Source organism: Manis javanica, chromosome 5, assembly GCF_040802235.1.
Source record: "Manis javanica isolate MJ-LG chromosome 5, MJ_LKY, whole genome shotgun sequence".
Classification (NCBI taxonomy): domain Eukaryota; kingdom Metazoa; phylum Chordata; class Mammalia; order Pholidota; family Manidae; genus Manis; species Manis javanica.
The window spans coordinates 25,567,888-25,712,066 of record NC_133160.1 but is presented as its reverse complement, the minus strand read 5'-3'; the positions used below and the strand labels follow the sequence as shown (position 1 = coordinate 25,712,066).

The following is a 144,179-nucleotide window of genomic DNA, read 5'->3' as shown; positions in this document are numbered from 1 at the left end:
AGCGCTGTGAATTTGTTTGTTCTTTCAGGCAGTTGGCTAACATGTATCAGGACTCTGACTTTGTTCACTCCCGTGGGGTTGGATCAGCGGTAATTCCTGCCCTCAAGGAGTTCATGACTTAGAGGGGAAGCAGGTGGCCTGACAGACAAGTGAGCTGCCAGGAGCCCAGACGGTAAGCCAGCTTGTGCAAGGGAAGGAGAAAGAGATTGCCAGAGCGCAGCTGTAGGACTCTGCCCATTCTCCTGGGGCAGGGCAGGGGGAAATGTGGCACAAGGCAGGACCAGAGCAGATGAGATGGTACAGGTCATCCGGGCCACATCATGAAGGCCTGGTCATCAGGGAGAGGAGTTCAGAAATTTTTGTGCCAGGAAATGGGAGGAGGGTTCATCTCTGAAACTGAGATGAATCCCACATCATTCCCACCCACCTCTACAAAATACCTAAGTCTGGCCACTGTCTCCACTTCCAGTGCCGCATTTTATGCCTGCTGTCAATTATTGCTAAAATGACCACAATAGCTTCCTTGCATTTCTCACCTCTCTATTTTGTCCCCTCCAATTCACAGCAGCCATAGTTATCTTTTTTGACTTAAAATCTGATAAAGTTACTCCACAGCATAAAACTGTAGATAGCTTCCTGATGCTCTTAGAATAAAATCCAAACTCTTTCATGTGGCCCAGAAAGTACTGTACGACCCAGCACCTGCCAACATCACAGACCTCATCTTCCACCATGTTCTCCCTCCAACACTGCTTCAACTACTGGCCCCTTTACTGTTCCTTAGACACACCAAATTGTTTTCTACCCCAGGGCCTTTGTGGGTCCTGTCTTGGAATGCCAACTTCTCGTTCTTGAGGTTTACCTTCTCAAGAAAGCCTTAGTATGACCTCATTATTTAAAGCAAGGATTAGAAAACAACAGCCCATATTTCTAAATCTGGCCCACTACTTTTTTGTAAATAAAGTTTTATTAGAACATAGCCATGCCATTCTTTTATACATTATTTATGATTGCTTTCCCACTACAATGGCAGAGCTGGTAGCTGACAGAGCATGGATGTCCCTCAAAAACTAAAATATTTACTATCTGGTCCCAGACAGAAAAAGTCTGCTGACCCCTGACCTAAAGCAATCCTTCCCACTTTCCAAGTTCATCTCTATTGTATCACTACACTTATTTGTTTCATACCACTTAAAATAACCTGTAACTATCTTGGTTGTTGTGTGTATGTATGTTTGTTTGTTGCCTCAAAAAAAAATCGGAAACAAAGAATTTAGAAATCAAACAAAAAAAAGTTTTACAAGAGGGTCCACGTTTTAGAATGAAAAATCATCAAATAAAAAATGCAACAGATATTTCAAGGGTGGGTCGGGGAGAAATTACCAATGGTTAGTCTGCCTAAAACAGACAAAACAACTATCTTCTCACCTGATAGTTATATCTGCAAAGGTAATCACATATTTCCATAGTTTTGCAGAAGTAAGAAATAAAGCTGTTTTTGGGAGGGAGTCAGTAACTCACAGGAAGGGCTCCAGGCTTCACTGATTTGAGGATTTGAAACTAGACAGAGGAGCCCTGGTTTTTCTCAGGATACAGAGTACTTTTATAATCTGACTATTAGACAAAAATGGCCAAGACTCCAAATATTGTCTGTTCCCCAGCCTTCCCTCCCCACTATTAGAACATAAGGCAACATTATACCCTTCCTCCTGAGGGAGATGCTGCAGCTGTGTGGCTGGCCTCTGTGTTATCAACAGCTAGCAGTGGTCTGACTCATATCAGGGAAAATTGTAAAAGACTTTGAAGTGACAAAAAAAACCAAAAACACGACAAAGGTTCTGGTCAACTGATTTTAGGCAATCAATGACTTTCATTATCTTTGAGCTATCTTACAGCTCAATAAGTTGTAACAAGACTGACAACAAATAATTCTTGTTCAAGGAGATGCAAATACATTTTATCTGCTCCAGGTAAAATCACCTCCCTCTTCTTAGTCCTCTTTAAAGAAAATAGACTTTCGTCTTTAGCAAATTAATTTCAACACTCTTTATTATATCACACACACATATATATCTTACTGGTTCCCTCATAAACTATTTAAATAAAAACTTTGACACACCGTCATGATTTTATTCTTTTGTAAAAATTATCTTCCAACACAAATAATGCCTCTTCTTAAATATTTGTATAATGAAATGCTGAAATTATTAGTGAATGTGGTCGCATAGCATTCTATACTTCTTGTAGCACTGATTTAATAATTTAATAAGTACAGTTATTTGTGTGTTTGTTTGTTTATTATCTGTCTCTCCTGACCACAAGCTCCATGAGCACAAAGACCTTGTCTGATTTGCTCGCCACTGTGTTCCCCAGAGACTAGCACAGTACCTGCTGACATAGTAGGTATACAGTAGGAGGTTATACATACATACATATACATACATGTATCCATATATATACACATGTGTATGCATGTATGTTTATATGTGTGTACACACATACATATACATATGGAGAGAGAGAATGGGTTATGTGCTGCCCAGTTTAGAAGAGACCTGGACACCTTTTGGAAGCTCTCAGTGTAAGATAACATACTCTCTGGAGGAAGGATTCAAGTTTCTGGGACAAACTGAATAAACCTAAGAGAACAAATGAACAAAGGGGAATGAGGAAGGAAGGAAGGAGAGGGAGAAGGAAGCCACTGATGGTTTTCTGTGACAGGAATGGACCAGTGGCATTCAAGAAACCCCTTACCCCCTGATCAACCTCAGGCACCATCTATCCTCACCAATGAGATAACAGAGGCCAAGATGTCCTGCCGGCTGCTGAGCACTCTATGGAGGAAAAGTCGTGATTACTAAGCCATCCCTTCCTCGCCCAACACTGCCTCCTCCTTTCAGAGTCTTCTCTGTGCCTTCACCAAGTCCAGCCCTCTTACAAGTTGCTTTCCTGTCTCTCCACTATTGCTGGCTACCTCCCAGCTGCCCAGCCTGACCTTTAGTCCTCTACATTTTATCATGATCAGGCTAAAGCTCTTTAACCCACTCATCCTGATTCCATCAAATCATCTAACCTCTAACCAGGTCCTGAGAGGGCCTCTTCCTTAAGTCTGAGCTGGAAGCTGCCATAGACATCAGGGTGATGAAAATAGTCCCCTGCTCTCAGGGAACTGGCTGTCTAGTGGGAAAGATGATATCTGTCTCTATGGAGTCTTCACATAATGGAGAATCCTGTGCCCACACATCTCCTCTGTGGGAGAGACCACTAGTTGCCTCTATCCATTCTCCCCTTCTCCTATAGAAATAAGGCCTCTTTTAGCAGGACACTTAATCACACAGAATAAAGACTACATTTCCAAGGCATCCAGATTGGTAAAGAAGAAGTCAAACTGTCACTATTTGCAGATGACATGATATTGTACATTAAAAACCCTAAAGAATCCACTCTAAAACTACTAGAACTAATATCTGAATTCAGCAAAGTTGCAGGATACAAAATTAATACACAGAAATCTGTTGCTTTCTTACACACTAATGATAAGCTAGCAGAAAGAGAAATCAGGAAAACAATTCCATTCACAATTGCATCAAAAAGAATAAAATATCTAGGAATAAACCTAACCAAGGAAGTGAAAGACCTATACCATGAAAACTACATGACACTCCTAAGAGAAATTCAAAAGGACACTAACAAATGGAAATTCATCCCATGCTCTTGGCTAGGAAGAATTCATATTGTCAAAATGGCCATCCTGCCTAAAGCAATCTGCAGATTCAATGCAATCCCTATCAAAATAACAACAGCATTCTTCAACAAACTGGAAAAAATAGTTCTAAAATTCATATGCAACCACCAAAGACCCCAATAGCCAAAGCAATCCTGAGAAGGAAGAATAAAGCAGGGGGGATCTCTTTTCCCAACTTCAAGCTCTACCACAAATTCACAGTAATCAAGATAATTTGGTACTGGCACAAGAACAGACCCACAGACCAATGGAACAGAATAAAGAGTTGGATATTAACCCAAACATATACGGTCAGTTAATATATGATAAAGGAGCCATGGATATACAATGGGGAAATGACCACCTCTTCAACAGCTGGTGTTGGCAAAACTGGACAGCTACATGTAAGAGAATGAAACTGGATTCATTGTCTAACCCCATACACAAAAGTAAATTTGAAATGGATCAAAGACCTGAATGTAAGTCATGAAACCATAAAACTCTTAGAAAAAAATATAGGCAAAAATCTCTTGTACATAAACATGAGCAACTTCTTCATGAACATATCCCCCCAGGCAAGGGAAACAAAAGCAAAAATGAACAAGTGGGAGTATATCAAGCTGAAAAGCTTCTGTACAGCAAAGGACATCATCAATAGAATAAAAAGGCATCCTACAGTATGGGAGAATATATTCATAAATGACAGATCCGATAAAGGGTCGACATCCAAAATACATAAAGAGCTCATGCACCTCAACAAACAAAAAGCGAACAGCCCAATTAAAAAATGGGCAGAGGAGCTGAACAGACAGTTCTCCAAAGAAGAAATTCAGATGGCCAACAGACATGAAAAGATGCTCCACATCACTAGTCATCAGAGAAATGCAACTTAAAACCACAATGAGGTATCACCTCACACCAGTAAGGATGGCCACCATCCAAAAGACAAACAACAACAAATGCTGGCGAGGATGCGGAGAAAGGGGGACCCTCCTACACTGCTGGTGAGAATGTAAATTAATTCAACCATTGTGGAAAGCAGTATGGAGGTTCCTCAAAAAGCTCAAAATAGAAATACCATTTGACCCAGGAATTCCACTCCTAGGAATTTACCCTAAGAATGCAGTTTCCCAGTCTCAAAAAGACATATGCACCCCTATGTTTATCACAGCACTACTTACAATAGCCAAGAAATAGAAGCAACCTAAGTGTCCATCAGTAGATGAATGGATAAAAAAGATGTGGTACATATACACAGTGGAATATTATTCAGCCATAAGAAGAAAACAAATCCTACCATTTGCAACAACATGGATGGGTATTATGCTCAGTGAAATAAGCCAGGTGGACAAAAACAAGCATCAAATAATTTCACTCATATGTGGAGTGTAAGGACAAAGAAAAAAACTGAAGAAACAAAACAGCAGCAGACTCACAGAAACCAATGGACTAACAGTTACCAAAGGGAAAGGGACTGGGGAGGATGGGTGGGAAGGGAGGGACAAGGGGGTAAAGGGGACATTACGATTAGCAGACATAATGTAAGGCATGGGGGTCACATGGAGGGCTGTACAACATACAGAAGACAAGTAGTGATTCTACAGCATCTTGCTACACTAATGGATAGTGACTGTAGATGGGTATGTGGTAGGGACTTGATGATGGGGGGAGTCTAGTAACCATAATGTGATAATGTGGCTGGTGTAATTGTAGATTAGTGATACCAAAATAAAAATTAAAAAAAAATGTTCAGCAACAAACAAAAATGACTACATTTCCCAGCCTCCTCCTTGTAGCTAGTTATAGCCATGTGGCCAAATTCTGACCAGTGCAATGCTAACAGAAGTGATCTGTGCATCTTCTAAATCAAGGTTGCTGGTTGCTTTTCTGCCTGACCACTGGTTGTGGTATAGATGTAGGGTAGCCATCTGAGACCACAGAGATCAGGGCAATACCCTAGGGATGGCAGAGTTACAAGACAGAAGGAGCTGGGACTCCAACTGCCTCAAGCTTGTTCTGTATTACTTTCACGACAAGTCTCTGAACCACTTAAGAACAGATGGCCGCTTATTTAGTCTATATCTTTAGTGCAGATTACCTGGAAGGTGCTAATGGAAAATGAAACATAAAATGGAAAATGATTAGATGGGTGGATACAGATGGATGATGGAATGATTAGGTGAATTACATGATGTTATATAGATGTCAGATGCATAGATGATGATAGATATGGCTAATAAATGACAGTTATTTTGTAAAAGCGTGAATGAAGGATGGATGGTGGATGGAAGAGGAATGGAGGAAGAATAAATTGGTGAGTTGATGATTGGCCTGTGAGTGATGGAAAAATATGAAGAAGTGAATGAGGATTATGTTGGATGGAAATGTGATGCATGAGAAATGTAGAAGGATAAGTGATGAATGGACTAATGGCTGGCTGGGTGGATGGATGGGTGAGGTATAAATAGATGGATAGATGCATGAAAAATTAATGGATGAGGAACTAGGCTATTAATGGATGGTGAATGGTAGAGAGATGAATGGTGGATGAATGAGAAGTGGATAGAGAGATGGAATAATGGTGGCTGGCTGGACAGATGTATGGATGATAAATAGATTGGTGAGGGATGGCTATAGAATGGATGTTAGGTAGATGGATAGTGGATTGGTGTGAATGCATGATGATAGATAAGGAATAGATGCTAAGTGAAAGAGGAATGGACATTTAGTTAGATGGATGGTGAATAGGTGATGAATGAATTGTTGGTATTTTAATGGATGTATAAAAATGGATAAATGATAGCTGGATGGATGATGGATCATGTGCAAACAGATCTTCAATAGGTGTGTGTGTTACCTTGGATATTCTTTGAGGGTACTTCTAGCCCAGATATTTTGTGAGTCCTCTTTCTTCGGAAGGGAATGAAACTGATACTAGGTAAGTTTCCATGAGTCAGGCATCTTCATGGGTGTTTGACTCTCAAGGGATCATTGCAATAACACTGCAAGACAGGGGTTGCACTTCACAGATGAGGAAAATAAGGTTCATGGGGAGGAAGCCTGGCTCCACCTTGCTTCTGTGCCTGTTTTCTCCTTCTCTCTCCAGTGGTATACCTCATCCCCTCTGCTATTTTACACACCTTGCACTATTCACAGCTTGCCTTCAAAAGCCTGCCCATACCCTGGCCCTCAGTGATCTCTCTGTTGCACACTAAAGACCTCCTAGCCCTGCCCTTCTCTAATTGTCAATTGATTCCTACTGTGATTCACAATCCTCACCAATACAACCATTCACCTAGTGCCCACCATGTGCTAGGCATTGAGTTTGGTGCTCTACATATATCATTTCATTCTATTTCCATAAGAACTCTCAAGTAGGTTTTATTATCCTCATTTTAAATGTGAGAAGGCAAGACTCACAGAAGCACAGTGATTTTCCCAAGGTCACCAGCTGTTTAGTGATGAAGATGGGGTATAACTGGTCTGTTCAGTTCCAAAGCCTGCATCTTAAGCCTGACGCTGTATTTCCTCTCAGCTTTTGTGATGTTTGGTTATTCATGTTTGTTTGTTTGTATGTGTATGTGTGTATGCCCATATGTTTATGTCTTGTCTCTCCTTGGATTGGAACAAAGACACTTTATCACACATTTCCTGAACCCCATTTAGTGTCAGACACAGAGAGGAACCACAGAACCTCAGTGCAGAAAGAGCCACCTTGCGCATCCTGGAGTTCAACCTCTTATGTTCCCAGTGAGATCAGAGCTGGCTGGAGAAATGATGTAACATGCTCAACGCCACTTAGCAAGTTGGTGGTTGGGCTGGGACCAGAACCTGGGCATTGGTGCTCAGCCAAAATTTAGGGATGAAACTCAGCTTCCTGGAACTGTTGAGCTGGGTCCTAGGAATATTGATGATAATAAAATGTGAAGCAAGTATAAGTCAGCTCTGCCCACTCAAAACAAATCACTTCCATTACACTGGGTGGTGGAAACTTAATCTTGATCAATTCTGGGTGTCTTCTTTCACTTTCTTCCCCGTCAGGTCACCTAGTCCCCCATTTTCATGTGCGTGCAGAATGGTCCAGGCAGCCTGCACACCCACTCAGGTATGATAGGTTCACGGCCTCCTGAGGTTCTACCCAAGAGTAAGGCACTGGGTCTTGCTCTCCATTCCCTCAGAGTTCCTAAGGTTTCCATATTCTTTTTTCTGGGCCCCACCCCAGTGTCCGCACTCCCTGGAGTTTCCTATGCCTGACCCACTGTATTACTTGGGATGCTATTTCAGCTGTTGTAACACAGGCTAAACTAACCATCCTAAAAAAGATACAAGTTGATTTCTCTCTCACTAACCAGTAGAGGAGAAGCAGTCCCAGCTGATAAAGCATCCCATGGTGAGGAGACCCTGGCTCCTTCCATCTTGTCACTCTGCCACCCTTCACCCATGGCTCATGCTGGGGTCTAAGATGGCTACTCCAGCTCCTACTGCCACATCAAATTCTAGCTGGCAGGAATAGGAGAAGAGGCGGGGTGAGAGAACATCCCTCTTTAAAAAATTACGTGACCCAGAAGTTGCCCTTGGCGTAGGGTTCACATATCCTTTGTCCGAACCTGGTCATGTGGCCACACACAGGTGCAAGAGAGACTGAGAAATGTAGTCTTCGGCTGGGCAGCCATTTGCAGCTACAGAAGAAGGGGAAGTGAGATAATTGCATGACAACTGCATATTCTTGCTACACTTACCCTCTCCCCACCCCCCGGGACAATCTGTATCCTATTGCCTCACAGGAAAACTAATTTTGACTCATCTATTCTTTCACTCTATTAGTTATGACATAAATTGCATACCCTCAAATTACTCGGGGCTTTGACTAAATTTTCACAACTTGCAAACCAAAAGTTTTGGCCTTTAGGACTTAGAGAAGAAGTTCTTCCATTTCTCCTCATTATCCTCCTCTCTAACACGCAGAGGCAAGGTAAAGTGTAGAAAGAAAGGCAGGAGGTGCAATGTTACAAAAGTTTTATAGCTACAGGGACAACTCAAGACAGCTCTCTTTCCTCCTATGTCTTTTGGGGACTTCCCCCAACCTCAGACTCTTAATTTGGGCTTAAATGAAAACTCAAAGAAGCATTCTCTGCCCACCCTACTGTATTCATTTCCTTCATAACAGACTTCACAATATGTAAGTTATAATACGTACACTTTACTTGGCTTGTGAATGACATGAGGGAAGTGACCATATCATCTTTTTACCTTTGTATCCCCAGTGCCTGGCACAATGCCCAACACACAGTAGATGTTCAGTAAATGTATTTGATTAAAGGATGAATTCATGTACCAGGGCCCCAAGAGGTGAAAAGAAAAATGCTTAAATCTTTTAAATCTTTTCCCGGGTGACTGAAAACAATAAATGTGACCCTACTGACAGTTAGTAGCCCAAAAGGAACTATGCTTCTTTGACCCTGGAGGTTAAATTGTCAATGTGGTGGGGCTTTTCCCAGTAGATGCCAAGGGGGGCAGGCATGTGGAGGGCCAGAGGGGCTGCTACATCTTGAGAAACACCAGTCACAGAGCCTCCTCCAGGCCACCAACCAATTCCAAGATGCCTCCCACCCCATCCATCCAGAACTTAAATCAACCCAGGAAGAAAGGGAAGAAGGAGAAAGCTTAATTCAGTCAATAGCATTCAAATCTAAAATGACTGTATTTTGTCTAGATTTGACCAAAGTTTGCATTTTCTGGCATCAGGAAAAATAAGAGCTCAGGAAAAGCAAAATTCAGTTATAGAAAATGGAGTGTTACATTTCTTGCCTATCTAAGTACATGGCTGGTAGATGCGTTTTGGCTGCATTAGAATAATATCATTCTGGAATCACAGATGGGTTAACTTAACAGAACTAACGTCACTCACTCTTAGATTCACACAGGGCTAGAATCATAAACTGTCCTCAGAAAGAACATTAGAGATTGTCTTAGTTTGGGTTCCCCTGAAAGCAGAGCCTGAGACAAAGATCTGGGTGCCAGTAGCCCAGGAAGTCTTAGAGACCTGAGAGTGAGACAGGGAAGTGAGGAAAGGTAATAAAAGGTGAGTTATTGAACCAGTTTTCAATATAGACAACCAGAGCCATATCTCACTGCAAACCTTCTGAACAACCAAGGGGAATGATCTCCAATGGATAAGAGGCTGAGATATTTATCCACCAATTCCCATCCCCTGCTGACTGAAGGTTGCCCCGGAGTACATCAACTCCTGAGGGTTGCCCTGGGAGCATCAGCTCCTCCCAGTTCCTGTTTGAGAGCATTCCCAAGTCTTCAGAGCAGCCAAGTGACTGACAGGTCCTTCAATGGGATGCTGTCACTGTGCTGGTAAGTGCCCACTGCATTACAGCTAAAGTCAGTGGTGGGCTAAGGGGATACAGTGTGGCACAAAAACAACTTATGATCCGATTTCACCCCAGAACAAGAATTCCCTTCTAAAGGTCTAGACTGGTAGGCTACAGGCTACATCAGTCTGGGGATATATTTGGTTTCATTAGCACCTTGTTAAATGAAAATTTAAAAGGCCTTTAAGAGACTCAGGAGTCTTCATTTTTGCCATATGCCTCACCACTCCCCATTGCTCACATGCCTTTAGATTTCTGTTACCTGGGCCCCAGAGGCATTTGACTTTGAAGTCTCTGCACAACACCTCTCATCAGCCACAGGGTCCTTAAGATCTTTGTCCCACATCTGTATCTCCATTTTCCTAGCATGCAGCCTGGTCCACAGTAGGTGCCTAATACATGTTTGCCATTGAATGTAGCCTCTGCTTACATTTTTCCCTGCCTAGGAACTCACACCTTTCAAGGCTGCCTGTTGCATTGTCTGCTAGCAGCCCGCACACCCTCCTGCCTGGCCCCCAGTCATTCCCAGTGGAGACTGGGGGTGAAACTCCCTGCTTGGGGTGAGCAGCAGGTTAATTTCCTCCTGGAGCTTCCCTCAGCAAACAATGAGACAATGGTGAGCCGGAGGTGGCCTGCGTAAGACAGCTGAGGAAGGGAAGTTGTAATCTGTGCATGAAGCCAGCGGGCAGGCAAAGGGGCGAGAAAAGCAGCCCTGGCCAGACAAGGCCCTCCACCCAGCTGGCCCCTGGGACCGCTGCAGGCCCCAACCTGAAGGTCACCTAAGTCGCCCTTGAGGAAAACAGCCACAAACCGCCATCCGCGAAGAGAAAACACGGATGGGTGGGGTTCGCCCTCACACCCCTTCCCTGTCCAGATGGTTCTAGTTCCTCTCTGCATAAACCCGTCTACCCATGTTCTGGGCCCTGCTGGCAGGGAGACATCCCCAGGCAGACGTCTCTGATTTGGGCTGTGCTCTGGCTGTGTGGCCTTGGGGTGTGTTACTTAACCTCTCCTTGCCTTTGGTTCCTAATCTGTAAAAGGGGAATAATACCACCTCCTTCCTCTGGTTGTCAAGAGGGTTCTATCCTTCCATCCACCCAACAGGCATTTACTGAGCACCTGCTAGGTGCAGGCACTGTGTTGGGTACTGGGGATACAGTTGTCAAAAAGACAATGCCCCTGCCCTCATAAAATACACAGTCACAACGCAGAGAAGACCCATAACTAGGGAACTGCACCAATACATGAAATTTCAGGTGCTACCCAGAGAGGAGAGAGCACCATCAGGAGGATGCAACACTGGCCCCGGCCTAGTCTGCAGGTCAGGGTGGGCTTCCTCTAGGAAGAGGCAGTTAAACTGAGCTGATGAGCAGGGAGTGCAGGTTTACTAGGCCAAGGGGAAAGGGTGCAGGGAGCAATGTGAAGGCTTGATCGCTGAAATGAAGTTGGCATTAATGAGGAAGAGCTGGGAGGCCTGTGCTCCTGGGACAGGCGTTTGGTCTTCATCTGGAGAGCAAAGAAGCTCCTCAAGGTCCAGTGGAGTGACATGATCCCATCAGCTCTAGCTATTGCATGAAGGCGCTTAGTGCAGTGACAGGGAAGGTGGGTTCCCTCCTCCTCGGTGGTGGGGTCCTGTCCCAGCACAACATGCATGACAAAGCACCACCTCCCCAAGCCTCCCATCACCAGGGTTGAGACTTACTGTATCCACCTCACAGGTAAGGAAACTGAGGCTCAGGGCAGGGGAGAGAGAGGTGGAATGAGCATGCCAGCCCCTCAGCGAAGGAGGAGGAGTTGCAAAGAAACTCAAGAGGACCCCTAGCCCCCTTCTCATCCCACCATCTCAGGGCGGCTCCTTACCCCTTTCCCTCACCCTGAGGCTCTCTAAATCCAGCTCTAGACCCAGAAGGGGAAAAGAGCCACAGACAACTCAGGGATCTCCCCTTTCCTGGTCATGACTCTGCACGTCCCCAAGAGCTGAGCAGCCTTCTTCAAAGCCACACCCACACTTTGGTTCAAAGCCAGCCCTTGACTCTACCACCACTGCTTGCCCCCAAGCGAGTGGCTTTACTCCATGGAGACCCAGGAACAGCAGCTCCCACCACGGAGAGCTGCAGGTATGCCCTTCACAGTTCTCCCTCCCAGCCATCCAAGTGCTATGAGCTCCACTTGACCAAGGAGGACAGGGGCTTGAGGAGGAGGAGACAGGGCTCTGCCACCCCTGTCCATTCACCAGCTGAGCCCTTGCCCACAGAGCCAGGAAGGGGCTGTGCCTGGGTTCCCAGCTGATCCCCCTCAAGGCTCCATGTAGGCCTCTCCTGTAGGACCCCTGGGTGGGTCACTTTATAAACTGTGTCACTACCTTCTCAGAGCCCGTGGCTCCCCAAGAATCCAGCCAAAGTCCTCGCCTCAGCCTGCAAGCCCCCATGCCTCTGCTCATCTCCCCAAGCCCTCGCACCCTGCTTTATTTTCCCCAGAGTATTCATCTCCACCTGACCCAGTGGGGACACTGATCTTGCCTGTTTGTTGCCCGTGAACCCCAAAAGGACAACATGGACTTGATCTCTTGTTCACACTGAGTCCCAGTGCTTGGCACGATAGTAAATGTGCAATACATATTGTCACATGAGCAATGAAGGAAGGACAAAGGTCTCCAGTCTCATCCCTGCCTCAACGGCATCCCTGCAACACCTCATTTACTGGTATCAGGTATTCAGGTCTGGACATGACCCACACCCAGCCATCGTCTCACTGGACTGTTCCCCAGCCTTGCAGGTCCTGACCTCAGGCCCCACTCTGAGGAGTGGGGAAACCAGAGGAGAACGTGTGGCTTGTGCAAGGTCACAGAGCCAGTTCCCTGGGGGGAGTCTCGCTGCCGCAGACCACGGCGCAGCACCTCTGTTTGGAGAGTCTGGTGAGACGTGAGTATTGAGGCTTTAGCTCGCCCCTTTATGTTGGGGGCAGGCAGCTTATCTTCTCCCAGTGCTGGGACTCCAGCTCCGCATGTTCCAGGAAATCCAGGCCGCATTTCCCTCCAGGAGCCACCGCCCAAAGGGACCCTCTAGGGAGAGACAGCATTTTTGAGGAAAAGGGGGGGTTGAGGGTGGGAGTGTGGGAGAAAAAGTTACCAAAAAAAAAAAAACAAAACAAAATAGTGTCTGGGCCAGGAATGTGCCTGGGTGAATCAGAGCCAAGCCTCCTGTCACATCCACAGCTGTGCTGGCCAGGGCGGGGTGCAGGACTCAGGCGGGGCCAGGTCACTCTCGGGACAGGACACCAGCTGCCAACCTGCTCCTGGAGGGGCGGCGGGCTCCCTGCCACCAGCCTGGTGGGGGAGGAGCTGGGCAAGAGCCAGGGCCAGGAGTGAAAACACGGGGCTCTGCCACCCCTGCCCATTCACTAGCTGGGCCTCAGTTTCCCCATCTGTGCAATGACAGGATTTGAAGAAATGCTGAAACAGTGTGGCTTTTCAATAAGAGACTGCTTGAATAAAGTGAGGCACAGCCCCACTTTTTAGCAGGGCTTCCTTACCTGGGGTCCAGAACTCAGGAACTCTATAGACTTGGATGGGAAAAGTTAATGACTTTTTATTCACTGACCTCTAGCTGAAATTCAGGATTTCCCTCAAGTATGAAGGTGGACCACCAGTCATTGGCAGGGTTAGCAGTGACTGTCACAATGGAAATCAAAGACACTTTGGTCTGACTTCACAGTGGGTGCAGACACCTCCACAAATTGCTTATGCCCATCATGACCTGAGAGCTACATCCACGTCTTTTATTTAATGTGCTAAAAAAGAAAATCACCTATTACTGCATCACAAAGACCCTTGTTACTATTGTGGTAATGGCATTTCAGCATAATTGGTTTCCTCTGTAATCCTATACACTTTATTTTATGCTCTTCCATCACCAGATACCATAGGGATCCATGGAGTTAGCTAAAACTCCCTGTTTTATACACAGCCATTTTTATTTTTAGATGGAGAAGTACCACAATGTTAAGAGCAGTGTGAAAAGCAGGATACACCAATGTCTGTGTAAGAACCAGGCTGGGTACTTTTGCATTTGCTTGATATGTACATAAAATACCTGCAAAGAGTCCCAGATTGATAACAGTGGTTAAGTCCTGAGTCTGAGGGAGACCTTGTCACTCAACACCTTGAGAACTGATGTTTTTTCACATACCTATATATTCAGAAAAAGCTGAGATTCTGAAAGGATGGCTATGACTGCTCTGGAAACAGTTTTTGAATCTTTCCAAATCCCCACATCAAAGCAGGCAAAGCAATTAGGTAGCAAACCAAAACACCTTGGAGAAGATTTACAACAAAATTAAGTGACAAGGTGTCCCCACAAATTCCAAAATGCAAATAGGTGGAAATAAACCTGCCTGGTGTCAGAGTCTGCACGGGAGGGCACTCAGGCTGTGAGGATTGGTTTTGGTGGTGCATGGATTAACAATAAAGTCCCAGTCCCTGCCCCAGGGTCCAGGATTAGGAGGGAGCACAGAAACATAAAAAATTGAAACTGTGACATGAGTAATTCTAAGAGTTCCAGAGTCTGAAAGTCTATTAATAAACCCATGTTTGAAATATTTCATGATTAAAAAAAAAAGAACAAAGGAAGAAAGAAAGAGAGAAAGAGCCTTGTAGATGGCAAGTAGACATGCTGGTAGCTCCTGCTTTGCAGGCCCAGCAGACTGGCTACAGGTGGCATCTGAGGACAGCTGTCCACCTATGCGGGCTTGAGAGGAGCTACCCAGCCCCAGCTCGGGCCTCAGCACCCACTGCCCAATGTCTTCTTTGGCGATGAATCATGTGTTTGTGGACAAAAGGCAGGGTTATCCCAGCCAGGAAGTCCTTAGAGTCATCAGCATGAAGGCAGCCCCTTAAAGCGGAAAAAACACAGCCCTCGGAGGCTGGAGACATAGGTTCAAATACCAGCCCAGCCACACAATTCACGTAGGAGTTCACACCGGTTTCAGAGGCGTAGAGAGCAGGCACTCAGGTGCCAGGTCTCACACAGTAGCCCTGCAGATGCTTCTGGACTCCCGGGTGGGCTCCTTTGGCCCCACAGCTCCTGTGTTTGGGGGAAATCGGAAGCCCTCGGCAGATAGGGATGAGGATGAGGCTCATGTCATTCTCAGGCGGCACCAATACCTGGGCAACACAAGAACAGAGCGTGCAGGACCCAACCACACTTCCGTTCTCTCTTGAGAGCAACCCCAGCAGGTAGGATCCATACCCACATTTTTCTGATGAGAAACTGAGGCTCAGAGGAGGGAAGAGGGCCACCTAAAGTCACAACCCTAATGTGCCTTGACCCAGGTCACTTGGTGGGGAGTAGGGGGGAAGGCAGGAGGTACCTCATCCCTAGGGACAGCTCTGTCCTGGCCACCCCAAGCATACATGAGCCCGGAGGCCCGCTCAGGGGTGCGGCCCGTCGCCCTGTGCACAGGACTATTTTTAGTGCAGCCAGCAGGGGCTAGGGGCCAAGCCAGGAGTGACAATGGGGGGAAAGGGGTGGGGCTGCTGGCGGCCGCCCCGCAAACAGCAGCCGCCCCGTTTCCTCGAGGAACCAGGTTGTGCACAATACAAGGAAAGCCGAATGGGGAGTGGCTGGGGGCTCCCGTGGTGGGGGGGTGGGGGTAACCTGGCCCATCAGGGCAGCTGGGGACCTGGAGAAGGCCTCCGGACCAGGGGGAAATGGACCATCAGTCTAGGAGTGATCATTCATGTTCTACACTCACACACACACACACACACGCACACGCACACGCACACATGCACACACAGGGGTCTTTTATTAACTGCTAGTAGAGGGCTTGGCCTCACCTCCAGCCTCAGAGGCAGAGAAGGCAGAGGAAAGACACCAGGGGTCAATGAGGTGAGATTCCCCCAAAGACCATGCAGGAATTGACTTGGGGGCCAAGTGGAAAGGCTGCCACGAGCATCCCAGACACCCTGCCAGAGTCCTGGCCTCTTGGGGCAGACGGTTTCTGCCAGGGAGGCAAGGGGCTGGGGCTCCCAGGCCCAGGGACCCGTGTGACAGGAGCGGGAAGGCGGTCATCCATAGCATGGCAGCCCAGGCTCCCTCTTTGCCCCTTTACAAAGGGGGTTCCAGTTTTGCTGGGCAAGGACCCTGAGCTGAATTTGATGTTTGGGGTCCTCCTGTGCTGTCCTGTGATCGCTCCTTGCCTTCCCCACCCCTGCAGTGCAGGAAGGCTGAGCTCTGGGTGCTGCCTCCTCTCCACCCCACCTCCACTCTTCTGTTTATGCCAGGACCCCTGCCAAGGACGTCTTCCTCTGCTTCCCCATTCTCTCTCCACTATTAAAGCTCTGAGAGCAAGGGCAGTGGCGTTCTTGTCTGCCATCCCATTGCCCAAATCAAGCACATAGTGCCTGGCACATAGTAGGTACTCAATAACTACCTATGGAATGAAATCCTTGCCTCATCCCCTCAACATGGACAGTTATCTCATTGGACTTTCTTGACCCTCCAGCAAAGCAGACATTTTCATCCCCTCTTTAGGGAGAAGAAAACAGACTAAAGGGGAATGTAGCTTGCTAAACATCATACAATGGGTAGCAGCATAGGAGGGACACTCGTCTCTAGACCTGGGGTCTCTGGCTGCATCCTCACAACCCCACACCCACCCCTGGCCTTCAGCTTTCAAGTCTAAAATTGATGTGTCCATGTGGCTGGCTGGGGGTCCTGCCACAGCGGTCCAGCTGAAAGAGAAAAGCGACAGTGGAACTGGGGAGGTGGAATAGGACTCCAGATGTATGTTAGAGGTGGTGCCAAGATGGCCAACTGTAGGACAAGAAGCAGAATTGAGGTGGCAGGAGTCCAGGAGGTCCCTTCCTGGTGTTGGGCCTGAGCAGCAACATGAAAGTCAGTCTGCTTACTGAATCAGGAGAACTGCAGGAGAAGCAGATGTGCATACATCAATGGGCAGTTGGGTATCAGCATCTGGAGCTCAGGGGAGAGGCTGGATCAATGACTTAGATCTAAAGTTAAGAGTTAGCAGGATATGGGTGGCCGAAAGTCACAGAGATGGGTGACATCACTTGGGAGTGAGTCCACAGAGGAGAGAATATGACAGAGTTTTACTAAGACAGTAATCAGTGCTGGCAAGGGTGAGGTTCGCTTGTTTTGGAGTGGTGCACCCCAAAAATGAGGGCTTCCCCCATCTTCCTTTGAGAGTTTTCCTTCACATGGGATGGATCTGCACTGAAGGATCAGGAAGGGAAAGCAGAGGATTTCTGGACAGGCATTGGGGGCAGGCACTGCACAGAATGAAAAATGACCCACCAATATTTGGTGGAATATTACTCAACAATAAAAAGAAACAGATTGCTGATACATGCAACTATGTGGAAGAATCTCAGAGACAATAAGATGAGTGAGAGATGCCAGGCACAGAGAGTACATGAGAGCCACTTCCATGAAATTCTAGAAGAGGTACAACCAAACAATAGTGACAGAAATCAAATTAGTGGTGGCAGGGGGCTAGGTGCTGGGATTGAGAGGTGAGAGGCACAGGGAGCTTTTCGGGGTGGTGGAAATGCTCTGTATCCTGATTGGGTGGTGGTTACACAGGGTGTACATTTGTCAAAATTCATGGATGGATGAAATCTTCAAAATGGATGACAGGGGCACCTTTGACTGTTATGTAATTATATTCTGATACAGTTGATGTTAATAATCGGCACCATCCTCTCAATCTTGAGAACTCATGATAGCTTACAAGCTGGACTGCATTCTTCCTGGTAATGGAGGGTGTCTCTTCCCACACGGTTCATTGAGGTTGCATTCTGGTATCTGTCTAGCTAATTCCCAGGAGTGGAGAGCGCGGTGAAGCGAATGTCGGCTGCTGTTTATTGGGCACATATTATGAGCAGCGCTGAGCTCTACTCATGGGTAATGACTTTTATTTACCCCAACATCCAGGGACCTGGTCACTCCCATTCTCCCCATTTCACAGAAAAAGGAAAAGGGAAGGGACATCTACATCCATTGGAACATCTTGCCCTCCCAGTGAGCAGACATTTTCATCCCCACTTTAGGGAGGAGAAAACAGACTAAAGGATGACATGGCTTGTTGAAGATCATACAATGGGTAGCAGCATGGGGAGGACACTCAGATCTAGGCCCGGGAAGCCTGGCTGTGTCCTCTGACAAGGTCACACAACTAGCAGGTGGGAGAAGGGAATTTGAACTCAGCCTGGCTCCAGAGCCTCCACCCTATGCCATGTGGTGGTGGTTGGAACAGTGTTGCTGGGGTCACTGTTCCCTTGACAATGGTCCCTTCTTTTCTGGCTTCAAATGTTCCCCAACACGTCGACAAAACAAAAGCCCAGGGGGCGCATACATACCCTCCTTAGAAGGCAGTTTGGTTATGTGGCGTTCCTGAAGTGGCTCCAGCCCTTCCAAGGGAGCTTATTCCTGCAGCCGTCTTGTTCCGTCTTCCAGCTGTGTGCTTCTTTCTGCCCGTGCCTCCACATGTTCATCTGGAAGCTGGGGATAAAAGTACTAGTTACCCTTTATGGGTACAGGGTTTTCTTTTGGCAATGAAAATGTTTTGGAACCAAATAAGAAGTGATGGTTGTACAACACTGTGAATTTACTAAATGCCAGTGAATGACACACTTTAAATGGTTAATTTAATATTGTGTGAATTTCACCTCAATAAAAAGGAAAAAGTAATCTGTGTAGATACAAATTGACATGTGCATTAAAAAAAAAAGCTACCTACCTAAAAGTTGTAAGGATTAAGAGAACAGTAAATACCAAGCATAGATAGCATCTGACCTATAGCAGGCATGTAACACATTTTTATTTCTATTGATATTTAACACCCCCAGTTGTTGGCCCAGCTGCCATGCTACTGACCAGTCAGCGGCACCAGCCACCCCTTGGGCTCCCTGCTGTAGCCCTTCCTTGCTCCACCCTCCCATCTTTTCCCCAGTGGCAGCCAGAAGGATAGAAGGATCCTGCTAAAACCCCAGTTAGGTCATGCATTCCCCTGCTTGAAACTCTCCAACATCTCCCCACATCACATGAGAAATAGCTAAAGTCTCTACAGCAGCCTTCAAGGCCCTGCGTGATTGCTCCCTCTGATGCCCCCTGTCTACCCTCATCTTCCATGTCTGCCTTCACTATCTGTCTCCAGCCACACTGACCTTGCCTTTCACCCTGCCCCTAATACTAAGCATGCTCCTGCCCCAGGGCCTTTACCCAGACTGTTCCCTTTGCCTGGATTGCTCTTCCCCTAGATTCACATAACTGTTGTCCCAGCTCCTCCATGTCTTTGCTCAAATGTCACCACCACAGAGAGGCCTGCCTCAAAACTACCCTCATAAAATAGCTCTGCACCAACCACTCGTCATCCCCTCACCAGGGATCAGACCTGGTGATGTGATGTTTTACAGCCTGATGCAGACTGATTGGTTTTCTGTGTTTGGTCCACCTCCCCCATGAGATTGGAGGCTCCTTGAAGAACTTAGTCTCTCCTCAGAGGAAGTTTGTTTCCTGCTGGGAGCCCAGCCCAGCACATGGAGAGCCCTGTGTATATTTCTATTGAAGGAATGAAAGAAAGAATGAATGAATGAATGAATGAATGAATGCCCTGAACAATGCCCATCTGGTCATGCAGCTGGGTGCAGAGTATGTGAGTCACCATGAGCAGGGACCCTGGGCTCACCTCAGTGGCGAAAGCATCTCCTAAGACAAGAGTGAGGGGAGCACCTGTCAAGGGAAAATATCTGCCTGGCTCAGGGTCCTGCCACCTGTGGCATCTGGGGTGGCAGGGGTCTGGAACCAGAACCCTGGGCCAGGAGCCTGGCCAGCCCTCACCCTACCCCTAACCCTCCCCGCTGGGACTCTGCTTCCTCCCCTCGAAGCTGTTCCTTCCACCTCAGCAGCTCTTCAGCTTCTCCTCCTCAGGGCCCTAGCTGCATCTCCTCCAGCCTTTACCTCTCCCTCAGCGGCTCTGGGGGCGGGAGGACCTCCCCTTGCCCTCTCCTTCCCTGCACTCCTAGCCTGGGCCCTAAAGCCTCCCCCTCAGGCTCAGCACCCCACCCCAGCCTCTCCTTTCACCTCCAGCCACCTCTAGGGGGCAGATACAGGACCAGGGACCAGGCAAGGGTGGCCCCTCACCCTGGGGCCCTCCACAGGCCTCTCTGCCTCCAACTTGCTGTGTGGCCCATCCTTTCACTTATGGCCAGCTGGGCAATTAGGCTCTCTGTGCTCCAGTCCTAGCTTTGCCACTTGCTCTCTGTGTAGCCTTAGACAAGTCATTTAACCTCTCTGTGCTTCAGTTTTTATCTTAACACAAGGATGCAAAACAATAATGTGGAAGGGCTTTTCAATTTGCAAAACAACCTCAGCTGTGTATTTGTGCCATGTTTCTGACCTAACCAACCCAGGACCTGAGGAACAACCTCGCAGTGACCTCTAATCTCTCTCATAGGTTACTTATCATCATTATCCTTATCATTACACGATCGATAATATCCTCACATTTCAGAAAGACCAGACTCAAGGGTCCATTTCCTTTGAGACATGGGTAAGGTTCCAGGGAACACTCTACAATAGCATCCCTCCAGCTAAGGCTGTTCCCCCGGGGGCCTTCCAACAATCCAAAACAAGGAAGGGTCATTATTACTCCATTTCACAGATTTGGAAGTTGGAGCCCAGGTTGCATCAGGCTGCCTGACCCAAAGCCCAAGTTGCAGGGCTGTCTCTGGCTGACAAACTGGAGTCCTCGTCCAGCCCTCTGTAACCATGCCCACCTGAGTGCTCTGGGGACTCTGAAGCACCCCCACACTCCAGCTCAACAGCTCCTCTCCTTGTAGTTTTCAGGCCCTTGCCTATCCTTGCAGGATCCTTCTCATCCCAGACAGCCTGAAACAGCCAATGCCAGATCAACCTCACTTTCCCTCCCGATTCCAGAACAAAAGGGGCTGGTGTCACTGAAATCCTGAGGGGCTCCAGGCCTAGATCTCTTCATAAGTATTACCAACATCAACCATGTGGAATGGGTTTATGCCCATCTGAAACTGAGGCACAGAGAATTAAGGTGAGCAAGTTGCCCAAGGACACATGGCCAGGGAGAGGGTGAGCCAGAGTTGAAACAGGTCCATCTGACTCCAGAATGCTTGATGTCAGCCTTCAAAGAGGTCAGGGACACTGAGCAACTTCATTCCCAGCTCTACTCAGTTTCCTCATCTCTAGAATGGAGACAGTAACACTTCCTGGGATTTTTTTGAGTCATGAAAATTAAATTGGATGAGTTTATGAAGTTCCCAGAACAACACTGGGCATATAGGTGTGGCATGGCTGAAGGCCTGAGGGCTCTGAGTTCAGACTGACATAGGGTTAAGTCCCAGCTTCACCACTTCTGCTCATGGAGGCAATAATTTTATCTCTCTGACTGTGCATTAAGAAAAAAAGCTACCTACCTAAAAGTTGAGTGCCTGCTGAGTGCCTCACTAGACCCATCTGGAAAACAGGGATGATCAGCCCCTCTCACAAAGACGGTGCTGGTTCCAAAAGTTTAACTTTTTAAAAGTCAAAAACACGACACTCATATGAAAGCGAACATGTGACAAAATTATATGTAATTCATTGGCATTAACTCATCAGCAGGACAGTGAAGCTAGTTCAAAGCATTTAAGAGAGTCTGAAATGTTTATAGCCAATGAAAGACAAAATGCTGAAATAAGATTGCAAAATGAAACTGGTCAATGTTCTACAGGACAAAACAACTGTAACCTTTGGGAAGATCTTTTCTCCTGGAGAAAAATGATTTGCAACTAAAATCTACAAGTGAACATGTAACTTCCCTGAGTTCAGCCCCTGATAAATAATTAAGTGACAAGTTAAACAACAGTCTAGTTCCCTAGAGAGTTAGATACCCCTTGGGTGGGCCTGTTGGACAACGCTCCAGCATGTTCTGTGGACAGGACACACAATCCTTCTTTTGCATTATCTCCAAGTTTTGGAGACTTTTTTTTAAAACCTGAGGATGCATTGCAATAATGGAAGTGGGAGGAATTTATAAATTTTAAAGTGCTGAGTGCCTTCTGGCTTGTTATTTGTGTAGTGTCTCTGCCAACCAAACCACAAACTCTGAGGGTGTCCCTCCCCAGCACCCCCTCCACTAATCAAAAGAGGTGGACACTGAGCTATAAATACTCAGAAGCCTGAAATCATTTGCAGACACTGTCTTGTGCATCTTTATTTCCTTCCGGAGCCCTCTGGTTATCAGGGCTGGCATGAGCTCAGGTGGTGATGCATGTCACCCAATCCGTGGGTCCTTTCTGTGGAGTCCGCACTCACCCACTGACCCTCTGGGGGAGCCTAGACAAGTCCCTAGTTTCCTTTATTCAGCAAGTATTTCCTGAGGGCCTATTTGCTGCCAAGCACTGTCCTGGGCACTTGGGATGAAGTAGAAAATAAGCCAGAGCCAGTCCCTGCCTTCAAGGCCTAGAATCTAGACAGGAGACAGACAATTAAGCAAGACAGAAGCTAAAAGATTACAAATCAACACAATTCCTGAGAAGGGAGAGAACAGGGATGAGCACAAGAGGTGCCTCCAGCTTCCTCCCCAGCAGAAGGGAGCCACGCTGAAGAGGAGACACTCAAGCTGAGGTGCGAGCATGAGAGGATGCCAGCCGGTGGAAAAGTTGTGGGAAAGGCACCCCAGGTGGGAGGTTCAGCAGGTGCAAAGGCCCCAGTGCAGGAACAGGCCTCAAGGAGCAGAGGGAAGCAGTGTGGCCCGGGTTTAGAGAGCAGGAGATGAGGGCAGGTAGGAAAGCTGGACCTGAATCATGACAGGGGTGAGGAGCTGGTGGTGGTGGGGGGGGGCATCTACAAGAGACCTAAATGTAATGTTAAATGTGAATGGAGGATATGGAGTGTTTTGGTCATACACCTCCATTACCCAGCCTGTGAAGTGAAGGAGGTCCTGATTTCTACCACAGGGCTCCAACCAGAGTTTTCACAGTAAGGTCCCTGAACCAGCAGCGTCAGGACCACCTGAAATATGTTAGAAATGCAGATTCTTGGGTCCCACCCCAGACCTAGAGCTCAGACGCTCTGATAGTGCGCCCAGCAATCTGTGTTTTGACAAGCTCTCTGGGCGGTTCTGATGATGCCCACACTGGGGAACAGTCGCTCTGGAATCAATAACCCACAAGTTACACATGCGACTCAGAGTCGCCACCTCGTGGTACTTCGTGGAGACTACAACCTGGCCCCCAAGGCCGCCGCCAGCCATTTTTGATGGTTGGGAGAAGAGGAAGGATACTTTCCACGGAAAGGACCCAAACCGTGGTCATGGACCACAGGGTGGCTTTAGAGTGTGCCTGTCCACTTGCTCACGTGCAAAGACACACAACATAGGAGGGCTTTCCCAGTGAATAGCTTCAAGTTTTCTCCCTGCTACACCTGGGATAAAACCCAGATTCCTTACACAGCCTGCTCTCTCCGTGTCTCTGTTCTCATTTCCTCTATCCTCTCATTCACACACTTCCTACCAGTCACACTGGCTTTCCTGCTGTTTCTCAAACACACCAAGCATATTTTCACCTCAGGCTTTGGCATTTGCTGTTCGCTCTGCCTAGAATCCTCTTCCCTCCGGACTTATTTGGCTCGCTTCTTCACTCGTTTAGATCTCTGTTCAAATGCCACCTTCTCTGGGAAGCTTTCCATGACTACACTTACAAGGAGCTCTAGCCCTACTCTCTTTCTGTCTGTGACTCTGTCTACTTTTTCTTCATCCATGATATTATCTCATATCTTTATTTGATTTTTGTCTATCCTTATGAGACTGAGTCTCAGTGAAGAAAGGGTGTTAGTTCTGTTCACTCTCATATTCCCAGTAAAAACAGTACATGCTCAATAGATATCTACTGAGTGAACAAATATTCTCTGTGAGGCAGGTATTATTACCCACCTTCCCACCAGTTGGGAAACTAAGGCTCAGCAAAGTGATGTGACTCACTCAAGTAGGATCTAGATTTGAAGTAGGAGTTCCAGAAGCTGAGATATGAGCTGGGTGGCAACTTGCAGTTCCTAAGGCTAGGGAGACTTCGATCCGGCTGCCATGTGTCCATCACCCAAGATCAGCAAGCAGGTGGTTGTGAGTTCTAATGGATGTTTTTCAAGTTCAAGGGACAAAGGGCAGGGGTCCAGTGCCAAGATCCTAAGTGGGGCAGCACCACCAGGAGCGTTCGGCAGTCCCAGTGATTGTGGGGTGCCCCGGGGATACACAAGGAGGGGAGCAGGGGTGCAGACAGTCTGCAGTGGATCCCAAGTTCTATGTAATATTTAAATCTCCCTTTGTTAATTAGCATAGGTGAAAACCCTGTTTTTAATCATCTGAGTGTGGAACCAAATCCTATTTCACATGCAAACACAATGTGTGGGAGGTTTATTTTGTTTTGTTAACTTTTAGTAGACTTTATTTTTTAGAGCAGTTTTAGATTAACAGAAAAATTGTGCAGAAATTACGCAGAATTTTAGACCCTCACACGTCCTTTCCCCAACAGTTTCTCCTGTTATTAACCTGCATTAGTGTGATACATTTGTTATACTTGTTAAACTAATATTGATTATTAACTAAAGTCCATAGTTCATATTAGGTTTCATTCTTTGGGTTGTACAGTTCTATGGGATTTATGCATAATGTTCTGCATCTACCACTACAATATCACACAGAAAAGTTTCTCTGCCCTAAAAATGCCCTGTGCTCCATCTGTTCATCCACCCTCGCTCCACCCAAACCCTTGGCAGCCACTGATCTTTTTTTTTATTGGTGTGTTGACATATAATATTATATTGGTTTCAGGTATACAACATAGTGATTCAACAATTATGTACATTATGAAATGCTCACCAAGATAAGTCTAGTTACCATCTGTCATCATGAAAAATTATTACATTATTGACTATATTCCCTATGCTGTACTTTACATCCCCATGACTTATTTATTTTATAACTGCATGATTGTACCTCTTAATCCTTCACCTATTTCATCCATCCTCCTCCCCCTACTTGCCAATGGCAACCACCAGTTCATTCTCTGTATTTATGAGTCTGTTTATGGGTTTTTTGTTTGTTCATTTGTTTTGTTTTTAAGTGAAATCATATAGTAGTTGTCTTTGTCTGATTTATTTCAGTTAGAACAATATCTTCTAGGTGCATCCATGTTGTTGCAAATGGCAGGATTTCTTTTTTTTAATAGTTGAATAATATTCCATTGTGTATATGTACCACATCATTTTTATATATTCATCTATCGATAGATACTTAGGCTGCTTCCATATCTTGGCTATTGTAAATAATGCTGCAATAAACATAAAGGTGCATATATCTTTCAGAATTAGTGTTTCCATTTTCAAGTAAATGGAATTCAGAAGTAGAATTACTGGACTATAGTTTTATTTTTTTATTTTTTGAGGAACCTCCATACTGTTTCCAGAGTGGCTGTGCAAGTTCACATTTCCCACCAACAGCTCACAAGAGTTCCCTTTTCTCCACATCCTCATCAATACTTGTTATTTCTTCTCTTTTTGATACTTGCCATTCTGACTGTGATAGCTCATTGTGGTTTTGATTTGCATTTCCCTGATGATTAGTGATACGGAGCATCTTTTCTTGTCTATTTGTCATCTATATGTCTTCTCGGGAAAAATATCTATTCAGTTCCTTTGCCTATTTTTAAATTGGATTATTTGTTTTTTTGGTGTTGAGTTGTATGAGTTCTTTATATATCTTGGATATTAATCCCTAATGGAATATATCATTTGCAAATATATTCCCCCATTAAATAGGTTGCCTTTTCATTTTGTTGTTGGTTTCCTTTGCTGTGCATTAGCTTTTTAGTTTGATATAGTCCCACTTGTTTATTTTTGGTTTTGTTTCCCTTATCTTGGGAGACATTTCCAGAAAAAAAATTGCTAAGGCTTATGAGCATGGTGTAAGAAAGTCATCCAGTATAATTTTTTTGTATGTAGTCCAATTTTCCCAATACCATATATTATATTATATTGTTATATATGTTTATTATTATATGATATACAACTATAAATTATATATTATAAAGAGACTTTTACCCATTATATTCTTGCCTCTTTTGTCATAAATTAACTGACCATATAAGCATGAGTTTCTTTCTAGGCTCTCTATTCTGTTCCATTGCTATTTTATGCCAGCACCACACTATTTTGATTATTATAACTTTGTAGTATAGTTTTAAAACTGATCTTTTCATTTTTCTCTATAATTTGCCTTTTCCAGCAGAGTGTGTATTTGCTTGGTTTTAATGTACAGTAAACCTACCAGAAAAGTGATGTCCACATCAACTGGGAATGGACCAGGTTATGTTTGGTTCAGAACTTCACCTTGAACTACTCACATTTTGGACTATCAGCTGTGTGGTCATGATGTTTGAGTTGCCAGAGCTCTTAATTCAGCCCACAGATTCACAGTGATTCCACCCACAGCCATGCCCTCCAACTACTCTGTGATGTTTTCTATGTATTATGCCCAAATATTTACATATTAATTTATTCTAAATTACTTTCATTTTATTTCCTTTTATAGCATAATTAATGAAATTAATTATTAAAGTTATGTGTGTCAGTAGGTTATGTTATTTATGAATTTCCTTTTAGAAAATAAAACACTACACACTACACAATTGTTAAGAGGAACACTGGATCCCCTAGGGTTTCAGCCCACATTCATACCGTAGGACAACCACAGAGGCAGGAAGCCCTGGCAGAGTGCCAGCCCTAAGAAGACCGTATGCTAGGTAAGTGACTTACATGAGAATCAGTATGTCCACACAGTTCCCCTACCAAGTGCTACACATTGTACAGTGTTACCCACTCTTACGGATGGGGAAACTGAGGTTCAGACAGAATAAGACCCTTGGGTGGTCCTGGAAACTGACTCCAAACCCACACTCCTAACCCCCAGCATCCAGCCCTGGATTCTCTGTACCTCCTGGGAAGACTATGCCAGTGAACTGAGCGTCCCCAGGCCTGAAGGCCCAGCAAGGGTGGGGAGGCATGCGGGGGAGCAGAGAAATCAAGGGCACAGGTTCCAGCCTGGGTTCTGACTTTCACTGTGTCACCTACTCATGTGTGGCCGTGGGACAGTCTCTCCCCTTCTCTGAGGCTCAGTTGTCTCATCTGTAAAATGGGAGTGGTGCCACCAAAGTGTGGTAGGTACTGTTCCTTTCCATGTTAACAATGTGGAAACTATGGCTCATAGAGGGGAAGTGACCTGCTCAGCATTAAATGTGTGTGGGCGGGGAATGAGATGGTCACCCACTCCACTGCCCAGTAAGGTCCAGTTAGAGACTCACAGGTCACCAGGCAAAGGTTAGGGGTCACCTGCCCTAGCCACCTGTTCCCCAGTCCAACTGCCCACATGTGTTTCCAGCAGGACAGAGTATCTGAAAGCCCCTGATGGGCTGGGAGAACTGGGGGACTCTCTTTGGAAGCACTGGGCCTGTTTCCTTGTGCTGGACTCCAGCTCAGAAACACATCCCAAATCAATCCATTCCTCTCCATCTCCCCTCCTGCTTCCACTGTAGTCTATGCCACCATTACCTCTCATACTGCTCCCTCCTGCTTCCCTCCCCCTCGTTCCCCACCCAGAAGCCAAGGAGATCTTTTGTAAGTGTGTGAAGTCACTCCCTTGCTTACACCTTCAAAGGATCACTGTTGTTCTCAAGCCAAACACCTCTATGTGGTACACAGGCCCCTGCCCACCTCTCTCATCCCGTCTCCCACAGTGGGCCCTCCCTCCCTCCCCATGTATTTCAGGCACACTGGCCTCCTCCAAGTGCCTTTGATGCACCAGGCCTCTTCCTACCTTGGGACCTGTGCCCAGGCTGCTCTTCCTCCTTGGCCAGCCATACACAGCCCCCTCCTTGCCTTCACTGGGCAAAGCTCTTCCTCCCTCCCTCCACTAGGACAAGTTTTCCCATTATGCACTCTCATACCCTGCCCGCTCATCTCTCTTGGCAGTAATCCCAGTTTGCAATGATAAGTTTGTCTGATTATTTTCTCTGCATTTGACTGAGTCCCCCTGGGCCAGGGACACTGGTGTGTTTTCTGCTCTGTACTGAGAACCTAGAAGTGTCTGTCCTAGCATAGGTGTTCAGTTCACCTGCTGATTGGCAGACCATAGACAGAATGGCTACCCAAAGGACCACGTGGACTAACACAGCCAGGACTACCTGAGGAGGAGTCTGGGGGCAAGTGGAGGGCAGAGGGAATCCCAAGCACACTTCATTACCCTGTTCAGCATGAGCCTGCATGTGTCAGATGTCATGCTGTGCACTGGGGACAGTGTACATATACCAGGCTAGTAAAAGAACAGGCTCTGAGCCACAGTGCCTGGGTTCAGAGCCCAACTCATTACTCACAGGCTGTGCAAGTTTGGACAAATCACTAAACCTCTCTGAACCTAGGAGTCCCCAGCTACCAGATGCAAGAAATGAAGATGTTGCTTCGTTACAGAAAACCATGCCTTTGGGCATTAAGACTTAATATGCCCTTGAAACCACTGTGGAACCAGCAATTCTGTTTGGTTACTATTGCTGCCTCAAAAATCACTCCAATAGTTAGTGGCATGAAACAACCGTTTGTTTCCCTCACTGTTGTCCAAGTCAGGAATTTTGGAAGGGATCAGCTGGGCAGTACTTGCTTGGTTGCAGTCAGGTGTTGGCCAGGCTCTAGTTGTCTGAAGGCTCAATGGCTAGCTGTCAGCTATGGTCACCAACAAGTGGCCTTTCCACCAAGGTGGTCCAGGACACCCCCTTCATTATCTCAGTTTCAAGCAACCAGCTGGGTGACCATCACCTCCTATCTTTCCAGCTCACTCTCTCCAGTATCCAGCTCTGATGTCTTTCAGTTCCAATGGGGTCTCTGAGTCATTGAGACTATCATGTTTTCCCTCGGGTCCTCACTTTCCTCCTCTCTGACTAAAGCCCACAGAGAATCATTATCCCCATGCACTGCACACTCCTGAGATGCCCTGCTCCTCGCTGGTTAAACACCAGGTAAGCCAACTCTCTGTCCCTCTGTGCTTGCTCCCCTGCCCTAGAATGTGGTGGGAGAACAACACATCACCCTGTGGATTCGTCTCACTTTACTTAGATGATGGCAAGCCTCATGGGGGTCTGCAGTACCACGTGACAGCCACACTATGGTTCTCCCAGTCCTTTCCTTCTCCCAGGCAATTCCTTCCTCTCTTCTCCTCAAACCTCCATCACCTTCTCCCCCATCCTCACTCTTAACTGAGAAGCTTGCTTCCTATTTCACAGGGAGAATTATAGCCATCAGAAAATAATTCCACAAGCTTCCACTATACCGCTACCCACCTACTCCCACTGGTACCCATTTATATATACTCTGTCCTCTCTCCTGTGACCATGGCGAGCCATCTGAGCTCCAAGTTATGGTCAAACCCTCCACTTGTGTATAGATCCCATCCTTCTCTCTCTTACATCATTATTTCCAATCCACTGAATAACTCTCATCAACATAAATATATGCTAATAATATTTCTGCACATAAGTAACTTCTCTTGTACCCACTTTCCTCTTCACCTACCACCCCATCCTCAGTCCTGTGAAAAACTGCTCGAAAAGCTCTCTGCACCCTCTGCCTCCGTGTCTCTACTTGCTCTCCTTCTATTACAGAAAAAGTACAAAACCAGTGCGAAGAATATCCAAATACCAATCACCCAGATGTTACCACCTCTGCATTATTGTTCTCTCTCCCTTCCTCCCTCTTCTCAAACATGTTTGCAGACATGATTCTCTTTTTCCCTAAAAACCAGTGTGTATTTCCTGAAAGTAAGGACATTCTCTTAAAATAATCAAAATCAGGGAGTTTTCATATAATGCTATTATGTAACCTACAGACCTTATTCAAACTTCACCAGCTGCCCCTGTGAATATTCTTTATAGCAAGTAAAAACAAATTCTTTTCATGGTCCAGGAGCTCACACTGCATTTAGTTCTTGTGTCTATTTAGTCTCCTTAACCTAGAACTGCTCCTCAATCTGTCTTTGTCTTTCATGACCTCAACATCTTTGCAGACTACAGTTCCAGCTATTCTGTAGAAATATCCCTCTGTTTGGGTTTGTCTGTTGTTTGCTCCTGAGTCAGTTCAGCGTTTTTGGCAGAAATTTCACTGAAGGAATGCTGTGTCCCTCTCAGTGCATCATATCAGGAGGCACCTGATGTCCACTTGCCCCATCACTGGTGATGCTCATCACTTCGATCCCTTTGTTGATGTGTCTGCTGGGTTTCCGCCACTGTAAAGTTACTATTTTACCCTTTGTAATTAATAAGTATCTTGTGAGGAGATACTCAAAGGCTACAAATATCCTGTTTCTCATCAAACTTTAATCCACTCTTGCAGCAGCCATGAATGTTTCTCTCCTGAAACAGTTGTTTCTATGGCAGTTGTCAAATGGTGATTTTCTAATTTCTATTCTGTATTTACTAGGTGACTTTCTACCCTTGAAGGGACTTTCTTTCCCTTTCTTTTCTTCTTTCTGTAAATATATATTTATATCTTCTCTACTCTCTCTTAATCCCACTCCAATCAGGCTTTTGCTTGCACCATTATACCTAAACTCTTTCTTGTCTAAGGAACAACGCCTTCTACTTGCTAAATCAGCTTTGGTTCTCCTCTTCTTTGACCTCTTAGCAGCATTTGATACAGATCAGCAATTCTCCCCCCTTGAAATGTTTTCCTCACTTGGTTCTCAGGACGCATCTCACTGGCTGCTCCTCCCCAGGCTCCTTTGTTGGTCCCTTGTCTCTCCATGTCGATGCCCTGAGGCTCAGTCCTTAGCCCTCTCTTCTCTATCCATGCTCTCACTCCTTTGGAGATCTCACCCAGTGTCGGGGCTTTAAAAACCATTTCTACAAGAAGGACTCCTGTATCAGTCTACTCAGGCTGCCAGAACAAAATACCACAGACTAGGTGGCTTAAAAACAAATTTATTTTTTATTTCTCACAGTTCTGGAAGCTGAAAGTCCAAGATCAAGGTGCCAGCAGGGTGGATTTTTGTTGAGAGCACTCTTCCTTGGCTTGCCACCTTCTCCTCATGTCCTCATGTGGCCTTTCCTCTGTGCACACTCAGAGAGAGAGGGGGGCCAGGAGAGGCACAGGGAGAGAGAGGGAAAGAGAGAGCACTCTCATGTCTCTTCCTCTCCTTGTCAGGACACCAGTCCTGTTGAATTACGGCCCCACTCTTCTGACCTCATTTAACCTAAATCACCTCCCTTAAGGGCCTGTCACATTGGCCATTGGAGCTTCAGCATTCTTTGAATTTGGAGGAGACACAACTTACATTGTTTCTCCAGCCGGGACCTCTTTCATGGGCTCAGATCCATGCATGCAACTGCTAACTAAGCAGTTGGAAACCTGATGGGTGCCTGAAATTTAACTCCTGAATGGAACTAAACCCCATACACACAGCAAAAAAAGTTCTCTTACAGCCTTCCTTCTCTCACTGAAAGGCAAATTCCTTCTTTCAATTCCTCTGGCCAAAAACCTTGGAGTCATCCTCAATTCCTTTCTTTCTCAAACACCCAGTACCCAGCCTGTCCTTTTGGCTTTATTTTCCAAACAACCCAGAGTCTAACTTTAGCTCAAACCATTGCCATATTTTGTCTGGATTGTGGCAATAGCTTCTTACCTGGTTTCCCTGCTTCAGTTCCTCACTCCCATTCCATTTATTCTACACCCAGCAGCTGGAGAGATCCTGTAAAATTGCAAAGCTGGCCCTGTCCTGACTCTGGCAGAACTCTCCAACATCCCCCACCTCTCTCAGAGCAGAAGTCAGAGTCCTTACAATGATACTCAGGCTCTGCATGACAGAGCCCTGGGGGAGTCCCCCTGACACCGTCTTCCCCTCACTTACTTAGCTCAGACACCCTACCTACTGGCTGTGCCTTAAACCCACCTGGTCTGAGTCCACTTCGCTGTCTTGGCCCATTCTGTTCTCTGTTTGAACAGTCTTCTCCCACATACCCTCATGGCTCCTGCCTCACCTCCTCCAGGTGTTTGTTCAAGAAACACCTGCCCAGTGAGCCTCCCATCGATGACCCTGTTTGAAACTGGACCACAGTGCTCTCTTCTCCCCTCCCTGCTTATCTTCCTCTACAGTGTTTGTCACCTTCTGGCCACTCTACATCTCTCCTCAGACTATGAGATCATGAAGTCAGGGATGTTGTCTGCTCTCTTCACAGCTGCACTTCCAATAAAAATAGCCCACACTGATTGCACTCTTGCTATGTGCCAGCGTATTTTTAAGGGCTTTACAGCATTCACTCATTTAATCCTGAGAAGAGTCCTATAAGGTGAATATCTCAGTTCGCTATTACTATACTAATGTTTTATAACAAACCACTCCCATAGTCTGTGGCTTAGAGCAGCAAATACGGATTTCTCCCTCTCTCATCTGCAGTCATTTGGGGTTTGGCTGACCTCAGCTGGGCTCTGCCAGGCTTGGCTTCAGGTCAGGTCTGCTACATATGTCTTTCGTTTATCTGGACCAGTCTGTTTGATGCTGGGAGTTTGGATAGAAGCTATTGCTTCCCTAAATTGACATAGAGCATTCTCTTCCTACCTGTTTAGCTTCCTGTCATTCAAGAGAGATAGAGTGCAAGAAAAAATACAACTTAAAATTTAATGCAAACTAAACTCAAAGATACAAAACAATTCTTAGCCCTAAATTTTCTACAGAAACTTTGATTAGGACTCTGTTATAAAAGACATAATGCAGCAATGACAGGGCCACTCTTATGGCAGAAGTAGAAATTCCAAAGGGGACAAGTGAGAACATGAGAGACCTCTTAAGACCTAGGCTGCAACTTGCACAGTCATTTCCATCTGCCTCCCACTGGCTAAGGCAAATCACATGGCCAAGCCTTGTATCAATGGAGTAGGGAAGCATCAACTGCCCCGGTTGGCGGAGAGAGTGATAGTCATGAACAGTAAATTAATTTGCCACAAGACACATCATGCTATCCATCTCCTCTCTTCTTTTTTGCCTACTTTCTTTCTTTCTTTCTTTCTTTCTTTTTTTCTTTCTTTCTTTCTTTCTTTCTTTCTTTCTTTCTTTCTTTCTTTCTTTCTTTCTTTCTTTCTTTCTTTCTTTCTCTCTCTCTCTCTCTCTCTCTTTCTCTTTCTTTCTTTCTTTCTTTCTTTCTTTCTTTCTTTCTTTCTTTCTTTCTTTCTTTCTTTCTTTCTTTCTTTCTTTCTTTCTTTCTTTCTTTCTTTCTTTCCTTCCTTCCTTCCTTCCTTCCTTCCTTCCTTCCTTCCTTCCTTCCTTCCTTCCTTCCTTCCTTCCTTCCTTCCCTTCCTCCCTTTCTTCTTTCCTTCCTTTTCTCCTTCCTTCCTTCCCTTCTTTTTTTCTTTCAACAGATGAGGAAACTAAGGCTCAGAGAAGCTGGATAACTTCTCCAAGGTTATACCTGGTTTGCCAATAAATGACAAAGCTGGAATCCATTCAAGTTGGAGTTAAATTTACAAATGCCATGTGCACCAGGCCAAGGGGTGTGGACATCCCCTGAGGGCAATACAATGCCACTGAAAACCCTTGAGCAAGAAAGGAAGATGATGGCTAATAAACTTTCCTCCAGTGGCAGCGGGCAAGATGCCTGGGAGAGGGACAAAGGAGGGGCCCCCTAAGGTAGTTACAAAACTTCAGGCCAGAATTGATAAGGGACTGGGCTGGGGCAGTGTCAAGAAAGGAAAAACCAACAAACAAAGACAAGTAAACATAAAAACCAAATAGAAAATGGAAGAGGTGAGAGACAGGTCAAGATAAAAATCCATATTCGTTATAAAAAAAAATCCAAATGGACAAATTCTCACAATGCAGACAGAGTGTTTAAAGAATCCCCCCACACACACTTTTTCAGAGATAAGCTCCATTAATAGTTTGTGGTAAATCCTTCCTGAATATGTCTAAAACTATTTAACACTATACATCTACCCATATTTTAATGTGCCTTTAAAATGTGTTCTGACCAAACTTTCATTTTGTCTCTTGCTTTCTAATCACACAGCAGTATGACAGGGCCAGCTTCTTGCGTCAGGACATTATATTGTTATTCTTTTTAATGGCTTTGCCACTTACTAGCTGTATGACTTGCACCAGTTGTTCAGGTTGTTCACTGGAGCCAAGGCACTCGAGCTCTCTGATACTTGGTGTGCTTAATCTCTAAATGGGGATAAAAATGTACCTGCCATAGAGAGCTGCTGTGAGGATTCAATAAGTTAATATACGTAAGACATCTTGTATAGTACATTATATATACTAAGTGCTCAAAAAAATGAACTCTTACTGTTAATAGCTCCACGTCTAACTGCACCGTAATTATCGTTCCAGTTCCATACACATGGTCACCTAGTGTGGTATATGGTTAGCAGAGATGACCACGATTCTGCCCATCCCTGTACATATGATTCTTTGCAATATGATTTTGATGTTTTTCCATCTAGAGATGGAGTCTATTTCTACTCTCCTTGACTCTGAGCTAGCCATGCGATGGGCTTTGATAAATAAATGCTGTGAAAATGGTGCTGTAGCATTTCTGGGCTTAGGCCTCCAGAGGCCTTGTTGCTTCTATTCTTTCCCTTCGAGAGGCCATCTTGTGAGGAAGGCTGAGCTGGCTTGCTGAAGGAGCCACACAGAGGGGACCAAGGCACTCAAGACAACAGGCCCAGTCAACTTCCAGACATGTGAATAAGGCCACATGGAACCAGCAGGCTTGCTGACTTGATAACTGAATGTGAATGTGGGAATACGCCCAGGCAAGACCAGGTAGAGCAGAAAAGAGCTGCCCCAGTTGAGACATAACCAAGCTACCAATCCACACAAGCATAAACAAATCAATGACTGTTAGTTTAAACCACTCTGTTTTGGGGTGATTATTAAAGCAGGAATAGGAAGCTGATACATTTAGGTTTAGTATAGTATAGTGAGTGTCCTGTAATCGCTCTGAACTTCAGTTTCCTCATCTGTACAATGGGATATTTTTAGTTCTTACCTCATCAGGCCGATGTGAGGAGTAAATGAGATGATGAACATTCAGTCTGTGGCGCAGGGCAAGTACCATCATCATCTTAACTATGATTGTTGATGTTGTTTTTGTTGTTTGAAGGAAGTCTAGCCTGAGAGTTGTGATGTGGGGTGTCAGGAAGAGCAAGTGTTAAAGAGACTGGTCTTTGGAGGCTCCATACCTAGGTGAATACTGGAGACTGGGCGCTTCTCAGGACCAGAGACTTCTACCAGGCTGGCCATGGAGATGGCAGTGTTGGGTCTCAACTGTGTCCTGCATAATACAAATGGCTGTATGTATGTGCCTGGGTAAGCCCTCTGAACAAGATCATGGATGGAGGCTGAAACTGGGTGGTTCCTGCAGGAAGAGATGGGATCACAGGAAAGGTGTAAGGGCTAAGCATTGGGAAATAACTGCACTCTTCTCAAATGAAATCCCAGACTTATGACCATGGCCAGAATCCCTGCCCACCTCTCCCGCAATGTTTCCTACCTCTCCCCCTCATTCACAGTGCTTCAGCCACCCTGGCTTCCTTCCTCAAATTTTATCAAGCTCTTTCCTGCCTCAGGACTTTTGCACTTAAATTGTTCCCTTCTCATAGGGACCTTCTGAACCACCCAAGCTAAAGTTCTCTCCACTTTTATTCTTTTTCACAGCTACTTATCTTTTTCCTTTATAGCATTTATTGTTACTTATTGTTACATAGCACTTTTTAAAATTGCTTTATCTCTGTGTTATTTGTTTCTCACTTTAGAAGGTGAGCTCCCTGAGGAACTGGTATTTGCCTTGCTCATACATCTCCAACACCTAGCACGGTGTTTAGGACATAGCAAGTGATTGATAGCTGTGAATTGAAATAAATGTGAACAAAGGTGGGAAAAAAGGAGCCATGAGAGCCAGAAAGACATGGTCCAAGAGCTAAGTGGAAGGCCAGTCACTTCCTAGAAGGGGGTTTCTCAGAAACCTTGGGATCATCTTGTCTAACAGCGTGAAGTCCACAGATAGAGAAATAGAAGGCCAGTGGAGGAATGACCCACCTGTGGACACCCAGACAGCCATTACTGTGGGTTCTCAGCCCTTTGGGGTCAAATGCCACAGGCCTAGTGGGCAGATGATGCCCAGAAAAGGTCATGGCCACCTCTCTGAGGCCATCATTGTATGTCTGCAGCTGCTACCACCCCCATCCCTCTGGGGAAGAGATTGTCTCTTTGGAAACAGAGGCACCAGTCAGCTGACAAACTGCCAAGGGAAAGCTGGAGAGGGTGGGGAGGCCCATCCCTAGGCCAGACAGCTATTCTGAGACAACACAGGGATAATAGCTGGTACCAAAATAACCCAGCCTCCTCACCCTTGTTCCAAGCACTCACACCTCTGCCCCACTGGAGGTGAGGCTAACAGTTGAATTATTCTCAATAACACTTACACACACTAACTTTTAGTAGGACCTGCAGGGGACAGGTTTATCATCAAACCCAGCCCTGTCCACTGGGGGTTCACAGTCTGATGAGGAGGCAGGCTAAGGACCAGTCAGGCTGTTGAGTGCCTAGGTCTGGAGAGCTCAAGGTAAGGAAGTTTCCCCTAAGGAAAAGACCCCTGAATTCCTGAATTAGTTCAATGGACATACAAAAGTAAACCAGTGCAGGAGGTGAGAGTAACAGAAGTAATTGCCAGTGCATAGGGAGGGAGGCAACATGGGTAAGTTTTGGGAATAGTTTGCAGTTTTAATGGGTGGGAGCATCAGGAATTGGGGAGCTGTGGGGAAGGGAGGCAGAATAGGCTAGAAAGGGGAGTGAGTGGGTTGTCCAAACTATATAGGGACTTAGATGTCAGCAAAAGAGCCTGGGCTATCTTTGGTGCACACCGAAGAGCCTTGGGAGATTTTTAATCAAGAGGACGCCGCGATCAGGTTTTCACGACAAAAAGTGCCCCGTGGCTGCTTTGGTGAGGTTTCCCAGGCAAGGGGACTGCAAGACCGATGCGAGAGAACACTTTACTCTGGATGCACAGCTCTAAATTGGACTTCTGTATGAGGGAAGATTGGGCCTCTCTCTAGAGAGCTTGGATCGTCAGCTCCTCGACTCCTGCGCCACACCACTCTAAGGGTCTAACTTTCGTTCGCTCATTCCGAACTTCAAGTTTGAGCGAAAAAAAATGTGCTGCTGGAACCCTAACCCTAGACGAGGGTCCCGAACAGGAGACTTCAATTCCCAAAATGCTTCACTCTACGGCTCTGCAGGTCGCGCATGCTTCTTTTAAAGGAAGGCGGGCCGGCTCGTAGACTTGGTGAGACTCGCCAGCGGGGTGCAGTGCGGAAAACATAGGGACCGCCATGTTGGCTCGGGTCAAACCAATCGTTCTCTTAAGGGTAGGTTCGCGTTCTCTCTATCGTCAGCTCTTACAAGCACCGAAATAAAATGCATTTAATTATTGCAAGTCTCTTTATTGAGCTTTACGTTGAGAACTTCCATTTTGTGCCCTTGTCGAGAACTGAACCTCTAAGGATACAATTAGACATTCCAGTATGGCCGCACTCAGCCAGATTCCGCTGGGGGCGGAGTCGGAAACGGCCCCGCCCCGCCTCCCGGTAGGAAGGGGCTTCCGCTTCCGTCAGGGGTGGCTGCAGCCTCGCTCTGGTCCCTGCGACTGGCGGCCGAGTCGTGTGTCTCCTCCTCCGCCGCCGCCATATTGTCTGTGTGAGGAGAGGGGAGAGCGGCCGCTGCCGCCGCCGATTCCACCACAGGTATCGTGGGAGCTGCCAGCCGAGGTGGTTGGGGTGTGAGGTTGGGCCCAGGATGGGGCAGCGGGACGCGGCCGCCCCTCAGGCTTCTAGCAGACTCCCGAGCGGCCTGTCGCCTTCCCCTGCCCCCCTCCTGCACACACACCAGCCGAGGCCCCTGCAGCCCTTCGGGGAGGCCCGGGACCACCCCCCCGGGGCGGGGAGTGCGGCCTTGGGGAACTGAGGCTGATAAGAGAATGGGAACTGGCTCTCGGGAGTCAGCTTATTGCGGGGAAGAGGGCTGGACTGGGGCGGGGACTAGGGGGCAACTTGGTGGCGGGGGTCGCCAGAGGGAGAAGGGAGCTTGAGGGGTGGGGCCGCAGGGGGATAGTGGGGGAGGGTGCCTAGGGGAGTGGTGCCTGCTGGGTAGGGTGGGGTAACTCCGGCGGAGCGGAGCGGCTGGAGTGGGGACCTTCTAAGGGTCTCTCTGGGCGACGCTGGGCTTCCCACCTGCAGACTGGAATGCCAGGTGGAGGTAGCCTCGGGTTAGGTCGCTGAGGAGAAGAGAGAACACGAAGTGGGGCAGAACGGATGTAGCTGGGAGTTAAGGGTTACTTGGGAGCCTGGGTGGAAAGGAAGAGATATGTAGGAGATATTTTAAGAGTGTACAGGTTAGTTTGTGACCTTTGAGAGAGTGGGACTTTTATTTTGTTTTTTTGTTTTGTTTTGTTTTTTTTGCTGCGTTGGAGCATTTCTAGCCTAGGCAGGTGATGGGTGGAGCTTCTGTAGTTTGTTTTTGGAAAGCAAAGACAGGGTCAGGAGATGTTGCTTCTTGGCTGTTGCTTTTGTGGGAAAGCAAGAGTTCTGAAGAGGAGGTGGCGGGTTGATTTGGGAAGACTTGGTTACCTTTCAACCGCTAACTTGTATGAGAAGGGGTCATGAGGAGAGGAAATTGAAAGAAACTGTAAAGGGATGGTTTTTCTAAGAGTTGGGAGACCTTATTCCATCTAAGGAGTGGTAGTATAAGCCAGTGATAAAGAAACAGACTGCCTGGGTTCTCCAATAATCATGCCACTTTACTTAACTGTGTGACCTAACCTGTGTAAACCTCAGTTTTCCTATCTGTAAAGTGGGGGTGATAATATTTCCTAGACATAAGTTTATGGTGAGGAGCAAATAAGGTAATATGTGTTTGTTTACCACAGTTCCTGGAAGGTAGTAAGTGCTCCTTACCTGTTACTATTACTAAAGGGACTAACTGGTATGTTTGGGGTTCCTCCATTCTAGGTAAAATTTATGGTCAAGAATCTGATAGTAGGCAAGGCTTCAGTATATTGTCTTTGTAGTTGTTGGCAGTGTGTTTGTTTTGTTGTGAGTCCATTGGCTTTACTGGGCTGGTGGACCTTGGTCTGAAAGACTGGAACCAATACTAGTTCTCCCTGACAACCAATACACCACTTGCAGTATTACCTAGGTTAGGTTTGTCCTTCTGTGATTTTGAAGTACTTGACTTTCATTTGTTGTTGGGGGAAGGGAGATGACTTGTAGAAAGAATGAAAAGATTTCGAAGTTTGCTTAGATTGATTACAAAGTTAGATCACCCTGGGGCGACATTGTTTGCTTTTTTAAAGAGCCTAGTTTTGTCCTCTTGTATGGAATACAGTAGAGAAGAGAAGCACACATTTAAGGGGGAGCAGTGGGCTAGTTTGTGCATAATGGATTAATTGCCTTGCTGTTTAGGGATGAAACAAGTGGCAGCTTCCACAATGTATTTTTAGTTTTGTTGCCTAGCCACACTTCCAGGGTAAGTCCTTGATTTTACTGTTGCTTCTATCTCTGATCACATACACCTTTATTTCACATACTCTTTTGGAGATAGAGGATATGTATATATATTTTTTAGGAACTGAGTTTAAAGCTTTACATAGGGTTTGAATTTGTAGAGGCAGAATGACCCTGCACCCTTTCCCCTTGCCCCCAAAGATGTCCATAATCTAATCTTCAGAACCTGCAGATACCTTACATGGTGAAAGGGACTTTGCAGGTGTAATTAGGGTTAAGAATCTTAAAATAGGAAGATTATCCTGGATTTTGAGGGTAAGCCCAGTGTAATAACTTGAGCTCTTGCAGACCTTTATCCACCTGAGAGTCAGAGATTTAAATCATGAGAGGGGCTCCAGTTGACATTACTAGCAGGGGCTACGTGGAAAACAGGAGGAGGAGGCAGGCAGCCTCAGGTAGCAAAGACCAGCCCCAGCTTACAGAAGCAAAGAAATGGAGACAACCTTGAGAAACTAAATTTGGCCAACAGCCTGAATGAGCCTGAAAGTGGATTCTTCCCGAGAGTTTCCAGCAAGAAATGTGTCCTGAGTTTGACCTCGTGAGACCCTAAGTAGAAAACCTAGACAGACCCACCCAACTTCTGACTTTCGGAAGCTGTGAGATAATGAATTTGTTTAAAGCTACTGTATCTGTGGTCATTGTTATGGCAGCAATAGAACAGTAATACAGATGGTAGTACCTGAAATGGTGTTCTTTTAGCTAAAAAATGTGGAAGTGGCAGTAAGTGGAGGCCAGAAAAATTTTGAGGAGCATGATCGAAAAGGCCTAGAATAGATTGTTAGCAAAATATGTATGTTAATGATTTGGCTAGCAAAATATGGATGTTAATGACTGGGCTAGTGAGAGCTCAGGTGGAACTGAGGTATACATTGAAAACTGAAGTAAAGATCTTTGTTACATAATGGCAAGTTCAGAATTGTAAGCTGTGGTTATGTGGAAAAGAGAACTTAGAAGTGATTAACTTGAATATTTAGCTGAGGAAATTTCCAGGTTAAGTGTCAAAAGTGCTGTCTGGTTTGTTCATGTTAGTCTCACTAGATCCTTGAGGACTTTAAAGCAGCAGAAATAGTGCCAGCTTGGACTGAAAGAGACAAAGTAGGAAGTTAGAGTCTGTCAAAACCCCCAAGTTCTCAGGAGGGGCAGTCTGGTAAAGCTACTCTGATGTGAATGTGCTGCTTTTCATTTAAAAAGGGGTGACTCAGAGGGTGGAACTAAGAGCCCAGAGAGGTGGAGCTGAAAGCCACAGAGGATTTTTCCCTGGCTTTGAAATGGAATGGAATTTGTCCAGATTTTGAAACTGCTTTGGACCGATAGATCTGTTTTCTCTTCCATTTTCTCCACTTGAACTGGAATGTTTGTTAACTGTTGCCCTATGCCTGGCCCTCCACTGTGTGTTGGGAGCAGATAACTTGTTTTGTTAGGAATTGTGCCCCAGGAACTAAAGTATTAAACTCAGAGCTTCATCCACTCCTGATTTAGAGGATGAGATTTGGGAATTCTGGAGTGATGAGCTTTAGATGAGATTTTTGGATTTTGAGTTGATGCTGTCATGGAATGAGACCTTAGGATGGAATGATAAATATTGCATTTGGGAGAGTAGAAATCTTTGGAGGCCAGGGGGTGGGCTGTGTAGGTAGAATGACCCCTAACTCCCAAAGATGTCTGTACCCTAATCCCTGGAATCTGAATTATGTTAATGTAATGCAGCAAAAGGGACTTTGCAGATGTAATTATGGTTTAAGGATCCTAAAATAGGAAGATTATCCTGGATTTTCTGGGTGGGCCCAATTGAATCATGTGGAAGCAGAGAACATTGTCCAGCTGGAGTTAGAGAGATTTGAAGCTTTTATAAAAGGGACTCAACCTGCCATTACCAGAGGGGGCCACTTGGAAAGCATGAGAAAAGGGATGGGGGCAGACCAAGTTGACAGCCAGCAAGGGAATGGGACCTCAGTTGTACAACTGCAAGGAACGAAACTCAACCAGTAATATGAGCATGGAAGCAGATTTCCCCCCAGAATTTCCAGCAAGGGGCACAGCCTTGTGGACACCTTGATCTTTGACCTTGCAAAAACCCTAAGCAGAAGACCCAGCCAAGCCCACCTGACTTCTGGGCTATAGAAACTGAGATAATAAATTTGTGTTGTTTTATGTTTGTGGTAATATGGAAACAATAGAAAATTAATAGAGGGGTTTTGCTAATTTTATTTAAGAATCTTTGGAGTATTATTTTATGGAGAACAAAGGCAGCGAAGATTATTCTTTAAAGTGATTTGGCCCTAGAGGACTTAACAGGATGGTGTTGAGTGGAGCCTATGCCTCTTCCTTTATGTTTAAATGTCTTGTCACTGTCCTTAGGTGTAATTTGAAGGGCTAGATGACTAACTTGGTAAAATGTAGATTGTAAAAAATGGGGCCATTTTGGCAGGATTTCTGTAAATGTAATTGGTGATTCTTCATGCCTATAATGTTGTGTATAAGTGACATAATCATTAATTTTGGGGGGCTGAATAAAGCAGTGAGTTTATATGGTAACCTTTTAAAGACTGACTTGATATTTTTTTAGAGGAGGTGGAAATGGGCGATATATTTTTATGAATTAATAACCACCTGTACACAGTGATTTGTCTGTTCTTTCACACCTCTCACCCTGAGCCAAAGTTGTTGTAAGGTCTTTCCCTCTGTCATTGTCATTTGAGGTTAAGAGTTGAATCTAAGAATCATAATTGCCAAATAGGGTTATAACATTTAAGAAAGGCTGCTTGTTTTTATTCTTCAACAGTATTCTATTGTTTAGATTCATGAAATGTGGACTCTCAATTAGACAATTTCTTTTTCATCTAGTTACAAAATTAGACCATGTTCTAAAATTAGACCTTCAAGGACCTTTGAAATGGTCTGACTTTTTGAGTTTAAAGTAAAGGAAATTGGGCTACGTGAAGGTTAAGCAACACAACTAAGTATCTTAGGCTTAGAACTGGTCCAGGCAGTGAAGATTCATGGTTGCTGAACTGTATTCCCATGCACCCTTTTCCTAGATTTAACCTTCAACAGGTTATCTTCCTGTGCCTTTTTTTTCTCTCATGGGGTCATTGTGAGATTGAGATCATGAATATAACTCATTTCGCACAGTATCTAACACGGTAAGTGCCCAAAAGATGTTTAACTGTTACAGTGTTTACTACAATTGTTTTGACAACTGAATGGCAGGTTTTACATAAATAATAGAGTACAGTTTGTACAGGTTCAGAAACTGAGAACTGATACGATCTGGCATTGGATTAGGTAAGGACTTAGCACATTAATGTAATAGTGATACTTGTAATACTTGATTTAAAATGAGAAATTGGATTTGGTCCTTGATCTGTCACAATTCATTGGGAGACCTGGGCCAAGTTTTTCACAAGAGTATTAGGGTGTTCATGCACCTGAATTGCTTTGAACTCCTAAGATGGATAATTTCAAAAGTAGTATATCATTTAGTTGTTTCTTAATAGAAATCTAGGCCAGCTAGCTTTTCAGATGAAGAAATTCCTCCAGGATTATTGAGGGAAAGGAACTGCTGTCATTGTAACAAAGGATATATTTACACTGGGTTGTAGACAATAGTAGTTTTTCTTAATATATGATATGCCCCTGGGTATATTTCAGCAGACCTAGTTGTTGACCAGACACACTTTTTCTTCACATTATAGAGAGGTCAAGGGTTGAGTCTTTTTAAAAGTTTAAGGTGAAAGAATTCAGCTAAGAGTGGCATTTCACTGGTTTCCACAAATTCTTTCAGCCATCAACATAAGAAACCTACTTAGCAACAGTTGCCGTGGTGGGCAAGCTTTTTTTACACTAGTGATGATAGTGTGTTCTTGCATAGAAAATGTTGCATTAATCTGAAGTGAGGGTTTTCATGTTAAATACCAGGGTACACTTAGAATAATCTTACAATTTTATGTGTCACATCTTAAATGCCTTCATATTAGCCACTTTTTTCTTTTTACATTTTCTGGTCTTGTGGATTTTTCTGACAAGTTTTTTTTTATTAGCTGAAACATTTTAATCTGTTTTGAAAAGTGAACACTTGAAAATTTTCTGAAGTTATGACTACTGCACTAATAGACATTTCTCGATTTAGCAATCTCAGTGTTCTGTAAATTTTACGAAAGCAACCCTGTTAAACATGAATGGGTAAATTATTTTCCTAAAAAATTGAATCATGTCATATTAGAAAGTACAAAATAGCTATTTGGGGTTATTGAATTTATAACCATTCAAAAGATGTTACTCATTCAACAGACCTTGAGTGCCTACTACATTTCAAGTAGGTGTTGTGCTAAGGGTCTCTAGGTTGTCTCTGCCTTCAAGCTTAAAATTGAGTGGCAATCTGTAATAATGCATATATCACAACATAACTTAGTAGCTTTCTGAGGTGTTTCCTTTTGAAAACTCTTATTGGGTTTATATGTTAGGTACAGTTTCTGAAACAGCTACAGAAATTGGGGGAGGGAGAATTGAGAATTTCTCATTCTTAGTAGAATCCTTTAGCTGGGATTGTTGTGAGGAAGGGAAGACCGAAGAATAGTTGGAAAGACCCCAAGCTTTGGTGTGAGCTGACCAAGTTTGGGGAATATTACTTAACCTCTCTCAAGCCTGGACTTTGTCATCTCTACAATTGGGATAACAACTACCTTGGGCAATTAACACTGTTTTTTCATCTGTAAAATGGAGACTAGTAGTACTTACCTCCGCGTGTTCTTCTGAGGATTAATAGCTAAAGCACCAGCTGATGGTATCTCAGGGTTACTGTGATGATTAGAGGAGATAATTTATAAAGTGCAGGTGCCTGACTAAAGGAGTTCTTTCCCTTCCCTATTAGTGAAGACAATGGTGTTCGTTTGCCGGTGCTGCTGCATTTTCTGCTGAGAGTTTTTATTTTTCAGTGAGGCCTTTTGACCTGTACTTCCTGTTTCTGGTGTGCCCTGCTAGGAGTGGGTCAGTATATAAGTCACACCCATTATAGATTGCCTCATTACTCGGGTACTTTGTACATTGCCAGAGAGGTTATCTAGTCCTGGTGAACCTAAGGTTCTTTTGCTTCCAGATAGAGTGAATCTTCCTATCTCAGAGCTGGGGAAAGTTAAAGGTTTCCTCATTTATGGGTTGTGAATCTGGATCAGAGGTCTTAACTCCCAAAGGCTCTGTGATCATAGCTTGAGAATTACTTGTGTATTGTATGTCTGGAGGGAGACTTTTTCCTTCATCTTCTCTTTTGTCCTGCTCTCTCAGATAATCACTAATTTGCTTTCTTTAATGCTCTGTATTCTTAAATCATACAACCTTTTTAACAGCAGGAACCTGTCTTTATCATTACTTTAAAGTAGTTAAAGTATTCTGTGTATTTATGACTCTATATACAATAAATACAAATAGCCATCTGCCTTGGAGTTGTTCTTACATCTTTTAAATCTTTGAATACTAAACAGATACGGGTTCACATCTGGCTTTTACCACTTAGCAATCCTGTGACTTTTGGCCAGTCATTTAACCTCTGAACTTACTTCTAAAATGGGAGTATACATCTCCTACTATGCTTCATTTATAAGAAGCATTCAAAGGATAAGCAGTAGATAACACAAACATAAGTGCTGGATTATACTTCAGATTACTCTAGGTCTCAAATGAAGTTTTCTATCTCTTGGTTCCAGGAGGGTTGTGGCCATTGAAATAAAATTTCAGATTGTGGCTTTATTTTACTTGTGTTTTCTAGTAGAATGATACACAGATGAGGACTTACTTGCCTAGCATTTATTATATTCAGTATTATTAGAGACAGTACTGGACTTCAGACGAGGTCAGGTGTTTGAGATACAACTGTGTTAAATCAAACTGCTGGGGTTTTCTGAATAATATTTCCCTTTATTGGAAGACTCACACTGTTGCTATGTTATTTATGTAACATTGAGGATTCCATTCCTTTTCTGGCTTAAAAGTGGACAAATGAAATTCGCACAGGGGTCCCATATCCTTCTAATGTCTTTTGTTATTCTTCATTTGCTGGTTTGTTTCATGGATATGCTTGAAGGTATTTCCTTTTAAAACAAGAATGTTAAAAAATTTTATAGATGGGAATAGAAACAGAAGATCCATGTGGTATGTTAGGATTGTCATGTCTGAAATATCCTGCAGGTTTATGTAAGCAGTAACTTCATGAGTTCTCAGGTATTACTGATACAAGATAACCTTTTAACAGTTATAAGGATATTCCAAATTCATATCCTTAACAACCGGGGAGAACTTACACTGTTGGCTTTGACCAGGTAGTTTTCTTGCTTTATTCACTATGTACTTGGAGTCTTGGAATTTGAAGGTTGAAGTGGGTTAGGGGAACTGTTAAGGAACTGATTGTTAATCTTTTGGCCTATATATTCTCCCCCAATCTAAAAAACAAAACACCATTACTTATATGGTTTTTGCTTGGTGGGTGAGAGAGAATATTGTTGTTGGCCATGGCCTCAAGTTGAGGTAGAAAAGGAGAATCATTTTTTTTTTTTTGAGAGGGCATCTCTCATATTTATTGATCAAATGGTTGTTAACAACAATAAAATTCTGTATAGGGGGGTCAATGCTCAATGCACAATCATTAATCCATCTCAAGCCTAATTTTCGTCAGTCTCCAATCTTCTGAAGCATAACGAACACGTTCTTACATGGTGAACGAATTCTTACATAGTGAATAAATTCTTACATGGTGAACAGTACAAGGGCATTCATCACAGAAACTTTCGGTTTTGATCACGCATTATGAACTATAAACAATCAGGTCAAATATGAATATTCATTTGATTTTTATACTTGATTTATATGTGGATCCCACATTTCTCCCTTTATTATTATTATTATTTTTATTTTTAATAAAATGCTGAAGTGGTAGGTAGATGCAAGATAAAGGTAGAAAACATAGTTTAGTGCTGTAAGAGGGCAAATGTAGATGATCAGGTGTGTGCCTATGGACTAAGTATTAATCCAAGCTAGACAAGGGCAGCAAAACATCCACAGATGCAGAAGATTTCTCTCAAAACAGGGGAGGTGAGGTTCTGAGCCTCACCTCTGTTGATCCCCAATTTCTCACCTGATGGACCCCTGCGACTGTGCCTGTCTTAGGTTGTTCCTCCCTTGAGGAATCTTACCCGTCTCTGGCTAACCAGTCATCTTCCGGGGCCATACAGGGAAATGTAAAGTTGGTAGGTGAGAGAGAAGCCATATTGTTTGAAAAGGTTAGCTTTTTTTACTTCTTTGCAGATTTATGCCCTGTGGCTTCTATGCCCAGCACTTGTCTCGAGGTATCTTTACCACCTGGAGGAATTATGATACTCGGTAAATTCGATATGAGGCACGAATTCTATTTAAGGGTTGTAATTAGGAAGGAAGAAGAAAAGCTATAGAGGTAGCATATGGAAGAAAACTTGGGAGGATTGATTATTTCTTTGACCTATCTTCTTGTAGAGTACCTTAAGCATGTATAGGTTTTAAACTACTAACTAACTTGCGGTCACATATTAACATAATAGGAATACAGTGACATAAACAAAACAAATCTATAATTACCATCCATCTCCAGTGAAGCCAAGAAAACCATTTAGGCACCCTAGGCATTTGTGAAAATTTGTCTATGATATGATGGATATTGTCCCACTGTACTTGAACAGTCTGAGAGAAATCAGACAAATTAAAGCAACCCATTTCTGGGATCTGTTCACATCCCATATGTTCTTTTAACTGTAGATAGTCTATAGTCATAAGATTTTGGAGTGCTACAACTTGCACCCCTCCCAACTCCGGGTTGAGTTCCAACAGTACAGATCCGGTCAAATTCGTTGTCTCACTGTATGCACATGCCAGCCTAGACATCTCCCTCCTCATTCCAATGGCAAGTCCAGGAAACGGTCGGTTGGATGCAGCCACAACCGCAGCATCGTCCAGATCCTTGTGGAGGCTTTTTGATGATCATCCCCCAGCACAAGTCCTCCAGAGAGTGCTGATGCCGGAAGCTCCTCCTCATATCGTATCTTAGTTCATTTTCTGGGTAGCCAAGCTAGGCCTTAATCATAGAAACAAACAGACCCTTTGCCCACACTTTGACATGCCCTCTATACCACTGTGTAGAACTCATTGGAGGTCAGCACACAGGAACTGCTTTTTTTTTTTTTATTAAGAGAAAGGAATATTATCAGAAAAGAGTACCTCCATAGCTGATCATCTAACACCCTTTAAGTGATCAACATTAAGGATGTTTAAAGCATACGTTGATCTTTGATTTACCAATAGTTTTATCCTATCAAGGAGTAATCCCCCTTTTCTTTCTTTTTTTTTTAATCTTTAATCTACACTTACATGAAGAATACTATGTTTACTATGCTCTCCCCTATATCAGGTCCCCCCTAAAAACCACATTACGGTTACTGTCCATCAGCTTAGCAAAATGTTGTAGAATTACTACTTGTCCTCTCTGTGTTGTACAGCCCACCCTCCCCCCCATGCATGCTAATCTTAATACCCCCCTTCTTCCTCCCCCCCCTTATCCCTCCCTGCCTACCCATCCTCCCCAGTTCCTTTCCCTTTGGTACCTGTTAGTCCATTTTTGGGTTCTGTAATTCTGCTGCTGTTTTGTTCCTTCAGTTTTTCCTTTGTTCTTATACTCCTGAGATGAGTGAAATGATCTGGTATTTCTCTTTCTCCTCCTGGCTTATTTCACTGGGCATAATACCCTCTAGCTCCATCCATGTTGTTGCAAATGGTAGGATTTGTTTTCTTATGGCTGAATAGTATTCCATTGTGTTATGTACTACATCTTCTTTATCCATTCATCTACTGATGGACACTTAGGTTGCTTCCATTTCTTGGCTATTGTAAGTAGTGCTGCGATAAACATAGGGGTGCATATGTCTTTTTGAAAACAAGATCCTGCATTCTTAGGGTAAAATTCCTACGAGTGGATTTCCTGGGTCAAATGGTATTTCTATTTTTAGTTTTTTGAGGAACCTCCATACTGCTTTCCACAATGTATACCCCCATTTTAGAAATTAGTTCAGAGGTTAAATAACTGGCCAAAAGTCATAAATCATAGAAAAGATATCTTCATTTCCTCTTACATTCATTTTTACCACTAACCTGTTTTCTTTGGCTTATTCTTCCAGGCTAGGGTTAGGAGGTTTGGTGTGCATTTGTTCTGCTTTTTTTGTGCAGTGACCTCCACATAGATGAGCTCCCAGAAGTGGTTGTTCATTAGGTGTAGCTGGACTGTACTTGAAAACTGCAAAAGATGATTGCACAGCTCTTGAAATAAGGGGAGTTATGAAATAGTTTTCTCAATCTAGTGCATGGATTTTGACTACTCAGCTCTTGATCTCTGTAGGCGATTTTAATCAGGATTTTTCAGCTGATATACTTCATCAGCAGAGTTACTGGTGTGCTGAGAGACTGGTTCCCTCAGTCCTCTGGCCATTTGTGTAAGGTATATGGCATCCAAGCCAATATTCTTAAGTCCAAATGTCGTGATCACTTTTCCCAGTGTGCCTTACAAATATTGTTGCTCTTTCTGTTTTGACTTCCTTAAAAGCTTTTTAAACCCTCATTTAGAAGATTCAGGAATTGGGTATCCTAACAGTTTTAAGATTCAAGAGGCCACTAATTTTAAAATAATCTTGCCTTTAAGTTTAGAAAAGACCATTTTAAAGTCTCTCTAACCCTCAAGTAACTCTCCACATAAAACTCAAGGGATATACTTAAATGTAAGACTCTAAACAATTTAAGTTTGGATACTTGTTTAAAGAAATTAACAAATAGTGTGTTTATTTGTTTTTAGCAGTAATGTGAAACCAAAATTAAGGTCCCTTATGTAAAAACCATTGTCTAAAGCCGACATTTTGTTAATCATTCATCAAGCTTGGGTCTCATGCTGTAACATAAATTGAAGCCTAGGATATACTGTCTTCCTTTAGCAAAGAATGGGATCTACTTAGTTTGAGAGCTTTAATTACTTAATATTTATGTAAAATGGATATTTTATAGTGCTTAAAATGTGTGTTTCCTTTTGTCTACCTCAGTGATTCTTAAGCCTGCTGGAGTTTACAGATTCCTCTGAGCCTGTAAAAAAACAAAGGTTCAAACCTTCTTCAAAAAAAAATGTACCTGCAGATGCTATTTTGCATATACTTCCAGGGAGTTCATAGACCTCTGATCTCACTAATGAACTCCATTTTCAGTGTTATAGTTGTATGGTCCAAATAATAGCTTTCCTGTTTTGTCATTTTTAATACTATAACATTTGCCTGATTTATCATTTGTCATTGTATTATTTAGTTTTTGAACAGGTATTTCTTAGCCATCTTCTGATGTCACCTTCTGTGGTAGACTTCTGAGGATACAAAGGCACTGTTCTCTGCCCTTGAATCTTTGTTTAGCTAGAGAGGTGGATGTGTAAACAGTAAAGTGACAGTGCTAGATGGAAGAGGTAAGCAAAGATTGATGTTGGAGTACAGTGGAGGGGTCTTGACCATTAGAATTTTTTTGTAAATCCATGGTCAGTTCTATATTTCTTAATTGGCAAAAGGCATATTGTGAACTACTTAAAGTCATTTTTTTAAAGTTCTAGTTGGACTAATAAAGGAAACTAAAAGGAGCAAATGTTCTTAAACTGAGAACTTAATTGTGTCTGCCATTGTATGTGTAATGCTGAACATTTTCTTTGCCCATATTTTTTTGCAGTTACCTTTTCAAGAATGTGGTTTTAATTATGGATTTATTTTAAAATGCTTATATGTATTAATATAGAGAGCAGGGATTCTAACTCAAATACCCACAGGAGTAGGGCCAGTAAAACGAATAGAATTGTCCAGGTTTACCTGTGGCGTCTCTAGTAAGTGGGTTTTAGAGCTCATGGAATAATCACACAGCTCTGCAGATCTAAGTGTTGTTGTCAGTGCAGGAATGCAGAATCCTTGTTCTAGACACAGACCTACCTACCTGTCTTTTTCCTTTGAGAAACCAAGGTTTATATTTTTGCAGTGGGTTTTGGCAACTAAATCACACCTTAAAATATTTAGTATGAAAAATGTTAAACACATAATTCTGCTTTATAGTTGATTTACTTTTTAAAAACACTGAAAAACTGGTATAAGAATGTTCATAGCAACAATATTCGTAATGGCTAAAAAGTGGAAACAACCCAAATGTCCATCAACTGATGAATGGATGAACAAAATCACAGTATAACATGTGGATTTAGCCATAAAAGGAATGAACTACTTCATAAAAGTTACAACATTGAAGAACCTTGAAAACGTGCTGAATGAAAGAAACCAGACACACAAGATCAAATACTCTATGATCCCATTTATGTGAAATGTTCAGGGTAAGCAAGTCTTTGGAGACAGAAAGCAGATTAGTGGTTGTTGGGGGTTGGGGTATTAGGAGTGACTGCTATGGAGTATTGGGTTTCTTTTTGATGTGATGGAAATATGGAGTCAGTGGTATGGTTGCACATTATGAATATACTAAAATCGCTGAATTGTACACTTCACATTGGTGAATTCCATATTTTGTGGGGTTTAATTTAATTGTAAAAATAGAAGAAGAAAAATACTGTGTGAGCCAAACAGGACATAAATAATAGAGCAGAATGAATAGGCTGTGAATTTAGACAGAGTATTTTAAAATTGCCACCCCTCTGTGATGTTGTACAGATTACCCAAGATTTGCCTTCTGTAAAATGGGAAAGATATTACCTAGGTCTTGGACTTAAGTTTAAAAATGGTAAGTATAGATCCAAAGAAGTGACTGACCTAACATAGGAATCACATCTAAAGAAGTGGAAGCCAGCCCATGTTTGCTGCCCTAGGTTCCAGCCTATTTTCTACTGTTGGGAAGGCTGGGACAGCCCACCCTGTTAGTTATTGCATATTGATCCGCAAGGAGTATAGTTGTCTCCTGTGTCACCTACCTCCACGACAGTAGGAGGAGGAGTGGAAGAGGGTGTTACATTTTGCAGTTTCTTCATTGTAATTGAGTAGGTTAAATGACAGATCCAAGGTCATATTTGGTCTTAGTGATTCCTTTGTTCTTGTTCTTTCTGCAGCCTCTTGATGCTTTATAAATCCAAGATTCATGTCTTTCAGTAATAGTTTTGAACTGTTTGTATCTCTATTGAAGATTTTTGGGACACTGTGCTCATCACATGGGTAAATCATATAAATCTTACAGCTTCATAAAAGCTTATGGCTTCAACATACTGACTGGTTTCACATTTCATTGGGAAGTGATATTATGACCATTTTGCCACTGGCATTAGTGATGAGTGTGATAACATTTACATTTAAGATCAAAGAGTATCTTTAAAATCAACTACAGATCTAATATTCATCATACAGCCAAACTGCTCTTCTCAGTTTCGAACAGGAGATCGTTATGCAAGCAAGTTTAATTTTTGCAGAAATACTGTATATTACTGTCTTAATACTCAGTTCATGAAACATTTGTGGAGCACATTACCATGCTAGGCACTGTGATAAATACAAGGCAATAAATCGTGCCCAGGTTCTTGAATTCATAATGTATTGAAGAGAGAGAATGTGTAAACAAAATATGTGTGATGATATAATGAGTAAACAGGGGTTGTTTGGCTCCATAAGGAAGTACTTGGCTCATTTTGGAAAGGTCGAAAGACTTCACTGTGGATTTAAAACCTGCTGATTCTTAAAGGATTTCCCGTCACAGGCAGAACAGAGGTTGTAAACTGATACCCAGTTAAGATTGAACTGGTTATGGGATTACTCTGGGTTTTTATTTCTTCTTGTGTCAGTTTTGGTAAGTCATCTTCCACTAGGAATTTCAAATTTATTGGTATATGGTTCATTTTATCCTATTTTCTCCCTTTTTTAAAACTACTTTTTTAAGTTACCATACAGTAAAATTGATTCCTTTTTGTATGGACAGCTCTGTTAATTTTAACACACATACAGATTCGAGTAACCCCCATCACAGCCAGGACACAGAACAATGATATCACTTCCCTTATGTTACTCTTGGTAGTCCCAATCAGTTTCCCACCCCTGTTCACTGGCAGTCACTATTTTCAGTTACTATAGTTTTAGCTTTGCAAGAATGTAATATAAATGGAACCAAACAATACATAATATTTTGAAACTGGTTTCTTTCATTTGGTGTATTACTTTTGAGGTTCATTGAAATTGTGTGTATCCAATGGTTGGTTCTTTTTATTGCTGAATAGTATTCCATTATGTCGACGGGCTACAGTTTGTTTATCCATTTAGTTAACATTCTTCGGTGATTATGAATAGAGCTGCTATAAATGTATATGCACAGCCTTTAATGATCATAAGTTTCTATTTCTCTAGGATAAATGTTGATGAGTGGGATTACTGGGTCATGTGAAAAATGTCATTTTAACCTTATAAGAAAATGCCAAACATTTCTAGAATAACTATACCATTTTGCATTCCCACCAGCAATGTATGAGAGTGTTCAGTTGTTCCCCATTCTCTCTAGTGCCTAGTATTGTCATTATTTAACTTTTAATTTTGAAATAACTTAGATTTACAGAAGAGTAATTTCCCCTAATGTTAACATTTCACATAACTCTGACACTTCATTTAAAACTAAAATTAATATTGATACAGTACTATTAACTAAGCTATGGACTGTATTTGGATTTTACCAGTTATATCCTTTTTCTGTTCTAGGATCCAATTCAGGATAATATTTAGTTGTCATGTCTCCATAGTCTCTTCCAGTCTGTGCCAGTTCTCAGACTTTCCTTGATTTTCCAGACTTTGATGTACTTTTGGAGAAGACTGGTGAGATGTGTAGAATGTCCTACAATTTAGGTTTAACTGCTATTGTCTCATGATTAAATTGTGGTTATGGATTTTTGAGAATACGACAGAGGTGACATACCCTTCTCATCACATCATCGAGGGTATATGATGTTGATGCAACTTACCTTTAGTGATATTTAAGTAGTGTCTGCTAGATATCTTCACTGTCTTTCCATACTTACTCATTAGAAGGGCTTTCCTAAGTCCAGCTCACCTTCAAGAAGAGGAACATTTTTAACTTCCACCTCCTACAGGGAAGCATACCAAATAATTTGTGGACGTATGTTAAAATCACCATAGTAGTTAACAAATGTCCTGGAGGAGATACTTAGGGGCTGTGCAAGTATCTTTTAAAAGTTTATTTTCTAAAAGTTTTACTTTCACCAAATTTAGAATCTGTCCTTGGATCTTGCCTGCAGCAGTTATTGTCCTGTCCATCTAATGGTGATTTTCTATTTCTTTCTACATGTATAAGGTGGAATTCTTTCATAAAAAGATTTTTTTAATTTATCTAATTTACATAGTACAAACTCCTGGGTATTTCATTCTTTGGGGTTACAGTTTAGTATTGTCACTGTTTTATTGTTTAAACTGTTCAAGGTTGGGTGATTGAAACTCAAGTTGGCTGCCATATCCCTTCATCTACGAGATTTGCCAGCCTATCTTGCATTGTTCCTGCCCCAATCCTAGAATCAGCCATTTCTCCAAAGAGCTCTCATTCATTTAATTGGAGGAAGTGATGGAGATACCAAGATTAGGGCACTACTTATTCTCATTGCTGCTTGTTAACACTGCTTATAGATGGTCTTAGTGGACAGAGCTAGGAAGTTGTATCCAGTAATGTCCACTTTTTGTGTGTACAGTTCTACAGGTTTTGACAATACTTAGAGTAATATATCCACCTCTACGCTATTACACAGGACAGTAATTTCAGTACCATGGAGCAGTCACTCATCTGTTTTCTGTCTTTATGCTTTTACTTTTCCCAAGATGTCATATAAATGGAAATAGACAATATGTATCTCTTTGGATCTGACTACTTCACTTAACAAAATATATTTAAAGATTGATTCATGTTGTACAAATCAGTGGTTTGTTTTCTAAATCAGTGGATTGTACTGTCATTTGTTCATTCACCTATTGAAAGTGTGAAGTTTAGTTTGAAGGTAATGATTTTGTCCAGTGTTCCAAAACCACTTACAGAAAAGATAACCCTTTTTTCTGAAGTGCCTATGTATCTTTGTTAAAAAAAATCAATTGGCCATATTTGTGTCAGTCTATTTTTATACTTTCCATTCTGATCTGTGTTTTATCTGCCAATACCACACTGTTACTGTAGCTTTGTAATACATAACTTAAAATTAGTGTGATTCCTCCAGCTTTATTTTTTTTCAAGACTGTTTCAGTTGTTTTAGTTCATTTAAGTTTGTTTTTTAATTCAGTCTGAAAGTCTTTATCTTTTACTTAGTTTATTTCATTTATATTTAATATAATTAGTCATATTTCAGTTTAATTTTTCTCTCATGTTCTGGGGGTTTTTCTTTTCTGACCATTCTTTTTTATTCTTTTTGTTATCCCTCTTTCCCCCTTTTTCTAGTTTGAAGATACATGTGTTTTTGTTCTATAAGTAGATATCATAGATATTATAATTTGAGCCATAACTTATCAAAGTCAAATATTAATCAATAGTCAGTGTTTGTTTGAACTTTTCCATTAAATTTTTCTTTTTTATTCTTTATTTTCTCTTTTAACTTAGACCTTCCAAATGGGATTATTGTTTTTTATCTTTCTTTAGAGGTATTTACTAGATGTGGAATTATAATTTGGTGAGTTTTTTTGTTCAGTACTGCTACAGGTATTAAACTTCCTTAGCTTCATTATTGCTTTTGAAAAGTCAGCTGTTTTAATGTTCCTTGAGTGTAATCTGTCTTCTCTGCTTGCTTTTCATATCTCTTTGTCTTTGGTTTTTCTGTTTTATTGTATGTTGTGGATTTCTTTCTATTTAACTTATTTGGAATTTGTTGGCTTCTGGAATGTGTTTGTGTCTAATTGCTTCTAGGAAATTTTCAGCTATTTTCTCTTCAGCTGTTGTCTTTACCATGTCCCATTTCCTTCTAGTATCAATTAAAAATATATTTAACAGTTGCATGGTATTACTCCTTTATTTTTCCACAGTTTTGGCTTTTCTGCTACGTTGTAAATTCCTAGCCTAATGTCTGGATCCTTAGTTTTCAGCTTTGTTGAGTCTACTGTTAAGTTGATCCATTTCAGTTTTGATTTCTGAAAGTTCTATTTTGTTCGTTGACTTTTTGAAATCTGTTACCTTTTAAAGTATCCTGTTCCCTGCAGATAATATGAAGCTTATTTATTTGTTACTATAAGCATAGTCAATGTGTTGTTTCATAGTTTGATTCTAACAAGATCAGAAGTGTCTGTGGGTCTTTTCTGTTATCTGTTTCTTTTTCTGCCAGTTTTTACTCTTGGAGTCTTTTCCTTCAATACCTAGTTATCTTTGATTACAAGCTGCATCTTCTTTTTGAAAAATTATTTGTAGGAATCATTTGAGGCCCACAGCAAGGTACTTTTTTCTACAGCGAGCTTGCTTATGTCAGGTATCTTGAGATTCTGGTCCAGAGACCACCACCACCGTAAGACAGTCTTCAGATCTGATACTCCCTCCACAGGGCTCTAATTGTTCCCTGTGTCTTCCACTCCCCATTCACTCTTACCCTAAGGTGTAACCCTCTGAAGTCTCAGGCTGTTATGGAGGGTGTCTCCTGTTGGACTCCTCACCTTGTGAGGGCCCTGGGCTTTTGTTTCTATCAGAACAAAATTCTAATTTTCAGAGATCAACAATGACTCTTTGGGCTTGCTTGCTTGCTTCTCTGGGTTCTCGTTTTCTCTTCACCTTTGGCTATAATTGTTTGATCTGTTTTATTTAAGAATGAGGGGTGTTTAATCCATTCGCTTCAGTTGTTCTCAGTGGGAGGGTTGACTCAAGTAACCTAGCCCACCATTACTGAAAACAGGAAAATTACTTGCGAAAATCTTGGTTTCTTACGTGAAAACTGGGAGGTTCTGATCATCTCAGGGATCATCTACATCTCCTAGCTACTTGTTCTTTCAGGCATTTTGCTCTGTGATCTCTGTGGTAGAACTGATGTGTATGATGAGTGGAGAAAGGAAGAAAGTGAGATCTGAATTGGAAGGGTTGTGAATAATTTTTTTTTTAAGCACACAATAGCAGTTGAGTAGAGTGCACTGCTAGTATTCTCCAAATCAGATATAGAAGGGTTACTTATCTGATATGGTTCTTATATGAAATAACAAGGTGTGCCAGCCTTTGGCAATTTTAGGGTCCAAATTATAGGTCTTCAAAATTCTCAACTTGCCTAATGTTTAATTTATTGTATAATTTCTTGTTTTAGTGTTTTTCATCTGTGTAATTCCTGTTTCCCAAACATTGAGGTACTGTAAATACTTGTTGACTCAGTGATAATGGGTTGGTGGTGACTTAAATGTCCTTCAATGCCTCCTGGGCACCCTGACTTAATTCTTTCAAGCATTGATAACTAAGATTGTAGTGGTCTGTTTTCTTTGTCAGAAGGCAGTAATACTTTCTCTTCATTCTGAAGGCCTAGAGAAAAAATACCTTCGTGGCAATGGAAACACATTTCCTGGTACATAGTAAGTGTTCAGTAAGTGCTTATTTACTAAATGAACATTCTGCTCTTGGTTTGAAAGGAGAAAATTGGAAATTAAGGGTAACTGGACATACGAAACAAATAATTCTGATAGTACTAACTTTATGCTTTTTTGTCTTCATTTGGTCTTCTAAGCAGTGCCCCAGGTAAGGTTCTGTGACTAAATATTTGTCTTGGCTTCTGCAGCAACGCACAAGCATATAACCTCCCTGAGTTTGTTCCTCAACTCCCGTTTCTCTTCCCAGATTATGCTGCCTGATTTCTAGGAAAGTGGTTTCATTCTCTGCAGGGATGCCTAAAGGGTATTGTATTCATCATATATCTATCTGCTTTTCCTCTAAACAGGTAGTCCTAAATCATGTAGTTAGAACAGTATAAAAGCACATTCCTCATTCTTTACTGTGAAAGTCTTTGTCCTGTCTGGTTGTCTGGCTGATTATGAGATCTTGTTCATTCATTATGGTGGATCCTAGGGATGGTTAGGGGATTTTTTTAAGATGGAGACCTTAAGAAATATTAGGATTAAAATAACTAATAAAACTATTAGAGAGTGAAATGGACTTAACTTTTTTAAGTTCTAGAATAATATTTTCCAGGCCTAATACTAGGAAATTCATCTACAAAACACATTAGCACAAATGACTAATCAGACATACAGTTTTCTGGTACTAGACCATTTATGAAGCCTCTTTCTTTTTAGTGGCCAGGTAGAAATGGAGTAGAAGAGATTAGAGGGAGAAACTGTTCTAGAAGATCAAGGAGTTTTTATTGAAATTAACTAGTTTGATATTTCATATGTAATTTTGGCAGTGCATAGCTTAGTAGTTTTGTGAAGCTTTCATTACTTCGCATTTTATTTAAAATAAGCCAAGCAGAGCCATGTAAATTGGCTTTGGTTGTAGGTGTGGTCTGACTTTAGTAGGGAACATTTTTTGACAATAATTTTTCATAGTTGATTTATTGGCATTTATTAGGCTAAGCACTGAACCCACAAAGCTTAGCCATGTCTTCAGAGCCAGTCTTGAGGTCTTCTTAGACAAAAATGGTGGTCTGAAATTGTTAGCTGCTGAAGTTACACCTCCTTTTATGGAAATATATGGGAACAGTAAGGGTTAATAAGTAAGGTCATTTAAAATGGAAATTATTAGGAAAGGTAATACTTTTTGTATAAGCCAGATTTTAAGATATACTTGGGTTATAGACAGTGCATAGGAAAATTGACATTCAGGATATCCAGGACCCAGGCACCATTCCCAACTTCCAAATAAGCTGTTGTAAAAATTGTTAAAAGTTTCTCCAGTATTAATTTTAATTGTTGTGGGGTGAAAAAGAAAGTCTTAACTGTGGCCCTGTTATTTAATAGGCCCTGTTATTTGTGGTATTAGGGAGAGAGAAAACAACAGGAACAGTACTCAATAACTCTTGAATTAGTCTTCTAGTTTTCCTAGCTGTGTGCCAGATAGCCAGAAATGTTTAGAGGCACCCTACCTTTTGGAGGCAATTTCATTTTCATTTCGTATGAAGAAAACAAAAACCAGCATTGATTTGATCAAATATATTTACTGAACATCATACGAAATGCAAAGCTTTGAACTGGTGCTCTAAAGTAAAAATGTGAATCAGACATGGATCTTACTGTGGGGAGGTAAGTGTCTAATAGGGAAATAAATTAATGTTCAAAGACTACTGTATATGAGGCAGAAAGTAGTAAGTTCTTTAGGAATGAAAAAACTTGAACCTTGGAGGCCAGCCAACTTGGCTTTGAATCCCAACTCCATCTGTACTGGATATTCTTAGTCAAGCTACTGAAATTACTTAGGTTGTTTTCATATCTGTAGGTTAGGGAAAGAAATGCTTGCTTCACAGAATTGGTGGGAGGGTTACATATTTAAAGCTAAGAAACTTTTAGCTCCAAACCTGTAATACCTAATTGCCTATTCAGTATCCTTTTTGAATTTCTCAAAACCATTATAACTGTAAGTCAAAAATCTGACTTAGGAGAGCTCTCTTCCAGAATGTTGCCTGTCTCCATGAATGGCATCAACCACCTATTTAGCCAGAAATCTAAAAATTACCTCCCACTCCTTAACGTATTATCCACTCCACCCAGAGCTATTGATTTTACACTGTAAATTTTTTTCCTCAAATTAGTCTACTTATCTCAGTTTCAATTATCATAGGTTAGGCTTTCATCATCTCTCTCACACAGACTGTTAACAGCCTTTCTGTCTTCCTAAATCTGTCAACACCCAGCCACAGTAAACTTTTTCAAAATGTACACATGGGTCACTTTTCTGCTTAAAACTGCAGGGAATTTCCATTATCTTTAGTCTGCAGATAAAATCTTAGAGGCATATTCATCACACCCTTGTTCTGCCTTGCTCATTATTATATTCCCAAGGCCTAGTAGCACAATGCTTTTAAATTGTATATTTTAATGGATGGACAGAGGAAGGAATGTATAAAAGAACCAAATAAATAACTGAGAAAAATTTCCATTTTAAATAAATAACTGAGAAACAAATAAAATAACTGAGAACCAAATAAATAACTGAGAATAACTGTCCCTGTATTTCCTTAGTGTAAGGCTGCATGCAAGTATACATACACATTTATGGAGGTTGCAAATGAAGTAACTGTTACTGAGTAAAATGTTTATCTTTGATAACTTCTCTTTGCTGTCTTTGCACATCCCCTCTTCATCCTCATCCCATCATTCTCCCCCATCCCTCTTTGCACCATTTTATTTCTCTGAAGTTGCTGAGTTACAGATCAAGAAACATCCTCTGTTTTCTTCTACCCATGTAATTAGTGAAGGCTAACTATTTGAAATTCATGTGGTGACTCTTCCTATAAACAGATTATTTGGTATGCATGATAGCAAAGTGAAGCATCTCTGTGGGGGTACTGCAAAACAGCTAGTTGTCCTCCCAGTGGAGAATCACATCCACCACTTCTTAAATTAGGTCCCAGTTGATGAGACACAAAGCTGCAAGGGTCAGCCACACAGTACTTGAGAACCTCAAGAGTTTCATTAGTGAATAGTCTTGCTCTGCTGTTCACAGAGAATGCCAAGGCCTTAAGAGAGTAGAGGAAGACTAGATAATAGTATGATAGACACATGGCCTAGTAAATGGGAGTTGGGGAGTGTTTCCATGTGAGTCAGGTGTTTCTGGTCTCATTTTGTAATGTCACGTCCATGCATGAGTTGGCCCTCAGAGGTTGGGAGTTACCACCACTCCTATAATTTTTGTATTTTTCAAAGAAAACTAAGAATGAAGAACACGGCCTTTTAAAGACAGGGCTCTGCTTATTAGTGTTCACTAAGGAGCTGTGGCATAGTAATCATTTAGTAATAATTTATATGTGTTTGGAATTTCTGAGGCGCTTTTTGGAAGATCTCAGTTGATCTTACCATCAGCCTGCAAGTTTAGTTAGGCTGATTTCATAAGTGATGAACCAGAGCTGGATGAAGCCCAGTAGAGGTCCTGTAGCCAATTAAGGACTTGAACTCAGGACTCCATTGCTTCTTTCATCACCCTATTACATCTAGTCCCAGTTAAGAAATTTGTGTTGATCTTACAAACTTCTTGAGCTGATAGGGGTAAAGCTTTGAGATGCACAAATACAGGGTGTCTTACAGGTATAAAACATCAACCAGAAGAAAAAAATGCCTATAAAGGAATAAAAAGACTGTAGAGTACAATAGTTTCTCTTAGAGAAGTTACAGATTTTAAAGTTCAGTATTATTAAAAGTCATTAATTCCTGGGGACAGTGTTTCTACTGGTTTAATGCTATTGTCTATGCATTTTTCGCTGTACATATACACACATGCCTTTACCCGTCTTCCTAGTATCTTTTGCTGTTTTCATTGCAGGTATAATAGTCACCAAAAGAGTCAACAGCCCTACAGTACAAATGACCTTGTTTCCTTGGGAAGAAAAGTTACAATAAAACCACCTGCTTTCTTTTTTTAACCTTGGTTTTGTGTGTATGTGTGTATTCTAAGTATTTGAATGATTTTGTTGTTTTCTGACCATTTACATTGTATACACATGGGACCCCAGAGTGTAACAGGCAAATTACAGTTTTATGGATTGGAGTATTCCTAAGTAGATACATGGATCTTTTGATCTCCTGTATTGTAGGGGGTTGAGAGAGATCACTGTGTTTGTTACACTTCTAGAGGACATCATTAACTCCCATCCTAGTCTCTCTTGCTCTTCCTCTGAAAGCTTTAAGCCACTGAAACCATGGGCGTGAGAAGGTATCTCTCTGGTTTATCTTCTTCAGGTATGAAAGCTAAGCTTCAGCTCAAACACAACAGTGGAAAGACATGCAGATAGCTGTAAACAGGTCTCTCAGAGCTCCCAAATAGGCACAGTTCTAAACACTTTACATTTATTAGCTTATTGAATCCTCAGTGCAGAACTGTGAAGTAAATACAGTTATTCCTATTTAGAATTATGCTGAATGTCAGCTCCTATCTGTGTGTCCTTCTGCAAGTTACTTAAAATTTCTTTATTTCAGTTTCCTTATCTATAAAACAGGGATAATGGTAACTTCCTCACTCCTTCTTTGTGTTGTGAAGATTAAATGAAGTAATCCACATAAAGCACATAAATGTGCATATCTGGCTGGCACAGAGTGAAGCCTTGTAGGTGTTAGCTATTGTTATCTAACTAGTTTATGATTACAAGGCAAAAGAGATCCCTTCCACAAGAATCAGAAATTTGGTCCTTGCTGTGCTGGTATGTAGTTATATGATTGTGGCTAAATTTTCCTCTTTCTGGGCCTCAGTTTTCTTATACCCGTTTTTAAAAACCTTGTTTGGAATAAGTGAGACAAAAATAAAAAGAGTTCAGATGTAATACCAAAAGCCTAGTCAACAAAAGACAAAATAGAATTGGACCTCATTAAAATTTAAGTTTTGTATATCAAAGGACACCATTAACAGAATAAAAGGGCAACCCCCAGAATGGGAGAAAATACTTGGAAATTGTGTTTCTGATAAGGGATTAATATCTAGAATATATATAAAGAACTACAGCTCAACAACCCAAAAAACCCCAACCAAAAAAAAAAGAGGCAAAAGGCTTGAATAGTCATCTCTCCAAAGATGTATAAATGACCAGTAAACACAGGAAAAAATGCTCAGTATCACTAATCATTAGGGAAATGCAAATCAAAACCACAATGAGATATACTTTACACCCATGAGGATGGCTATTAAAAAAAAATCTGGCAAGGATATGGAGAAATTGGAACCCTACACATTGCTATATAATGGGAACACAAAATGGAAATATAAATTGGGACTATATAATCATGTAGCCCTTGTGGAAAAGCATATGGTAGTTCCTCAAAAAATTAAACAATTACTGTATGATCCAGCAAATTCCACTTCTGGGTATATACCCGAAAGAATCGAAAGAGGAACTCCAACAAAAGATACCTGTACACCAGTGTTTGAAGCATCATTATTCACAATAGCCTAAATGTGGAAGCAATTCAAGTGTCTATTGATGAATGAGTGGATAAAACCAAATGTGTTATATACATAACAATGGAAATACTATTCAGCCTTAGAAAAAGGAGGGAAATACTGACATGTTAAAATATGTGTGAACCTTAAAAGACATGTAATGGAAATAAGCTAAAGGTAAAAGAGTAAATATTCTATGATTCCTTATGATAACTAGAATCAAACTCAGACAAAAAATTGATGGCTATAAGAACTTGGGGGAAGGAAGAAGCTGGAGTTTAATGGGTATGGATTTCAGTATAGGATAGTACAAATTTTGGGGGTGGAAGGTGTAGTGATTGCAAAAGACTCTGAAAGTATTAATGCCACTGAATTTTATGCTTAAACATTGTTAAATTGGGAAATCGTATGTATATTTTAACACAATTAAAAAGTTTGAACCAAAAAAATAGTACAAAAACATCTGTATCCCCTTCACCCAGATTTCCCTATTGTAATATCTTAGCCCATTTACTTTATTGTATTTAAGTGTACTCTTACATACACCTAATCTACCATCTAAATTGCAGTTTTGTCATTTGAATCTGATGGTATTGTTTTTTTTATAGCATTGCGCTCCACCTTGGGTACAGAGTACACTCTAAGGTGGTGCATTGTATTTAGTTGTCATGTCTCTTTAGCCTTTCTCTGTCTTGTATCATATTGACATTTTTGAACAGCACATTATCTTTCCACCCTTCCCCTCCCTTTTTAATAGAAGCTTCCTTGTTTTCTGTTTGTCCAGTGTTTCTTGTAATTAGATTGAGGTTACACAGTCTTGACCTGAAAACTGCATAGATGATGTGTCCTCCTAAGGTTATGACATCTAGAGAGTCAATACATATTTAATTAAATGCAGAGTAAAGGGAATCAACAAATTGTTGCAATAATCACAGAGAATGGAAATAAAGAGTGGAATGGTCAGAAAACTTAGTTTACCAATTTGGTAGAAAGCATATTTCTAAAATTCATCAAATATCTCTTGTCAAATTTCACATTAGTTCAGCCAATATATATTACTGTCTTCAACTAGTTTCCGTTAAGCTTTTCCTTGTATTAAATAAATCGAGGAAATAACTGGTTTTTTAAAAAAATTTAGTGAAATCAAGTATGTCAAGTGATCAAGGGTCTAATGTTTATTATTACATAGGGTTTTCCCCAAATGATTTGGAGTGATATAAAAATAAGACTCAAACTGATGCTTTGTACTCTCAGCTTTACCACCATTCTAGAGCCTCTTAGTACCCCTCCTTGAGCTGTAGAAAGCTTCTGAAAGGAGAGTACTGTTCCTTCCACTACATCCTGTAGAAGGTATAAACTGTAGTAATGTTGATGTCTCTGTCCTCAATGCCATTTTCCTTCCTTCCAGGCTATCGTAAAAAAGCATCCCAACTTGAGATAACACACTACTTCACAGAATAGAATTGGAGACAATATATGTTTAAGTAGGTTTGTTGGGATTTGGGGTATTTTTTTTTCCATGTTACAGGAAACATTGTAGTTGGCACAGTTGGGATATAGTTCATTGGTTACTAGGCAGGATAGCCAGAGGTATCCTTGAGGCCATTATCATCCTAAAATGATTTTTTTTCTAACCATATGCATTTTAAAAATAATTTCTTGGCTTTTGTGTTTTGTTTCTGCAGTTTGAAGAAAACAGGTCTGAAACAAGTTCTTAACCCCAGCTGCCTGTGAACACAGTGACTGCCAGATCTCCAAACATCAAGTCCAGCTTTGTTCGCCAACCTGTCTGACATGTCGGGACCCGTGCCAAGCAGGGCCAGAGTTTACACAGATGTTAATACACATAGACCCCGAGAGTACTGGGATTACGAGTCACATGTGGTGGAATGGGGGTAATTGTTTACACTTACTTCACTACTCGCCCAAAGGACTGACTGGTGAATTTGCTGAGTAATTTATGTCAGGAAACCTTCCTGACTGCATTTATAAACCTCAGAATTGAAGCCTTATGTGTGTTTTCTTCTGCGAAGTAGGATACTGCTTTAGCAAATTAACTGTTTTGATGGGTCTACCATTTAAAAACCATTTCAGTCTCTTCTTACTGTTTTCTCTGATTTATATATTCTGTATACAAAGCTGGTAACAAAGTTACCTATCTGCTTGCCTCAACTAGGCCTTTGCACTTAAGTGAGAATTAATACTTGAGAGACTTTGAAAGCACCAGACTCTTACATAAAGTATTTTTGAGGTTAGAATGTTGTCCCATGATGATACCTGAAGGATGAACAGTTCTCTAGAAAGGTGTCCTGTTTCTGATAGAAACAAAATTAAACCCTTAAACATTTGCCTTGATCCTGAGGCCAGCCATGTGTAATGTGGAATTCAGCCTAAATCCCTTCTTTAATGCTTGCAGTCTACCTGATCAAGCTGTGTTTGCCCCCTGATTCTCTGTGCAGTCTTACTTGGATGCATTTCTTGTCCCAACCTCTCATGTATTTAATTGATCAGGTCATACTTTTTGTAATAGAAGCATTTTGACATTCAAGTATGAAACAAAGCAGTTTGAAAACTCATAAAGCTATAATTCCCATGGGCCTTATTTTGTATTTTTCCACATGATATGTCCATAGCCTGTAAGTAGTTAAAGATGGTCTCCCTAAATTGTCATAGGGTATATTTTACTCCTGATTGGGCTGTGATTCTAACTGTAAAAACATTGCCTCTACACGAGGAGGCACAGTGTGATCCAAAGATAGCAATCAAAAATCAGTGACACAATATCAGTAAATGTTACCATTATTGTTAATCTAACAACTCCCCTCTCATATCACAAGCTTTGGACTCTTAAGAATACCTGTATATTACTACAGAAATTTCTACCACTCCTCAAATTGAGTTCTTTGCATTTAGTTATTCTGCTTAAATGGCACTAAACAGTCCATTTGAGTTTTTGTTATAGTGCTATTCACTTGCTTGCATTTGTTTCCTGTGAGCTCCCACAGGAGGAGAAACTCAACCAAATGTAAGAACTTCCTTCCCCTAGACCTGCCATGATTATTTTATTGTTCACTGTCCTTAGTATCTTTTGTCTTCTCTGTCATTCACTTTCTTTTTAGCTGGTTGAGGGAAATGAATGGCTTGCTTGTTACATATTGGATTCTCAATGTCTCCAGCAGGAGTAAATAGAATTTAGGCCTTATTAAAAGAACCATGCTTTGTCATTCCATATAACTTAAGTTCTCTAAGTTGTAAGTAGAGGGAGGGAGGAAATTTTGGCATTTCCCTTATTCTTTTCTTTATCTCTGATGTTCCTGAATGGTTATGGAATATGGCAAAAGTAGAGGAAGGGACCCCTAAACGGTTTACGGTCTGTAGTGTGTTTTGCAGACCCCTTCCATGGACTGTCCTCATAGCTTGCCTTGGAGGTCAAGTAGGAGGGTAAGCCTATATGTATAAAAGCCACTTATCTACAAAGAGGCCCAGTAAAAAATCAGCTGCTCCCAAAGTGTTGAATTGAAATTTTACAGTTCACCCTTGAACAACACAAGTTTGAACTACATGGGTCTACTTATATGCAGGCTTTTTTTCAATGAATTTATTGGAAATTTTCAAGATTTGCAGCATGTTGAAAAAACTTCCAAACTGTATAGCCTAGAAATACTGAAAAATTCAAGAAAAAGGTATGTCATGGATGCATAAAATGTATGTAGATACCAGTCTGTTTTTTCATGGATGCATAAAATATATGTAGATACCAGTCTGTTTTTCATTTACTACCATTAAATCAACAGTATGCTGTCAGTTAAGTTTGGGGAAAGTCAGAAGTTACACATGGATTTTTGACTGCAAGGGGTTCAGTGCCTCACCCCCAGGCTGTATTCTTACAATATGTATTGACTTCATGCTAGGTGCCAACACTGGGCTAGGCACTAGGAAGCAGGATTATATAAAAATGACTCTCCAAGGGAAAGCTGTTCTTGTTGAAGACAAACATACATAACAAACCCTAATAGAAGCTAGTTAAGTGTGGTTTGCCAGTAGAGATGTAAACAATTTGGGATTGAAAAAGTAATTGAAAGGTTTGAAGTATTCTAATTCTAGGATTTGGGACACATATACACATATTTTTAATTGGCCCAATTTAAATAATACAAAGAAAACAATTTGGGAATTATTTAAAATACCTCTTCTTTTACTCCTGCTGGTTAGACTTTTATAAGTTGAATTGGTGCTTGACAGTTTGAACTTTTTAAATTATTGTGACTTGACTCTTTCTGTTCATAGAAATCAAGATGACTACCAGCTGGTTCGAAAATTAGGCCGGGGTAAATACAGTGAAGTATTTGAAGCCATCAACATCACAAATAATGAAAAAGTTGTTGTTAAAATTCTCAAGGTTAGTACAAGAAGAGAGAGATCATAATTTCAGAGGCATTTGGAATTCAGATTTCTTAAAGTAATAGTAATGCCTTTTTAAAAGTAGCATTGGAAAGGATTTCTGGGGTGCTAAACACATTTATTTTATTATATCCTCTGGAGTCAATAAAAGAGATTATCTTTATTTGATAGGTAGGAAAATGAAGCAAGAAAAGTGATTTGACTCAAGTCGTACCAGCTAGATTGTGGCAGAGGAAAAAAATAAAGGTTCAGTCTTCTCCCTCCTAAGTCTTGCCTAAATCTGATGTCCTGTATTTTTAGTTGTATTCCATGCTTTTGTTTTCAGTAAATTGTTACCTCTATAAGAATGAGGAGTCACAAATGCAGGGCAGGCGACAGTGTGGTATATCTGATGTATGTACCCATGATTAGGTACGAGTGATGGGTACTATGTTATGTGCTCCAGCTCCAGCTGATTATTGCTCTACATTAGTATAAGTCTAGTTTGCCTGATACTCCTTTATACAGAGAACTGGAAATTTACATTTGAATATGAATTTCCCTGATTTTTAAATGTTGGCCCTAAATACTTAAAGGTCAGGTATAGCCAGTGGGCTACCTTAAAAGTTGTAATTTAGTTATCACTGTACTGTGCACTGTCGTATGCCAGGAACTTAGCATATAGTTCCTTGTCACAGAAGTTTTACACATTTGACACTGAGAGGTAGAAGTTCCCAGACTTTCTCAATTTATAGCATCCATATTGTCTCATTAACTTCTTATGGTGTCCCTAAGTCAAAAGAAATTCCTTATAGTCTGTATATTAAATAGTTAAGTCCAAATAATTTAAAAAGTATTTTTATTTTAATTTGGTTGTAGCCATTTGAAAAGTTCTACATATAAAGTGAAAGGAAAAAATTATTTTATTTGTATACAACCATAATTAGTTAACACTATTGGAATATGTACACCTGTTACTGTATAGCTCCCCAAAGGTTGGAATCAGATTGGGTAGCAATAGCCTCATTTTCTGTTCCACATTGATTTTTGCATAATACTTGCTTTTTATTGCAACTGCTGAAAACCCAGCTTCGCAAAAATAAACCATCAGGAGAGGAATGTAGTGCAATCTAATGTTGAAACCATGAACTACCTCAAGCTGATAGTGCACTCAGTGTCTGGCAGGTAGGTGCTCAGTGTTGGTTGGTGTTTCCCTCATAAATTACAAGTCCTATAGAGCCCCTGTGAATTTGCTGGGGTGCCTTGGCATACTGTTTGGGAACCAAAGAGTTTAAATATTTGTATCCATAGTATCACATGTGGAAGGAGAACTAAGCTGAAAATCAGAACATTTGAATTCCAATCCAAACTCAAAGCAATTAGCCAAGGTAGTCCTTTTAACTTGTCTAAGACATGTTTGTTCATCTGTGAAAGTAAGGTAATGTTGCTTTCCCTATTTTTCTCAAATTGTTACTAGAATCAAAACAAAATTGTATATAGACATGTTCTGGAGACAGAAATTCTGTGTAATTGTAGGATGATAAGTCATAATTGGAAAGGTACATGATAGAATGAGGTGACAATATTATTTAACAGTTGTGCGAAAGGTATAAATAATAGTTCAGAAGAGAGTGGTGGTTAGGAATAACTCTCTTGGGCTGTTTCAGGCCCTGAATGGGAGGAGGATTTGGATAGGTGTGGGTGGGAATTGGGAAGGGAAGCATGATCTAGAAGGCACAAAATAAGAGAAGAGGAAAAAATAAGTGAGAGAAATGTTTCATTTGGAAGATGTCATGTGACCATGCATGGGAGGTGAACTTTAAGGAAGATTAAATTGGTGATCATCTGAAAAAGATCGCCTTGCCATTTCCTTGCAATTCTACAAGTCATGTAATTACCTCTTTTAGGTCCTTGGGAGCCATTGATGGTCTTGAGTGAAGGGTGATTTGGAAAGATTATTTTCAGTTCACTGTCTTTTCCTAACTGTACTGTGTATTTCACTGTAACTATCTATATAAGTAGATGGTATAAGTATAGATGAAGTTCACTGATAAACTATGTTTAAATTTTTTATTCTCTCCTTTTAGCATTGATCACATTAAATTATGGTTTGAGTCACCTGCCTGGTCTATTACAGATCAGCTTTGTTAAGTTTATAGATTTTAAGAATTCTGTAGAATAAAATTTTTGTAAGCCATTATGTGCCACAGACTGGCAATTGGGAAATAGTTATTTAGAAGAAAAGAGATCAACTCATCTGTTATTGACTGAGGATAGAAAGAGCTCCCAAATACTGTAGCTCATAATGATCTGATAGCTGACGCAAAGAGAAAACTTCTGATCAGCTTGTTTCCCAGCCAGTGTTCTGTGTTCTAATGGATGCAAAGCTAAGAAGCTATGGATTGAATTAAAATGTACACTGTGGAAGTTTTTATTAGTAAAACACTTCCATTTATTGTCTACTTTTACTTTGCATTGGACCCTGTTGTAAGTATGGTACTTACATCACAACAATTTTGCAAGGCAAGTATAAAGTTCAGAAACCTAACTGCTTTTCCCAAAGCTGTACAAAGCCAGTTTTTCTACAAAGCCAAGCTTTAAGGATGGTCTGTTTTCCAAGACCTGCTTGCTTTCTGCTGTACCATGTGCTTAGAAATTAAAACAGGGTAAAGGAGTATACAGTATTGTTTGGTGGTTCCTACACCTGGATCATCAACCTGAGAAGTATCTAAAAATAGCTCTCCTACTCCATTCTCAAGATTTTGATGGAGCAGATCTAGCTAGGTCCTGCGAATCTGTACATTTAAAAATTCAGGTAATGGTTAATCATGAAAGTTTGTGACCCCTGATCTTGTTAATGAAGAGATGAGACACTTAAAGCAATTTCTAAGAATGATGTGCAATGCATCAGTAGTTTGAGGTGACTGATAATCCTAGGAAAGACCTGGGAGGTCCATTACAGCAGACATGGGCCACAGGTGACTCTTAGGCATTTGAAATGCAGCTGTTCCAAATTGAGATACACTGTGAGGATAAAATACACTTGATTTAAAAGGCTTAGGACAAAGTATTTGTAAAATTGCTTATTAGTAATTTTTTATATTGATTTACATGTTGAAATAATATTTGGGGTACATTTTAAGTAAGCATTGAAATTAGTTTCATCTGTTTCTTTTTACCTTTTTAACATGGGTACTGGAACATTAAAAATACACATGGCTTGCATTATATTTCTTTTGGCCTATCTAGAAGGAAGGCTTTGTGGAGGACGTGAGGGTAGACCAAAGCTCTCCTCAGAACAATTAAAAGGAATTCTATACCAGAACAGATGTGGGTGAGAGTAAAGGAACATGGAAGATACACTCAAAGGACTCCACAGAATGGTCTCTTTAGAATGGAGGGAGGGATTCATAATAGGAACACTGGCCATAAGGTCTAGATGTATACTACATGTTATGCCTTAGCCATATTCTGAGATCTTTTCAGATAACCCCAGTTGATTCTTGCAGCAGTCTTATGAGATAGGTACTCTTGTTGATCATTTACCCATAAGGAAAGGAAAGGTAATATAACTTGCCCATAAGCACACAGCTAGCAAATAGGGAAGACAGGATTCACTTCAGGCATTCTGCTGACTCCAGGTCCGTGTTTTAACTCACAGTTAGCTGCACAAAGATGGTTTGGTCATCCATTTTATTAGCCCTAATGTCCTTCACTGCTGTATGGTGTCTATAGCCTTAGAGGAAGGAATGAAAAGAGCCCATGTTTCTTCATTCTAGTAAAAAAGATTTTATAAGATTTACCTTAGTAATAAAACTCTTAGAAGAAAACATAGGCAAAAATCTCTTGAATATAAACATGACCAACTTTTTCCTGAACACACCTCCTCAGGCAAGGGCAACAAAATAAAAAATGAACAAATGGGACTACATCATGCTAAAAAGCTTCTGTGCAGCAAAGGACACCATCAGTAGAACAAAAAGGCATCCTACAGTATGGGAGAATATATTTGTAAATGACATATACGACAAGGGGTTAATATCCAAAATACGTAAATAACTCACATGCCTAAACACCCAAAAAGCAAATAACCCTATTAAAAAATGGGCGGAGGATATGAACAGACACTTCTTCAAAGAAGAAATTCAGATGGCCAACAGGCATTTGAAAAGATGCTCCACATCGCTAATTATCAGGGAAATGCAAATTAAAACCACAATAAAATAACATCTCACACCAGTTAGGATGGCCAACATAGAAAAGAACAGGAACAACAAATGCTGGCAAGGATGCAGAGAAAGGGGAACCCTCCTACACTGCTGGTGGGAATGTAAACTAGTTCAACCATTGTGGAAAGTAATATGGAGGTTCCTCAAACTAAAAATAGAAATACCATTTGACCCGGAAATTCCACTCCTAGGAATTTACCCTAAGAAAGCAGGATTCCAGTTTTAAAAAGACATGCACCCCTATGTTTATTGCAGTACTATTTACAATAGCCAAGAAATGGAAGCAACCTAAGTGTCCTTCAGTAGGTGAATGGATAAAAAAGATGTGGTACATATACACAATGAAGTATTATTCAACGATAAGAGAACAAATCCTACCATTTGCAACAAAATGGATGGAGCTAGAGGGTATTATGCCCAGTGTAATCCAGGCAGAGAAAGACAAGTACCAAGGGATTTCACTCATCTGTAGACCATAAGAACAAAGCACAAACTGAAGGACAAAACAGCAGCAGACTCAGAGAACCCAAGAATGGACTAACAGTTGCCAAGGGGAAAGGGACTGGGGAGGGAGGGAGAAGGGGAATAAGGGCCTTATGATTAGCACACATAACCTGGGGTCGGGACACGGGGAAGTCAGTATAGCACAGAGAAGACAAGTAGTGACTCTATAGCATCTTATGCTGATGGACAGTAACTATAATGGGGTATGTGATGGGGACTTGATAATGGGGGGAATCTAGTAACCACAATGTTGCCCGTGTGATTGTATATTAATGATACCAAATTTTTTTTTAATGCAAAGACAAAAATAATATACCCTAGTATTAAAGGTATAATATACCTTAGTATTATTAACCGTTCATATTCCTAGTTTGAATAGTTTTTAAAACTAAACATAATAAGACTAATGATTGTAATTAAGTGCTAATTGTGCAGAGATTTGGTCTTTGGGGTGGAAATCTTTTTTCTTTCAACTCAGCATTTGTAAAAACCAGCAGAGTGCCGGGCACAGGACTAGAAGGGGATTCAGTGATGAGTCTGACACATTTCCTTCCTTCAGGAGCTCGTTAGTAAGCCATTTATGTATGACATACCTGTTGAAATACTCTGAAGTAATTTATTTCACTGATTTAAACTTTCAGCCAGTAAAGAAGAAGAAAATCAAGCGTGAAATAAAGATTTTGGAGAATTTGCGAGGTGGTCCCAATATCATCACACTGGCAGACATTGTAAAAGACCCTGTGGTGAGTACAGAATGTGCTAGCAAGGCCCACAAGGGCTGAGGTGGTGTTTGACCCAGAACGCAACTGGCCTCTTTCTGTCCACCCCTCCACCACCACCACTATGTCCTGCTTTAAAAGTGCTTAATCAGTTAAACCATTTAACTAGCTTGGGTCTTTCTTTCAAAGAGACCTCCACCCACAGACTATTTCTTATTCTTCTAGGGTAAGAGACTGATAGCACTGGAAACTGAAATGTGTTAATCCATTTTGCAAACTCAGGTCCGATGCCGATGGGCGATGGGCGCATTGTCGGGCTGCCTAGAGCCTGGTGAGACTTCAGCTCCATGTCTTCTGTTTGAAATCCATCCCAAAAATAACCTAAGTGTGGTGATCAGAGCGGGGAGGGCTTTAAGCAATAGAGGGTTTCCTACTACTGAGGCAAGGACTACCAAATTCACCACATAGCATCTGCAAACCTTGTGCCCACTAAAGCTGCCCAGAGCTATTGCTAATGTGTGCTTTCTTTTTTCTTTCTCCTAGTCACGAACCCCTGCCTTGGTTTTTGAACATGTAAACAACACAGACTTCAAGGTATAATATATAACCAATCATTTCAATCTTTTGGGTTTTAGACCACACAGAAAGCATTCTAGGGGTGTTACTGTTGGAAGAACTTCCCTCTAGCTTACTGAGAAAGAGCTTTTCATCCCTACAGTGTTAATTTTTTAAATACAAAAATTCCCCTACAAGCAGGGCCCACTTTCCATATCTTGGTATTTTACCCCTTTTTTTTTATGCTCTTTTTAATAACCAATACATTTACTTCTCAACACCTTTACCATTCATTAAGCAGTTTCTGCTCGTGTCAAGCCTATTGAAAGCAGCAGCACAAGTTCAAAGACCCTAGGGAATTCCACTTAGAACAACTGTTTTCAAAAAAGAATATCATGTATGTAAAAGTAAGGACTACTTAAACCTCAAATTCTGGGCTATCGATCTTAAAAAGGCATGGATAGGAAAGAGTGCTTTAAATTCTTCTATAGTACAGACCTCAACAAACCTCTACAACAGATACCTCTGACTTCTAGCCCATCCACTGGTCTACTTATTTCAAACAGTTCTCAATTATAGTACAAAAGAAGAATGTGGGCATTCTTGAGTTACAAGTTCTGAAGGTATTTGACTTGCCTTTGCACCAGTTCAGTATCAAGAATGTTAAAATGTCAATAAGTGGGCGAATTATTTTGCTGAGAAGAGGAAAAGAAGAGCTATTTTAGAATCAAGACAGTAACTTCAAAGAAAGCTGTCAGGGGACATCATTAACCATTTAATGATATGTGCACGTGGAAAAAAGTCTGCCACCCTTTGGAAACGGGAAAGGAGGATGCCTTACAGTTCAGAGTTTACTTTCAGGCTGAGACAGGAATACTGCTGTAAATTGGCTCGACAGATTTGGCAGCAAGCCATCTGCACACCCACTGGCAACCTGCAGTGCCTGTAACTGTATAAGCCAAAGATGGAAATGTTTATTTGTGCATGTTGTGTATATAAATTGTTGTGTTCCCAATAGTATATTATATCTTCAGCAATACAAGTTTATGTAGTTCTTCACTTTTACATAGAGAGTTAAAAGACCCAAAGTATCTCTTTAAAGTAAGTGTTGGAGAAATAGAAACCAGTGAACAGATGCCTCAGACCAATGACAAAAGAGCCAAGTCTCGGTTTGAATTACTACAAAGATGAGAAATTGCCTTCCTATCAGCATTATGTTGAGGTTCAAATGTTGCATTTGTCTTTAACAGCAATTGTACCAGACGTTAACAGACTATGACATTCGATTTTACATGTATGAGATTCTGAAGGTAAGGGAACTTAGCATACTAAATACTTTTAGATTGATCTTCTCTTTGTTAAATGGTCTGATTAACTGTAGTAAAGCGAGTGAATTAACTTGGTAAAGTATGTTGAAAGTGAGGTCTCTTCATAAAAGTTTTTAATAAGAGTATTGGAATCCTTTTGCTGATGTAAGGATTATGGAATAGATTCTAGTAAGAATATAATTTAGAATGCTTTAGAAAGGGTATTTAGAAGAGAGCTGTGACCCTTTAATAAGTATTTGTAATTTTCATCTTGCTCCTATGAAAGATACAATTATCAAAATTTACCGAAATAACTCCTGATGTCCTCACTTACAGTGTATTTTCTTTTACTTAAAATTCTACAAATAAAATAGTAAACTACTCAGCTCTCAAAGGGTCATTTTCCTAAGGATTATGTAAATCTCTGCTTAGAGATGCTGATTTTGAGTAGACTGATTTCTAAAATGGGATCCCTAAAAATCTTGCTCCCAGTAGTCATAAGATCAGCTTTATAGATGAGAAAATTGCCAATGATTGGCTAAAGTTCCTTAATGAATTAGGTTGACCTAAAACCCCTATTTGAACTTTAGTAGTACCCTAAAGAGACTGTGCCAGCAAAGATATTTGAGCTTTCCAGTGGTTCATGCAGTCTTGTGGCAAGCAGGATTTCACAAAGTTAAGGATACGCTTGCCTAGCCCTAGGAACGGAGGAACCCAAGTTGCCCTTCAGGAAGGACAAGAACTTGGTCAATGACATCAGCTGACTTAAAGGCTGCTGGAATAGGCAAACTCCAAAGGTTATACCACTCAGTTCATCTTAAGATTGAGATTGGCCATGGTTTTCAAATTTGATTTGATGTCATAAATCAGGAGTTGGCATACTTCTTTACAGGGACAGGCAGTAAAATTTTTGGCTTTGTGTGCCACAGGGTCTTGTACTACTTACTTTACTGTTGTTTAAGATATAGGTGTGGCTGTGTTCCAGTAGAACATTATTCACAAAAATAGGCAGCAGGCCATATTTGACCTGTGGGCCATTGTTGTAGATTTTTAGCTTTTAAAGAGTCAGTGGTCTTTGAATAAGAGGTTTGTTAGACCAGTTTTCTTTTGAGGGTCCTATGTTTGTGAAGATAATCCAGGTTTTGGATGAGGAGGAGAAATTGGAAGTGATGCAGTTGTATACACTTAGGGTCTTTTTTAACAGAAAGGATGTTGAAACTGCTACAGAGGAACAGTACTTGAAGTTCAGAGGTCAGGAGTTTGCTTGGCTGTGGGATCTTGAACCAGACTCTGAAGCATAGCTTTGGGGGTGGTTGTCTTAATGCTGAATCCCAGGGATATTGTAAGATTAGAAGGAAAACTATGGAGGGAAAAGTAAAGGACGTTTAACTAAAAAATTAAGTTAAACAGACTCTCTACTGTCTTGTTCTTCCACAGGCCCTGGATTATTGTCATAGCATGGGAATTATGCACAGAGATGTGAAACCCCATAATGTCATGATTGATCATGAGCACAGAAAGGTAAAGTGATAGACTGACAAGTCTTATTTATCAACATGATGAAATTAACATCCCATCTTCAACACTTGTATCTCTAGCATCTGTCACAGTCCTTGGTACTTCTTAGGCATTTGATAAATATTTGGTGAATTAATGAACAAATCAGGGTTTTAAAAACATTATTCATATTCCTAATAATATTAAGAAAGAAACAAATTAGTGTAGTGTGTGAAACATTAGTTTTGGCCAGGGAACCTGGCTTCTAGTTTAATTTATTGAATAACTAGTTTCTTGGGAAACTCTTTCTCCTCATTTGCTTCCTTTGTCTTACCTGTACAACACATACAATATTTGCCCTGTATGCCACTAGGTTATTGTGATGATTGTAAGTATACACAGTTATGAGTGATACAGATGAAATATTCAGAAAATGCTTCTGCTTATTATTTATTAGCAAGTGTCACGAGGCCCTTGAACTCTGTAAGTGCTTTTAATGAAAACTGCATTGACAGTGTACTTTGTAACACTTCATTTTTTTAAGGTGATCAAGCTGACCTTTTGTAGGCAGGGATAGCTATCTGTTGAAAACTTTGGGGATGTAAATTGTTTTGTTCATTCAACTAATCTTTTTTAAGGCACACATTATATAATTAGGTATTGTTCTAGAGTCTGGGGATATACGCATGAGACAAAGATTTTTAAAAATTCTCGCCCATAAGGAGCTTGCATTTGGGGGAGTCTGGTGAGATAGAAAGTTAAAAACGATGTGGAAGAAAAATCGGGAATAGGGAGTGGCAGAGGGTGTTGCAGGTTTTTAAACAAGGTTATAAAGGGAGGGTTTCATTGGACAGGTGACATTTTGAGAAAACACTTAAATGGAACTGACTGTGCAATCTCAAAAAGAAGTGTGTCCCAGATAGAGGAAACTGCAGATACAAAGGCCCTTACGCAAGAATGTGTCTTGCATGTTGGAACAGCAGCAAGAATAAAGCTGGAATAGAATGAACACTGGGGAGAGAGGAAAGGTGATATCACAGAGGGAAAGAGAACCAGATCATATAAAACCTTAAAGATCATTATCAGGCCTTTTCCTTAAAGATGCAGAGGTTTTTGCAGGGTTTAAGCAGAGGGTTGACATGCTCTCACTTGAATTTTTGAAAGTTCTCTGCATATATATTAGAACAACCAAAATAAAAATCAATGACAATACTAAATGCTGGCAAGCATGCAGAGAAACTCAATTTTTCATTCATTGCTGGTGGGAATGTAAAGTGGTGCAGCCATTTTGGAAAATGCCAGAAGCTATTTCATAGTTCATCAGTTTCTTAAAAAGCTAAACATAGCTTACAAAACAATCCAGCAGTGGCATTTATCCCAGGGAAACAAAAACTTATATCCACACAAAAATCTATACATGAATGAAGCTTTTTTAAAAAAATCAAATGGACATGACTGTGGTTCAGCAGTGCCCAAGCTTTATTTTTAATAGGTCAGAATTGTGGGGGTAGGGGGAAGACAATGTCCTTCAATCAGTGGGTGAGTGGTTAATCAAACTGGTGTATCTGTTCCATGTATTATTTATTTATTTTTTTATAGATTATTTTATATTGAAGAGTAGTTGACACACAGTATTACATTAGTTTCAGGTGTACAACACAGTGATTGAACATTTATATACATGATAATTCTAGGTACCAGCTATCACCATACCAAGTTGTTACAATATTTTGACTATATTCCTATGCTATACATTATTACATCCCGGTTACTTATCAGTTTTACAATTGGAAGTGTGTACTTTTTTTCTTTTTTTTTTTTGTGAGGGCATCTCTCCTATTTATTGATCAAATGGTTGTTAACAACAATAAAATTCTGTTTAGGGGACTCAATGCTCAATGTATAATCAGTAATCCACCCCAAGCCTAATTTTCGTCAGTCTCCAATCTTCTGAAGCATAACGAACAAGTTCTTACATGGAGAACAAATTCTTACATAGTGAATAAGTTACATGGTGAATAGTACAAGGGCAGTCATCACAGAAACTTTCGGTTTTGATCATGCATTATGAACTATAAACAGTCAGTTCAAATATGAATATTCCTTTGATTTTCATACTTGATTTATATGTGGATACCACATTTCTCTCTTTATTATTATTATTTTTAATAAAATGCTGAAGTGGTAGGTAGATGCAAGATAAAGGTAGAAAATATAGTTTAGTGTTGTAAGAGAGCAAATGTAGATGATCAAGTGTGTGCCTGTAGACTATGTGTTAATCCAAGCTAGACAAGGGCAATAAAACATCCACGGATGCAGCAGATTTCTCTCAGAACGGGGGGGGGGGTGGGGGGGTGCGGTTCTAAGCCTCGCCTGTGTTGATCCCCAGTTTCTCACCTGATGGCCCCCCTGCGACTGTGCCTGTCTTAGGTTGTTCCTCCCTTGAGGAATCTTACCCATCTCTGGCTAACCAGTCATCTTCTGGGGCCATACAGGGAAATGTAAAGTTGGTAAGTGAGAGAGAAGCCTTATTGTTTGAAAAGGTTAGTTTTTTACTTCTTTGCATATTTATGCCCTGTGGCTTCTATGCCCAGCATTTGTCTTGAGGTATCTTTACCACTTGGAAGAATTGTGATATGTTCCATGTATTATTACTGAGTAGTAGTGTTCAGCAATAAAAGGGAAAGAATTATTTGATAATGCAACAACTTGGATGGGTCTCATGCTGAGTGAAAACCCAGAAAGTTATACTAAGATTACATTTATGTAATATTCTTCAAAATGAAAAATTACGGAGTTAGAGAAAAGAGGGGTCTTTGCCAGGGATTAGAAAGTAAAGGGAGGGGATGACACAGGGAGTGTCCGTGCAGGTGGCCATCTGCGGCAGAAGTTATATGGCTCTACACTTGAGATAAAATTGGGTAGAACCACACGTGCACGCTCAACACATGTGAAACTGGTGAGAAATAAGATCTTTCCTGAATTGTGCCAATATCAGTTTCTCGTTTTTTATATTGTAGTTATGTAAGATGTTCCCACTGGGGAAACTGGGTGAAGGGTACACAGAACATCTCCTGTTTGCTGTGAATTTATAATGATTTTGAAATAAAAAGCTTATTAGAAGGGTTCTCTTGGTTGCACTGTAGAGAATAGAGTGAAGGAGATTGGTTAGAAGATGGGGCACTTGCAGTGACTTAGATAAGCCGGTGGTGGTTTGTCCAGGGCAGTGGCAGTGGAGGTAATGAAAATGATAGTATTTGGTAGAACCAACAGGATTTCTTGACAGATAAGATGTGGCATGTAAGAGAAATGAGAGTCCAGGGAAAACTTTTAGGCCTGAATAGAATTAGCCTTAACTGAGAAAAGGGGAGGCTGTGGGTGAAGAAGGGTTGACAGGAATAATCAGAGGTTTAGTTCTGCTATGCCTCTTAGGTGATCACCCAGAGAGGGCCAGTAGGAAACACGGGCTAGAGTATAGGTGGGAAAGGCTGAGGTGCTGAGTGTGAAACCACAACAACAAAAATGATCATCTGGGAATACTTGATAACAAAGGAAGGTAAGAGACAGCCCTGGAGCAGTAATGTTAAGGGGTTAAAAAGAAAGATTAAAGAAGTTACACTTTCTTTTATTTTATTGTATTTACCTTTGTTTACTAAAACAAGACACTGTACCTAGCTAACAGTGGACTTGCTATCCATAAGTAGTCAGAGATAGACCTTCCTGCTCACACTGCATGCAGATCATGCTTGTGCTTGGCACAGTGGTCAGATAAGGTTGCATCTTGCCTTTGCTTGTACTTTCTCCACTTTGAGGATACATTTTGTAAGGGCTATTTGTGTGGCTGTCTATTACTTCATTTCCTCAGCAGATGATTTTTATTTTTCTCATGTGTACTGGGTAGTATATTGAATTCTAAAATTACAGAAGAGAGTAAAACACTCCCTAACCTCAAGGAGCTTACAGCCCATGTTAAAAAGGAAACTTAGAAAATAAATACATAATAAAGATTTGTAGGTTCTGTTACAGAGGTATATCTGGGGTTCAGGAAGACTAAAAGCAATAGTTGGTTCTAATTCTTGGGTAATTCATTGAAGCAACTCACTTAAATATCTTAAAAAATGAAGACATGTTCACCAATAGGAGTCTAGGTTGGGTAGTGAAAGGCATTCTAGTTAGATGAACAATTTAAAAAATTTGCAAAAGCATAAAAAGGGATGGTATCTTTCAGGAACTCAGTCTCACTCAGGCACAGGAACTAGGTAAGTCATGGAGAACCCTGTATGTCAAGCTAAAAAGTTTTACTTTCACCCTTGATGCAGTAGTAGTCACTGAAGGGGCTTCAATAGAAAGTGACATGGCTGATGTTTGAGCACTCTAAGCGCATGGTTAGAGAACAAAAGGCTTTTTACTTAAAAATGTGGTGGGGGGGATAGCTTGAAAGATAACATTGCTTATGATTTATTCTTTCTTTTTTTTCTTTCAGCTACGGCTAATAGACTGGGGTTTAGCTGAGTTTTACCATCCTGGCCAAGAATATAATGTCCGAGTTGCTTCCCGATACTTCAAAGGTCCTGAGCTACTTGTAGATTATCAGGTAAAAAGAGAAGGGCAGATAAAATTTTGGTCCTATGTTTATTTTGCACATAATTTGTGAAAAATGTCATTTCACACTTCTGAGAAGGCCAATTATGCATATCCATGGCTGTCCCTTTTACATGAGTGTAAAATAGGAATCACTTCAGTTCATCTACCATAACTTGGGTTTTTTCTGTTGTCATAATGTCAGTAGAATAGGAATAGATTTGTTCCTAACTATAGAGAAAGTACACCAAACGTCCTTTTTCTAATGAGAAATTCTAGAGCTAGTTTGAGAATTATAAACTAGATTTAACCAACCTTATGAGTAAGCTCAAAAATGTTCTCTTGTGATTTTCCTAAATGGTATTCTTAAGACCTTCCTCTTACTAAAACAAGAAAAAACCCTCCTCCTCCTCCTCCTCACAGAAACAAAATCCTTGGGTGTACCTTTTATGCCCAGTCCTCCCAGGTATTATCATCAGATAGCTTAAAAAGTTGAGACTATGTCGTAGAAATTCCTTTTCTGGGCTGTTGAGGCTATAGCCCTGAGCTCAAAAAAACATTTTATTTATAAAAATAATTCTTTGCAGCATTATTTATAATGGTGAAGAAACAAAATACTATCCAATTATAAGGGAAATTAGAGATTAAATTTTGAAACATATATGCAATAACTTAATACTGCACATTAAAAGGTTTCCATAGGCTAACAATTTGGGATATTCTTACATAAGTGAAAAAACTAATTCAAAGTAGTTTGTACAGGTTGTTTTAAAACTGGTGGTCAGCAGGATACATAGAAGAAAAGACAAAAATACATGAAGATGGTACCGGTATTTGGATTTTGAGTCAACAAAGTGATTTTCCTTTTATAATTTTGAGCAGTTTTTTTATTTTGAAATGACAAGACTGTGTCATTTCATGTGTAACAATAACATTTTGTCTGCTTTAATGCAGATGTACGATTATAGTTTGGATATGTGGAGCTTGGGTTGCATGCTGGCAAGTATGATCTTCCGGAAGGAGCCATTTTTCCATGGACATGATAATTATGATCAGGTAATATATGTTGTTCTCATTGGGAAACTTCCTGGTCTTAGTCCAGTGATGGCTAGGTCTACCTACCCTTAGAAACTACAATGCATCTTGCTAAAATAGATTCGTAGCCCCTACCTGAGACCTATTAATTTGGTGTCTCTGAGGGTGGGGCTCTAGAATAATTTTTAATTTATGATTTATTCAGCCAACCTGACACTGAACTTCAGATTGGTGTTTGAGAGCTCCTAGTTTAGCCTATTGAAACCAGTTTTTCCCCTAATCTTTAATTCTTTAATTTTCATTGCTTGTTTTATTGTGAAAATGTTTATAAAACATACATGCAATTCAAAAAATAATGGTTTAAGAACTAGGACATTACTTTAGAAGCTCCAAATGTGAGCTTTTGTTAGAGTTGAGTGTTTTCTCCAACATGTTGGCTTATATTGGTATTACTATGATCCTGTTGTCTATATGGATTATGTTTGTTGGTAGAAATATAGATGATTTTTTTATACTAGCTCCACATCCCCTTGAAGATCAAGGGGCCATTTCATTCAAGAGAACCCGGAATGATTCTAGGACCTTGTGGAAGGTACCGTTGCCTTGTTTGAGCACAATGACTATTTTTAATGAGTCAAAGAATACCACATGAATTCAGTTAAAATCAGTAACTCTGTATCAGGCACCATACAGGATTGAGGAAAGGGCAGGGGTAGGGGGTGGAAGACAGAATAGTCACTCTTCTCAAGTAGTTCATAGTCTGTCTATAAGGAAACCAGAGATACAAGAAAATAAATTATAGTCATAAGTGTCAGAATAGAATCGAAGGCAGGTACAAAAAGCAGCTGTGGGAGTGAGTGTACAAGGGGAGCTTCCCAAAAGAAATGACATCTTCAGCTCGTTTGGGAGGGGAAATGATACTTGACCAGGGAGATTATTTCAAGGAGAAGAAACCAGATTTTAAGGTGGTTTGCTTTTCTTTCTTTCTTTCTCACATCTTCACATTGAGTAATAATTCATGATATTTAATGTGGAAATCCATTTCTGCCATGAACAAAATTTTAAGTAAATTGTTTGGAGATAATATTCATACCTGTAACCATGATGACCCCTTTCTGTTAGTTCAGTCATGGCTAATTGTTGATTTACTCATGTAATATGCTTGTGGTGTGGGTTTTTGTCTTTTCTTCAATCCTAGTTGGTGAGGATAGCCAAGGTTCTGGGGACAGAAGATCTATATGACTATATTGACAAATACAACATTGAATTAGACCCACGTTTCAATGATATCTTGGGCAGGTAAGTCCTAAAACAAAATCTGTGCCTCTTCCTTAAGCACAGTGTTAACTGATACTTTGGACCCTCAGAATGGTTACAGTCTCTTTGCCAGCACTTGTATTAGTGGTCCAGTGATACAGGGTGCTGCGTGGGCAGTTGGCCTGGTGTAAAAGCATTGGGCTGAATGGCCATTTTTCCAGATTAATTTACAGAAGTCTGAATATGGAGCTTGTAGTCAGGAGATCCCTGTGAAATGAATGCAGTGTAGATTTTAGTAGAAGGGTCACAGTTGAGTCAGAAATAAAAATATCTTGATTTCAGCTTCTCCAAAAGACAAAATCCGTTTTTAAGAGGAAGAAACAGAAAACAAAAAAGTATGCTTCAAGACTGGTATGTAGACAGTGGACTCTGACAGTATGGACTAGACACAATAAAATCCACTAACCTCTTAACTAGAGGAAGTGGACTTTGTTGATGCAAAGGCTTTTGCTGGCCAAGGGGCAGAGATGCCAGGAGTATGTGTGGGGATGGGAAAGAGGCCTGGCTAACCGAGCCACCTGCCCCTCCTTGCTGCACAGGAGCATTCATTCCTGTAAAGTAGCCTGAATATGTTCTGTAAAATCACAAGGACCTACATTTCTCTTTTCTACACCACTGCTATTTCCAGTCTGTCCAATTAGCTTTGTTGTCTCCCTAGCAGCAGAGTGGTACACGACTGTACTCCCTGGAGTTTTGATCTCTTTGCTATTGCTGGGTTCCTAACCACTAAGGAAAATGTAGGAGTGAGATACTCAGTTTCTCTGCTCCTCAGCCCATTTCTTATTCCCCATTTTGCCTCTGCAGACACTCCCGTAAGCGATGGGAAAGGTTTGTCCACAGTGAAAATCAGCACCTTGTCAGCCCCGAGGCCTTGGATTTCCTGGACAAGCTGCTGCGATATGACCACCAGTCACGGCTCACTGCCAGAGAAGCCATGGAGCACCCCTATTTCTGTGAGTCCAATGGTCCAGTCCACAGAGCAGACTGTGTTGGGTAGGGGAGAATATATGCTGATGGTAAAATTTTAGGCCCAGAGTCCTACAGAACAGACTTGGAATTCTAGCTTCCCTTAGCTTTATGCAAAATATTGAGCTAAGTTTCTTCAAATGGAGATGGTGATGGCAACTATCTGGCAGAGTTGTTAGGATCCTTATTTAACAGAGTACCTGACACATGATCACTTGTAAATAAACTGATTTTCTTAACTGTTTGGGTGACACTTCTCGGTGCTGTGGTTGGAGTGGTTGGATTAGAACAGCCAGCCCTATATCAATCCTTCTCTGGTTATCATTTGGTGGAGAAAGCCAGCAGACTTGAAAATCTTATTGTATGAACACCTTGACCTTGGTTTGTGAGTATAGCTAACTGTGCTCTGCTAGGTAGATGCCACCTAACCCACCCCATCCTCACTGTGATGTAAACTTCAACATTGGATTGACTGTTCCTTGGGGAATGGTGGGGTCGTTTTGTAGTGTACCGATTACACTCTTGCCAGTCTTCTGTACCCAAAGCAGACTGACAGGCTGATTAAGATGGATAGTCAAGTCTGTGGCCAAGCATTAATCGGCACAGACCTGTAGCTTTGGCCTATTTGACACCAAGCTTGACCAACTGACCTATGAACTGCAATAAAACCTGTCTACTTTGACATGTTACTATCTTGCCAGGTTAGATTATATTGTCTCATTAAATCCTAACATGATTGTTTATATTTTAAATAAGCTCTACTATGGGTAATTAACTTTATCTTCCTACCATTTGGTTTTAAGAGTTAGCCTTTATCACAGTTTGACAGGAAAGATAATTCTGTATTATAGACTTACCTAATTCTTGGTGAAGGCAGTTGCCATGTTAAGTTCTTTTGGGAATAATGTGGAGTATAAATGAAATGCAAAGAGTGATGAGGACTGCTTTAAAGGCCCAGACCATTGGTTTAATTTCTCAAGCGTAAGTGAACCTAACCTTTGTGTTTCTTTCCTAGACACTGTTGTGAAGGACCAGGCTCGAATGGGCTCGTCCAGCATGCAGGGGGGCAGTACGCCTGTCAGCAGCGCCAACATGATGTCAGGTCAGTTCCCTAGTATATTACCTTAAAAAATGTAGAAGTCATTCATTATTAGTTTTGCTCCTTCTTTGTGATCTGATTTCCTTCTCTTAAATGATTATTTTATTGATACGCCATCCTGTGTGGCTGTCCCCACCAGGTTTCAAAATGCTTTTGATGCCTGGTGTACTACAGTGACACTGCTTAAGTAGAGTATCAACAGTCTGTTCTAGACCAGAATCCCAAAAATTTCTCACAGAAGGACTTGAAAGTCCCAACAAACCATGAAGAGTAAAAAGAAATCCTTTCATCTCATGGTTTAGAGTAATAGTTATTTCATGGTCCTCAGAAATAAGTGTAAGTAATTGGGGAGTGTGTGGGTGGGTAAAGGTGATGTTTGAACATGGGTATGTATGTGTGAAAGAATGGTTATCCAGTTTTTTCAAGTGCCTATTAAATTACAAAGGTTTATATGAAATTATTTTCATTACTGTTGAGTCATCATTATTACACAATATTGCAAAAGAAACATTACAGAGTACATAATTTTGAAAAAGAAACCATAGACCTGTCCCCTAATGGCTATACATGTAGACAGCACTCACATAGGTATACATGTAGTGCAGAGGCATTTACTTCACCCTCAAAGAATTATTGTCCCAATTCTTTTTTAAAGAACCAGCTGCCTTCTAGAATATGTCCTCTGGGTATCTTGCCTATGCAAAATGATATACATCCAAGGTTACTCATTGTAGCCTTATTTATAATAGTAAAACATTGAAAATAGCTCTCAGTACGGAACTGGTTATATGAACTAAATGTCATGCATTCAGTGGAATGCTATATAGCCAGAAAAAAGAATGAGTTCCATGGATTTTTTATTTTAGCTGTTTTTTAATATTAAATGAAAAAGCAAGATGAAGAACCATGTGCAAGGCCAAGAGTGGTGGGCAAGAATATATAATCATGTTCTTTTATGATTATATGCACATAATTATATGTTTGTGAAGGTGTGTAAAATATTTCTGTAAAGATATCCCCCAAAAAATGGTGCCTTAGGGTGCCCAAATGACAAGGCAAGGAAGCGTTTTCACTGTGTATGCTTTTGAACCTTTTATATTTTGAAGTATCTGAATATATTACCTGCTCAAAAAAATACATATAGAACAATTTGGAAAATTAATGAACTGGCTAATTGAAGGCAGTCTAACAGATAATAATTCTGGTCACTAGATGGACGGAAGAAACCAAAAGGAAGTAAATTCTAAAACATTCTTTTAGCTTAGAGATGGGAAGTACTCCTTTCCCTAGTGAAGATGACTTAGTAATTTGGTAAGCTGTCAGCTAACTAGGCAGTGTGGTCTAAGAGCACGTGAGCTTTCGCTCTAGTCCTCTGCTATTTAGGATGGTAGTGATTGGTGACATGTGGCTATTTAAACTAACTAAAATTGAATAAAATTTGAAAACCAGTTCCTTAGTTGTACTAGTCAACATTTCAAATATTCAGTAACCCCATGTGGGAAGTGGCCATATTTTAGCACAGATTACAGAGCAGAAAGTTTGTTCAGACAGTGCTGCCCTAGACAGGCCTAGGTTAGAATCCAGCATGGTTGCCACTTACCAGCCATGCACCTTGGAAAAAACTGCTTAAATTCTCTAAGCTTGGATTTCTTTACCTATCTTCTAAATACATTAGAATATGTCATTTTAATTAGTAGGGATTTAATTTATAAACATCTTGGCTAACAAGAGAACTTCAATAAAAAGAGTATTGTGTTACTGTTCAATAGGTGCCATGAAAAACTGGTAACACATTCTGTGATTGGTGTCTGGCTCACTGTCAGCTGTTTGCTTTCAGGGATTTCTTCAGTGCCAACCCCTTCGCCCCTCGGACCTCTCGCGGGCTCGCCAGTGATTGCTGCTGCCAACCCCCTTGGGATGCCTGTTCCAGCTGCTGCTGGCGCTCAGCAGTAATGGCCCTTCTGTCTCCTGATGCCTGAGCAGAGGTGGGGGAGTCCAGTCTCTCCTTGATGCAGCTTGCGCCCGCCGGGGAGGGTTGAAATACTTCAGAAGCACCGTGTCTGAACCGTTGCTTGTGGATTTATAGTAGTTCAGTCATAAAAAAAAAATTATAATAGGCTGATTTTTTTTCCTTTTTTTCCTTTTTTTTTAAAACTCGAACTTTTCATAACTCAGGGGATTCCCTGAAAAATTACCTGCAGGTGGACTATTTCACAGACAAATTTTTTTCTCCCCTTCCAAATTCAGTTCCTCATCACTGTAGAACAAAGATATACCAGCCTCAATCCCGGCTGCTACGTTTGGGTGGAGATTTCTTCCCAGTTTCTCACCATTGCTCCCCCACCATCCCACACTTTGGGGGTATCTCATGCTCTTCTCCAGAGATTACAAAATGTAGCTTCTTGGAGGGTAGTGGGAAGAAAGGAGGAAGTGAGAACCCAACCTGTACGAGCAGTGTTCTGCTAGTCACTTATCAGTTTACTCCAAAAGTGCTTCAGTGGGGTTATCCTGGTGAAACTAAGGGAATATCTCTTAGTTACATTGAGATGCTGAAATGCTACCCAAAGTGCATACAGGTCCTGAAAACTTCTGTTCCATATAAATCATGTCTTAACTGACCTAACCCTAAATCCAACTCACTTGTAATTTTAGTTTCAGTTTAGTTTAAAATGTTTATACCTTGGTCCTCTTGCCTTTCATCTCCCTAACACGTTCCATAGCTGGTAGGAGGGGGATGGCAAAATCTTTTTCCATTTTCTTTGACTTGGCCATTTTGAATTCAGTTACTGGGCATAACTTACTGCTTTTTACAAAAGAAATGAACATTGTCTATATAGGCTTCATGCTGGCAACTCTTGAAGAGCTCATGAGAGATGTGGCCACACTGAGTTTCATTTTAAGCTTTCTACCTTCTTTTCCTCCTACCTTCCTTGTCCCTCACATGCCATCTCGTGAGAAGACCTTCCCTTCAGTCTTGGAAATATATCTGAGAGGTAGGAGCAGAGCCACTACCTCCAATGAAACAGAAATGGTAGACCTGTAATTGTGGGGGAACTATAAACTCTCTTGTTACAGCCCTGCCACCCTTTGCTGTGTGTATATATATGATACTTTGTCCTTCATATGTGAAAGATCCAGTGTTGGAATTCTTTGGTGTAAATAAACGTTTGGTTTTATTTATCAAGGTTAGATTTAAGTTCCCTGTGTAAAGGTCTTGCTGGGTGGGTGTCTCATGTTCACATCTGAGGGCCTGCAGCCCTTTACCATGGAGGCTTCCCGAGGCCCCCATTTTTATACACCCCTCAATTCGACCCATGGTACTGGGCAGGGCAGAGAGGCCTTAAAAAAGCACCACAAGCCAAAGCATCTCTGGGGATTAAGGATCCTTTGCCATAAAACTCATTTTGTGTCTCAGCAGTGCAGGGATTGGGGATGGAAAAAGTCGCCAGTTTTTGTGTGTTTTGTGTGTGTGTAAAGTGGATTTTCCACTAATCCAACCACCTAAGTTTATCAGGTGCTTCACTGAGGAAGCCTAGTTTTTTAAGCACAATAGCAAAACCATCAGCTCTGTATTTTCTCCTGTTAGTTCATTACAGTAGCTGCTTGTGGGGACTAGGAAAAATTCTTCCAACATACTTTTAAGGCCTAAACTCTTAGTTCCCCATTCTCCTACCTTTATAAATTCACAAGCCTTTCTCACCTGGGCATCATAGATTAAAACATAATTGTTTGAGGAGTTGAATTTAATGAACTTACATAACTTTATAACCCATCTTGGGTCTAGTAACTTTATCAAGATGGTGGCTTTGGTGAATATAATGGTAAACTTTAGAGGAAGCAAAGGCCTCCTTTTATAATGCTTCTCAACCATAGGGAAAACATTCTGTGTGGCAGAGTGATTTTCTTCCTTATAGCCACTTACAGTGGATATTTATTCTTCTTAACCTTTTGATGCCCTAGAATGCTGTGGGGGTTACCATGTTGAGTTTGTACGGAAGCTGAAAGCACCGGATGTGCCAGAGATGCAATTTGTGATTACCTTTGCACTGGATTGTGATTTGAACAGGACTTACGACTAATGAATTTTTCTTTTGAAGTGGGGAGAAGGGTTGTAGATCAAGACTTCATATGCCACCCTTATAGCTCAGAAAATCTAGGTGTAGCTGAGGCTGGCGTAGGGGAGCCATAGACAGCTGGACCTCCTAACACACCTCAGACCTTGCAAGAAACTGAAGGTGAATGCAGAGGACTCTGAAATGCCACCCAAGAGCCTTTTAAAATAACTAGAAAATTTTTAAATGCAGCTTAAGGAGTCACTGCAGAAGCATGAAAAAAAGATCCAATTAGTGGGTGGGTGGGGGGCAAGGGTTTACAGAGTAACAACTTCTGTGTTGTTGTAAATTACCTCATCTGTATACCTTGTATTGGGACACTTTATTTCTCAGCACTACCTGTGTCTGCATTGACTAGGTGGCAGGAAATGGAATGCCAGTGTAAGACAGCTGTGCTGGCAAATACTCTGAAAGGTTTTTTAAGTATTTTTTAACTTTGTTTGAAGTGGCCCCCCCCTTTTTTTAGTTTGAAGTCAGAAGTTCCCCCTCCTTGATTTATTGGTTGTAATTGTATTGTAATTGGTATAACTAAAACATAACTGTGCTGGGAAGAAGTTGTGCCATGAAGGTCTTTAATTTCTTTTTAAATAAAAACATTTAAACAAATGAAATGTCCCTGCAGCTTGAACAGTATATACTTTCTCCATCCGACACCATGTAATAGATGGCTTAGTTCTCACATGCTTTGAGTTTAATACTGGATTGATGGAGATGTGAAGTGGGATAGATGAAGATTGATAGAGGAGCACTGAAGTCTAGGAGTTTTCTCATCGAGATAGAATGAAGAGAGCATGATGTTGCTAAACAGGACTGGTTTCATTCCTGCCGTTGTCACACTTGGCTACTTGGCAAGGTACTTAACTTCTCTATCAGTTTAATCATCTGTAAAATGGACCACTACTTCTTTGGGATTGAATGAGAGTAAATGTCAAGTGCCTGGCATCTGTTCCGCTCTTGATGAACCTAATTCCCCTGGCCCTCTGGTATGGAGCATTAGTCCTTGGTCCTGACTTTGCAAGTAATTCGCAGTACAGTCTCTCCTGTGAACCCCTTGGTATTTCTGTTTGTGTTAGGTCAGGGGGGAGACTGAGTGAGATGTCTTCTGAGTTCCTTTTCAGCTCTGACACTGACTTTAGAAAGTGAGTCGTGCTTAAATAAAATGGGTTATGAAGACAGCTTGTTCATTAGCAGAAAAAACCAGTGTTAAGTGAATAGCAGTAAGCCCTGTGGAAGGTCAGTGGAGCTAACCCTCTGTCCTGGAGGCAACTTGCAAAGTCTTGGAGCCTGGAATGCAGGTGTGCTGTTGAGCTTATGGCAACATATTTGGCAGCTTAAGTAGAAACTATCAAAAGTGCTGGTAAAAGGTGAAACAGTTTACTTACCAATGTGAAACAAGTAAATTCTACACTAGTATATACTTGAATTGGCATTTATACTTCCTTATTTAACCACAAGTTTTGGAATTTGAAATCAGGAAATGCTGTTATCCCAATTACTGGTTTTCTTAAATATTCACTGCATACTATATGGCATCCACGTGTTATTTATATTGAGAGCTAAGAAGTGTGGTTTAGAAAAAAGAAATCATTGTGTAGTGTAGTTTCTTGTATCTGAAATGCCTAGCTTACATGAACTTTAATTTCTGACATCCTCATTTTGTACATGAAGCAGGAAGATTAAATTGTAGAGCCTGTTAAGAGACAGAAATATATTTTGTAAAATTACATCCTCAGGATATGTCTCATTACTTTAGTCCTAGGGCAGTAGAGAAAATTGAAGATTGGTTGACAAATTTGGGGATTTTAATTTCCTCTCAGTCTTTAATTTTATCTAGCTTTACCTGTTGTCAAGTGTGGTTATAATCAGAACTGACTGACTGAGCATCTCTTAAAAATTCTAGTTTTGTCATCATTACCTATAGATTCCCACCAGCAGATTCTCTCCCTAGATTATAATCAGGTTTGAAGTAGCTGTTTAATCATCAGTCATTGCCTACTTCCCTGCTGGTAATTTTCTCCTCCCTTGTGCCTCAGCTGTAGGGATTGTGACTGATCTGCTGGTAACATGCATGCTAGAGAGGCTGTCTTCCTAGTGTGTTTTCCTGCTTAAGGAAAAAGTTAACCAAAAGACTTTGAGGTTGAAGTAAGGTAGTCTCTGGTTCCCTCTTCAAAAATTGGGTCTAAAAACCTTGATCCTAGCTACTGCACCACCCTACCTAACATCACCTCTCCCTGCTTCCCTGACTGCTACCATTATCCCTATGCCCTTTTTCTTTAGAACACCTGAGCTTTTATTGTATTATTTTTATTTATTGTTTCCCCACCCGCATGTAAACTTACTGGTGACCTTGTATATCTTACTAATCTGTACATTCTCATAAACACCTTTTTTTTTTTTAAAGTGAGCCAATATCCATCAGTTTTGAAGATGATTGAATGGAAGGGAAATGCTTAGCACCCATACTGGGCTCATAAAGATGCTCAATAAATAGTAGTAATCCAATCCTCTCCTACTTCCATCTCCCCGACACAATAAATTAATGGAAGTATTGTTGCATAAAGAGCATCTCAAGATCAGAAGAGCATTTTCAGTTGTAATTAAAGCCACAAACCAGACTGAATTAACATGACAAGAACATGTTTAATGAACCGTTCGTGAAATTGTGGCTAAAAGTTAAGCAGTGATCCTGACCTATTTAGTAGACTTAGATGCTCAAAATTCCTGTTTTCCACCCTTGTGTATGACATAAAATTCAGAATATTCTCCAAGTTGAATAGATACATATAGACTTGCAGAAGAAAGCCTGGTTCTGGAGTCAATATTAATGTAGACAGGGACTTCCCAAGATAACCATAACACAGAAGTATGATTCTGTGCTAAATTTAACCACATCAGAGAAGCAACCCAGAGGAGTTGCAGATGTCCTGGTTCTAGGCAGAGTTCTGTCTGGCTGTATGGTTTTGGATGAGTTACTTAACTCATCTGAATCTTCAGAAGTGATTTAAATTCTTATTGTAAAAGCATTTTAGACATGTATCATGTATCAAGCTATAAAGAAGCTGTAACACACCCATGAATCTTCACTTAAGACTATATTACCAATATAAATGAAGCCCCTTTTGCCCTTTCTTGATTTTATCTTCCCTTCTTCTGCCTCAGAGGTCCCAAATATTTCTTCATTTGTAAAATTGAGTTGTAATTACCTAGTTCTTAAATGGGTGGTGTTTCAGGTTAGATGGCAAATGTTTGGAAAGTGCCTAGCACAGTGTCTGACATAAGTAGAGCTGGACTAAATGTTTACACTCTTGAATTGTGTAGCTGGGCAGAATATGTATAGAAGAAAAGGGATGCTACATCTATACCAATGCCATAGGTTTATGTATGTATTCCTACAGTTTTACAGTAGATGGCAGTAAAGTGTCTTGTTCTATAGGAAAAAAAATTCACGTATTATATATGACATATTCAATAGGTGCAAGTCAGGTTTCTGATTTGCACGATGGCCAGCTTGCCCTGTTCCCACCCCATCTCATCCTTTCCTTTAAAATTCTATCGCCCTGTCTCCTCTGAATTTGTCATTTCTCCAGTGAAAGCCAGATACTTTTGCACTATAGCAAATTACAGTTTGGAATTGCCTCCCTGTAGCCATGATCACCAGGGACTCTTAGTGGCCTCATTATAAGAAGCTCTTCCCCAGGTACCCCAAGATGGGAGTTTAAGGGATGGCCAATCCATTTCTTGGAGATGTTCTTGAGGGGATTGGGTGTTTCTGAGTCAGCTTCATTCTTGCATCACCTGCTTTGATAGTTTTCTTGCTCTAATGAGAAAAAGGAAAACATCAGCAGCTGCTAAGTGGTTTCCTGATCTCATCTTCTGAGTCAGTCTCAACAATAGACAAACATTTTTCAGTTTATGTAGAAAGGGGGAACCTTGTTTCTTTGTGTTGAACAGATCTGGGAACTCCATGTGAATTTCCTGTGAAGAATCCTAAATACTCAGTAGCTCTCCTCACCCTGATATATATATATATATACATCATTCTGTTCCTGCTCACCCACTCAGCTCCATCCCGTCAGCCCAGGTTTCTTTACACACTTACCTTGACTGATCTTTCCAGAGTTCATCTGTTAATGTAAGATGGCCTTTAAACACTAGTTGGTATCCATGAACCTGGCACTCTGCTAAACACTGAAGATTGAGAGAGGAGACACAAGCCCATGGGGAAACGTTATTGTCAAATAGAAAAACAGAAATAACGGATAATTTCAACTGCATTGGTGGTGGTGGGGAGTTACCCAGAAAAAAATGAGATCACTAATCAGCCTGGTAGACTGAGCCAACTCAAGTAAGGTACCCACCTCCTACTCCAAATACATGAGGATGCTAACTGAAATAACAATTTACTTTCAAATAAGTAGCCAATTTCAAAGAAAGAAATGGAAATTCCCAGATGGCAGAAAGGAAGGCAGAATTCATCCTGAAGGAAGTGGATATTAAAGTCAACAGTGGCACCCACTACAACAGGCTTAGGTACAGATGGTCCTTAGAGGCTAGGGGCTAGAGTTTGAATGCCCCCAGAGAGAGAGCCTCTGGGCCTTTCAGGGTAGAAAACTGAAAAGGCTGCTTTTAAGAGGAAAGAAATACATTAGTTGTAGTTGCCTCTGGGAGATGAGGTTAAAATAAACATCACAGAAAGAAAGTCCTGAACTCTTGGGGAAGGGAGAGTGTTCAGGGAAACTTTCTCAGAGGAGGGGCTGCTGGGCCTGGCTAGGGAGAGGCCCAGCCTTAGCAAGTTTGAGCTGCAGAGCCCACACCCAGGGTCAGCACCCATCTCTTGGCTCAGTTCTGCTTCCTGGACAGATTTGCATAGCTGCACTGCCAGGAATCACTGTCCAGGTTTCTAACCAGTCATTACAGATAAAAACTTTCTCTTGCTTTTTCTCACTCTAGTCCTCACAACAAAAATATTCATCCTCATGCAGATCTCTAGGTCAGCTATAGTTCAACAGATCTAAACCAGGTTCAGCCAAGCATATTAAGGATGGGTTGGGCGGGGCTGGATATGTCCCTGTATTGATTGGACTCCGTTTGCTCCATATGGTTCCTTCTGGGTCCCATGCTGAAGTTGCAGTAGCTACCTGGGGCATGCTGCTCTCATGGATTGCTAGAGCATCAGACCAAATAAAATTGTATAAGAAAAATATTTGAAGAAATAAAAGTTGGGAATTTTATAACATTAAGGACCTAAGCCACAGGTCCAGGAAGCTTAAAGAAGTAAAATAAATGTATACACACACAATTAGGCATAGCGTGTTCAAAATGCTAGAACAAAAGGCAAAAAAGCAGCCCAGAGGAGAAAATGACACATACAGAGGAAACTAAGAATCTGACCATGCAAGCTAGAAGACAAAAGGAATGGATTTAGTGATGAAAGAAAAAAAAAAACCTGTCAACCCCAAATCCTATACCCAGTGAAAATATCTTTCAGAAAGGTGAAATAAAGCCTTTCTCAGACAAAAACAAGGAATGCATTGCCAGAGCACCTACTCTACAAGAAATATTAAAGGAAGTTTGGTCCAGTAGACAGAATGATACCAGAGAGACCTGGATCTGCATGATGGAATTAAGAGTATGGAAATTGAATAAATGGAAGTAAAATTTTTAATGTTTTGTCTTAAAAGTAACAAGTCTAAAGGAGGTCAGCAAACTTTGTAAGGGAGCAGATACTTATTTTAGGTTTTGCGGGTCTTGATTTCTGTTCTGTTGTAGCATGAAAGGTCTTAGACAATAGGTAAACTAATGTGGCTGTGTTTCAATAAAACTTAATGGACTCGAGATTAATTTCATATAATTTTTATGTGCCACAAATTATTCTGCTTTGGGGTTTGTTTTTCCAGTCATTTGAAGTTGTAAAAGCCATTCTGAACTTACGAATTGTACATAATAAGGCAGTGGGCTGGTTTTGTCTTGTGAATAAGCCATCCCTTGCTAATTCCTGGTCTAAAGCAAAAATATTAGCAGTGAGAGTATGTATTTATAACTTGTAAAAATAAAATGGATAAATGAATTGTATATCCGTATGATGAAATACTGAGCAATAAAAAGGAGTAAGCTTGATACATGCAACATGAATTAACCTTAATGATGCTGAGTGAAAGCCAGAGAAAAGACTACATACTGTATGAGTCTATCCATTTGATAGAAAATACAAACCAATCTGTAGTGACAGAATGTAATAAGTGGTCTGCAAGTGTAGGATGGGGGCAGGGGTGATGGAGAAGAGGGGGAAGAGAAGGGAAGATTTAAGTAGAAAGTCTAGTATATGACAACAGCATGAAGAACAAGGGAGGAAATTGGAATCTACTGCTTGATGTCTATATACTATACAAGAAGCAGGGTGTTACTTAAAGGAAAACTGATTAATTAAAGATGTGTATTATAAATCCCAGTGCAGTCACTAAAAATCTCTTCTACCTCTTTGCCACTCAGCCCCAAGGTTTTGGACAGGGCTCCACCCCCGGTTCAAGGTGGAGTATGACTCTCTGGTCTAGTCAGTCAGCAATTAGTGGCCACAGTGACTGGTTCAGACCTAGGCAGATGACAGCCAGTGAGAAATGTCAAGAATTTTCTTGGAAATGCAGCTGTATGCCACAGGGTCAGATAAAATGTAAGACTTGGGGCTGCTGGTCATGTTTTTGCCCCAAGGCCTGTGGGAAAGTAGAGTCAACATGAAAAGGTGGGCTGAGAGGGGGTGCAGACAGGCAAGAACCTTCAGTTACCTGAGCCAGTCCAAGCCTGAGCAATTTTATTTTTGGTGAGGTTTTCAGTCATTTGCTCTATATGAAAATACTACATATTTATTATCTCAGTTTCTGAGGTCCAGGCTCCCAAGTGTAGGTTAGCTGGGTCCCCTACTCAGGGTAAAATCAAGCTATCGGCCAACTCTTTGACCTCAGCTGAGGCTCAGGAGCCTTTTCAAGCTTACTGTTAGCTGAATTCAGTTCCTTGAGGAGTAGGACTGAAGCCTTCCACCCCAAAGGCTGCCTGTCATCCCCTGCCATGTGGCCCTCTCCACGACATAGAAGTTTTCTTAAAGGCCAACAGGAGAATATCTCTGCTGCTTTGAATTTCTCCTTCAGGGAAGGTCGGCACCTTCTTTTAAAGGATTTGCCTGAGTAGGTTAACCCAGGCCAATATTCCTATTGACTACCTCAAAAGTCAACTGATTTGGGACCTTCATTACATGTGCAGAATCCCTTCATCTTTGCCACATATCACCTAATTGCAAGAGTGAAATCCCATCATATTCACAGGTCCTGTCCACACTCAAGGGAAAGGAATTACATAGGCATGTACAGCATGGAGTGGGAATCTTGGGTACAATCTTTTAATTCTGCCTACCACAAAGACCTGATTTCCTTGTACCCTACACTCAGTCATCAATCTCTATGGTTCTGGGATTTTACATGTTCTCTCAACCTTTTAGATAGTCCCCAGGGTGACCCATCTTCATTTGGCTTTACCATTGCCTGGTTACTTGTCTCTCTTCCCCATCAGAAGCTGAGCGACTAAACATTTGTCACTATATCCCAGCTCACAGCCTAGCACAGGGTCCATAAATATGTATGGGTAACTGGAGGTGATTCTTATATTGGGGATGAGGATTAATCTAGATGACATCAATGACCACATTCAGTGCTAAAATTCTTTAATTCCACCATGCTAGCTCCATCTGGTCCAGACTTGAGTATGGTTTAAGAGGTCCTGCATGACCTGTCGTATACTTTTCTGCCCTCACTGGTGTCAAATTCCACTTTCTCCTTGATACTGTGCTGTAAGAATACTCAACCACTTACTCTTTCTAGACTGTGATTTGTATTCTTAGCTTCACAACAATGCTTGTGCTATTTTCTCAGTCTAAAATGCTCTTCCATACATCAACTGACACTCTGCTACCCATCACTCTCTATAAGCGTAGAAATCACTACCTCAAGAGAGTTTCCTCCAACACCTTGTCCTCCTCCTATGTGGTTGGTGTCCCTCTTTAGGCTTCTACAACACTCTTAAGCTTCCTCCCCATCTCCTAGAACTTGTCACTTCTTGTAAGTTGAAAAGGCCATCTCACCTACCAACCTGAGCTGTCCTGGAGAGCAGAGAATAAAGCTTCGTTATGTTGGATTTCAGCATAGGCCTGGTCTGGTTAAGGACCACAAATAGTTGTTGAGCAAACAAACGAGTTAAATAATCTCTATGTTTGTGATTTATAGTCTTCCAAGATACTCATGCTTCCTAGTGTCCTGAGTCTTGTGGCTGGGTCTGGTTCACCTGCAGGCTAAAAGTCCAGGCCACAGGGCAGTGGGGTGACCATGACAATGCTTGAATCAGGCTGGTTTCTGTTGGCCCAGGAACACTTTCAAAATTCTTCTCCACCACTTGGAGCTCCTTTAAAAGAGGGAGCAAGGGGAATTATAGGGCAAAATAACTGCATTCCTGGTCACATCATTTAGAGCTCCACAGTGATGAACTGCAATTAGATAATGTGCTAGCCAGAAGATGGGAGTACCAGCCTGGAAACAGGAACTGGTTGTTTCCGTGGGATACCTTGTTCATCTTACTGACCACTTGTCAGTAGCTTGACTGTGTCCTTTTTCCCTGAAAGCCAGCCACTTCCTTGTTTTACAGAGGATGAGAATTTGCCTACGCCTTACACTTAGTCCTAGGGTTGTGATTGTGGGGAGGGGAAGTGGGTCACTGTCCCATCACTACCACAGACAAGAATCCAGCTGGCTCACAGTCTGACACAGTAACTGAAAGTCAGGGAATAAATACCCCACATTGAGCATGTTACTCCCAAGTCCAGATGGCTTAATTCTTTCTTGAGGAGAGCAAGCATCTTTTAACTTCAACTACAATTTAGAATATAGACTAGAAAAGATTTAAACTCCTAGTGCTATTACTTTGCATTAAGGGAGCTATGTAAATTGATACTTTAAATTCTTACAATTTTGAGAATTCTAATATTCTTGTACTAATTAAAAATGTGTATTTGAATAATGGATTTAGACCTGTGATTTCAAGTTGAAATCTTACTAAATTTGTATTGACACATTTAAAAGAACTCATGATGCATGTATTTGTAAGTTTATTTCATACAAGAATTATGTAAAGACTCAAAAGGCTTTGTTAAAAATTGTACTTAGAAAAGGAAAGTGAATTATTAAATTTATAAATGCAGTTTCAGATGTTCAAAGAAATTTAATTAACCGTTTATTAACTAGATTATGAATGGAATTGTAAGATTTGTCAGTTGCGATTAAGGAAGAGCTAGGTTTGGGGATTTCTAATTTTAGCATAATGAATATTAGTTTTAGTAATCAAACTAAGTCATCTTTTCGCTCATGAAAGCTACTCAGAGGAGCTTTTGAAAAAGGATTTACAATGTAATGGTGGACCATGGAACCTGGGTTGAAAGAATGAGCATGAAACCAAGAGGGGCCAATAGTAATGAGTTCCATGGAGGGTAAGTCTTGGGAGAATTAAGAATTCCACAAACCAGAATCATGTAAACTTCAGAGTAGGGGGCAACAAGCTTTAGAGAATAGGAAGGTGGGGGCAGTTTCCGGCCACAACAGCAGAGATGTGACAGAGGGAATGTGTGGCCTATTGGACAGAAAGGACTGTCATTGGAGAAGAGGTCAAAGACCCGATAGACAAAAGTTCGTTTTGAATGAGTGGCCATTTTTTTGTGTAACTGAAAAGGGGCGCTGCTCACATAATCGTCTATGTGAAATGTTCCTCCTGGCTTTCTGCAATGTACAACCTGCGCAGCCTTATGTGGTGGTTGTGCTAAACCTTTAAGTCGTCAAGTATGATGACGAGTACGTGTCGGGAGGTGAGCCAGAAGTTAAAATACTTGGTAAGCAAAAACAACTCATAATTGGAGAGTAGTTACATATGCTTTGCAGTATTATAAGCATTCACTCCAATAATCCTGTGAGTTGAGTCCCTTCATCAGTTTCATCAGTGTCGTTTCACAGATAAAAAGAAAAGAAAAGAAAAAATGTGGTCTCAACACACCTGTCCGAGACCGCTCCCTGGTGGGCTCCGGACGCTCTTTCCTCTCGCCGCCTAGGGCGCCTGCGCGCGTACCCCGGCGACTGTCGCTCGCCCTGCGTAGAGGACGGTCACGTACCAGCGCGGGGGCGGAGCCCGAGTGGGGACGCCTACGCGCCTGTGCGCCGCGGGCTGACCGAGCCGATCCTCCCCGGCGGAGCCGGCGCTGGGTCCCGAGGCCGCAGCCGCGTCTTCTTTCGGCTCTGCCACCAGCCGGGGCTCGGGCCCGAGCCCGGGCCCCCGGGACATGGCCCTGCGGAATTTGCAGGGAGATGGCCCCACCTCCAGCCGCTGGGACGGCGGCGCGGAGAAGGCAGGTACGGAAGGCGGCCGGGCGCTGAGAAGCGGCCTGTGAGGACGGCCTGAGGGGCAGGGACAGCCCGAGGGGTAGGGGGCAGCGGCGCGGGAGAAGGGGCGTCCGAGGGGGCCGCAGGCTGCGGGGCCCGAGACGGCCGCGCAGGGCGCTCCCAGGACCGTGTGCCGGGGTCGGGACGGCGGAGAAGAAAGGCTGAAGGGCCCGCGTTACGTCCGAAGGGGAAGAGAGGTGCTCGAAATTGGGGTGTCAGCGGATGCTGAGGAGACCAGAGGCGCCCTGGTGGTTGACTAGCGTGGAAGGACGGGGCGGCGCATCCGCGTCCGGCTTCGTCACCTCTGGAGAGAATTGGGGCCCCCAGAGAGCTGAGGCCGAGCCTTATCCCCGCCTGAGACTGTCCGGCCACGTCCGCAGACTCCTGGTGCCTACTCCCTATTTGTAAGGCAGATTTCTCAAACTTCATTTATCTGTCGCGGTTTTGATCGACGCGGTGTATGTGTACCACCGGTTTCTTTTAATTACCATAAAATCCAGCTTTTTATAGCGCCAGGTCAGTGGTTCTTAGCACATTCACAAGCTTGTGCAACCATAGCCACTGTCTAATTCCAGAATATTTCTGATTCCAAAAGGAGTCCAGCACTCCCTATTCCCCAGTCTCCACACCTCATGGTAATCACTAATCTACTTTCCGTCGCAATCTTGTGCCACCTAGTTTAATGTTATTTAGTTGTGTTGAAAGTGACTCTATTTTTTATAGTTTAGTACTAAACAGTAATTTCTATGAAATCGTGGTTTTGTTGCACAGTATGTATTTGAATATGTCTTACAGTTAATCCATGACAGTTAAAGTTATTAATGTTTACCCTGTACAAAGTAAAATACTCTTTTTACCCCTGGGGAAGACTCAGGTAGCTTTCCCGCTTTTCCATGCTTTGATGGGTGATGCCCATAATAAAACCAACCACATATTCAACCCACATATTTAGATGAAGCACCTGGTATCCACATCTTGTTTCTCTGAGCTCATTTTCCCTTATCCCCCTTTTCTCCTCTTCTAATCCTGGGTGGAAGTGGAGCTCGCTCCTCATATTACTTCTCTGGGCCCTTTGGCCTTGTAAGTCTTTGCTGGTGTTTGTATGACATCTGTCCTCATGGCATTAATAGTGCCCCAAGTAATATGAGTCTTGTGACCTGTTGTAGTGCAACTGTGCCTAGGTTGAGAGATTTTACCCCCCACCCCTCAGTTACCTTGATTGGTGCTTCTCTGGATGAAAGGGGAGGGGATTGGTTGTTTTTCCTATTTCCTTTTCATTTTGTTTTTAATCATATTGGAGTATTTTTGGCAAAGTTACTAATACTAGAAGCCCTCTCTTGTGGAGTTTATGATCAGATTGGTTTACTCTTGAGAATATTTTTCTCCATTGGTGGCATAAAGCAATCTTTCTTAGCAGTCCTTTTCTTTATGTTTCTGGTAGTTAATGAATATCTGCTAATTTGAGTACTGTTTATTGAAACTAATTAGGACCTCCAAAAACATAGGCTACTTTGTTTTTTTATAAATAGGAACCTTACTCAATAAGATAAGACTTTTCCTCTCCCACTGTTTTTCTCTAGTACAAACAAATACAAAGTTGAAACATAAAGTTTAAAGTTAATTTTCAATGTTAACATCAGGAGTTCAAGGGATGGAGGACGGGGTGTGTCTGGAGGGATCTCTCCCCCTCTGACTGGGTCTTCCATTGTTGTAAAGCTAGTGTTGCTTAGTTTAGCTTATGTTAAAATCTGTAAAGCTTTCTTGATAAACTTAAACCAAATAATCAGTATGGAATTTTGTATTCTCACATAAGATTCCATTATTAAGTGTGTAGACCATTTACTTGATCCAAGTCACTAATCTGTGTTTTGTTGATTTGAATAAACTTCTAGAGATAGCATAGCTAGTAGTCACGTTTACTCATTGTCCTTTCCCTATATATCATGTTTTGGAGATACCTGTTACTCTGAGGCGGCACAAATCTTTACCTGGATTCTGTAGGCAGAGTTGGGAGACGTTTGAGACAGTAATGGGGTCAGCCTTTTTTATCTGAACTGTAAAGAACTACTACTTCAGTATCCCTTATTAAAATTAAAGTGATCATTTTAATGTAGAGCAGGCCAAGTAGTACCCATGTCATTTCTTTTTCTTTTCTTGAATGAATTACTTTTTAGGCATCTGGGGTTTATTCATAGCAGTATCATATTTTGCATCCAGCTGTAGGATAGTTGTTTCATTCTGGCAGGATTATGATCAAGACCTCTGCTATCAAGGAATTTGGAAGGTATCAGCTTTGGAATATATAATACATCTCTCTTACAAGTGAGGCAAAAAGAAATTAGAGAGGAAAGAAATCATGGGGATTTTGATTACCTGTATGCTACCTCCAGATGAAATGTGGACTTTAATCCTGAACCCAGATACAGCATTCTCAAGTCCAGAAATGTGTCCCACCCCAAAACCCATATATAAAACTTACTGTAAAACAGGTAGTAGATAATAATTTTAATTTTTTTCTGAGCATCCCAAAGTAGCTCTATGATTTTTTTCTTTCTTAGATGAAGAAGATATGTGAGTCAGTTGTTCAGTGAGACTCTTTTAACCTTTTCTCCCTCATTGTCTAGTCTAACGTATGGCCTTATCACTCTGTAATTTATACATCTCTAGCTCCCTTGTTTTGTTTTCTCCTCCCTTTTTACATCACAATGAAAGCCTATATATTAAATGCAGTAAATATTTGGGGCAGGTGGGTAGCACACATAGGAGAACCTTCCTAATCTGCCATTAACATTTAGTCACTAGAATATGGGATTGATATTGGAGCCTGAAAGGACAGCAGCTAAAATCCACATTTGAGCAGCATGCTACTCTGGGAAGTACCAGTAGCTTTAGAAAAAGGCCAAAGAGTCTACAAATCTATTTAGAGTTATGCAGTGAGCCTGTTCTTAACAGTAGCTTGGGGAAAATACCATTTTACTACAGACCAATTTTTCCAGAGGAGAAACAGCTGGCCTAAACTGTTTATTCTGTACATACATACTGAATTCCCACAGAGTACAAAAATGAGAAGATAGTAAATTTTGAAATGTAGGATTAAAAATAGAATCAAAAGAGAAATAAGTATTGGAGCTATGGTTTTGGGTTCAGAAATACTTAAGATTCTGGATGATTATTTGTCAAAACCAAATGGACAACATAGTACTGGAAGTTCTAGCCATGGCAGTCAGTCAGACAACACAAAGAGATGAAAGGCATCCAAATTAGTAAGGAAGAAGTTAAACTATCACTATTTGCAGATGATAGGATATTATATGTAGAAAGCCCTGAAGACTCTACCAAAAAATTATTAGAACTAATTAATAACTGAATTCAGCAGAGTTGCAGGATATAAAATTAATACACAGAGATCTGTCACATTTCTATATACTAACAACAAACTAGCAGAAAAAGAAATCAGGAAAACAACTCAATTTATAATTGCATCAAAAAGAATAAAATACCTAAGGAATAAACCTAACCAAGGAGGTGAAAGACTCTTACTCTGAAAACTATAAGATACTCATGGAAGAAATTAAAGAAGATACCAATAAATGGAAATCTATCCTGTGATCATGGATAGGAAGAATTAATATTGTCAAAATGGCCATCCTGCCGAAACCAATTTACAGATTCAATGCAATCCCTATGAAAATACCAACAGCATTCTTTAGTGAACTAGAACAAGTAGTTATAAAACTCATATGCAACCACAAAAGACCCTGAATAGCCAAAGCAGTCCCAAGAAAGAACAAAGCTAAGGGGATTATGCTTCCTGACTTCAAGCTCTACTACAAAGCCACAGTAATCAAAACAATTTGGTGCTGGCACAAGAGCAGACCCATAAATCAATGGAACAGAATAGAGAACCCTGACAAAAACCCACACATATATAGTCAATTAATATATGATAAAGAAGCCATGGATATACAATGGGGAAAAGACAGCCTCTTCAACAACTGGTATTGGAAAACTGAACAGCTACATTTAAGAGAATGAAACTGGGTTATTGTCTATAACTCCATACACAGAAGTAAACGCAAAATGGATCAAAGACCTGAATGTAAGTCATGAAACCATAAAACTCTTAGAAGAAAACATAGGCAAAAATCTGTTGAATATAAGCCTAAGCAACTTTTTCCTGGACACATCTCAAACAAAGGAAACAAAATAAAAAATTAACAGATGGAACTACATTGAACTAAAAAGCTTCTGTACAGCAAAGTTACAACATCAGCAGAACAAAAAGGCACCCTACAGTTTGGGAGAATATATTCATAAGTGACCCCTCTGATAAGAGGTTAACATCCAAAATATATAAAGAACTCATATTCCTCAACACTCAAAACACAACCCAATTAAAAAACGGGCAGAGGACCTGAACAGACGCTTCTCCAAAGAAGAAATACAAATGGCCAACAGACACATGGAAAGATACTCCACATTGCTAATTATCAGAGAAATGCAGATTACAACCACAGTGAGATCACCTCACACCAGTTAGGATGGCCACTCTCCAAAAGAGAAGAAATAACAAATGCTGGTGAGGATGCAGAGAAATGGGAAACTTCCTACACTGTTGGTGGGAATGTAAATTGGTGCAACCACTGTGGAAAACAATATGGAGGTTCCTCAAAAAACTAAAAATATAAATACCATTTGACCTAGCAATTCTACTCCTAGGAATTTACCCAGAGAAAACAAAAAGTCCCTGATTTCTTGAAAAGACATATGCACCCCTATGTTTATCACTGCACTGTTTGCAATAGCCAAGATACGGAAGCAACCTAAGTATCCATCAATAGATGAATGGATAAGGAAGATGTGGTACATATATACAAATGGAATACTATTCAGCCAAAAAAAGAAAACATCCTCCTATTTGCAACAACATGAATGGATCTAGAGGGTATTATGCCCAGTGGAATAAGCCAGGCAGAGAAAGACAAATACCAATTGATTTCACTTATTTGTGGAATATAAAAACCAAATAAAACAGAAGAAACAAATTAGCAGTAGATTCATAGACACCAAGAAGGGACTAATAGTTACCAAGGGGGAGGAGTTTGGGGGTGTTGGGATGGGAGGTTAAAAGGGTACAATAATTCACAATCACTATATAAGTTGGTCATGGGGACGGTATTATAGCATGGAGAATACAGTTAATGATTCTGTAATGTACTACTAAGTTGATGGTGTCTGCATTAGAAGGGGTGAGGATTTAATAATATAGGTAACTGTTTAATTTTTAAAAAAAAGGAAATCCAACTGATTGCAAGCAGTGTTATTTTCCCCAAGATAAAAGCAACAGTTTTCCTTTCCCCCATATTGCTAAATAGCATACTTGGAAAGAGTGGTAGGGTGGATATATGTCTAAACAAATAGAGGAAATTTTTTCACTCTTAGCAAGTAGGTTAACAAGATTTCTACATGTCAGCTTACTTCAATAGTCAGTATTACCATCTAAGTGTTTTTAATTTGTGATATGTTGAAAGTACAAGGGCACTCTTAAGTAAAACAAACGTCTGGTACTTTTTTTTCTTTGTTGGTAATTAATCCAATTCCTTCTCATATTTTGTCTTAGCCCATGTTGTTATATAAAATCTTCTCTATTTTCTGCATGTCTACAGTCCCTCTTGGAAAACATGTAGCCTTCTCTTCTAAAGGACGGTCCCTTCAACCCAAAGTAAAATTCCTTCCTTGGCTTCCCCTCAAATGCAAGGTAAAATCCAGACCCCTTAGCAGGGTAAATCCAGCCCAGACTCTTCTCTTAGCTGTATGTACTGCATTCTTCCAGCTCCTCTTCTCTCCCTGTACCTAACACTTCAGCCTTGCAGAATTTCTGTGTTTTCTGGACATGATGTTTCTTTCATGTGACAAAGTCTTTGCACATTTCTTTCCTCTGCCTAGAATGCTCTCCCTTCAACACGTTCTTCTATGTATAAAGCTTTTTAAAGAAGGTACCAGAATATATTCTTGGCTAAGCCTTTCCTGACTGCCTCAGTAGCCCTTCTTTCCTCTGGAGTTCCATAATTCTTCATGGTTTTGTTATATATAATAATTGTTTGTGTCCCTCCCTACTATGAACCTCTCAAGGGCCAGGAGGAAGTCATATTCCTCTTTTTGACCCCAGTACAATACTTACTACAAGCAGATGCTCATTAAATAATGATGGACTGATAAATGAATGGATAGGTAGATGAATAGATGGATGGAAGGACACACTGAAGCCAAGAGCTTGAAACACCTTGTAAACAAACATTTGAGTAGTTAGGTGCTTTGCCACAGAGAACTGGGAGTTGATTTTTCATGATTTCTAGGTAGAATAACCATTAAATTTAGCATCCAAACCAGGACATTTTTGGCAGATAGCAGGAAGTGTTTGCTATGGACAATTATGCCAGGACTTTAGGCATAAACCAGGAATCTCTCACCCTACTAGGCTACCAGGGAAAATAATAGTCTAGCCAGGAGAACAGGTTTACATGGGTGAGAAGTCACCTGTGTGATTTTCCTGTCTGCACCTCCAATTGAATGTGACTCCAAACCAGTGGTGCCTCTGTTTATACCATTTATGTGTCACAGCTCTCATAGGCAGGTGAGCAGCAGCATTTGGATCAACTTTCATTTGTCAGTAATGTGCAGCTTTGTATGAACCAATCTGTAGACTGTTGTCTCGGAATAGAACATTCCTGAGGAAGGCTGCTTAGTGTCCATTCTAAAGCCTAATCTACCTTCCAGTGTTACCTTCCACTTTACATTAACTCTAGTGCCTTGCACCTATTATATGCTACATAAATATTTTGAGTCTGTTTACTGTTAAATGAAAGGGCCTCTGTTTCCTGTCTCCAGGCCTTTCTCCTGTTTCCTACCCCACCTCCCAGACTCTGAAAATCCTCCCACTTCCTTTTTAAATTACAGTCTTCATTAATGCCTTCCCAGGTTAGCCTGACCCACAGAAGTCTCTGAGCTCCTGGTGTCTTCAAATACCCTTTTTGGCTTTGTGACATCTCTTTGGCATTGTTTTGCTTCACTTTTCTTGTGTTTGCTATTCTTAAAATTAGACATTCTGCTTAAAAACTGAAAGCCTTCTACCCCATTATATTAAATAGAAAAATTATAATATGATACACATCAACCACAGCTCTCAACCAGTTCCCTCAAAAGTAATTTAAACACAGCAAAATGGCTGTGTATAAACTATCACATAAGGATGTAAGAAACTGAAAACATTATTTACTGATCTCTAGTAATTAATATGGTTGCTAAGAAACAGTTGCTTTGTGTGTAATATCATGTCTCTCTTACCACCAGTCATGCTGGAGACCCAGCTGTATACCCTTTGACATTCTGCTTTTCAAAATAGCTCTATGTGGTCCTGATATTTTACCAGTTGTATTACCACATAACTGGAGACTATTCCCACATTTTGTTTAAAAACATGGTATTTAATTTTGGTGACATACTTATAAATTTTTCCTCTGAACAACAGGCAAAAATTATATAAAGAGATGGGATGCTCTATGCAGTTTGGAATTAAGAAAGAAGAAGCATTCTATTAGGAAACCATTAATAGTAACTGGTAGATATGCCTGAATTTACTGAGCATTTATTATAATTGTAATACCTTGCTTATTACTTATATGGTATATCTCCTTAGTGTTTTGCATATTATGTGCTAATTAAATATCTGTAGGTTGACTTTAAAAATCTACCTGTACCTCAAACCAAGATTGAACCCTGACAGAAAATGTATACATGCTGAATATGTGTCCAATTTTTCCCCCCTTTCTCCCTTTTCCTCCCTTTTTGCAGACTATAATGTCAAAAAGAAAAAGAAAGTGTTAGAGATATATCAGGCTCTGAACAGTGATCCCGCTGATGTGGCTGCCCTCAGGCGCATGGCTATCAGTGAAGGAGGACTCCTCACTGATGAGATCAGGCGAAAAGTATGGCCCAAGCTCCTCAACATCAACACCACCGATCCAACCCCAACATCAGGTAAAGGGCAGCCAGGATGTTGTGCCAGGAACTGTGACACAAGGAACAATTAGTTCCAGGATCTTTTATTTTTATGCTCATTTTAAGCCAAGAGAGATGAGTTTTAGGATATGCTTGGGCCCACTCTGAAAATAGGCCAAACTGATAAGTAGAATTTTATTCAAAAAATGGAATGAGCTCTTATTAGGTAGGGAAGTTTATTAAAAATGCATATTCCAGTCTGTTCACTTAGAAGTGGGTTGTAGGAATCTGTATTTTAATAAGCACCCCAGCTAATTCTGATATAGATGAAGTACAATCTGAGAAACAGTAAGCTATGGGGAGAGAGAATACCTCTCTGGCCCTTAAAACAAAGCAAAACAAACCTTTTTATTGGGAAATACTAAAATCCCTTTGAATTCTTAAATTCTATAATTCTGTGAAAAGCTGTTAGTTAACTAACTTACAAGGCCCATATAGTAAAGGCTTGGAATATACTAGAAAATACAAAAGTACCACAGAACAATAAATCTACTTTGTCGTTCATTCATGCAGTGAGCATTTACAGCTCTCCTGCTATGTATGGCAAAAAGTCCAGGTACTGGGGACTCTTTCATTAATTTGGAATTTATTTGTACTTCTGTGTGGGCCAGAAACTAGAAGTGATTAAAACAGCCTCTATGTATAAAAAGTTCACAGTGTCACGGTGCAGCTGAGTAGGGATTAGTTGCCACTTGTTAGTGTCTTTGGACTGTATGCCCCAGCAGTGAGCTTTTTGTTGAAAAAAAAGGCATTGCCATATTCACTAAATCCTGAGATGATCATTTATCATGTTCCTAATTTACCTTATTTTTATAAGATAACATCTGTGTGTGGGGAATATTGCTCAGGTTCTTCTGGTAGCTTTTGATTTAAGTTGTGAAGGAAATGTACACTTGCTTTATACATATAAAAGCTAGAGACTACCTCCTTACTTTCATACTGTATTGGACTTAAAAACTGAATGCAAATACTGTCTCCTATTTGCCATGTCTTAGTTTTAGAATTTCAGGGCCAAGAGAAGTTAGGCTCATTTTTATCTGAGTTTATCTTAATCCTTTCTGAACAGCTCAGTGCTCCCTAGACTTTACAGATATTAGAGTTTTTCCAGTGGTCTGTGGTTTCCACATTCATGATCTCATTTGATCCTTATAGTAATCTCAGAAGTCCATATGGAAGGGAATGTCCCCATTTTACAGAGGTGGGCCTTGAAATTCAGAGCAGTTCCCCAGTGATGCACAGTGGCAGCCTACATCAGGCCCCTGGCCTCCTGACTTCTTCTCTGCTGCTCTTGCTACCTCATTCGTCTGCTGGACAATCTGTGTTCCCTCCTAGTACAGTTGTTATGACTCACATGAAACAGCATGTTTGGAACTAAAGTAGGGATTCCTCTCCAAACATTATATCTTGAGTTATGTCCTCTTCAGGAAAAAGCTGAAGTATGTCCTTCAGGCATTTGGTGTCATACCAGAACGTTTTGCTCCTATCAGGCTTCCCAGACATTCCTGCAGTAACATGTTCCATTTCCTTCAACAGGGAAGAACCTACGACAGATGAGCAAAGACTACCAGCAAGTGCTGCTGGACGTCAGGCGGTCTTTACGGCGCTTCCCTCCTGGTGAGAAGCCCTCGGTCTTGCTGCATGGGGGTTTCTGTCCTGGTTCACTTACGTTCTTGTGCTTCTGCTTGCCAGTCCCAGGGAGTGTCCATCCCAGCACAGAGTGTGACCTACTGTGTGGGACCCTGCCTCCTCAGGAGCCCTTTGTTTGTTGAGTCATTCATTCAGTCATTCTGTTGTGCTCAGGCCCCCACTGTGAAAGCCAAGCCAAAAACAATTTTTTTTGACCTAGAGGTGGTGGATGAGAGAAGAGCAATTTTTTTTTTAACTCAATTTCAGAGCCACAGAAGAGACTTTCTAGGGATTGCTAGAGTCATCAGTCTGGCTCTAAAGAGCAGATTGGTTCAGAAGTGGGCACTAATAAGGACTATTAGTGTCTTCATTTGACTAGATTTATAAATAATGATAACTTGCAGATATATGTTGGGTCCCTTGGACTAAACATGTAGGCCATTCCCTGCATGTTTAAATGGTTCATTTGTAAAATTGCCTTCCCGTCCCAGGAAGAATGAGAATTACTTATCATTTTCTTCTTTTTTACAATGAAGGAAATGCAGCAGTGAACCCTGTATTGTGATCTAGTTCTCTTCCTTTGGCAAACCTCATCTTCAGGCCATGAAGAGAATTGCCAAAGGGAACAAAAGTCTCTGAACCCATTGCTTCACTCTTCCGAAACCATGCTCTGGCCTGGCTCTCTCTGTTACAAGGCCTTTCTCCTGCTTGCTCCCTTGTTCCCTGGGGAGGCTGTTGTGATTCCTGTGTAGCCAGTAGCCTGCCAACTAGGTTTTGATAAAAACATCTACTCCTAGTCCCGTCCCCTTTTCCTCTCCGGCTGGTTTGGATAAGACCAGAGGCAGATGCATCCCTTTTTTTGCTTAGGTAACTTGTTTCCCTCTGAATTCTTTATTCCTCTTCCATATATGTAACAGCAGCCTGTGGTATTCTTTCTATAGTTGAACTTCGCATGTGGTTTCATATTCTTTTTATATCCATGTTCTTCTGAGCTTAGCTGACCCTCTTATACAGAAAATTCAAGCAAAATTTAGTTTTTTTCCTCTCACTGTTTTCATTACTTAACTATCCATGGTACTTGATTTATTCCATTTTCTTTTTTATTTTATGTTTTAGAGTATGACTTTTTGAGAAGGCATCAGGTGAATATGAGCAAAAGATGAAATGAATTTTATTTCTCTTCCACCCTTTGTTCAATTTATTCTATGTGCTTACATCAGCTGTTTTATCTCAGTGTCTGTCTGTTTTTAACTGGAAAGGCTACCAGTGTAGGAAAGCTGTGCCATATGCTTTCTTCTGAAATAGTTAATTCCTATGGCCAAGGTTTGTCATTTCAGACTCTAAGCCAGATGAGCTGAGAAGCCTCACTGACCATGACTGGGCCTGGCTGTGCACTCTGACAGCTCCTGAGACAGGCTGCTGATTGCCAGCTGCAAAATTGGATCAAGTTGATCTGTACTTCCTGTGATACATAGTTTGGTTTAGAGGGGAACATACAACTCTTAAATTTTTTGTTTTTATATAATTTCATACATATAGAAAAATTGCAAAAATAGGATAAAGGATTGCCTAGATACCCATTACTAACCTAGATTTCCTTATATGTTAATATTTGACTATAGTTGCTATAGAATTGCTTTTTCTCCTTCATAAACACACACATAAATTGTTTTCTTCACTATTTAAGAATAAATCAGACATGGTGCCCCTTTATCTCTAAACATTTCAGGGTGTAGTCCTAAAAATAAGGCTCTTGCATAATCATAGTATACTTACCAAATTCAGTAACAACACTGAAAAATACTGTTATCTATAGATTTTACGGAGATTTCACCACTTATCTCAGTAATGTTCTTTATGGGAAAAGGAAATACAGCCATGCATTTCCCATTTAGTCCTCCTATCTCTTTAGCCTCCTTTAATCTGAAATGGTTCCTTTGTATATTACAACCCAGTTATTTTTTTTTAATTTGCCTTGATTAGGGTTTCTCTGGTATTTCTTCATTGTTAGATTGGGGTTTAAGTGCTTCTGGAAGGAATTCCACAAAGTGATGCCAAGTCCTTTTCAATGCATCACACCTGGAGGCACCTGCTGTTGAACAGCACAGTGTGGACTGTGGTGCCCCATTAAGATGGTGTCTGCAGGTACCCACTGTGAGCTTGCTAGCCTGTGGCTCTTTCCTATATGCTAAGGAGTACCGGTGTTATGTGGCTCTTGGTATGTGTTGCCAAATTGGTTGTAATTCATTTCCATTTATTACAAATTACTAAACACTTTCTCTGAAAATACATTGCTGACCATCTTCCTCACATCCTGTTACTAGGCTACTTGCTGTGCTCAGGTGTGTCTCCCCCTCTTCCCTCCTAGGCATGCCAGAGGAGCAGAGGGAAGGGCTCCAGGAAGAACTGATCGACATCATCCTCCTCATCTTGGAGCGTAACCCTCAGCTGCACTACTACCAGGGCTATCATGACATCGTGGTCACATTTCTGCTGGTGGTAGGCGAGGAACTGTCAACATCCCTGGTAGAAAAACTGTCTACCCACCACCTCAGGTGCCAGTGCAAACGAATGTAGGAGAATGGGTATCACTCCTCAAGGTCCCCAGGGGATGACTCCTCAGCCCTTCTCTAGTCTGTGTTTTCAAAGGTTTGAGCCCCACCCATTCTGCCCTCCCACCCCTGATCTAACTGTTTGGTCTGAGCAAGCTCACTGAATTGTCTCCTCCTAGGGATTTCATGGATCCAACAATGGACAACACCAAACATATATTAAACTATCTAATGCCCATCATTGACCAGGTGAATCCAGAGCTCCATGACTTCATGCAGAGGTACATATGTGTCTACATTTATGTGCACACACACACACCTTAAACTCTCTCCTACCCTTTGTTTCTTCCTCATAAGTCTAGCTCTGTTTCATCATCTTAAATTGACTATTGTTAAGTCCTTCCGAGTTGTCCTTTTCTAGTTACCAGTGGATTATTCAGTTCTGTGCACAGTCTTGGAGCACTTTTTGGGTCTGTGCTCTTTTGGAGATACAAAAGATGTTACAGCTCATGGCCTTGAGGAGTTTACATGTAGTGAGGAGAGGCAAATAAAGTAAATCTGCTGAAGAAGACTTTGAGGTTACTGCCACAAGATAAACAAAAAGTCTTAGTAGGATCTGGAGGCAAGAAAGACAAGGCCATCTGTGGGTTGTTTCATCCACCAAGTACCAAGGGGATGAAAGAATTCTTTGCAAATCTCATATGACTTTTTTCTCTTCTGTTTAGTTGGAAATGTATCCTTAGCCAGTGCCTCATTTGTTTGTTTGTTTGTTTGTTTTTAAATAATAGCTGTCTTAGGTTTTTAGTCATCTCTTTTAACTGAAAAATATATACAGTTGTGTTTTCAAGCCTGAGAATGTGTGCTTGTACCCCCCACCCCAAAAGAGTATGGACCTTCTCAGAAGGAAAATCATGATACAGTTCAATGACAAATACTTCTTATTCCTGTAGTTGACATGAGTTGGCCATTAGAAAAGCACCAAGTGAGATAAAGCAACCAGGACCCTATTGTAGTATTAGTGTTATGATAGTGAGTACATGCTATGGATTTTATTTTATGAGGAAAAGATGCTAAATTCTTGAGTGGCTGAATTTTCCAAAGAGTATATTTCCTAAATGCTTCCTTCTCAACAGCACTGAAAACAAAAGAAGCCTAGAAAGAGGGAAAGAATGCCTCAGCAGGAAACCTAATGTCTGTATCTCCTTGCTCCTAGTGCCGAGGTGGGGACCATCTTTGCCCTCAGCTGGCTCATCACCTGGTTTGGACATGTCCTATCTGACTTCAGGCACGTCGTGCGGTTATACGACTTCTTCCTGGCCTGCCACCCACTGATGCCCATTTACTTTGCAGCTGTGGTAGGTACAGGCCTTGGGCTGGCAGCTGGGTTCCCCATCACTCCTTCCAGCTTGATCATTCTCCCTAAAGAGAAACCTGGTGACTATGGAAGGATGGAAAAGACAGCATTTTCCAGGTTGATGTTCCTGGACACTCTTCTGTACAGTGTTAATGAGAGTGTCGTGGTAAAAAAAATGTTGCTGTGTATAAAAATAAGTTTCAGAAGTGGTTATGGTTAAACAAAGTTAAACAGATTTGTTTGCTACGTGATTCTGCTGAACCTTTAAAGTGCTCATGTGCATTGTGAATTATCAGGGTTCATGCTGACATCTGAAACTAGGACAAACTGCCAGCTCCAGGTTTAAGAAAAGAAGAGGTGTGATAGTAGGATAGAAAATTGAGGTGGTTTGGTGGGGTGGGACTCCAGTTATTAGAAGGGATGAAGTAGGGAACTCACAAGAGCTCTTCATTGTACTTGAAAGGGAATAAGACCATTCTTTTTACTGTTTTGAACAATTCTTTCTACTGTCTTCTGTGTTGGAGCTCCAGGAATCTCCCACTAATCCCTCTCCTTTTCTTCCCCTTAAAAGAATCTCCTTCATTTAATTGGTCCGCCTTTTACATCACAGGGTGGGAGTTTGCCTCTCCCAGGAGGGGCCAGCCCAGTAGAAAAACCACTGGTACATTATTACTTCCTAGGTGGACATAGAAGTTTGCGGAGCATTTAGGGTGAGCCTGTCTGTCACCAGTTTCAATTAATCTCTGAGGAGTATGAAATGCAAGAGGTGAAGGCCCTGTATGTTCTGGTCTCTGATGCAAATCCTTCTTGCCCACAGATCGTATTGTATCGAGAACAGGAAGTCCTCGATTGTGACTGCGACATGGCCTCAGTCCACCACCTGTTGTCCCAGATCCCTCAGGACCTACCCTATGAGACATTGATCAGTAGAGCAGGAGACCTCTTTGTTCAGTTTCCCCCATCTGAACTTGCTCGGGAGGCGGCTGCCCAGCAGCAAGCTGAAAAGTGAGTGAGGACAAGGCACTAATTGCTCTGGGGGTGTTTGTGAGCAGAGTGATAAAGATTGTGTCTGGTGGGGACAGGGCTCAGGGGATATTTCAAGAGAGCTAAACTGATGCAGCACAGTCCCCACTTTAATCCTCACGGGTCTTTATCAGGAAGAACTCGCTAAGCAATAGATGCCTCTGCCCTCAGCCTATTTAGTCTAGTTTTTCTTTCCTTCTCTTCTGTCATACCTTTTCCTTATTTCTGTCCTCTTGCCCTCTGCAGAACGGCAGCCTCAACCTTCAAAGACTTTGAGCTAGCATCTGCCCAGCAGAGGCCAGATATGGTGCTGCGGCAGCGGTTTCGGGGACTCCTGCGACCTGAGGATCGAGCTAAAGATGTTCTGACCAAACCAAGGACCAGCCGCTTTGTGAAACTGGCAGTGATGGGGCTGACGGTGGCCCTTGGAGCGGCCGCTCTGGCTGTGGTGAAAAGTGCCCTGGAGTGGGCCCCTAAGTTTCAACTGCAGCTGTTTCCCTAAATGCCAGAGAAGACACTTCTTCCTACATTACATCAAGTCTCACCCTTCCGTGGAAGGATTGGGAGGGGTGGAAATTTCCTTTATTAAAAGGGTTTCTTTCAAGGGTTTTCTATTCCTGCCACCCTTCCCTGCCTGCCCATGGTTTGCCTTTGCTTCAGAGGCCTAATAGCAGAACCTGCCTGACAGTGGGCACTTGGGAGCCTGGGCACTGGAGCTCTCTCCTTCTCAGTGGGCTTCTGAGTGGGCTTTCCATTGCCACCTCTTGTGTTGGAGGAAATGGGTTATTTTAGCTCCTGGCTGCCTTTGGAACCTGCTGGGCCTGGTTACTGGGGACCCTCTTGTCTGCCCAGTAGTAAGGAAGCTGGACCATGGAATGCCCTTCTCACAGCTCGTCCTGTTGTGTCTGCTTCAGCCAGACAAGGAAAGAAGGAGCTGTTGCTGAAGAACCAGACCTTGGCGTGACAGGTGATGCTAGCCCAGGAACAAAATTGGCCTCTCTTAAGGGCAGCTCCATTAGGTGGTCAGAAGTCAGAGACAGATGTGAACTAGGTTACTAGGTAAATTCTACCTGTTTTCAGTCTAGAAATCAGTTGGGCGTTTCCAGTCAAACGGGAAGGAATGTTGTTTTAGGGCTCAAACATTACTGGTTTTGCCTGCCTCTTTTTGGCTCTGTTCTTTTCCATAAGCCACATGACACTGCTTATAAAATACTTTTTATTACTATTTTTAGAATAATATACATCTAACATGTAAAATACCCTCACTCTAAAACTAATAGTTCCTTCATGGAAAAAAGAGTTCTTATCAAAAGGATGAGCTTCTAAGACCCTGAAGTTTGCTTTCTACTCAATTATTTAACATTTTACTTTAACTCAAAGATGCTGTTTGTAAACAGCCACACATTTCCTAACTGCCCACTTGTGCAGCCATCCTTCCTTCCTGTTTTCCTCAATACCCCCTACTATTCCCAAGTATGCACCCACTCACTATATTGGCCTCATTTTGGGGGGTTTATCTCCTCAACTGCTGGTGTTTCCTTCCTGGTTGAAAATGTCACTGGAAAGTCATTAGAAACTTGTCAGCACCCAGAAAGGGACACACTGCAGCCTGAAGAGTGTGGCAGAAACCTGGAACAGCCAGCTCCCTGCCCTGAGCTTCCTGAGGACTCTCCAGGCCTAGGGGAACAAGATGGGTTATTCAGTCCTTCTGGGACAGCTTTTCCTTTAAGCAAAAAGCCAGGTTTGTTTTAGATTAACGCTGGCTTTTTTAAAAAGTGCCTTTTGCTGCTTAAAATAATTGAGGTGTAGAGTATGAAGCAGCCATGAACTTTACTTTCCTGGTCTCTCAGCACCGTTCTCTCTTAGCAGGTGTTTTCTTAAAGTGAACATCCCAGAAGCAGTCTGTCTTACCATACCTAGATCTCCAGATCTTCCCTGCATGCCCACTGTGTTCAGAGAGCAGAGGTCATTTAGCGTGCCAGCCAGCCAGTGGCCCAGAGCAGTTAGGAAGATGTCTATGCTGAGTTAGACTAAATTACATTAAGCACTTTAAAACCAAAAATGCTCAAAGTGGTGGGTCATTCTTCATAACAGGAGTCCCACTGGAGTGAGTGTGATGTGGATGGATTAATCTAGAAAGTGGTGGATTCGTGAAGACAAAGGAAATTCTTCCAGGATCTGGAGGTGATGATGCAACAGATACTCCTAGTCTCCTCCCACAGCAGGCTTGTCCCCTTACCATCTTCACGAATGGACAGCAGCGTCAGCCCCACCTGCACAAGTATCAGGCCTGTCTGTAAATACTGAAGAAATTGATGGGGAAGAGGAAAGGTGGGGCATGTGACCAGGGTTCCAAGGCCACAGCTTTTTGGATCCCAGAAGCAAGTGGCATTTGCTTCTGTTGTGGCCTAAGAAAGAGAAAGCTCATTTGTTTTATAGCTTTGCTGACATCAGGATTCTCCCTGCCAATGAGAAGAAAACATTAACTTTTTACCTTCAGGTGGTTTACTATTCTGTAAAGAATATGTGTAAATATTTTGTATAGAGCCCTGTCTGAAATAAACAGCCATACGTAGTTACTAATCCCCTCTTCTGTCCTTCTGTCCTTGTGCAGTTGTTGGGAATGGACTCCGGGCTTGGACATAGGGCCTTCATGCTCCCCACCTTCTGCCCCTGGGACTGTGGTAGTCTGTGTGCTGCTGGTTGACAGTGACTTGCCTGAAGAACTTGGGGAATACTTGCAGTCCTACTTGTTTCTTTTTTACCTGCAAGAAAGAAATTTGACCTGCACACTCAAGTACTGCCTGGGGGCACACTGGTCACAAGCAGCGCAAGCAATGGGGGAATGTTAGTCTGGAGTGTGTGTGACTTTCTCACACTTCAGGGATGCCTTCAGCTCTAAAGGCTGACATTAGCTTAGGTTTTGGAACCAACCAGAGCCTGATGTGAGTGCAACTTTGTCTCCACATGCAGTTTCCGTCCACAGAGGAGCTATAGAGAGCTGTTCTGGCCACACTTTCAAACATGTCTTAACACCCCTAGCTGTTGGGTAGTGGGAGCCCAGAGCAGAACCAAGTGCCTCTCACCTCTCACCTCCACCTTGAGGTTGCGTTCATCATGGAGGCAAGAATCCATGTTGCCTGAGATGTTTATTAATATCTCCTGACCCCGAGGGGGGACATGAGGGTGCCGAAGGCTGAGTAGACACCACTCAGCTCTTTGACTGTTCCCACCGCTGCCCAGCTGCCCACCCTGCCTCTTATCTGACACCCATGGAGTACGCAGGGCCAGCTGAGTACTGCGCCACCCCTGGGTGCTCAGCCAGCGGCGCACTGAAGGAGCAGTCTGGCTGAGGCAGATTGAGCAGCAGTTTCATAGGAGTTGAACAGCAGAGTTTTGGTCATTGCATCCTGAAGGAAGGGTATGTGGTAACGTAAGAAATACTTGGTTTTACCCTCAGTTCCCTGAAAACCCTTGGAATTTTCAGAAAGATAGGCGGGTCTTCATCATAATGATTCCCTGTTGATCCCACTTTTTGTGCTAATGAGGTGACATAAGGTGGGACTACTAGATGACCTTAGGATGGGGCAGGTCACCACAGAGACCAAGCTACTAGAGGTCACTAACCTAACCTAGGAGGCTAGAGATTGAGCTCTGCACTTGATTCAGAGGCCTTGAGAGCGTCTGGGTTGGTAAACACATCAAGGTGTTGGGAGGTGGCACCCTGGGGGAGTTCGAGATCTCCACGCCTTTCCATGCCCACCCTGTGCATCTTGGATTTGGCTGTTGCTGAGTTGTAGCCTTTATAATAAATCAGTAAACGTAAGTTGTGTTTTCCTGAGCTCTTAAGCCCAATTACTAGACCTGGGGGGAGGGGGAGTGTTGTAAAACCCCTGAATTTGTAGTTGTCCGGGCAGAAGTATGGGGAGTCTAGATGCCCCTTTTGGGGCTGGCATCTTTAGTGGGGCAGTGTTGTGGAACTGAGTCCTTCACCTGTGGGATCTGAGGCTAACTCTGGGTAGTTACTGTCAGAATTGAATTGCTGGACCAGTTTGTTGGAGAATTGGAGTCAGAAAATAACATAATATGCAAAGTTGAGGGGGATGGTGTAAAACCACAGCATAAAAAGTGGGGTGTTTTGTAGAGATGGAGTGGGCAGTGCCCACAGGAGGGTACTTGGATGTCAGGCTGGCAACAGCTTTGAGCTGTGGGAGTCGGGGCACTCGTAGGTGACTTGGGGGTGAGGATGCAGTGTAACCAAAACCGGGTTTGGAGAGAATCACTGGTGGCGTGACAGCAAGTGTGTTACGTCTCGACTGGCTGAACTTCTGCAGGTCACAATGTTTCTGACACTCATTGACAGTAACAGTGAAATAGAGATGGTCTCATCCCACAAGGACAGTTCAATGAAATAATGTTTATGAAAATGCTTATAAACTGTGAGGCTCTGCAAATGTTTGGATTACATCTTGGTAGACTTTATTGATCAAAAAATACCTTAGCCAGCCCTGCACTTGGCCTACTTGCTCATCCAGGGGTTAAGTGATGACTGAAATAGGCCAGAGGTTTTTGCTAAATCCAGCCAAGAAATGGTGGGCCTGAGGCAGCCTGTCTTTATCTTCTTTCCCCTGCCCTGCTGTCCTGTTTGCTTGTGGCTCCTGCTGCCTTTTTCCTGTCCTCACAAAGGCTATTTGCTTATAGTCTTTCCTCCAGACTCACAGATGGTTGGAATTTGCCCAGCAGCCTCTGGGAGCCAGCAAGGCTGTGGGCTTGCCTCCAACTTCCTGCTTGTGTGTGAGTGACTTCATTGCCAGTCCCAGACACTGGAGGAAGGCATGTGCTAGCTCTGGCATGGGCTGTGGGGCCAATCCTCCACTTCCTGCCCACCAGCAAAGCTGTTCTTTGTCTGAGCAATGGACTTCCTCTCGCCTTCCCCTGCTCTGGCAGAGATTCTATCACGTAAGCATATTTGGGGTCCCGTGGTAGGTGCCTTGAGTCTGACGCCTGCGGGGTTTGGTTTCAAGTCTGCCCTGGAGAGTCAACACTAGGTTGCCCAGGTCAACCCTAGAAAAGGGCTGACCGTTGGAGGTTAGGGGCACCTTCCCTTACCCCTACAGTAGGGAGTACTTGTGAGCCTCCCTGTCTCAGGCCCTTCACCCACTGGCATGGTAAGGCTTGGAGGCTAGAACCCAGGACAGCCCTGCACTGCGCTCCCAGCCCTCCATTCGACTGCAGCAGGCAAACCCAATGCTGGCGTTGGCATAGACACAGTGCGCAAGTGAAAGACGCCGTCCCCCAGACCCCTCAGCCTGACCCATCCTCACTTTGGATAGGTCCATGGGTAAGAAGGCCTTCATTTTTGCCTCAGTGCTGTTGGGAAAAGAATGGCAAAAAGGTGCTGGAAAGGCTGTGCGAGGAGTGCTGGGGGTGCCAAGGACTGTGGTAAGGGGTGTGCAGCACCCTGGTGAGCAGCCACCATCAGTGGCTCCGAACCGTTGCTGCTACAAGGAAATGAGGAACCAGGGGTATCAAGCTTTGACTTTTTCAAGAGAAGCTGGGCATCTAAATTTTAATGTAGTAGCTCCCAATTTAAAACTACTGGTGAACAAATTGCTAAAGCGGTACCGGGTAGCCTGTAGCTTGCCAGTTTGGACCCCCTACACCAAAAAATGGCCTCTTGTGCCTGGCCCTAAAGGATGCCAAGATAGGCCTTGGCAGGAGAAAGGAGGAGCTGGGAAGAGAAGGTGTTCTGCCCCATCTTACTCCTGCAGCCTCAGCTGTTTGACTCCCAATCAGTGGCTCCACCCGACCCTTTCTCACTCCCAGGGCACGGAAAGTGCTGGAGCATGCCCTTCAGCTACGAGCTGCCGGAGCCAGTGCTGGCAGAGCAGGAAGGCACTCATGTTCTCTGATACTTCTGCTTCCAGCACCTGGGGTCAACAACTTTGGAGCCTTGGCATCCAAGGACAGCATGTCAATGTCTTTCCAGGGACTGGAACAAGCCCTCCCCTCATGAAACCACATGCCCCAACTTCTAAGGCTGGAGTCCAGGATTGAACAGCAAAGATGCCCTCACCTGTTGTGATCATGGTCCATATCACTGCTCAGGATGTATCTTGGCCCTTAAGCACCAGATCTCAACAGGGGCAGAGTGGTCAGAGCATACAGTGAGAATTTACAGAAAGGACACCGAGAGCCATGTTTTATTAATCTCTGACCAGTACAGAACAGGGACTAATAAATAAATACTGTGCCATCTTCCTGAGATGTTAAAATTAGGATAGACAGTCCTACCCTTCAATTGCAGTTTCACCAATTTCTGGAAAATCTGCTTCCCAACCCTGGATGCTCACTAAGAGGCCAGAAGTTTACAGCAAGACTTTCCTGCCTGCCTGTAGTTGCTGCCTCGACCCATTCTTCCCCCTTAAAATCCAGGCTGATCTACAAACACTGCTTTGCGGACTTTTCAACACACTGCAACTAGGCCTATTCAGGTGAATATTGACCAAAGAGTATCCTGCCCCTCAAAGTGGGCACAGGAAGGCCAACTCTGGTGCAAGGATCCCAATGCTCACTCATTCCACCATTGACGGGGGCCAATATATCAACTTCTTGTCACCATTCCCGGAGGGCTTGGGATCCTGCCTGTGTATGAAGTCCCAGACCATGCATGACCCTTTCACTTCCTCTCACGGACATCACACTCATCCCTTCATGGAAAACCATTTTAATTAATTTAAAAGGCAGCAAAGAGGGAGACACAGAAGCCGGACCTGATGGGCTGTACTTTAGAAGCTGCCAGTCTCCCTCCAGGCTCTAAATAGGATTAGCAGCAATTCTAAGAGGCCCCAGGCCTTCCACAGCAAAGGCAGAGAAAGTCACCCCCAGAAAGCAGGGAAGTGGCAGGCTGTGAGTGCGCAGCATTGAGGGTTGTGGCTAGGGGAGTGTGGTTTCACAGGGGCTTTCAGGGGCTCCGTCCAGCAAGGCCTCTGGCCAGGGCTGTGTTTAAGGCTGGGCCAGGCAGAGCAGAGAGCTGCAGAGAGCTGAGAGGTCTGGCCAGCAAGCCCAAGGGCCCCAGGCAGGTGCAGCCATGGAAAAGAGCCAGCTCGGGCAGGGCCCCTGCAACACCCACAGCAAACAAGACTCCAAGCAGCTCGGGGCCTTGGCCTCTGCAGGGTCCCTGTCTCAGCCAAGCAGGGAGGTATCTCCCAGTCCAGAAATCAGAGCCAAAGCACCAGCCCTGTCCCACAGCAGGATGGGTATGTGGGGTACGGTCAGCATGGCAACCAGGCCATCCTCAGCTCAGTGGCAGTTCTGACAGCTGGGGTGGCAAGGAATCCCATTCACCCGGCAGCGACAGCCCCCGCTGGTGTCTCCTGGGCCCTGGAGGATTGGGGGGAAGAGAAGAAAAGGTCAGGGCAGGGAAGACAGTGTCCCCCTGTACTTCTCCATCGCACCCCCAAAGCAGTGTCTGGGTGGGTCAGCACACGGGCAACATGGAAGAGGGCAGCTCCCTCTGCCTCCATCTGTCTCATGTCCTTCTGCATGCGGCAACAAGCCCCCAGTTCCAGGAACCCACTCCTAATAATGGCAACTACCTTATACGGATCACTCTCCATGTGATATGTACTTGCTCAGCATTTTTCTTGCACTTTTTCATTCAATTCTGACGAGCCTGAGATAGGCCCTACTATCATCTCCACTATACAGATGAAGAAACTGAGGCTCAGAGAAGGTAGTAACAGCCTGATCACACAGCCAATGTTCTCACAGCCAGGGACCCACTCCACCTCTAACTCCAGACTGAATCCTTAACCACTGTCCTTTTAGAATAGGGGTAGGCAACCTTGTTCTGTAAAGGGAGTTATTTTAGGCTTTACGGTCTCTGCCTTTTTAGCACAAAAGCAGCCATAAATGGTATAAATGAATGAGCATGGCTGGGCTCCCATTACACTTTATTTATGGACACTAAATTTTAGACTTCATATAATTTCCACAAGTCATGACATTTTCTTCCCCTCTTCTTTTGATACTTTCAGTCATTTAAAAAACTGTAAAAACATCCTTACTTCACAAGCTATACAAATACAAGTGGTGGGTTGGATATGGCCTGAAGTTTTCCATTCCACTCTTGGGCAAGGCCCACAAGGACACCCTCCCCATATCACTCCCAAGCCCTCTACTTTCTGGACTCACAGCAGGGCCCCAGCGTGGGCCCTTGGTGACCCAGCAGATCTCGGTGTGGCAGACGGTGCAGCGGATCCAGTCACACCCGTCCTTCTTCTGCACCACGATCTGGCACTGTGGGCAGTGCATGGCCTCACCCTGCTGTAGCATTGACTGGAGCAAAGCAGAAGTGGCTTTTAGCCAGGCCAGGTGGCTGCTAGCCTAGCCCAGCTCCCTGGGCCTGCCACACCAGAGGGAAACCGGCCGCCCCTCCAGAGCTGTGGGACCACCGTCCTACACTGCTGGGCCAGGCCTGGCTGTGCCCCGCCTCCACACCTTTGTGTCTGTGGTCTCCCTTCACCTAGAGGATCTTCCTTCTGCTCGCCACCTGACCACTTGTCCTAAGTCCCACCTCTGGATGGGAGTGATGCCAGAGGGAGGTCAGAGCCTCCAGGACCACATGAACCAGCCCTGAGAAGCCCCCAACCCAGAGCTGCCGGAACTCAAGTTCCCGGGCCCTCAGCCCTGCCCCCGCCGCACCCTCAGCATCTCCGTTGTCTGCTGGGCAGCCGCGTCATTCTGCGCCCGCAGGGCCAGGTCGTCCTGGTACTCCTTGCAGTTCATCTGCTCGTGGATGGCCTGCCGTGGGGTGAGGGGCTCGAGGTGAGACAGCTTCCCAGCAGGTTAAAAAACTGGGAGAGGTGAGGGGCAGGGCAGGCACCCACATAAGCACACAATGCCTCTGGATGCTGTCCCTGACCGGGCCTGGCTCTGTAAACCAAATACACACTTACAGAAGACACGGAGGCCGGGGAGGTGAAGTCAGGGTGGCACATATGAAAATTACACATACCCCTTGATGTCCTGATGGGCACAGAAACCCCTAAACCACCTCTCCTGTCAGCTGCAGCTCCTCCATCCCTGGTTAGGCTCTGCCCTAATTACAGGCCCAAAGCTCTGAGACTAAACTTGCTTAGGCCACAACCAGGCTCAGGCCTCTCTGCTCACTTTGAGCCCAGTCTCTGTCAACTGCTAGAAGGATGAGGGTGGGGACCAGTCTGAGGTAAGGGTACAGCAGGGCTCAGTCTGGGGTTGGGGTCAGGGCTCCGTCCAGGACAAGGGTTGACAGGTCTGGTCTGGGGTCAGGGTTGGGGTTGGTCTGTGACTGGGATCAAAGCTCAGTCTGAGACCAGGGCTGGTGCTCAGTACTGGGCCAAGGCTCAGTTTACGTTGAGGTTCCGTCTGGGGCTGGGGCTGGGACTCAGTCCAGGGCCATGTCTTGGTTTGAGGCTTAGGCTCAGTTTGGGGCCCACGCCAGGCCCTGTTACTGACATGCTGCTCCAAGTCATGACAACGAGGCTAGCATTGTCTTCCCAGGAGAACAAGCACTGAACTGCAGTGAGCTCCTGGCAGGACGAGGGTAGCTAGGCAGTGTGAGGCCCCATCCCACCTTGCAGAGTAGGCAGTTGACATGGAAACACACAGGGCAGGCGAACTCATTGACATCATCCTCAAAGAAGCACCACCCCTTGCAATCCGGGGTCTTGCAGTGGTAGCTGAAAGCACTGCGGTTTTCAGCAATGGAGATGCCCAGGTCCAGAAATCGCTGGTAATCCTCGGGGCTCAGCAGCTGCCAACAGATCACAACCTTCTTGCTCGGGGTTCAGAACAGCTGCTCTGTGGCCCTCCTTGCCACCAGATCCTTGCCAGGAAGCCCCAACCCATAAAATCCAACCCAGCCCAGGCTCTTTTCTCCCCATCTCCCTCAGCATTTAAAATCTCCATTCAAAAAGTGGATTAAAAGTTTTGGGGCTGGATGGTGTGATGGCTGCACAACAGTGTGAATGTATGTAATGCCACAGAACTATACACTGGTTAGAATGCTAAATTTTGTTATATGTATTTTGCCACAATAAAAAAATAGGAAAAAAATAATAACAAGCAATGCTGGGGAAGATGTGGTTAAACTAGTACCCTGGTACATCACACTTTGAGAAAGCAATGTGGCAATAATGTTTCAACCACCACAAACTTTTAAGAGTCTCTGGGACTCACTCCACTTCTACAAGTTTGTCCTAAGAAAATAATATATAAGGAAGACACCATGCAAAATATTCCTTGAAGCATTCCTTACAAACAGAAACTGCAATTAAAAGAAGAGGTATAAACAGGATATATGCCATAGAGATTAATAATAATCTTTAGAAAGATTTTGTAGCAAAAACTCTTGTGTCTATGCTGGTTACAATGAAGTAAAAATCAAGCTTATGTTCTGTATCTTGTAGTGGTTATAAGAGTTACAGTTGTCAAAACTCATAAAACTGTACAGCTAACAATGGACGTACTTTATTGTGTGCAAAATATACCTCATTAAGGTTGATTTTTTAAAAGGAAAAAAAAATCACCTCTGTCAAGAGACAACAAAGGAAACAGGAAAAAATATGATCGGGATTTCCTGGAATGGCAGGGTTGTGGGTGATTTTCCTCTGATTTCTGTTCTAGTTCTATGTGGTGCAGGCATGTGGCTAGGCAGGCCCCTAAGCAGAGGTGGATTTCACAGGGAAAAACTTCCAGGCAATGACTATGGGTGCTGGGGCTACGGGATGACTATATGTCTTGGGGCTCTCCAGCCTAGAGCAACAAGGCCTCAGTAACCACCCAGTGCTGCCTTTCTCTGACACCTCACAGACCACAGGTAAGAGTGGGGCTGCTCTCGCTGTGAGAGGTGGGAGTTCCCAAAGTTCTATCCCTTCTGCCTCCCCTTTTTCCGCTAAGGAAGAACACCTTGGGTCCCAGAAAAAATTTGGTGAAGCTGGGTGATGCTCAGAGGCAGGGTTGTAAGAGAGGCAGATGGGCAGGAACAAAGTCTTGTGTATGTGCCTGTGGCGGTCTTCCATTTGGACCTCAGCCACCTTTGACCCTGCCTCCATGTGTTGCATGGGAATCCAAGCCCAATGCCAGGAAAGCCATTCCCCAGCAGTTTAAAAAACACAAATCGCTTGCCCAACACTCATTGTACAGATGGGGAAATGGAGGCCTACAGAAGGGAAAGGACTTACTCAAGAAAATAGTCAGGGAGAGAACTTGACAACAGTAACATTAATAGTAATGAGAAAATACACAAACATGCAGACATAAATACTGAGCACTGTGAGAGAGAGCTAGAGCAATGGCCCTGATTTGTTCAGGTCTCCCTGACTCCACACCCTCAGGTAGTCCTACTTGCATAGACTCGGCTTGAGCATGTGACGTGCTTTGGCCAAAGGCCCAACAAGCAGCAAGTGAGAAATGGACAGAAACCTGGAAAGCACACTCCTCATGGTGGGGCTATCCTCTGGCCACTCCTGGAGCCTGGAGCCCAGCACCCTGTGAGCAGGCCCTGGCCAAACTGCTGCTGGATGAGACACCAAAATGGAAAGAGGCCCAGACACCCCAGTCATGGCAGATAAGGCTAACACAAACCAGTCCATGCCAGCTGACCCACTAGCTAAGTCCAAATGAGATCAGCCAGGCCCAGTCTGGACCAGAAGAATCATCCAGTGAACCCAACCCAAATCACTAACTCATAGCTTCATGGTTTAAATAAAGGGTGGTTGTTTTAAGCCACTAAATCTGGACTGACTTGTTATACAGCAAAAGCTAACTGATACAAGGGCTTACTATGTGCAAAGCACTACTTTAAATTCTTTACACATATTCTCTACAATCTTCACCACTTTTGAAACAGAAACCACCTCTAACCTGACCCTAACTGAGATGAGAAAACTGAGGTTGAGTATCTGACTTGAGTTCACTAAGGCCATCTGGCTCCAGAGCTCCCCCAGTCTCAACCACTCTGCTGTCTTTCTTTCACAGAGGTGGTTTCCTTACTAGCTATTTCTCCTAATTCCTGTCCTGTTCATTGCTTGGGCCTCCAGCATCCCACATAGAGAAAGCTCTTGCTAAATGGCATCCTGGAGCCAGTTCCCACCTGCCAGCTCAGTGTGACCCCCTCCCCCAGGCCTTACCGCCCGGATCTCCCTCTCCAGCAGCTTGCCCGAGCACGAGTAGGTGTTGTCAATGAAGGGGCAGGAGACCTCTGCCTCCTGGCTGTTGCGGATGGTGCCCTGCAGACACTCCCTGGGAGGGGGAGGAGTGGAGGTTAGGGTCACCTGAACCCCATACACTCAGACTCTATCCTCACATGACAAGGTCGGGCCCCAGGTGGGCTTCTTCTCAGTACCTGCCTTCCCTTCCTGTCCCTCCAACCCATCATCAAGGCCTCCATTTCTGTCCATCCCACTGCTGTTCCCCTTGCTCCACTCCAGGTCCCATCACCCCTCACTGGCAGGATGGCAAGAACCTCCTCTCTGGGTTTCCTGTGTCCACCTCACCCCTAGAGTCTGTTCTCAACACAGTGGCCCAGTCCTCCCATCCTGTCCTGCCCAGAATCAGCACCTCTCACTGCAGTTCACAAGAGCCCTGGTCACCCTCCCTAATACCTGCCCATTCCTCTGCTCCCGCCACAGACCCCTCACTTGGCCAGCACACATCCTCTGGTCTCTGCCCAAGTGCTCCTCCCTGGGCCTTCCCCTACCCCCTCCTGTTCTTTCGGCACAATCCACTGGCACTTAGCAGTTGACACTATTCACAACTATATCAGTGATTATTTGATCAACATTGGCCTCCCAAGGGGTGGTTAAACACTTGTGCCCTGGTGGAGGACATGTTCTCCACAGCCCAGCAAGGACGGGCCTGCAGAGGAGCCTCAGGGAGGGGCGGCTGCCCGCGGGAGGCGGCAGGCGGGCCTGGCCCAGGCTGCCAGGGCTGAGGCCTCACGGCGCCCACTCGGGCCTGGCCAGGCAGTGGCGCAGGGCACAGGCTCCGGAGCCGGAATGCGTGAGCGGCGCGGCCTTGATCAAGCTGCCGGCCACTCAGACCCTCACATTCCTTCTCTGCAGAACGAGAGACAGCGCCTACTTCGCTGGTTTTTGTGGGCGTCTAACGAGAAGTAAGCGCCCGGGCCCCACCCACTTCCAGCCGTGGACCATCGGCGGCTGGGATCAACGCCCTGCGGCTGGGGGTGGGGCGGGGCGGGGGCCGCACCTGCAGAAGGTGTGCAGACACTCGCGCAGCACCACGGCCTCGCCGGGCGCCAGCACTGAGTAGCACACGGGGCACTCGGTGGGCTCGGTGTTCAGCACCAGGCTTCTCTGATCCAGCTGCACATGCTGCAGGTAGTTCCCCTCCAGCTGCTGCTGCTGACGCTGGGCACACCGGGCGGGGCCGCGGACGGTTAGGGTCTCGGGTCTCAGACCAGGGAGGGGGCAGGACCAGGGGGCGCCGCCCAAACCCCGAGGCGAGGCCGGATCCGTGGGTGGGGTAGGGGTGGCTTGGCCGCGGGCAGGCGCGGGAGACACTGGGAGAAGTGGGGTCGGCGCTGGGCCTAGCAAGCGGGAGGAAAGCCAGGCGCTGGAGGGCCAGGCAGGGGGGCAGGTTGTGGCTGCATCCAGAAGTCAAGACAGACAAGGGAGCGAAGGCGGTAGCAAAAGGCAGGGGAGCCACGGTCTGAGCGAAGTCAGGGGTGGCAGGGCAGGGCTGGGGCCAGGGAGCACGGGGGAGCCGGGTCATGGTTACAGAGCAGGTCAGGGGTATGCAGGGTGGTGATAAAGCCAGGGCACAGAGCAAGGACAGAAAGAGGATGGAGTAGAAGGGACCAGGACTGAGATCCTGGATGGGGTGGGGCAAGGGCAGCACTGGGTCCAGAAGGGAATGTAGGTGTGGGACGGGAGTGGAGTGGGCATCTGATCAGAATGGTGAACAGTCAAGGCTAGCTATCTGTGTAGTCACTGCATGTGGCACGTTCTGGGGTGGGTCTACCAGGGACATAGGAAGTCAGGGGGTGGGGGTGGGGGCGCAGCCAGTGAGGGAGAGGGGTCAGGAATAGTAGGTTCCAGAGTGAGGTCATGGCTGAGTGAAGCAGGCACTAGGTCACCGTGGATGAGTGTGACGGAGGCGTGGTTAAGATGACAGGTAGGGTGCTGGGTTCACAGGCAGGACACTTCGCACACAAGGGGTGTGTAAGTCAAAGCTAGCGGCAGAGCAACATCCCACGTAGTGTGGGGCATGTGGTCACAGACAGAGTAGGGTCTCAGCGACACGATGATGTCTGAGAGAGGGTGGGTCACAGTCAAGTGCAGGGTCACCGCCAGCAGTGTGGTCATGAGACGCAAGGCAGCAAAGCGGGGCTGGGGTGAGGGGCGGCACTGCAGAGGGGCCTGCCTGCCGGCCTCCGCCTCCCTGCCTGCCCCGCACCCACCTGCTGGTACTGGCGCAGCGCCTCCTCCTCGCCGGCCATGCGCGCGCGCTCCTCCTCGTCGGGCTGGTACGAAGCAGGGACCTGGTAGGCCTCGGGCCGCGCCCGGCAGCACATCTCGCAGCCCGGCCGAGTGGGCTTGTTGATGAAGGTGCAGCCGGGACACTGCCAGCCCACCTGGGGGCAGAACGGCGGTGAGCGCGGCGCGGGTGCGGGCACGGGGCTGCGCGTCCGGGGCGCGGAGGCTGCTTACTGGCTGGGGCTCGGGAGCGGCGTCCGGCTGGCCTCGTCCGGGCTCCTGGGGGGCCCCGGGCTTCGCGATTGCGGGCTCCTGGGGCCCCCGAGGCTGCAAAGCAAGATCCTTGAAGCCCAGATCTGGGGAGGGGAGAGAAGGGGTTGGTAGATCCCTGAGGCCAACTGCTCCCACCCCTGAACTAGCTGGGCTCCCGCACCCCACAAGCCCTCTCCACCCCTTCCTCCTCCCTGGAGGGGTCTCTGGCGGGGATAGCAGGCCTCCCAGACGGGGCTGAGTGTGCTGGCTCCCACAGGGTCAGGGTCCCCTCCATCTATAAATGAACGCCCCGTGTCTTCCAGCTTAAAAACCCTGCTGCCTAAAAACGACCTCCTGTGCTCCCGAAGTGATGACCTAGTGGGAAAAACACTTCTGAGGTGGTCCTGCCCAGTTACTGGATCTGAATCCATTCATGAGGACACAAAGGACAGAAAAACAAAAACCAAAGTGGCTTGGACTCCAAATATTAGGAGAGTCAGGGGAAGATCGAGACCAAAGATTGAAAGAGACAGACATGAGGAAAGCTGCCAGGTCTGTGCTACACAGGACATCAGAGAGACAGACACTGGGCACCATCTGATTAAGAGCTGTAGATTAGAAAATAGTACTGATCAATGTTAATTTCCTAAAGCTGACAGTTGCACATGTTAATGTAAGAAAAGGATCCTTTTTTAAAGGAAATACAATCAAGCATTAAGGGGAGAAGGTCATCATGTCTGCAACTTCCCTCAAAACAGTTCAGAAAAAAATTGTGTATAATACTTATAAAACTTCTATTAATAATTTCTATAAAAATTCATATAGAATGATAAAGCAAAGCAAACATGGTAAAACATTAGCATTCTGGGGACTCCAGATGAAAAGTACATGGGAATTTGTTATACAATTCTTTGCACAATTTTGCAACCTTTTTGTAGGTCTGAAAGATATCAAAATAAATAACAAAAAATTAGAATAAATTCCAGCCATTATTATCATATCCAGTTTACAGATTCATAAAACTGAGGAGCAGAGAAGGGAACTGCCCAAGGTCACAGAGCAGATAAATGTCAGCGCCAGGTTTGAACTCAGCATCTCTTCCCCAGCAGGCTGTTCTCATAATGGTTCCTGAAATGTCCTCTCTGCCCCACTATGAATAAGACCCTCCTCCAGGGACTCCCATGGGCTCTGTTGCCCCGAGCCCTAGGACCTCAGGTAAGCCCCGTGTCACTCAGGGGCACAGCCTCACCTTCTAGCATCCGCAGCTGCCGCTCCCGCTGCAGCTCCTGAGGGTTGAGTGAGGTGTTGCGGGCTGAGAGCAGATAGAGGTAGGCGCTGTCCCCATTGCGCCTCACCCCATGGGAGTGCAGGGTCTCCTGGTCCCGTGCTAACCGCTGACCAATCACCCACTGCTGCAGGGTTGGCGGGAAGCCATAGTCCAAGAATACCTGGCCGGGCACATGAGAGAGGCAGAGTGGGAAGGGAGGACCAAGTAGAGAGAGGTGGGGGCAAAAATGGGAAGCTTTCGGCCTGATGTCCCCCTTTAGTTCCCTTACTCACCATATCCTTCAGGGAAGCCACCGTCATGTCAGGGCGCACCGTGAGCCAGATGGTGACAGTATGCATATGAGCATCCTCCACACTCACCCAGAGCCTGCGGATTAGGGCAACAGGCTCTGCCTCAGCCACCAGCTGTTGACCCATACATGTGTGCATACCTGTGCATGCACATGACCAAGTACACACACATGATCCCCCAGTCTGGGCTAGGGACCTCTTCTGGATTCCCATACTCCTGGGCTTCCTCCTTTATCAGAATCCACTGCTTAAGCCCCTCCAACAGCTCCACACTTGCTCTTAGAGTAAGACCCAAACTCCCCGTGGCATACAAGGGCCTCCATGCACTGGCCCCTCCCTACCTCTCCAGCCTCTTCTCTGATTGCCCTCAGCCAAACCACCACCAGATATTATTTACTATATGCCAAGACCCTTCAAAGCACTTAACATGTATTAACTCATTTAATCCTCTCAACAAACCCTTGTGGCAGATACTGTCGTCACCTCTATGTTACAGATAAAGACATGAGGCACAGACAGGTTACGGAGACTCTGCCGAGTAAGCAATTAATAACTGTTAGAGGCGGGATTTCAACCCAAAGTCTAATTGCAGAGAAAATGGTTTTAAATACCAACCTTCTCAAGGATTCCTCATACATTTTTGGAAAACCAGAAGCATGAAAAGGAAGAGCTAAGATGGAAAAACGTAACTGATCCCAAAGGAAACAGATAAAGTAGGGTACAGAAAAATGAAGTCCACTTAGTACCTTCAGGGAGACTTGGGGAAACACTGAGACCGTTAAGCAAGAAGAGCAAGAAGCAATCAGAAAATGAGGAATAGTTCCTGGAAATTTACAGTGACTCCTGACTCATCTAACCTCGAGCTTCAACTACAAGTTCACAGGAAAAATGGGAGATTGTAAATGACATCCTGACAAGGCAAATAATAAATCCAGAATGTGGGAAAATCCTGGAAGTCAAAGACCAGGCTTCTTTAAATAGTCATGGCATATAAATAGAGAAAAAGAATAAAACTTAAGATGATATTAAAAATGCTATGTGTCGATCCTGTTTGGCTCCTGATTGGCACAAACCAACTATAAAAAGTGTTAATGAGATAATCAGGGAAATCTGAATTTAAGCAGAGTATTAGGGGATTTCAAGGAATTATTAATTTTTTTAGTGTGATAATGGGATCAAGTTTATTTTTTTAAGTCCTTATTTTTTTAAGACACTAAATTATTTATTTATTTATTTAAATTTTTTATTAAGGTATGATTGATATACACTCTTATGAAGGTTTCACATGAAAAAACAATGTGGTTACTACATTTACCCATATTATCAAGTCCCCACCCATACATACCCCGATGCAGTCACTGTCCATCAGTGCAGCAAGATGCCACAGATCCACTATGTGCCTTCTCTGTGCCACACTGTTCTCCCCATGACCCCCCACACCATGTGTACTAATCATAATACCCCTCAATCCCCTTCTCCCTCCCTCCCCACCCACCCTCCCACGCCCCTCCCCTTTGGTAACCACTAGTTCATTCTTGGAGTCTCTGAGTCTGCTGCTATTTTGTTCCTTCAGTTTTGTTTTGTTCTTACACTCCACAAATGAGGGAAATCATTTGGCACTTGTCTTTCTCCACCTGGTTTATTTCACTGAGCATAATGTCCTCCAGCTCCATCCATGTTGTTGCAAATGGTAAGATTTGTTTTCTTCTTATGGCTGAATAATATTCCACTGTGTATATGCACCACATCTTCTTTATCCATTTATCTACTGATGGACACTTAGGCTGCTTCCATGTCTTGGCTATTGTAAACAATGAGGCAGTAAACATAGGGGTGCATATGTCTTTCTGAATCTGAGAAGTTGTATTCTTTGAGTAAATTCCAAGGACTGGGATTCCTGGGTCAAATGGTGTTTCTATTTTTAGTTTTTTGAGGAACCTCCATACTGCTTTCCACAATGGTTGAACTAGCTTACATTCCCACCAGCAGTGTAGGAGGGTTCCCCTTTCTCCACATCCTCTCCAGCATTTGTTGTTCTTAGTCTTTTCAATGCTGGCCATCCTTACTGGTGTGAGGTGATATCTCATTGTGGTTTTCATTTGCATTTCCCTGATGATTAGTGATGTGGAGCATCTTTTCATGGAAGACACTAAGTTATTTAGTAATGAAATAATATCCGAGATTTGCTTTAAAAATACTCCAGAAAATACCCTCAAAATTCCTCAGAATAATGATTTTTCAACACCCAGCCAATTATCAATGAAGAGGGCAAAATAAATGAAATTTGTAGATGTAAAGACTCCAAAAGTTTACCATCACTTTTCCATATGGAAAGTTTTTGAAATCCAAGAAACAAGAATAGCTGATTCTGAGGCAGAGAATGGAAGAAAAACAAAAGGAAATTAAAAGGACTAGATCTTCATCTTCACAACATTCTTCTTCAAGCAACAGGGGTTATGAAACAAAAGTGCATAGAATTTTGACAGCAATACTTATTCAAATAGTGAATAACATGTCCATAACCAAAATATTGTTTTCATGGGTTTATCTTGTTGGAATCAATGTAGAAGCAAAGCATGGGAGTCTTAATTATAGCTAGGAAACAAAAGCTGAATATTAACCTTAACACCAATAACAAAAAAAATACAGTTGGAGCCCTCATAGCCAATATCTTCAGGATCCATACAGATCAATTAATCAGAAAATTCACTAAAAGCAGAAAATTTCAAAAACATTTGCAGACAAACCTTAAACACTTAATTTTATCTTACAAATCATAAATGTACATTCATGGGCCGAACTCTAGGTGAACAACCAATGACTTTTTTTTGTATCATTAATGTACAGTTACATGAGCAACATTATAGTTCCTAGACTCCCCCCATTATCAAGTACCCACCACATAACCCATTACAGTCACTGCCAATCAGCGTAGTAAGATGCTATAGAATCACTACTTGTCTTTTCTGTGTTGTGCTGCCTTCTCCATGCCCCTCCCTACATTATGTGTGCTAATCATAATGCCCCTTTTTCCCCCTTATCCCTCCCTTCCCACCCATCCTCCCCAGTCCCCTTCCCTTTAGTAACTGTTAGTCCATTCTTGGGTTCTGTGATTCTGCTGCTGTTTTGTTCCTTCAGTTTTTGCTTTGTTCTTATACTCCACAGATGAGTGAGATGATTTGATATTTGTCTTTCTCCACCTGGCTTATTTCTCTGAGCATAATACCCTCTAGGTCCATCCATGCTGTTGCAAATGGTAGGATTTGTTTTCTTCTTATGGCTGAATAATATTCCATTGTGTATGACCACCTCTTCTTTATCCATTCATCTACTGATGGACACTTAGGTTGCTTCCATTTCTTGGCTATTGTAAATAGTGCTGCGATAAACATAGGGGTGCATATGTCTTTTTGAAATGGGACTCCTGCATTCTTAGGGTAAATTCCTAGGAGTGGAATTCCTGGGTCAAATGATATTTCTGTTTTTAGTTTTTTGAGGAACCTCCATACTGCTTTCCACAATGGTTGAACTAATTTACATTCCCACCAGCAGTGTAGGAGGGTTCCCCTTTCTCCAAATTTTTGCCAGCATTTGTTGTTCTTTGTCTTTTGGATGGTGGCCATCCTAACTGGTGTGAGGTGATACCTCATTGTGGTTTTAATTTGCATTTCTCTGATGATTAGCGATGTGGAGCATCTTTTCAGGTGCCTGTTGGCCATCTGAATTTATTCTTTAGTGAAGTATCTGTTCAGATCCTCTGCCCATTTTTTAATTGGATTATTTGCTTTTTATTTGTTGAGGTGCGTGAGCTCTTTATATATTTTGGATGTCAACCCTTTATCAGATATGTCATTTATGAATATATTCTCCTATACTGTAGGATGCCTTTTTGTCCTATTGATGGTGTCCTTTGCTGTACAGATTTTCAGCTTGATATAGTCCCACTTGTTCATTTTTGCTTTTGTTTCCCTTGCCTGGAGGGATATGTTCATGAAGAAGTTGCTCATGTATATGTCCAAGAGATTTTTGCCTATATATTTTCCTAAGAGTTTTATGGTTTCATGACTTACATTCAGGTCTTTGATCCATTTTGAGTTTACTTTTGTGTACAGGGTTAGACAATAATCCAGTTTCATTCGCTTACATGTAGCTGTCCAGTTTTGCCAACACCAGCCATTGAAGAGGCTATCATTTCCCCATTGTATATCCATAGGTCCTTTATCATATATTAATTGGCCATATATGCTTGGGTTTATATCTGGACTCTCTATTCTGTTCCACTGGTCTATGGGTCTGTTCTTGTGCCAGTACCAAATTGTCTTGATTACTGTGGCTTTGTAGTAGAGCTTGAAGTCAAGGAGCATAATTCCCCCTGCTTTATTCTTCCTTCTCAGGATTGCTTTGGGTATTCGGGGTCTTTTGTGGTTCCATATGAATTTTAGAACTATCTGCTCTAGTTCACTGAAGAATGCTGTAGGTATTTTGATAGGGATTGCATTGAATCTGTAGATTGCTTTAGGCAGGATGGCCATTTTGACAATATTAATTCTTCCTAGCCAAGAGCATGGGATGAATTTCCATTTGTTAGTGTCCTGCATTCAGTCCATTTACATTTAGGGTGATTATAGATAGATATGTACTTATTGCCTTTGCAGGCTTTGGATTTGTGGTTACCAAAGGTTCAAGGGTAGCTTCTTTACTATCTAACCATCTAACTTTAACTCACTTATTACACTAGTATAAACACAGTCTCATGATCCTTTATTTCTCTCCCTTCTTATTCTTCCTCCTCCACTCTTTATATGTTAGGTGTTTTATTCTGTATTCTTTTGTGGATATCTGATTTTATTTTTTGCCTTTAGTTAGTATTTGGTTGGTCTGCTTTCTTTGGTGTGATTTTATTTTCTCTGGTGGCATCTATTTAGCCTTAGGAGTACTTCCATCTAGAGCAGTCCCTTTAAGATACCCTGTAGAGGTGGTTTTTGGGAGGCAAATTCCCTCAACTTTTGCTTATCTGGAAATTGTTGAATCCCTCCTTCAAATTTAAATGATAATCATGCTGGATACAGTATTCTTGGTTCGAGGCCCTTCTGTTTCATTGCATTAAATATATCATGCCATTCTCTTCTGGCCTGTAAGCTTTCTGTTGAGAAGTCTGATGACCGCCTGATGCGCTTTCCTTTGTAGGTGATCTTTTTTCTCTCTCTGGCTGCCTTTAATACTCTGTCCTTATCTTTGATCTTTGCCATTTTAATTATTGTATGTCTTGGTGTTTTCCTCCTTGGGTCCCTTGTGTTGGGAGATCTGTGGGCTTCCATGGTCTAAGAGACTATTTCCTTCCCCAGCTTGGGGAAGTTTTCAGCAATTATTTCTTCAAAGACACTTTCTATCTGTTTTTCTCTCTCTTCTTCTTCTGGTACCCCTATTATGTGATATTGTTCCATTTGGATTGGTAACACAGTTCTCTTAATTCTTTCATTCCTAGAGATCCTTTTATCTCTCTCTGCCTCAGCTTCTCTGTATTCCTGTTCTCTGATTTCTATTCCATTAACAGTCTCTTGTACCTCATCCAGTCTGCTCTTACGTCCTTCCATTGATTGTTTCATTTCTGTTATTTCCCTCCAGACTTCATGCCTTAGCTCTTGCATATTTCTCTGCAGCTCCATCAGCATGATTATGACTTTTATTTTGAATTCTTTTTCAGGAAGATTGGTTATATCTATCTCATCAGGCCCTCTCTCTGGCATTTGAGTAATTTTGGACTGGACCAGGTTCTTCTGCCTTTTCATGGCAATAGAAGTGATCGCCAGTGAGTGGCACATGTATCAGCTGGGAGAACAAAGTCCCTTCCTGCTTGCTGGTTGCCTTGCCCTTCTCCACTGCCTGTGCTGGTTACCTGCATACAGGGAGCAGTCTCTGGGTAAATTCCCTGAGCTGCAGTGGGTTGGGTGCCCCTCGGGATGACCTAGCACACTGCTGGGGGTTGCAGACGTGCCAGGTGTGTTCCTCTGCAAGAATGGCACCCCTTCATGCCTTCCAGACCTTTTGCCAGCTTCCTCTGTCTGTGCCGGGCAGCTGTGTGCTGGTGACAGCCTCTGGGTCTGGCCCGGGTAGCCGCGTGCTGGGAGAAGACCGTGTGGTTGCTGTGGGCGGGGCTGCTCCCTGGCTGGTCCGCCGCAAGGGCGGGTCAGCTGGTTTGCGGTTTGCTTGCAGTGCCAGTGGGGGTGGGGATGAACAGCAGGTTGCTTATCGCTGTGAGGGGCTTCAGAGCTGCATTGCCACCCGCGGGGGTTAGGGCACCTGAAGTTCTTTAGGATTCCCAGCCTGCTGAGCTGAGTGTGCCAGGACAATTTTGTCCACCTATTAAACCCTTGTCCCTTAAAGACTTTTAAAGTGCCATTTTTTTTTTTTTGTCCCAGGGAACTGGCTGTGGGGACCCACTAACAGTCTCTGTCTCGGATTTTACTTTTCCATTTCTCTAATATGCAGTACTCCATGCAATGTGTGTCTGTGCTCCCAGTGCAGATTACTAGAGCTGGTTATTTAGCAGTCCTGTGCTGCCACTCCCTCCCCAATCTGAGTCTTTTCCTCCCACCAGTGAGCTGGGGTCGGGGGAGTGCTCGGGTCCACCAGGTCATGGCTTTGTATCTTACCCTTTTCGTGAGATCCTGAGTTTTTGAAGATGTAGATGTAGCCTGACTGTTGTACTGTATCTTCTGGTCTCTCTTTTAGGAATAGTTATATTTGCTGTATTTTCAAAATATATATGGTTTTGGGAGGAGATTCCCACCACCCTACTCATGCCGCCATCATGAGCGCCACCCCCAATGGCTTTTCTTTGAGTATGACTCTGCTATTCAGTTTCCCAGGATTTTTTTTTGGTAGGAACCACATCCATAATACATGATCTATGATTTCCAGTACCAGCTTCTTTAGAGAGGAGCAAGGACTTAGACATTCTCAAAGCATCTGAGTACAGAACCTTCTGAATTTTTACCATATTTCTTACAAGTGTCTCATGCTAAAGTGATAATAGTATTTTTGGTGACTCACTTCTACCTTGCCTTTATAAAGCAGTCAACTTTGTTTTCATAGAAATAGTTCTTTTAGCACTCATGACTTAATAATTGGTGTAACAGCTAACTGAACTATTAGAATAAGTACAGCTTTCATAAATAAGTTATGTGCCGCAATATATTTTACAGCAGAAACTAGAGTACCACTTAATTGGGGGATCAAGTGGAAGTCAACTGGGAAAGCTCATACTATTAACACTTTCACAAAAAACAGAAATCAGGAAAAGGAAAGAGATGAATATGTGAAATTCCTCATTTTTCATAAGCACACAGGTTCTGTCTCAAGTCTATGTATCAAGAAGTGGACACAAAAGTATTTTATTTCAAGTCAAGTGGCCATACTGACTACAGATTCAGTGCAATCCCTATCAAAATCCCAGCTGACCTTTTTTTTGCAGATTCTAAAATTCATATGGAGAGTCAAGGGACTTAGAATAGCCAAAACAATCTTTTAAAAAAGAACAAAGTTGGAAGACTCACACTTCCTGATTTAAAAACTGACTACAAGGGTAAACTAATCAAAACTGTGTGGCCTGGCATAAGGGCAGACATATAGAGCAATAAAAGAGAAACTAAAGCCCAGAAATAAACCTCATATTTATGGTCAATTAATTTTCAACAAAGGCACCATGATGATTAAATGGGGCAAGAACAGACTTTAACAAATGGTGCTGGAACAACTTGATAATCCATATTGAAAAAAATGAAGTTGGACTCCTACCTCACTCTATATACAAAAATTAACTCAAAATGGATCACAGCCCTAAATGTAAGAGCTAAAACAATAAAACTCTTAGAAGAAAACATAGGAATAAATCATGACCTTGGATTTATGACCAATGGTTTCTTATGACACCAAAAGCACAAACAATAAAAGAAAATAAAGATAAACTGGAATTCATCAAAATGAAAATCTGTGTTTCAAAGGACACTATCAATAAAGTGAAAAGACAACTCACAGGATAAGAAATGAAAATATATATCTATTGTATGTGTACACATTTTCTTTATCCATTCACACACTGATGGACACTTCAGTTGTTTCCAGGTACACAGATGTAATGGAATATTACTCAGCCATAACAAGAAGGAAATCCTGCCATTTGCAAAAATATGGATAGACCTTGAGGGCATTATGCTAAGTGAAATAAATCAAACAGAGAAAGACAAATACTATATTATCTTACTTACATGCGGTATCTTAAAAAACCAAAGTCAGAGAAACAGAACAGACCAGTAGCTGCCAGAGGTTGAGGGGGAGAGGGGATGGGTGAAGGTGGTCCAAAGGCACAAACTTCTGTTACCAGATAAATAAGTTCTGGGTATGCAATGTATACAATGGTGATGACGGTATTATATATTTGAAAGTTGCTAAGAGTAAATCTTAAAAGTTCTCATCAGGGAAAAAAATAATTTGTTAACTATGTGAGGCAACAGAATGATCACCATAAACTTACTGTGGTGATCATTTCACAGTATTACATATGTTTATTTATGCATATTACATATATCAAGTACACATATATAAAACTGGACACAATTCCTATGCAACACCAAGCAATTCTTGAACACCAGCAAGGGGTCCTACAATTCAGCTCAATTCTGATACTATCTATGCACAGGCAACATCAGGTTCCACAGTTTCACAGCTCAGTCCTACAGCACTGCCTCCCCCTCTTCAGATGCCAATCTCAAGTCCACGTTGTTACCTGTGCTGCTGACCAAAGTGCCTATAAATCAGAAATTCCCACGACCACCAACTTTGGTTCTAATTTGCTAGAGCAGCTCGCAGAGAGAAACATTTTACTTACTTGATGACCAGTTTACTTTTAAAAGGGTATAACTGAGGAACAGCCAGAAGGAAGAGTATAGGGGCAAGGTTGCACAGAGCTTCTATGCCCTCTCCCAGAGTGCTCCATTCTCCCCCATCTCCCTGTGTTCACCAAACCAGAAGATCCCTGAACCCTGTCCTTTGGGGTCTATGGTGGCTTCATTACATAGGCATGGTTGATTAAATCACTGGCCACTGGTGACTAATTCAACCTCCAGGCCCTTTTCCCAACTTAGAGGTCAGGGGATGAGACTGAAAGTTCCAACTCTCAAACAGCCCCTATCCTCAGGTGATCTAGGGCATTCCTAGAGTCACCTCATTAACATAAAAAAGGACATTTTTTTTTTTACTACTCTCATCATTTAAGAAATTCCAAGGCTTTTGGGAGAACTATGTCTGGATGGGGTAAAAAGACCAAATATTTATTTCTTATTATAAATCACATCACAACACCTTAAGGTAATACGTTATATGTCAGTTATATCTCAAAAAAGTTGAGAAAAAAAGATATGCCCATAAAAACTTGGACACAAATGTTCAGCAGCATGATTCATATAGCCAAAAAGGAGAAACAACCATCAGCTGATCAACAGAAAATAAATCTATCCATACAATGGTTTACTATTCAGCAAATAAAAAGGAAGGAGGTTCTGATGACACGCTACAAAATAGATGAACCTAGGAAACATAATGGTGCACAAAAGACACCATACACACAAGGCCACATATCACATGATTTCATTTATATAAAATTTCCAGAGCATGCAAATCCTGAGAGATAGAAAGGAGATGTGGGGAGATGGGGAAAAGTAGGTAGATGGGACTACTAATGAGGAGGGATTTTTAGTGAGTCCAGGGTTTCTCTATGGGATGATGAAAATGTTCATAGTTGATTGTGGAGCTGGTTATAAAACTCGAGTATACTAAAAGCCTTGTACTATATTCTTTAAATTGTTGAATCATATGGCATGTCAATTATATCTCAATAAAATCATTTTTAAAAATCTCATGGGATCCAAGGATCACTGGAAATCAGAAACTGTAAAATCAGTAAAAAAGCAGATTAAAAAAAAAAGATAAACTCCTTCCACTAAATGAATAACATGTATCAGGTACTGTGCTGTTTCAGCATCAAGTTTAAGTCTCTCGGGGCACAAACTGACAGTAGCCATTCTCTTGATTTTCTTGCTAAGAGAACCCTGAATTCTAGTTGGATACCTGACTATATTTCACAGCCTCCCTTTAAGATGAGTGGCTGTGAGAAAAAAACTCTGGTCCACATAAATTAAGTGGAAGAAGTGTGTACAAATTTCTGAGGTGTGCTCTTAAAAGGAGTGTGGTGAGGGCACCCTTGTAAGTCCTCCTGACGAGAATGCTGATGTGATGGCTGGAGCTGGAACATCCTTTTTACACCATGAGGTGAACCTCAAAATGGAGGCCATGAATGGCAGAATAACAAGACAGAAGAAGCACGAATCTCTCTAGGACTACAGGGAGCAAAGCTTCCACATCTGGACTGCCTGCCATCAAATTTGTTTATGCTGCCGTCATATTTTTTTCCTGATATCCTAATGTACCTCCTAACAACCCATGAGATAACTACTATTGTTGCCTTGTTTTTTAAATGAGAAAAGGAAACAGAGGTAAGGTGATCTGCCCTAATCTCACAGTTGATTAGTGACAAAGCTAGAGTTTGAAACTAGGTCTCCTGATTCTAGAACACGCTATTAATAACTGTTCTATAAGCAAGAATATACCGCAGCCGGGGTTCAGGAAGCCCCAAGTCCCTGGCCAGCCATGCATTCCCCACCTGATGTCCTGTGTTGAGGAGACATGAGGCTTCACTTGCACACTCAGGGGTACCCGTTGCTCTGCCAGCCAGATGGCACACTGCGTAGCCACCTGTTCATCCCCGCCTGCTACTGCTCGGGTGAGTCTCAAGGCCATCTCTTCGGCTGAAAACCAGCACAATGGAAGCAGGTTAGTACAGAGCTTATTTTTCAGAAGCTGGAGGTGAGGGGGTAAAGGAGGAGGTGATCCTTCATACATGCTGTTTCATCTCTTCTTGATGAACTCCTACATATCCTTCAGCACCCAGCTTAAAAGTTTCTTTCTCTGGGACATCTTCTCTAACTATCCTCCCCACACCCCATCCCTGCTCGTTTGGTTCTATTTTTCCTTCATACTCCCAGGTCCCCCATAATTCCATTAATTTATCCAACAAGTATTCATTGAACTTCTACTATGTGCCAGCCACTGTCCCAGAAACTGGGATTCAGCAGTGAATAAGAAACAAGGTCCCTCTCTTCATAGACCTTCCAGCCCAGTAAGGAGACATTTTATTAAGAGAAAAAAAATCAGACTGTGATCCATGCTTGCAAGGAAATAAACAGGGTAAGGAGATCAAGGAAGGCCACAGGGAAGAGGTGACACTGAAACAGACCTGAAGGAGGAGAGGCTGGATATGTTAAGATCCAGTTGGGGAAGAGTGTGCCAGGTAGAAAGAAAGGTAAAAAGGCAAAGGCCTTGGGCAAGAAATGGTTGGATTAGAACAGCAAGAAGTCAATGGGGCTCCAGTGGAATGAGCACGGGGGCAAACGGGCAGATTGGGGTCAGCAGGCCCGCAGGCCTGAGCTACCCAGAGACTCTGGGCTTTGTTCTAAGAACACAGAAACACAGGAGGGTGTTTGAGCAGAGTGGAGACATGACCTGACTATGTTCAATGCTGGGTAGAGGGGGCGAAAGGGGAGCAAGTACCCCCAGAATTCCATCAGTTGATGTCTGTATCCCCCACCAGCCTGGGTGGTCTCGAGCGTCCTCTGGGAGCTCCCCACCCCCATTCCGGCACAGAGCTGGCCCAAGGAGAACTCCCGGCATCAAATAAAGGAGTGACTAACATGCCACTAGAAGCATCCAAGGGAGGAAACTGAGGGGCAGGGCAGGACCAGTTAAAGCCTCCTCTCCAGGGCCCTTCTGGGCAGGGAGGCCGGGCCCTGACACGGCCCACCTCCCACCCCATGTTTCCCAGCCGCCTACAGGCTGTGCTCACCTTTCTTGGTCTTCTCGTCCATCCGGCGTGGCTGTGCCCATCCCCCCAGGCGGGGGCGGCAGCTCCGGGGAAATGCTACCTACGGGTGGTCCCCTGGCAGAGGATAGGCGACCTGGAGCGACTCAGCCGCGGCCGGTCTCCTCTCGCGCCGCCCGAGCCCTATTTGTGCTCCAGTGTCCCCGGCAGCAGTCGGGTAACATCACCCGGGGACTGAGGATGGGGCCTGGGATAGGCAACGGGCTGGACCCCCGCGTGGGACGTATAAGGGCTGGGGACACCAAGGCAAACCCGCAAAGGGCAACAGAGGAAATGAGACAGGCTTGGTCGGGAGGGCAGGGGGCGACGCCGCACAGTCCCCGGGGCGGGACCCACTTCTCCCGGCTGGGAGCGCCCCCGGCGGCCGAGATTTCAGCCCACTCCCTCCTCTCCCGAGCGGCCTGTCTGTCGGGAGGAGGGCCTGAGCAGCCTCGGCGGAAGAGAAAGTGAAAGTGGCAGCCCGGAAGCGCGGCGGCAGATTGTCGCGGGATCCGGCGGCGGCAGTCCCCGCCCCGTCCCGGGTCTCGGCGGTTCCTGGCGTCAATGACTCTGTCCTGGAGATCCTGGTCGTGCTGACCCGACTCCGCGACCCCAACTCACCTGCTCGGCCGTAGCGAGGAGGCGGAGCTCGGGGGAGGTGGGACGGGCGGAGGCTCCGCCGAGGGTCAGCGGGGCGGGGCCTGGCGGTGGCAGGGGCGGAGCAGCTGCCTGTTGGGCGGGGCCTGACGGGGGCGGGGGCGGGCACCGTTCTTGGCTCGGTTTGCAGAAGAGGAAACCGAGGTCCTGTTTGTTTATGACCCGCCATATCTCCATGGCTCACTCTATTTTGGTCTTTATCCAAAAGTCTTCCCTGTCCACTCTATTTTACACACACATACATCTAGCATTTTTATATCCTCCTGCCTCATTCTCCTCATTTCCTGGTCTGTTTACCTCCTCTAGAGCGCATAAACTTTTGCCTGTTTTGCTCACTGCCTGCGTTCAGATGTAGGACAGTTCTTAACACCTAAGAGGTCTCAAGGATTATATGTTAAGTGAATGAATGAATCTAAGACTGTCATCTGGGCTCACTTCCTTTGTCTGAAATGCATCCCTTTATACAATCCCCCTGCACAAATCTGCTTTTGGTTTCTATCGATTTTCCAATTCTGGACATTTTATATTAATTAAATCTAATAATATGTGGTCCTTTGTGACTGGCTTAAGCAAAAGTCACAAATAAAATAAAAATAATTTTATTTGACATAATGATTTCAAGGTTCATCCATGTTGGACTGCTCTCCTTTGAAAGTAGTCTCTCTGGTTTTTTCCCCTAAGTGCTTGTAAGATTTTTTCTTTGCCTTTGCATTTTTGCATTTCACTATGATGTATTTTATGTGAAAATTTATGGAATCTGTTGATTCTGTGGTTGATATCAAATTTCTAACTCACTAATTCCCTCTTCAGCCACAGCTAATCTGTGGTTTAACCCATCTTTTGAATTTTTTCTTTTGGTTATTATATTCTTCATTTCAGAAGTTTTGTTAGGTTTCAAATCTGTTATGCCACTTGACATAATTTCCTGTACTTTGGCCATAGTCTCAAGCCTGTTATTTATTTATTTAAGCACATAAACATTTTTGCTTTATAATCGGTCTTTGATAAT

At 42.6% G+C, this 144,179-nt stretch overlaps 3 protein-coding genes and 1 long non-coding RNA gene across 11 annotated transcripts; 2 read left to right on the top strand and 2 right to left on the bottom strand.

Moving 5' to 3' along the window:
* The first annotated feature begins 37,808 nt into the window (after nt 1-37,808).
* Nucleotides 37,809-88,232, top strand: CSNK2A1 (casein kinase 2 alpha 1). Its single transcript, XM_037004604.2, is given in 14 exon segments — nt 37,809-37,964; nt 64,544-64,753; nt 67,146-67,257; nt 72,613-72,714; nt 73,234-73,284; nt 74,496-74,555; nt 75,990-76,073; nt 80,533-80,643; nt 81,585-81,686; nt 82,864-82,964; nt 83,787-83,935; nt 84,964-85,050; nt 86,885-86,955; nt 86,957-88,232. Coding segments are annotated over 13 exon segments (1,194 nt in total). The 5' UTR covers nt 37,809-37,964; nt 64,544-64,652; the 3' UTR covers nt 87,020-88,232.
* Nucleotides 88,233-90,724: 2,492 nt separating this feature from the next.
* Nucleotides 90,725-99,346, bottom strand: LOC118969809 (uncharacterized). Of its 5 annotated transcripts, none has more exons than XR_012131400.1 (4): nt 99,237-99,346; nt 97,289-97,601; nt 93,259-93,347; nt 90,725-90,849 (listed from the first exon to the last, which is right to left on the bottom strand). It is a non-coding gene; the product is annotated as an uncharacterized lncRNA (long non-coding RNA). The 5 variants fall into 5 exon arrangements; XR_012131397.1 differs by having other exon boundaries at nt 97,293-97,601; nt 99,237-99,345; XR_012131398.1 differs by lacking the exon at nt 90,725-90,849 and adding an exon at nt 92,843-92,976.
* A 32-nt stretch (nt 99,347-99,378) lies between these two features.
* On the top strand, nt 99,379-116,815 carry TBC1D20 (TBC1 domain family member 20). 2 transcript variants are annotated; one of them, XR_001853889.3, is made up of 9 exons: nt 99,379-99,589; nt 107,471-107,656; nt 109,211-109,291; nt 111,672-111,858; nt 112,035-112,136; nt 113,069-113,210; nt 114,027-114,214; nt 114,479-115,199; nt 116,327-116,815. XR_001853889.3 is itself a non-coding variant. In XM_017665795.3 (8 exons), exons 1-8 carry the CDS (start codon nt 99,520-99,522, stop codon nt 114,732-114,734), a joined length of 1,212 nt encoding a protein of 403 aa, XP_017521284.1. In that variant the 5' UTR covers nt 99,379-99,519; the 3' UTR covers nt 114,735-116,815. The 2 variants fall into 2 exon arrangements, 1 of the variants encoding a protein (XP_017521284.1); XM_017665795.3 differs by having other exon boundaries at nt 114,479-116,815.
* A 4,128-nt stretch (nt 116,816-120,943) lies between these two features.
* RBCK1 (RANBP2-type and C3HC4-type zinc finger containing 1) lies at nt 120,944-143,223 on the bottom strand. Of its 3 annotated transcripts, none has more exons than XM_017665783.3 (13): nt 143,135-143,223; nt 142,499-142,591; nt 141,260-141,404; nt 130,525-130,618; nt 130,214-130,412; nt 128,947-129,068; nt 128,697-128,870; nt 127,484-127,644; nt 126,406-126,517; nt 123,849-124,028; nt 122,939-123,037; nt 122,429-122,572; nt 120,944-121,615 (listed from the first exon to the last, which is right to left on the bottom strand). In XM_017665783.3, the coding sequence occupies exons 2-13, from the start codon at nt 142,518-142,520 to the stop codon at nt 121,535-121,537; spliced, it is 1,533 nt and encodes a 510-aa protein (XP_017521272.1). In that variant the 5' UTR covers nt 142,521-142,591; nt 143,135-143,223; the 3' UTR covers nt 120,944-121,534. The 3 variants fall into 3 exon arrangements, with proteins under 3 accessions (XP_017521272.1, XP_017521273.1, XP_017521274.1); XM_017665784.3 differs by lacking the exon at nt 143,135-143,223 and adding an exon at nt 142,871-143,128; XM_017665785.3 differs by lacking the exons at nt 122,939-123,037; nt 143,135-143,223 and having other exon boundaries at nt 142,499-143,128.
* Between the last annotated feature and the right edge of the window lie 956 nt (nt 143,224-144,179).

Coding starts and splice junctions, on each gene's coding strand:
- RBCK1 (XM_017665783.3), bottom strand. CDS start 142,520: ATGGACGAGAAGACCAAGAAAG. Junction 123,038..123,848: donor TCAACTGCCTACTCTGCAAG/GTGGGATGGGGC, acceptor ACCCCACGGCAG/GCCATCCACGAGCAGATGAA. Junction 122,573..122,938: donor AGACAACGGAGATGCTGAGG/GTGCGGCGGGGG, acceptor GCTTTGCTCCAG/TCAATGCTACAGCAGGGTGA.
- TBC1D20 (XM_017665795.3), top strand. CDS start 99,520: ATGGCCCTGCGGAATTTGCAGGGAGATGGCCCCACCTCCAGCCGCTGG. Junction 107,657..109,210: donor CGATCCAACCCCAACATCAG/GTAAAGGGCAGC, acceptor TTCCTTCAACAG/GGAAGAACCTACGACAGATG. Junction 113,211..114,026: donor CCATTTACTTTGCAGCTGTG/GTAGGTACAGGC, acceptor TCTTGCCCACAG/ATCGTATTGTATCGAGAACA.